A 121,896-nucleotide genomic window follows, 5' to 3' on the forward strand; every position below is an offset into this window, starting at 1 on the left:
AGCCACTGCAAAGGAACTCCAGATGCGTGCGCCCCCTTGTGCATCTGGCTAACGTGGGTCCTGGGGAGAATCGAGCCTCGAACCGGGGTCCTTAGGCTTCACAGGCAAGTGCTTAACCGCTAAGCCATCTCTCCAGCCCTGTGAGACACCTTTTGATGTTCATACTCATTCTTCGGTCTCAGAGAACAGCAGGAGCCCTATCTGCACAAGACAGCTGCCCGGAGAGAAGCTTCTCCTTGTGAGTCACAGCCCTGTCCAGGAAACCCCTCCTAGAGGCTCCCCTTCAATAAGATCAAGGTTAATCTAGGGAGGAAAAGGCCATAAGAGGAGAGAAAGAAACAAGCCACCCATCCCCAGAAGCCTGAACATCTCCCAGGAAGGACCGTCTCGTGGAAACATTGACTTGTGATTTGATGAGGAACGATCGAGGCGAGCACATGACATTGGGCGTGTCTGGCCACCTCCACCACATCAGCATGGTAAATGGGGTTCTGCCAACACCCAGGTCCATCTGCATCATCTGAGCTCCCAATGACTTTAACCAAGCCCATGAGCCCTGTCCAGAAGAGGGTGTCACAGTTGCTACAACACAGATGCCATCACTTTAAGAGGCTCTGCTGCCTGAACTGAGGCCACCTTCGATTCTAACTTCCCTCTCTTGCCCGTGTGCCTTCTAGACTCTTTCCAACCCCATTCCTGCGGAGCAGCCCCCCACTCTTTTACCTCGAACCTCCGAAGGCCTTGCTGATCTCTTACTTTTTCCTCTGTTGCCTCTGCGACTTCTCTCATAGACTTTATGCCCAGACAACCTCCCCACACCCTGAAATTCATAAGGAGAATCATCACACTTGGTGCTTCACATCCCCAGAACCCCCCAGTCCTCACCCCTCCCCACCTCTGGCTTTGGAACCCCGTCATCCCCAGCCTGCAGCATGTTGTTTTCTAAAAAGACAATTGTCCCAGTTGTCTCTCATTGAGCCAGTTTCTTGCTCTCCCTTTGTCTTTTTTTGTTTTTTTTTTTTAAAAAAAAAACATTTTATTTATTTGAAAGAGAAAGAGGGAAGGAGAGAGAGAGAGAAAGAGAGATAAAGAAAGGGAGAGGAAGAATGAATATGAGCATATCACAGCCTCTGACTTTTGCAAACAACTCCAGATACATGCACCACCTTGTACATCCAGCTTTATGTGGGTACTGGGGAGTTGAACCTAGGTCCTTAGGCTTTGCAAGTGCCTTAACCGCGAAGCCATCTCTCCAGCCCTCCCTCACGTATATGTCAACAGTTACCTTATGTATCATAAATATCAATATGGAAATAAGGCACTCCGTAGACGACAATTCCTAGCCACGGCCCAAAGGCAGCTTCCTGTTTCTCTTACAGACCTCGTTGTGCACCGTGGGCAGTGGGAACTCAGTTCCGACAGGAGTCACTGTAACTGCTGACTCACGCACAAGTCCTAACACTGGTCGTTGTAATTGCTGACTCACGCCGAGTTCATGAAGCGTGCTTTTCTTTCTGCTACTTGTGGTTTCTTTCTTTTTCCTTTTGTTTGTATTGTTCTTTTACTTCTTGCTTGGTTTCTGTACTGAATGTAGGCTTCGGGAGGCCACACATCTGCTGATTACAACCTTGGGAAGTGCTGGGAACTCGTAAGCCTTGCATTTAGGAGAAACTCCACACCCTTTACCGTCACCTCTAAGCCAATCTCCACTGGTGGCTGAAGCGTATTATTGTGTAGCTTGAATTGCCCCACACCCAGCTCGCCCTCCATCTGGATCTTGTTAGGGTGGTGAGCCTGGAGCTTTGGTCAGCCGCGGCCTTCACCAAGCGGAACAGTAGAGAGTTTGCTACTTGTCCACAGTGCTGGTGCCCCTCCACCTACCAGGTGGTCTCCACAGGGCTGTGACCCCACGAGTCACAAGATACCGTACCTCAATGGCAGCCAAGAAAAGCCCGGAGCAAAACTCACTTTTGCTTTTACTGAAAATGATGAACCAAGCTATACACTTCCATTCAAAAAAGTCATTGCTGACTTGAAAAGCAGTAAACTAATTTATAGCCACAAGTTAGTTTGGAGGCATGCTTTTAGTCCCCGAGAAAGGCTCATGAGCCAGTCAAGCCCCCTGGAAGGAGAAGGGGAGGCAGAGGCTGGAAAGCACAAGAGTGGGGAGCTCTGGCCTGTTGTCATTTCAGGATACAACTTTCCTAACCAAGCACTTCAGATCCCTTGCAGCTCAGTTCAGTGATTACTTAGTACTCCCAGGCTAGAGGGCTTGCTGAGCCAGGCTCAGTGTTTGGAAACTTGGTCCTTACTTTATGGTGCTGTTTGGGGAGGTTGCAGAACCTTTAGGACAGTGGCCTCACAGGCAGAGGTGGGGCTCGAGGGGAAAGTCCTCAAGGTGATAACCACACAGGGCTCTGGCCCGAGCTCGGGCTGCTTCCCGACCCTCCAACATGCGAACAAGCTGTACCCCAAAGTGCCACCGCCAGGGACCTGGATGCTGCAGCCACCATGCCTTCCCCACCAAAACACTATGAGCTAAAATAAAACTCTCCTTTCTCTTTCTTTCCTTTTTTTTTGGATTTTTTTTGAGGTAGGGTGTTGCTCTAGCCCAGGCTGACCCAGGATTCACTATGTAGTAGTCTCAGGGTGGCCTTGAACTCTTGGCAATCCTCCTCTGCCTCCTGAGTGCTGGGATTAAAGGCGTGCACCACCACACGTGGCTAAACCTCTCTTTTCTTAAATTGAGTCTGTCACGTGTTTTGACACTTTAGTAAGAAAAGTAGCTGAGATAGATAGATAAACAGATTGGTTTCATGGTGCTTTCTTTCTTTATTTTTGATTTTCTTCAAGGTAGGGTCTCACTCTAGCCCAGGCTGACCTGGAACTCACTCTGTAGTCCCAGGCTGGCCTTGAGCTCCTGGCAATCCTTCCTCTGCCTCCCGAATGCTGGGATTAAAGACATGGACCACCACGCTCAGCTGGTTCAACCTTTCAAAAGGAGACACTACCATTTGGTCATTTGATACAACGTGGTTGAGCCTGTGGGAAGTTATGTTACACCAAATACACCAGACACAGAGAGGACATCACCGTACAATCTCACTTGCATGTGGTGGTTACTAAAATGGGGAAGCTGAGGGAAAAAAAAAAGTTTGCCAAGGGATACAAATTTGTAGTTATGTCTAATGGGCAATTCTAGAAAATTAATGTACAGAAGGCAGTTTAAAATCTGTGCTATATATTGAAAATTCGCTAGGATTTTAGGAGAGAGAATGGTAAGTGACAGATATATTAATTTAATTATAATCATCATTTCACTGTATATATGAATATCAAGGCATCTTGTTTTAGACCTCAATTATATACAATAAAAATTAAACTAGAAAAAAAGAAAAAAATTAAACTGAAAAATAAACACTTGCTATAAATAAAACACAAGATATCCATGGACACCTGGCTGGCTGTGGGCGCAGTTGGTGGCTAGGTGACGGTGCTGAGGTCATTTCTTTGTGTTCGGATTGCGGCTCTGCCATTTTCTAGCTATGTGACCTTAAGTAAATTAACTGACACCGCTGAACTGTTTTACCCACTGCAATATCAGCATAATTATAGCACCTACCCCAGGGTTATTGTGAATACCAATAAGTAAATAGGGGGAGAGAATGAGATAGTGAGAGATGACAGAGGGAGAGGGAAGGTGGGAAAAGAGAGGAGGGGGAGAGGAAGAGGAGGAGAAGAGAGTGAAAGGAGAGAGAATATGAGTTGGGGCAGTTCCTAGTGAATTAAACAATATATGTGTGTGTTGGCTATTACTATAAAGAATGGACAGGTAAATCCTGGTACTTCGTACATGTTTGCTAAGAAGAAACAAAGAAGACACACCCAAGAATCTTCTAGCAAAAACTACTTAGAGTTAAAAGAAAAAAAAAGTTCCTGGCCATGAAAAGATGCGGTCACTTAATTATTTAGGGAAAGTTTTTCATCTATGAAAAGCAACCCAAGATGTGTCCTGGAAAACTGTCTCCTTGTCTGTGGACGCGCAGGGTGGCTCTTGGCTGGGCACGGATGAAGGCGTGAGGAAAGAACGGACTAACCCCCCCCCCCACCGTGGGTATTTAGTCTCTCGGGGGCTGCAGCCATCAGGATGTGCTCCAGCCTGCCTTTCATTTAGAGGATGAGAATCAACGTAAGCGCAGCATTCTTGAGAAACTGTAAAACTTGATTCAGGGGTCCCCCATAAACTTGGGGGTTCTGAATGCCAGGTTCCCAGCTGATGGAGATTTGGGAATTAATGCCACTTGGAGGAAGTGTATTGTTGGGGGCGGGCTTATGGGTGTTATAGCCAGCTTCCCCTTGCCAGTGTTTGGCACACCCTCCTGTTGCCATTGTCCACCTGCTGTTGGCCAGGGGGTGATGTCCACCCTCTGCTCATGCCACTGTTTTCCCTGCCATCGTGGAGCTTCCCCCTTGAGCCCCTAAGCTAAAATAAACCTCTTTTCCCCCCACATAAAAAAGAAAGAAATTGTAAAACTCCCTCAGTGCTGAGGAGGAAGGGAGAAACTATGGGCTATCTCCAAGGAAGCAAGAGGAAAATAAAAACCCACAAGGGCTTCTTTAATCACGCGAAAGAGGAGTGACTGATTCAACAGCGGCACAGGCTCCCCACAGCTTCTCAAAATATTATCGTTTGAACCTGGCTGCTTCTCCCCTCATGTAGAATATTTAAAGATGCCACGATCTATCCATATTTATATTTCTCTCAGCAGGGAGCATAATCCAGAAGGATGAATTCCAGGGCCTTTCAGATGGGCCGTGCTGAGGTCACCGGGCCTGCGCGGAAGACAGCAGCCCGAGGCCGCGGAGACCCTCCCTCCTGGACGCCTGGCTCTGGCACCGTGCCCAGGGCTGAGGGCCCCGCCACCACCTGCTGCTGTCTCGTTCTTCCACATCTTCAGGAGTGTCCTGAGCGCTAGTCCTGACCTCACCTGAATTTCAGGCCCTGAATTCCTAGATGGGTTCTGCCCCTGCTATCCCCATCCTTGAAAGCGCAGAGCCCTTACAATGCCCCCATCCAGCCAGCCTTTGGTGAGCGCGAATCCTTCTCACCATGGTTCTTGCTGACTTCGGCTGGACTGCAGAGCACGGCATTTGCAAGGAGAGCCTTCCTCCCTCGGGGGCTTCCCGATCACTAGACAATTCATCACACTCAGCCGCTACCGGGTAGTGGACTCGAACCTCTCTCTTTCTGTTTTCTTTTGCATCTTTGGTCCATGTCGGTCCCCTCTGCGGGCGCAGGGTCTCCACCCAACACCCCTGCCTTTGGAGTAGGTTATGTCTCTGGCGGGCATGGAGATGAGCTATAGAAAGTAGCGCTTCGGGGCCGGGTGGTCGTAGAACGCATCCCTAACGTCCACGACGACCTGGATTCCATCCCAGCACCGCGTAAAACTGCAGAGGTGGGGAGGTATCCGTAGTCCCAGTGCTAATGAAATGGAGAGTGCCTTAATTGCTAAGCCATCCCTCCAGCCCCTGGCATTATTCTTCAATATTTTGTCTTGATGCCTTGGCCCCATGTTGGTTACTTTTCTCATTGTTATGATGAAATACCCAACAGAAACAACTTAAAGGAAGAGGGATTTATTTTGGATCATAGGATTAGGGGATTCAGTCCATCGTGGCAGGTCAACTTCTCATTGCTGGGACAAACCACCCCAACCAGAAGCAGCCTATGGAAGGAAAGGGTTTACTGCAGGCTTTCAGATTCTGGAGGAAGTTTCATCTTGGTGGCAAAAGTGTGGCAGAGCAGAGGCTGGTCTTCACACCTTATCACTTCTGCTGGAAGGTGACAGCCAGAGTGAGCTGGCTAGTGAACAAACTAATGCACCTCAAAGTCTGGCCCCCAGTGACACAGCTCCTCCCGCACACCTCCACCTTCCCAGGGCTCTACAAGCTGGCGACTGAGTATGAGGTTACGGGAAACATTTTATACTCAAACCACCCCAACAGGGAAAGTACAGAGGCAGGTGGTGTCCGCTGGGGACTCTTCAGCTCTTCCTGTCTCTGTGGCTTAGGAAGCAGAGATAGGACAGGATTAGGGGAGGGGCTCTAAACTTGAAGGATGGCCTAGGGATCCGCTTCCTGCAGCAAGGCTCCACCTTCTAATGGATCCACAACCTTCCAAAGCAGCACCACCAGCTGGAGACAGTGCTCCTACACAAGAGCCTGTGCCGGGCTTTTCACAGACCCTTAACCAGACTACAGGGTTTGAGTTTGTAACAAGACTGCTGCATCTAGCCCCATTCCCTGCATGTAACAGCAGGTCAACTAGATGGATGAGATGCTAGAAATCTGTATAAATGATACTAAATGTTGACAGTGACAGGACTTGGAAGTGAACACTTGGAGTTTTCACACTCCTCCTACTTCCTGTCACACGAAGATGAACAAGAGGGTTGGATGGGGTGGGTAATGAGTCCTGGAGATAACATGGCTTGACAGATTCCAACATCTGGCATATCTTACTTTTCCTCACTCTTTCCACTAGCCCAGGAAGTCCTGTGACCTTCCCTGACCTCCAGGCTCAAGTAGCCAAGATGCAACATAGTCCTTCAGGTTATCGTTATTATTATTACTATTATTTTGAGGTAGGGTCTCACTCTAGCCCAGATTGACCTGGAATTCACTATATAATCTCCAGGTGGCCTTGAACTCACAGCTTCCTCCTACCTCTGCCTCCCAAGCGCTGGGATTAAAGGCATGTGCCACCTTGCCCTGACAGGAGTTTTTTTTTTTTTTTTTTTTTATGCCAAAGTCCAAAGGACTCTTGGAAAGGTCAGGAGACATGCTGGGAGGTGGCCCCCTTCTTAGGAATCACCGACAGCAAGTTGGGGCAAATGAGGTTGGTTCTAACCTCCCTTTGAAATAATGAGCTATTCAGTCTTGGGCTGAGAACTGAGTCAGCAACCCCAGGGCCATTCCAGCAGTGCCAACAGCTGCCAACTGCACCGCCTGCTTCAAGCAACCAATTAGTATGAGCACCGCAAGTTGATCTTGTGAGAAAATCAGTCACCTCTTACTGTCCACATGGAAAATGAGGCTGTTCTACCTCTCATGGCCTTGCTCCACGCCAAGGAACAAGCTTTATTTCTCTAAAACTTGGCATCCTTTCTCTTGCCAGAGGGAGGAAAAATGATGCAAAATCACTAAAATCTGCTAAGGGACATGAATCTAAGCAAAAGACAGCTTGCTGCCGTTTCAGGGAGTCAGTCTCATGAGCAACATAGAATTTCACTGCCAGGTTAAGACAAGTCATTACTTCAATTAGCAAGTGTAGTAGAAGGAATGAGGAGTGACCATGCGGAGCCCAGTCCAGTGACTCACTGCGCGTAACTTTCTTGTTCCAACCAAGGCAGTGATGAGCGTGGAGAGTGGATTCAGTGCTGGGATCACAGGGGCTTTTCCTTCCAAGTGGCCTGAGTCACGGCTCATCCTTCATCCGCTGTGGAGGAGGAGGCATGACCTGCAAGATCACAGGATGAGAGATGCCTGCAATGTTCCGTCCACCCTTCACCCAACACTCACCTCGCATACAGTGATGCTGGCTGGACATGGAAAACCACGGGGTTGTGTGTGAGTTAGCTAAACAAAGCAAAGGTATTTTTAGCTCCTTGCAATGATGAAATGAGGCAATTCTGAGGATTAAAAATTATTTATTTAACTTAGAGACACACAGAGAGAGAGGCAGATCAAGAGAGAGAGAGAGAGAGAGAGAGAGAGAGAGAGAGAGAGGGCGAGGGTGAGAGAGGGAGTGCCAGGGCCTCTAAGCCACTACAAGCAAACTCCAGGTGCATGTGCCACTTTGTGTATCTGGCTTATGTGGGTTCTGGGGAATCAAAGCTGGCTCCTTAGGCCTTAATCACTAAGCCATTTCTCCAGCCTAATTCTGAAGATTTTTATTCAGTATATTCTTAGCGTATCGTTTTGATTTTATACCTATGTGTTTCTGGAATGGTGGAAAAGACAAGAAAGGGTGAGAGTGAAAGCCAGGGCATCCTTGTCCTGGAAAGACTTAGACCAGACTGAGATCATATGTTAGAAGAGACACAAGCAGCGGATGGTTTCTCTGCACACTGACGGCATCTGAAGTTCTGCTTTGACAAGTGTCTCTCTGTGTGATCTGATAAGCCTATTATAACAAAAGCAAGAAACGACAGCATTTCAAGGAGTAACTGACAAATCTATGATCCAAGTGGGTGATCTAGCATGTCTTTCTTAGTAATTAATAAATCAAGTAGCCAAAAACCCTCAGTGAAGCTGTAGAGATTTTGAACAATATGATTAACAGCTCACAATAAAAGACAACCAGGAGGGCTGGGCATGGTGGTGCATGCATTTAATCCCAACACTTGCCCTCAGTTCGAGGCCACCCTGAGGCTACAGAGTGAATTCCAGATCAGCCTGGGCTAGAGTAAGACCCTACCTCAAAAAAACAAAACAATACAAAAACACAAATAAGAAAACAAAACAAACAAACAAAAAGACTGACAGGAACCTGCATTCAACCATCAGAGAATATACATTCCTATCAATGTCACATTGCATTTATGAAAGCTCATAGTAATTCAGGAATACTAATTAATAAAGCAAACTTCAACTTTCAAAGAATTGGCATTATAAGACCATATCGAAATTAAGGAACCAGAGAAAAATTTAAAATCCTTTTACAATTAGAACATTTATTTTTGTTAGCTTATTTATTAGAGAAAGAGAGACTGAGAGAAAGGCATATAGAGGGAGAGATAATGGGCATGCCAGGGCTTCCAGCTGCTGCAAACGAACTCCAGATGCATGCGCCACTTTGTGCATCTGGCTTTACATGGTTACTGAGGAATCGAACCTGGCTCCTTTAGCTTTGCAGGCAAAACAAAACAAAACAAAACAAAAAAACCACGAAGTCATCTCTCCAGCCCCTTGTTTAGAACATTTAAAACACATTACTTAACACTGTAGACACAGAAAGCAGGTTGGTGTTGGCAGGGACTTGGAAGGGAGGAGAATGGACTGAAGGTTTCTTTAGGTTGTGAATGTGCTTAGTGTCACTTTAATGTGGTTCACTCTGTTAAGTGAATTCCTCCTGAATGAAAAACCTCGTATCCCTGTGTCCAAATCCTAACGTGAGAATACATGGGTGTGCTGTTGTGAAACTTGCCTGAGCTCTGCACTTGCAACATATGCTCTGTTCTGTAGTATATGTCATTGCTATGTTATGTGCAATAAAGTGTTAAAACAAGACAAAAACCATCTAGCTGGGTGTGGCGATGGACTGCTGTAATCCAAGCACCTGGAAAGTGGAGGCAGCAGCATCAAGAGTTCAAGGTCATTCTCAAAATAAATAGGGAAAAATAAATAGGGAGCTGGAGCAATGGCTCAGCTGTTAAAGGTATTTGCTTGCAAAGCTTGACAGTCTGGGTTCAAGCCCTGTACCCACTTGAAAGTCAGATGCCCACAACGGGGCATGTGTCTGGAGTTTGTTTGCAGTAGCAGAAGGTCCTGGCATGTCCATTTGTCTGTGTGTCTGTCTCTTCCTCCCTCTGTCTCTCTAAGTAAATATAAAAAAAGTTTAAAAGTAAATGAAGGAGAACACAAAAGGGCAACTAAAAATGTCAACATGCTTATAAGGCTGCAGTAAAACTAATTTTTAGAAAGATACAAGCACCGCCCCTCACCACTCTCTAGCCAGTGTAAGGCCGGCAAGCTTCACATTGTCCGGCTCCATCGCCCCATGTTGGCAAGTTGGGGATCACAGATGCATAGGACGCTCTGCTCTGGCTTTATGTGGGTGCTGGGAAGCATCCGATTCGGATGGGAAGCTTTGTAAACAAGTGCCTTTACCCACGGGTCTCTCTAGCCCTGATGTTAGAGTTTTTAACACAGAAAGTTCAGGACGACCCCTGAGTTGGGGACGGAGCGTAAGGTACTGAGCCCCACAGTCTTGCACCCTGACTCTGAAGAGGAGGTGCTGCTGAGGAAGGTCTCAGCATGAAGGGGCCCGAGGCAATGCAAGCTGTGTAGAGATGACGAGGCGACAGCTGCCGCCTGGGGAGGAATCATCCTCCGCGGAGATGAACGGTGGGAGTCACCAGAAGCACCCACACACAGAAAGCCCTCACCAGCCAGCTGCAAGGACCCCATTCTTCCTGGCCCTCGGGCCTCTCTTCCTAGAAGCCAGTCAGCAGAGCCCATCAGGGAACCACTTTGGGAGCAGAAGTGTGGCTTGCCTTGCAGGGCTGGGGCCTTCGCCACAGGGCAGAGGATTTGGGTGAACTTGGAGTAGAAAGAAAATCACTTAAGACCTGACACAGCCCCCATCCCCTCATCTACTTTTTTAAAAAAGATTTTATTTTTATTTAATTATTTGTTAGAGAGCGAGAATGGGCGCACCAGGGCCTTTAGTCACTGCAAACAAACCCCAGATGCATGTGCCACCATATGCATCTGGCTTACATGGGACCTGGAGAATTGAACCTGTGTCCTTCGGCTTTGCAGGCAAACACCTGAACAGCTAAGTCCTCTAACTAACTCCAGCCCTCTAACATTAATGTTGTTATTATTATTATTATTTTTTTTTGTTGTTTTTTCAAGGTAGGGTTTTACTCTAGCCCAGGCTGACCTGGAATTCACTGTGTAGTGTCAGGGTAGCCTCAAATTCACAGTGATCCTCCTACCTCTACCTCCCCCAGTGCTGGGATTAAAGGCATGAGCTACCATGCCTGGCTTCTAACATTAATTTTTTTAAAAAAATTAAAGCTTTTTTCCCCCTTAACTTTGCTCTCTGTGGACCAGACAGGTATTTGAAACTGATTCTTTCATAAATCTGCTTTTATTTGAACTTTGGAGAACCTATTTTCTTACCCCACTAGTGCCTGATTTCCTTTGATCTGAATAAATGCACTTTGTTCTGGAAGTTTCCTATTCACCTTAGTGTTGAGGAAAGCGGTACTAGCCTCCAGTGTCTGTAATGAATCTCTTTGCTTTCTAACTGACCTGACTGTATTTGGGCTAATCTGAGGTGACCCAATGATAGACCCTGGTGTGTATCTGGCTATGTACGAGTCAAGAAAACACTCATCTATCCTTTTTCCCAGGCACATTTGGGAATTCAAGCCTAGGAGAACCCTTTCTACATCAACAAGCCAGTTGGCCAGTTCTTCTCTTGCCTTCTAAATTCTGGATGGTGACCAAACACAAGGTCCCTTGACCTGCCTGGACCTCCCAGAGGAACTACAGACCCTCTTCTCAAATGATGTAGTGCCGACCAGGGCTGCTTCCCAGAGTGCCCCAGAGGTGCCTTTACTGAATGTCATTCTGCAGCCACGGACATCTCTCCCATGTTTGACGGGGAGAGAAGAGGTGGGTGCTGAGGAGCAGATTTCTATTTTCTTTTTTTCAGAGGTAGGGTCTCACTCTAGCCCAGGATGACCGGGAGTTCCCTATGGAGTCTCAGGGTGGCCTCGAACTCACGGCAATTCTCCTACCTCTGCCTCCCGAGTGCTGGGATTAAAGGTGTGCGCCACACGCCCGGCAATTTTTTTGAAAAGACTGTCATGGTCTTGTTGCTCACTTTGGAAAATCTTTCAAAATGAAGTTTTGGAGACCTTACTTTTTATGCCACTTTTAATTCTCACTCATTATGAAATTAGTATAAACATTGATCTGAAAATCCAATAAATAATACTAACAAAATTATAGACCTGTCTTACTTATAAGCAAAATTGTAAAAATCTTGAGCAAATTATTACCTATAAAATATAGCATGGTCTGAAAAAAAAAAATCTACCATATTAAGTTGGATTTATCCCTGGTATGAAAAGTTGGATTGCTATTATAAAGTTAATTCATGTTATGTTAACTGACTAGAAATGAAAGACCATTTGATTGCTTTAGCTGATGAAGAAAATGCATTTGAGAAAAAGGAAACCCTAATTTATGGCAGAAACACTAAAAATTATAATTAGAAAGATAGCGTCTTGGGAAGGATAAAGGCTCTACACAAAATTCATGGTCACTGTCATTTTTAATGGTAAGGCCTTACAACTATTCCCTTTAAAATGAAAAAAAAAAAAAAAAAAACCAAGGTGGCGAGATACAATATTGCTATTGTAACAAGTAATATTCTAGTGATTCTCATTAGAAAATGTGGAAGAGACCAGGTATGGTGCAGTCCCAGCACTCGGGAGGTACAGACAGAAAGATCAGGACTTCAAGGTCATCTTTGGCTACATAGTGACATCAAGAACAGCCTGAAATATATGAAACATTAGCTCAAAAAAGAAAAAAAACCCAAGAAAAAAAGGAAAGAAAATTTTAATAAGAAAAATAAAACACATACAACATGAAAATGAAGAAATAAAATAATCATCATTAGCAGATTATATGATTGCTTATAAGAATATTCATAATATATAGAGTCAAATTGAGGGCTGGGTATACAAAGCTTGATGCATTTCCATACAACAGCCATAAGATGACACACATGTAATTTTTAAAAAATATCATTATAATAGAAATACAGCTACAATAAAATAAAAATAACACAATACAATAAAAAGAAAAGGACCTCATAGGGAGAGGAACATTTATAAAGACTCGGACTAATTAGATAGTTAATGCACATAGAGAGGCTCAATTTCATAAATATTCAACTTTCCCCAAACATAATGCCATTCCTATCAATATTCCAATAGTTCATTATGGATTATGTGTCTGATTCCAAAATCTATATGGAAGAGTAGAAGTGCACAAATGGTACTCTTGGGGAACCAGAACAAGGTGTGAGTGTCAACTTGAAGTTCAGAGTGCACTGGGTACTCTTTTCCCTGTTGTTTGTTTTTTGATGATCTTTGTCTAAATCTGGCCACAAATACTCATGTATTATCTAAAAGGAAAAATGCACTGGGCTAGGGAGATGGCTGAGTGGATAAAGCACTTGCAGTGCAAGCCTGAGTACGTGAGTTCAAATCCTTAGTCACCCATGTAAAAGCAGGAAGCTGTGGCTGGCTTCTCTCATCCCAGCGTGTCTCTGGTGAGATGGGAGGGGGAGACAGCAGAATTTCCTGGGGTCTTGTGGACCAGAGGCCTTGTGACAGGGCAGTGAACACTGGACCATGAGAGACCCTGCCCTACGCCAGGTGAGAGATGACGACTCCAGAAGTTGTCCTCTGACCTCCGCATGCGTGCCTTGTCACATGCGTGTACATTAACATGTACACACGTGTGCATAGCAGAAGAAATTGCAGTGTGCGTTATTAATAATTGTATATAGTGGCTCCAAAGCTTTAGCTTAAAAGAATTAAGCAATAACTGAGGAGGGGCTGGGGAGTTAAGATCAGGTCCTCTCTGGCCGCCTGGGGACAAGTGAAATTGCTGGCAGTCAAACTGGCTATCTTATTATCTCTGTGCTTTGCGGTGATTACCTCACTCCACTTCATATCCAAATAGAAGCTGCTGGAAGTTGCCAGGCCAGGATTCCTAGCGTCTCCCTTTCAAGTGTCTCTTAGTGTGGCTTGTGAGGTAGCTGAGGACCTGCTTGAGCTCATGTTTCACACCGGAGGCTTTCTAACTTCAAGGTGCCCTTCGGTCTCCCCAGCTCACATCCCTGGAGAAAACCTCAGAAAGGGGAGCACAAAGAACAGGATCCAGATGAGAGAGGGACAAGTGCCAACCCACCTGGCCATCCTGTGGGAAGAAGCTTACCAGAAGGAGAAAAAACTTCCCTAAAATTCACCTGATGGAAACTCAACACGGAAAGGCTTTTCTCATACATATGCACCAGTGAAGAGTAAAGCCATTGCCAAGAATGCTGAGGCTCCACAAAAACAAGAGCAGAACATTCCAGCACCAGAGAGCAGGGGGCGAGGAGGGGGCCCCTGAGTGCTTCAGAAGAGAGTCCAACCCCACTTGTCATTAAAGAGACCAAGTGGAGGACAACCTGTCTGCACCTCACTTCAGAAGGAGAAGCCTTAAAAGACGGCCTGTCATTCTTAAGGTCTGCCATAAGGAACCAGAGAGGCGTCAGACAGGCACCTAAGCAAATGAGCAGAAATAGCATGATGGAGGGATGCCTGTTAGTTGGCACATCTTTGGCTCTTCCCACTTTGGGTACCAGTTTTTTGACTGGCACAGATATGTGGGCTTCTCCATTTTAGTTTAGGTTATTTATTTATTTATTTGACAGAGAGAGAGAGAAAGAGGGAGAGAGAGAGAGAGAGAAAGAATGGGGGCACCAGGGCCTCCAGCCACTGCAAATGAACTCCAGATGTGTGCACTCCTTAGTGCGTCTGGCTAACGTGGGTCCTGGAAAATCGAACCTGGGTCCTTTGGCTTTGCAGGCAAACGCCTTAACCACTAAGCCATCGCTCCAGCCCTAGTTTAGGGTTTTATGCACTAGTGGTTGTGCTGTGCATGATAAGCAGTTTCCATGCCTACATACAATGAAATCTACAGGACTACTAGCAGATTCTATGTGGATTTTTCATTCCAGTGTCTCAGGAGCTGCTAAGGACTTGAACAGGGTCCAGGTGAGGGGTCAGTTCACAAACAGCTTGCCTCACAAGTGCAAGGACCTGAGTTCAATCCCCAGTACTCACAGAAAAACCTGAGTATGGTGAGGTGTGCCTGTAATCCCAGAGCTGGGGAGGTAGCGGCAGAAGGTTCCCGGGTTCCCTGGCCAGCCAGTCTACCCGAACCGGTGAGCTCCTGGCAGTCATAGATCCTGTCTCAAAACAAAGGCGGATGGCATTCCTGACAAATGAGCCCTGAGGTTGCCCTCTGGCCTCCACTGCACACACACACACACACACACACACACACACACACACACACACACACACACACACGTGCGCATGCACCCACACCCATGCATGGACACACAGACACACCTGCAAAAATAAGATTTAATGGCCCTTTTGCTACTTCTGCCATTCATTCTGCATTCTACCCTTCCTCGTTGAAGACAAGATGATTCCTGGGCTAAACAATTCTTGTATTTTACCATTCTTTCAGTAAGCATTTATTTAAAAATTATTTTTATTTATTTATTTGCAAGAAGAGAGAGAGAGAGAGAGAGAGAGAGAGAATGGGCACACCAGGGCCTCCAGTCACTGTAAACAAACACCAGCTACATGTATTACTCTGAGGATGTGGCTCTACCTGAGTACTAGGGAATCGAACCTGGGTTGTCAGACTCTGTAGGCAAGTGCCTTAACCATTGAACCATTTCTCCAGCCCTCATCAAGCACTTATAAAACACGTGTCATGCTTTGTGCCAAGCCCTGGAGATTCAGAGGAGGCATTTAATGAACGTGTGCTATGGCCCCAAGCCAAAGGTATTGAAACTATTATCCTATATATTAGTTACTGTCCCATTGCTGTGAATACCTGACATAGGCAACTTTGTTATGAAAAATTGAGTCACACGGAAATGGCACCAGAGATAGAGTGGAGAATCAGAATTTTTGTTTGTTTGTTTGTTTCTTGAGGTTGGGTTTCACTCTAGTAGAGGCTGACCTGGAATTCACGATGTAATCTCAGGGTGGCCTCAAACTCATGGCGATCCTCCTACCTCTGCCTCCCGAATGCTGTGATGAAAGATGTGCGCCACCACACTGGACTTGAATCAGAAAAGTTATTTATGTTGACATGGACTCAGGGGGATAACTTCCAAAGACTGAGCCCTGAGCTGTTAGCCCAGAGGTTTTATAGGCAGCATGGTAGGCATCTGGCATCACTTTGAATTCCTTACACTATGATTACAGGTTTCTTGAGGTTACATGAATTTGGGGCACAGACAGAAAATTCCTTAGCAATCAGTCAGTGATAAGAAAGTAAAAATGTAGAACAGAAAGCTGTTTGTTCAGGGGTGTTTGTATCCATGCACTGACCAGATAACACACAAGCAGGGCGCAGCTGCCTAGATAAGGAGGAAACTCAGGGTCACGCTGTCTCCCCGGTGAAGCTTGTAAAATAGTGACTTGTATTTTAGAGTCTCATCTGGGTCTAGTTTCTTCGATAAATTTCTTCTACCAAAACTTAAGGCAGGGAGAGTTCATTTTTAGCTCCTGGCTTCCGAGGGTTCAGTCCACTGGGAATGAAGAAGCAGGACAGGACAGCTTGGTTCACGTGATGGTAGGCCAGGAAGCAGAGAAAGGGCAATCCTGGCACTGCCCACTTTCTGCTTTCCCCTTGTATTCTGCAGGGTTCACAGACACCCACATTCAAGGTGGGTCTTTCTCCCTCAGTTAATCCTCTCTGGAAATGTTCTCGGAGACACACCCAGAGGTGTGCCTCGCCATCTTCTGGGAGATTCTAAATCCAGTCACTTTGGCAGCAGTGAAAGATGAATCATCACATTCCTAGTTTACAGATGAGGATGCTCAGAGAACAAGGTGTGGTCAACTGCTTCAAGAGAAGAGACAGATGTCTGCACTCCCCTGTTGTGAGGATTTTCCCCACAAGAACATAATGTGTATGTCTCCCGACACGTGGTCCCTAACCCTCTATATGAGATATTCAGCATGTCACAACACGATCATCACCACTCATTCAGCTGTATTTGACCTACAGTTATTCCCTCACAGTTTTGGTGGGTCAGGAGTCCAGTCATGTTTAGCTGAGTCCAGGACTTCAGAATCTCATGTGCATGTTGCAAATAAATGAGGCCTGGTTGCTCAGCTCCTCCTGGGAAGCACCACTTCAAGCTCTTGTGGTGATTGACACCATTCAGTCCTTGGAGACTGTGCACTGGGGGGGGGGGTCCCCTCTTTCCTCACTGTCAGCTGTTGAATGCTGTCATTGCATTTCCATCCACGCCACAGCATGACGGTTGCTTCTTTCTTCACAGCCAAGTATCTTCTAGTAAGATGGACCTCAACATCAAACATACCATAATCCAGAGGGAATATCTTATCATCTTCGCCTTGTCACATCAGGTGAGATGAAAAATCACAGCTCTGGTCACACTCAAAGCCTAACCAAACAGCCAACCAGGTAACAAGTGGAGATTTTAGGAGCAGACAGCACACAAAGAAACCAGTGAAATGGGCGACAGTAAATGGGAACGAAAGTCCTAAACTGAGAGATGGTTACTCCTCCAAGATACCATGTTCTGGGGTCTTCTCTGTGAGGACAGGGTTGATTCATCAAATTAAACAAAAGAAACATAAACTCTGGAGCTTGCCTCAGTGCGCTAGCATGCGAAGGAGAGGCAGAGATGTGGGAAGTCAAGCTTTGGTGGACTTCCCGTCTTCTGCTCAGTTGCTCACGGCCCTTGGGCTTGAAGTTTTTCACATGGTAAGGGATGCTCTTGACTCAGATCAATGTCAGTCTCACGTGAGGAGGCCATGGCCTCTTCTTTTGCTGCTCCCCCTGTGGCCTACGTGACCTTCATACTTTCCACACACTGATTCACTTCTGCTGGACACCTCCTCTGGCTCTGCTCCTGTGGGACGGAATGACTGGAAAGTTTTGTTCTGTTTTTATGTTGCTTCTACTAGATGTAAGCTTTTTGGTGCCCTCGAGTGGTTTTGAGGGGCAGTAAAAACTACTCAAAGGTTAAGGTTCCTTTTAAAAAATTAATAGCCAATTTATTAAGTTACAGATTAAGAGGCCTAACTTTTACTGAAGCTTTTAATTGTTACAACAAAACTTATTGTTCCCTTCATGTTATATACAGCCTGTCATGTTTTTTTTAACTATGTCACCAGTCTTTATATAACATGTGACTCTACCAATAGTCTTAACTAATTTAACAACTTCACACTTTATTATTATTTGTTCAAGAGAGATAGAGAGGGAGAAAGAGGCAGACAGAATGAGAGAAAGAGAGAGAGGGAGGTAAAAAATGGGCACACCGAGGCCTCTAGCCCCTGCAAAATAATAATAATAATAAAACTCCAGATGCATGTGCCACTTTGTGAATCTGGCTTATGTGGGCCCTGAAGACTCGGACCTGGGTTCTTTGGCTTCACAGGCAAGCACCTTAACTGCTAAGCCATCTTTCCTTTCTAACATCTTCACACATTTTAAAGTACATTTGCCAATCAATGTGCTCAATTCATTTTTAAAATCGCTTCAAGCATTTTGTGTGCATGTGTATATGTGGTGTATGTATATGTGCAAGTATATGCATGCCATGACAGCATGCATGTGGAGGTCAGAGGACAACCTTGGGGTATCAGTCTTTTCCTTTTACCCTGTTTGAGATAGGTTCTCTCTTGGTTTCTTTCTGTGGAAGCCAGAAGGCCAGGTCGCCGAGACCCGGGATTGTCTTGGCTCTATCTCCCGTTGCCATAGGCTCTTTGTGATGGCAGGTGCATGTGCTACTTGCCTCTCACTTTAAGTGGGTTCTGGGCATCTGAAATCTGGTCATCGGGCTTGTGCGGCAAGCCATGTCAACCACTGAGCCATCTCCCCAGTCCCATTTCAATGTTTTATTAAAACTAAACCTTCCAGAGTGCTTGGATCACATAGCAAGATTAGCCATAACTTTTTATTTTATTTTCATGTTTGTGCATGTGTGTGGGTGTTCGCGTGTGCACGGGCACACATTCATGAACAGATTCACACGCGTGTGTGGGCATATGTGCATGGAGACCAGAGGACAACGTCAGATGTCACCCCTTGGGAATTTCATCTCTCATCATTTTTATTTAATTAAAATATTTCATTTGTTGGGGATGTCTGGGTAAGATGACAGTGTACTTGCCATGCCAAAGCAGCCTAGGGGGAGAAATAAATAGAAAAACAGCAAAATATGCTCTTCTACCAAAAACTGAGAGTGTATAAAGGATTATCAACAGCAGAGAAGCAGGAGAGACCCAGAACTTCCAGAAAGCAGGAAGCACAAAAGTGGCTCCCGCCATGGTACCAGCTGAACCGATCCTTGAGCCCGCCAGGGCAGGTGCGGTGCCGAGCGCTAGGAGGAGGAGCCGGGTGAAGGGACTTTTCCAGTCACGCCAGCCTCCTCGCAAAGTCAGCAAACCCGAAGGGAAAGACAGCAGGGACCAAGTGAGCAGCTAAAGGAGAACACAAACTGGATCAGCTGAGCAGATCCCGAAGAACTCTGGGCCCCCTGCAAGCCTCCCTGCAAGCCTCCCGTCCGCCAGTGCTGAGCATCCCTGGGGAGCTTACCCACCCTGACACTCAGCGTCCAGCGCAGCAGACCAGAGCACCGAACCCAGCAACTCAAGAAGCCTAATCAAGTCCACGAAACAACAGACAGGGACCGAGGTGGCACTCAGCATGAATGAGATGGGACGCCATCCCCATAGGTGACAGGCTCTACTTACACAAACCCAGGTCACAGGCCTGCGCTGGAAGTGCTAATCTCACCTTCCATGTCAGGCCAGGTTATGTGTTGGATTTGACTGATGTATTCCTGGTTGGCTTTACCATTCTCAAGTAAGCTGCATTTTGGTGTTCGCTCATGTTGCCTTTGATGTTTCCTGGTTTATAGGGTCTTTGTCTTTTGCTTCTGTCATTATTTGGGACATGGCCTCACTTGGCCCCAGGCTGACCTGGAACCCATTTCAGAGCAGAACTCTCAGCTTCCCGGTTGAAAGGATTAAGTATGTAGGACAACGTAGGCACTTTGACTTTATTAGATTACCTGTTTGTTTTAATCCCCACTCTTGCATAACTACTCTGTGCTGGTTTTGATTGAATGTGTATGTTGCTCAGTTGAATTTAGAATATGCCCGTTAATTGCTGTACCCAGCCTACTGGAATGCTTGAGTAGCAGACAAACTCAACACGTAGGGTCCCTTCTGCTGCTGCTCTCAGACTACAAGAGCCACACCTGGTACCTTAAATGCCTACCCTGAAGATACATAAAGTATATATATATAGGCCTTATTAATCACTTTTATTTATTTTTAAATTTTTTAAAGATTTATTTTTTAGAGACGTGAGAAAGAGAGAGAGGGAGAGGGAGGGGGGAGAGGGAGAGGGAAAATGGGCACGGCAGGGCCTCCAGCCACTGCAAAGAACTCCAGATGCATGGGCCACCATGTGCATCTGGCTTACGTGGGACCTGGAGAATTGAACCTGGGTCCTTAGACTTTGCTGAGCCATCTCTCCAATCCTCACATTTTAAAATATAATCATTTATGGTTCTTTTTTTGTTTCCTTTTAAGATCTAAAGTCAGAAGTGCCTGCTTTTTAGCAAAGTGTAGGCAAGATGCTTTCTACTTTGGTTAGACCACAAATCTTCCCAAAAGGAAAAAAAGTAGGCAGACAGTGAGGGGACACACAGCGTTCTAAACATCAATGCCATTGGGGAAAAGTACCGGTTTGCTTTCCCTCTTTCACAATATTTTTGGGACCTTTCAATAATTATTTCACATATTACCAAAGTAAAAATAATCCACAAGAAGAATGTGAACATACCACACTGTTGTACACAGAGGCATAGTTCACCAGCTAAAAGGCAGAAGGCAGGATGACTCAGCAAATCAAATGCATCCCATGAGCAGCTCTCTGAAATGACTCAGCAAATCAAATCCACATTCTATGAGCAGCTCTCTGATATGCTCAACCAGCAGCATATCATGGACTCTTTCTGATGGAAGCGAAGAAATAAAGATTCATTCTGTCAGCCTGTTCTAGTTTTTCATGTGATTCTTAGCTGTCTTTAGAAATGCTTTTTTCTTCCTTTTCTTCCTACACTCAGACAGTTGTGGAATGGATTGGTTTGAAAGCCAAACGATACAATAATACAGTAGCCCACTTCATCATTGAATGCTACCTATCTATTATGAGCAGGGCTACGCTGGGATATCGACCCTGAGATTAAAGCTGGAGAAATATAGATCCTTAGATGCTGCAGACACATAAAGCTCTGAAGCCATGGTGACAGATGATGATGAGCTTATCTTCACAGGCAATCTTTTATCTCCATGGAGCCCAACAGCTATCATTATTTTTTTTTTTAATAATGAATTGTACAAGCAATGCAAGGAACATTGGCTTAGCAATTTTGCAGTGCAGCCTCCTTGGGTCTCAACAACCCTATCAACTACCCAGTTGTCTATGAAGATTACACACTCTGAATTCATTTGTTGGTTGGCTCGATCAGAAGTTCCTCCATTTCTTTTTGTTCTTTTAAAATTTTTTATTTATTTAGTTTATTTATTGAGAGAGAGAGAGAGAGAGAGAGAGAGAGAGAGAAAAGGAGAGAGAGAGAGAGAGAGAGAGAGAGAGAGAGAGAGAGAGAGACAGATAATGGTATGTCAAGGCCTCCAGTCACTGCAAATGAAGTCCAGTTGCATGCAACACCCTGTGCATCTGGCTTATGTGGGTACTGGGTAATCAAACCTGGGTCCTCAGGCTTCACAGGCAAGCACCTTAATTGCTAAGCTCTTTCTCCAGCCCATTTTCCTCCATTTCTTTTAACCATTTGGCTATGTGTGGTATCCTCTTACAGAATTCTTATACTCATCATGGCTATTCTGGCTTCTTCTTTTTCCTTTTCTTCTTCTTGTTTGCTTGTTTTGTTTTAGCTTGGAAACCATCTTGTATCTTCAGGATCAGAACCCCATTTTTTTTACTCTATTTTTTTTTTTATCAGTTATGGACATTCTTAGTATGGACACATCATGAGTTGGTGTCATCCTTTCCTTCATCCCTCTCCCTTTTCTGAAAGGGCCCCTCCTCACTGGGGTCACAAGTTATTCCTGTGGGGTTGTGGGAGCAGTCAGTTACTGGTGAGAGGCAGTGCCTCTGGGCATGAAGTCCCAACTTGTAGCTCTAACAATCTTTCCTCCCCCTTTTCTGCAAAATTTCCTGAGCCACATTGGGTGTGTTTTAAGTCTACTTCAGTGATGGGCCCTTAGGAACCTCTGGACCTCTGCTTTGATGAGTGTTGAGTGTCCTCAGGGTCTGTCTCCTTCACCCTGGAGCTGATTATCAGGTTCAGCATGGAAGCAGAAGTCATGCTCGTCTCCCACTTCCCCTGTGCTTTTAGCTGGGGCTTGGATGAAGTGCCATGGGAAGTTTATCTCCTCTGGTTCACTCCTGGCTGAAAAAGAGAAGCAGATTCTCTAACAGAGTGAAGTCAGCACATGTTACATGGGAGAAGTGTTATTAATTTAGGGAGAATTTTATGGGTATAGTCCCTCTTTTAACCCAAGATTAGTGGGTGCTTGATACTGGAGAGCAAAATCATTGTCTGACTATGATTCTGACCTGTTTCCCAGTTCCAGATTTGGGTTCCTTTCCACTAAGCAGACCTCTTAGCCAATCTTAGCTATTGGTTAAGAACCCCAATTCCTTTGTTAGCACACAGCTCAATTCCCACATCTCCCACAAAGCCATAAATGAACAAAATAAACAGAAAGGAATAACTTGGTTCTGGAATCATGCTCTGGCTTTGCCGCTCTTAAAGTCGAGGCTGATGTGTGAGTCCCTCCTGCCTCCTCTCTAGTTTCAGCTTAACTTAGGTACAGGTTCCTATTCCTATCTACGAAGGCTATTCCAAGACGGAGCATGTAAAGTGTTTGGCACAATTCACCGCACACAGTAGGTATGGAATCTCTCTGCTCCCTTGGCCCCTGGCCACTGAAGTGTGAAAGTGGTTACATTTACATCCACACTTAGGTCATAACACATATACTAGCTTTTCACAGCTAGGTTTCCTGAGCCTCAGGCTTCGCATGTTCCTTCCCGGGGAGATGTGCAGAAACATCTCCTGGGGATGGAGACATGGCTCAGTGGATAAAGTGACTTCTGTGCAAACATAAGGACCCGAGTTCGGATCCTCAGCATCCATGTAAAAGCTGTGGGTGGTGGCACATATCTGCAGTCCCCACACTGGGAGGCTGAGACAGGAGGATCTTGGGGCTGGCTAGCTAGCTTGTCTAGTTGCAGCAGGTGAGCTCAGCGAGGACCTGTCTCAGAAAGTAAGGAAGGTGGAGGGTGACCGAGGAGGGCATGTGACATTAACCTCTGACTCCACACGCGTGGCTCACATGCACAGACACCCACACATGTGTGTGCCCACAAACACACAACTTGAATGTACACCACACACATACACACACTCAAATAAATAAAATAATTTGTTAAACTTTTATTAACAACCTCCATACGTAGACACAATGTACCCTATTCATAATCCCCTCCCGACATTCTCCGTTGTTCCCAATAAAATAAATTTTATTTGAGGGGAGAGAGATGGAAAGAGGTCTGGGGAGAGAGAGGGTGAATATGAATATGGGTCAAGGTTATTGTCACTGTAAACAAGCTCAAGACGCATGTGTCATTGTGTGCATCTGGCTTTACACAGGTAGTGGGGAATCAAACCCATACAAGCAGGCTTTGCAAGCAAGTACCCTCAACTTCTGAGCCATCTCCCCAACCCTAAAATAAATTTTAAGAAATAAGTAGATAGCATTGCAAACAGGATGCCTACAGAACAAACAAAATGTCATTCAAGTCCAATTTATTTAACTGATGACTTTGTTGGTGTCAGTTAATCAAAGCATGGGGAAGAAGTTACTTGGAGGAACTTGGGTGACTCAAAGGCAGCTGTCCCACTCCCAGCATGGGTGAAAGTCACGAAAGCCACATCACTGGAGCCCAAACCACCAACCACCCTTCCACCTCATACAGTCACCACCCTCAAGATCACATGCAGCTTGGGGGCAGGAAGGTGTGGTGGCTGGAATCTCAGGTACATGGGACACTCCACCTCTCCATCTACAAGGGAAATGGAAGATCTTCGCTGCCATTCCCAAAGACCCAGCTATCAGTACCCGGCTGCGCTTCTGGTGCCATGGCTGGGAGCCGAGGTGTCATGCATCACGATGGCCAGTGGCCATGTCATACCTGCCCTGAGGAAATAGCTACATGATAATAGTTCACCTTTTACCTGCTGTCCCCTACTTGGGCTGCACATGAAAGTACCTGTAGATTCCATGACATTGTAGTCAAGTTCCAGAAATTCGGATTTAATTTGTGGAGTACAGGTATTGCTTTAAAAAAAGAAAACCTCATGCCAGGTGTGGTGGCACAAACCTTTAATCCCAGTACTCGGGAGGCAAAGGTGGGAGGATCGCCATGAGTTCAAGGCCACCCTGAGACTACAGAGTGAATTCCAGGTTAGCCTGGGCTAGAGCGAGACCCCCAACTCAAAACAACAACAACAACAAAACAAAGAACACCGCACAAGTCTGTCTAGAGCACAGTGACAGCAGGTGACCTTTCGGAATGGTCACACCCTAACTATGCCTACCAGCCTCACGGTGGGCCTTGGGCTACATTCTCTACTCAGTCCTTTGCTCCATGACTGCTCCATGGACTGTGGGTTTTGTAAGCTTTATCTTTTGCTAATGATCTGAAATCCTCCTTTGTCCACTGGATATGGAGAGACAAGGGAAGCGATCCCTCACGACATCTTCCAGCATGTTCTGTGGTACCTGGTCTTTGCATGCGTCGAAGACCAGAGCCCTCCACGTGCTGCCTGCGGCCCATTCCTTCCGGCACTGTCATTGCCCCCGGGAGCCGTCACCTGGCCATCAGCGCAGAAAGCCCTGTCCTCGTTCCCATCGTAGATGAGCCTCTTCCTCCCCTCACACGTGCTTCCAGCTACGGCTACGTTGTTTCTGGGCTCCCTTTAAGAAAACCAAATCAGCCGGCCGTGGTGGCGCACGCCTTTAATCCCAGCACTCAGGAGGCAGAGGTAGGAGGATCGCCATGAGTTCAAGGCCACCCTGAGACTACAGAGTTAATTCCAGGTCAACCTGGACCAGAGTGAGACCCTACCTCACAAAACCAAAAAAAAAAAAAAAAAAAAAAAAAAAAAAGAAAGAAAACCAAATCAAAACAAAAATCACTCAAAAGCACTTTGTCTGTCCCGTCTCCAAATCTCTTCTCCCGTTCCCCCTCGAGCCGGGTCCAGTCTGGCTGTCCTCCTCACCACTCTCCTCAGACCCCCCTGTCACCGTCCCCAAGGCCGGATCAACAGTCCGGTCTCAGGCCCGGGCCTGCGGAGGGGGGCAGTGTTCACCCCGAGGTCTCCCGCAGACTGCTGGTTCGCTTCCTAGCGCAGACTCTGTCTCCTCAGCCTCAACTGACTTCTTACTTCTCTGACCTCACACACTGGGGCTCGCCACAAGTCTGCTCTCAGACCTGCTATTATCGCTACCTACTCTCGCCAGCAAGCGATGATGTCCCAGCTCAGGGCTTTAAAAGTCGCCCCCACACCATGACTCTCTGAGGCTGACATCTACCTGGACTCTTCTCTGAGGTATAGGTTTGTTTACTTGGATGCCTTCTTGACATTGCCACCTCGCTCTGGTTCCGCAACATCAAATGTCGCATCATCTAACACTGAATTTCTCTTTCCCACTCTTTCATATTTCCCTTACCCATTTTCTTCTTGGTAAAAAGCAATTTCACTTTTGTAGTAGCTCATTCTTAAGACACATCTCTTCCAATCAATCAGTGAATTCTACATTATACATATTTTGATATTACATTATTCACAGCTATTAGTTTTTAAATTGCTAAGCAGCGACCCATCAACAACAATAACTATGCACAGAGTGCCCGGTACTGCTTAAGTACTTGACATATAATTTATTTAATCTCCACAAAATCCCATTAAGTGGAATTACAAATTTATGCAGATAGGTAAACAAACTAAGGCACAGAGGAGCTTGCCAAACCCACCCAGCTAATTAATGTGTAAAAGAGCCAAGATGGCCCCATAGCCCATGCATCTGACAACAACATTGCATTGACTCTGTAGTTGAGTATTTATAATGCATAGAAGTTTCTAGATGTTATGATCATGTAACTTCTTAAAATTTCCAATGTAGGGTTTCACTCTAGCCCACGCTGTCTTGGAATTCACTATGCAGTCTCAGGCTAGCCTCTAGGTAGGCTATCCTCCTACCCTGGCCTCTTGAGTGCTGGGATTGAAGATGTGCACTGCCATGTCCAGCTATAATCATGTAATTTTAAACACCTTTGTGAACAAAGCCTTTCCCTAGTTTAAAAATATTTCTTTAGCATATATTCTTGAAAACTAGATTACTCAAATGGTATAAACCTTCTCAATTCTTAAAATGGCTAATGTATTATTATTAAACATGAGCTCTTTCAAATCTGAAGTTCTGCATAGGTATTAGAAAATTAGTATTGTTTTTAGCAGAGAAGATGTCAAAAGGAACTTGAGATTTAAATTTGATATTTGATTTGATTATGGCTGCATTAAGTACTCATTGAGTCTTGTGGTCTTTAGTTTTCTGTGTGTAAGCTCAACAGCCCCCATAGTTCAACTTCCTCAAGAGATGTATTCATTAGACCCTTGTTTCCATCCAAAGAAGAAATGGCAGTGTTAATCTCCCCTAAGAAACCCCACACTATGCAGCTTATGTTGACTTAGCTCTTTTCTAAAGAGGGCTTGGTTCATTGCCTCTTTTAAGATCGTAGGTTCACCAAAGTTTTACTCTTAATGACTTTGCACATCTGAATTTCATCTCTACCTTTGCTTATTTGCTATTGGGTCAAGATCCCAGCAACCTGAAGGCACATGTGGGGGTGAGGGGGGGACAGAGGACAACTTCAGGTGTCATCCTCAGGAATGCTATCCACTTCCTTTTAATATTTTATTTATTTGGTATATATATATATACATATACATATACATATACATATATACATACATATATATATATATATATATATATATATATATATATATATGGAGAGAGAGAGAGAGAGAGACAGAGACAGAGACAGAGACAGAGACAGAGACAGAGACAGAGACAGACATGGGCATGCCAGGGACTCTAGCTACTGCAAATGAACTCCAGATGCATGCACCACCTTGTGCATCTGGCTTACGTGGGTACTGGGGAATTGAACCTGGGTCCTTGGGCTCCCAAGGCAAGCACCTTAACTGCTGAGCCATCCCTCCAGCCCTCCACTTCTTTTTGAGACCCAGAGTCTTATTTACCTTGCACTCATCAGTTAGGCTAAACTACTTAGCCAGTGAGGTCCAGGGATCGTCTGTCTCCACCTCTCCAATCCTTGGATTACCGGCGGGTTCCACCACACCTGCCATTTTACATGAGTACTGGGATTGGACTCAGGTCCTCGTGCATGTGAGGCAAGCACTATATTCCCTGAATCATCTCCCCAACTCCAGTTTCTGGATACATGCCCCATCTTGTGCACCACCTGGCTTACGTGGGTCCTGGGGAATCCAACCTGGGTCCTTTGGTTTGTAGGCAGGTGGCTTAATGGCTAAGCCACCTGTCCTGCTCCACACCTCCATTCTTGAAAGCTTCAGATCTTGGATTTATTTGTTTGATTTATGGTTTTGTTAATCTAAGGACAGGATGTATTTTTCTGGGGGGGGGTGGGTGGGAGGCAGTTCCCAGCACTTAGGGAGTATTCAAAAAATACTGGTTAAAGTAACTAAAATACATGTGTGGTTCTTCGGCTCCTTGATGGAGTGAACAGCAGCTCGCACATTTCTAATTTAAATTCATGTTGAGCAGAGTTGAACAGATCACCAAGCCCACTGGGTTCTCCTCACGGCTTCAGACTTGCCTTTAGAATCCCTTCGTCCCCTGTGGTCATGATGGCCGTGTGGCTGCACCTTCATGCGACCACAACCACAGTTTACACTTCAGCTACAACGAAGAGAAGGGGGAGCCCTGGCCCAGAGAGGCAAGAGGGGATTTGAGAAGCCAACCTCAAGGCTCAGGCTACAGATTTTTATGAGCCAGTGGATGGGCAGCTGGTTTAGCCAGTTAAGTTCTGGCTTCAGGTCTCGATCTCTTCCCAGGAATTTCATTTCTCTAGGAAGGGACTGGAAGGACTCCCTAATGGGGCAGAGATAAGGAAGGCCAGATCCTTCTGACAGTAGAGTGTCATGACCTCTTTTCCCGTACAAGCCCAGGAGCCATTCCTGCACGTAGCAAGAGACAGATGTCCACTTTGGTGTTTGTTGCCCCAGGTTCTAGCCAGTCTCCGCCTCCTACCAGAGCTGCGCACGGCACCTACATCGACAGCTGTCTGGTCAGACTGCAGTAAAATTCTAACAAACTTAGTGAATAAGATAATTTCCTGGGCTGGAGAGATGGCTTAGCAGTTAAGTGCTTGCCTGTGAAGCCTAAGGACCCCCGTTCGAGGCTCGATTCCCCAGAACCCACGTTAGCCAAATGCACAAGGGGGCGCACGCATATGGAGTTCGTTTACAGTGGCTGGAGGCCCTGGTGTGCCCATTCTCTCTCTCTCTCTCTCTCCCTCTTTCTCTGTCTCTGTTGCTCTTGAATAAATAAATAAATAAATGAACCAAAAAAACATTTTTTAAAAAAAGACAATTTCCCAAATGTTGGCTTGAGGACAGGATGGAAACCTTTCCCTAACATGCACAAAAATGGTTAGATCATGGGGACTATGGCATACAGCAATCCCGTTTTTATTCACAGTGCCTTATTACTAATGTGTAATGTTCAGGCTTTGATCTCAATAAAGAATGTAGTACCGGTGTATTCTAGGGAAACTCGAATTGTGCAAAGTGGAAAGTGCTGATATAGAAAAATACTATTGTCTGTGTGGCTGCATACATTTGCAACATTTGAAAAACAGCTCCAACTGCAAATTCTAAAACTGGTTGAGCCAGGACATTGCCAGCTGTGTTCAGGGGCCATCACGGAGAGGCGCCGCCTCACATAGCATATGGCGTGACCCACACTTTTATTTATGTCTCTTTCACACACTACCAGTGACCCTGGTGCTACTGTTTTCACCGTAAACCTTTATCTTAGAAGTTATAGATGATCAAACACCCCAAGCCCCCAACAACTGTCATGGAGACACTAGCATCTGTTCATTTAGAAAACAGTTTGCTCTAAAATGCCCTGCAGAAAATAGTAGAAAGATAAAATAGAGCAGTTGAGCCAAAAAAAAAAAAAAAAAATCGTGGTAATAGCACACCTCTTCATATTTATACCTCTGTGAAAACCAGTCTTAAATAATGAGTCTTTTAAATCAGGTGAGCATCCCTCATACCAAGTGCAATTTCCCTTACTTAAAAATTCTTCCTTTCTTTGGGTGAATCTAACCCCAGACCCTCGACAGAAAGACAATGCATAAAATTGGAAAGATCCCTGAGGGTTTCCAATTTAACACCATGTTTAGTGGGCTGCAGGGGGAATAGAATTCTGTGGGAAGCCAGAGCTGTTTGCATGTGTGTGGTGAATTCTTCTTAGGACATATGGAGTTGCATTGTGATGAAGGATGATGCCCCATTTTTTTTTTTTTTTATTTGAGAGACGAGAAGAGAAGAGGAGAGGAGAGGAGAGGAGAGGAGAGGAGAGGAGAGGAGAGGAGAGGAGAGGAGAGGAGAGGAGAGGAGAGGAGAGGAGAGGAGAGGAGAGGAGAGGAGAGGAGAGGAGAGGAGAGGAGAGGAGAGGAGAGGAGAGGAGAGGGGAGGAGAGGGAAGGAGGGAGGGAGGGAGTAAGGGAAGGAGAGAGAGAGAATTGGTGCTAGGGCTGCAGACACTGCAATCAAACCTAAATGCTGTGCCATCTAGTGGTCATGTGCGACTTTGCGCTTGCCTCACTTTTGAGCATCTGGCTAACTTGGGATATGGAGAGTGGAACATGGGTCCTTATGCTTCACAGGCAAGTGCCTTAACCGTTAAGCCGTCTCTCCAGCCTGTCCCCCCAACCCCTGCCCAGGTTATTTTTGTTCCAGATTCTAGCAGGTTTTAGTTTGTCTCAGAGTCACCCTCACAGTCTCTTAGCAGGGCTAACTTTCATTATGTGTTTTCCCATCAATTAAAAAGAGAGGACCAAGGCCAGGCGTGGTGGCACACACCTTTAATCCCAGCACTTGGGAGGCAGAGATAGGAAGATCGCCAGGAGTTCAAAGCCACCCTGAGACTACATAGTGAATTCCAGAATAGCCTGAGCAAGAGTGAAACCCTACCTCAAAAAAAAAGAGGGCCAGGGGTCGGAGGGATGGCTTAGCAGTTAAGGTGTTTGCCTGCAAAGCCAAAGGACCCAGGTTTGATTCCCCAGGACCCATGTAAGCCATATGCACAAAGTGGCACATATGTCTGGAGTTCACTTGCAGTGGCTGGAAGCCCTGGCACACCCATTTTTTTTCTCTCTCTCTGTAAAATAAATAAATAAAAGTAAAATACTTAAAAAAGGAGAGAGGACCACGGCTGGGAGATGGTTCAGTGGTTAAAGGCCTTTGTTTGCAAAGCCTCATGGTCTGCATTTGATTCCCCAGGACTCATGTAAAGCCAGATGCACAAAGTGGCACACATGTCTGGAGTTCGCCTGCAGTGGCTGGAGGCCCTATCACACCCATTTCTCTCTTTCTCTCTTTTTCCACTCTCTTTGCAAGTAATAACTAAAAGTACTTAAAACTGGATTAATGCAGAAACTGGTGAAATTGTCTTGTGCATAAAGTAAATAAAGTGTGCTTTTAAAAAAAGAGTACTAAGGAGACAGGAGCTGGCTTCGTGGGGAACAGGCTTTCTGTGCATGAGGACGCGAGGTCAGATCTCCCTCGCTCTTGTAACCAGCTGGGCATAGGGCTGCGTGACTGTCAGGCCAGTGCCAGAGAAAGAGAAACAGGAGGACGTGTGACACTGGAGGACTAGCTATAGCCAAACTGGTCACTTTTGAGTTCACTGAAAGTCACTGTCTCAAAAAAAAAAAATGAAGGGAGGAAAGTGACTGGGAAAGACACTTGATAATGTTATTTCTGGCCTCTTCCCACCACACACACACACACACACACACACACACACACACACACACCTGTACACACACACCTGTACACACAGAAGCACATCTCACACATGCACATGCAAAAGGGGGACATCCATGTAATTTTATTGCCTCTGGATCATTAGTGCATTAGTGAGCTGTTAGGCATAAATACTTTTAGCCTCGGGAAAAGCAATCTAAAAACACAGCGTGGCAAGGCCAGCGGCAGCAGCTGGGCGACGTGTGTGGGTGCGCAATCATTCTCCCAGCATCACTGATGTTCTTGCTCCCACATCTGTGAGGTCCCAGGTCCCAGGCCGTCTTAGTGTGGGCTGAATGTATGTTCAGAGTGTCATAAACACTGGGGCACCAAAATGGACGCATTTCAATTTTCAGTATTCATAAAAGACATCAATACCTGATGATGCAGGAATGCAAACCATTGAAGGCTCATGTATACTTCAGCACTGAGCCTTGCTTTTATTGGGAACTGCAGAAAAGCAGTCAGGGAAATTCCATGATATTGACACTGAGGGCTTCTAAAGTCACAAACTGACCCCAAGTCTACTGTTCAATTTAAAAAAAGAAAAAATCAAGAAATTTCAATGATTTATTTCCAAAAAAAAATTCTTTCTTTCCAAGTAGGCACTCTTCATAAAAAGCCAATTTGTCTCAATAACACAGACGGATGGAACACTTTGGACAGCGCTACAAATCTCAGGAGATGAAATCTTGTTTGACTCATGCTGCGAGTCAAAGGCCGAGCTGATGAGGTCTCAGTGAAATGACCAGGGTCACCACTGTCAAGACTCGAAGACTTGGGAGTTTTGAACTTTCAGAGGAACATTCTCTCTCTCCCTCTCTTTCTTTTTCATCTATTTTAGCCTCTACTAAGGACTGGATTTGCTGAGTGGTCTCAATGACCTTTAACATCTGGCAAAGGTCATTTCCAAATACACATGAGTCCTCTATTCTCGGCAATTCCTGAGGTATGTGTGTGTCCATAAAAACAAAAGGTATATATTTCTACCCTGTGTTTCCACACTTTGGATCCCCTCCAGACATCATTCTGAATGTGACACTCTGCTGCAGGGTACTAAAAATGGTTCTTTCCTCAAAATAAAACCTTTAAAGATCCCTTAGTAGCTATTCAGAGACTGGAATTCAATTTCAACTCTCCACCCTTTGGCCAGCCATACATTCAAAATGCTCACATAAAACACCGGGAGTATGCACTTTATGGCAAATTTGATTTTTCTCCTGTAATAGAAATGCGTGCCATAGCTACCACAAATTACATTTTTACTTAGAAAATATACAAAGCAAGAATGTACTCCAGGAAAATAGAACAAGTCCTTTGTAAATTTTATTTTCTATGTAGCTTTGACACAAGTTTCAGGTAGACCCATTTGCTGCATAGAGCACGTGAAACAACGTCTTCAAACATATCACGTTGCAGTTTAGTTTATCTAAAAGCATAACTTCTCAAATACCTTTATTACAAGTAGTCCATGCACGTAAATGTTACATCACAATGGCAGAGGAAAAAAAAATCTTAACTTATTTTTAAGACTACATAGTGTAATTTCTGTCTTGAAGTTATTCTTATTTTAAGTCAGAATATGCTCTAAACCTTATATAAGAACTCAGGTCAGTAGCCTACATATATGAAAAATTATTTTTTTTTTAACTAGTCTCTCCCATTGCTTACTTGGGTCTTTGAAGGAGAAAAAAAAATTTCAAATCTGGATAAAAATTCAGTCCACAAGTAAGGTAAGTGCCAAAAGTATGCTGATAACCTCGGACAAAATGGGAGATGTGAGATTATTCTACACACTGAATCCAGGAAGCCACCAGCAGGATGTGGACAACCAGGAAGGACCCTAGTCATGCTCATGCTTGATTCACCCAGCTTGTCAATGGTACCTTTTACTCTGCTATAAAAAGCCTGTTTTTAAGTCAATACCTCTTTTCCTCTGTTTAAAACACAGAAGGTGTTTTAAACAGAGCTCATGTGTTTGAACACTTGGTCCCTCACTGGTAACTCTGTTTGGGAAGGTTATCGAACCTTTAATAAGTGAAGTCTGGCTGGAGGAAATGGGTCACTGTGGGTAGGCTTTGGGGTTTTTGTTTTTTAAGCCCAGCTCCCACATCCTGCTCATGCTCTGTGTCCTGACTGAGACTGAAATGTGAAGAGCCAGCCTCCCGGCTCCGCCACCAGCACTTCCCCTCCATGAAGGAATATCTCCTCTCGAAACTGTAAGCCAGAATAACCCTTTCCTTCTTTACGTTGCTTCTGGTCAGCTATTTTGTCTGGGCAACAAGAAAACTAATACAGAAGTCGATTTCCAAAGCCACTGTCCTAGACTAGAAAGTACAGGAGGCAGTGCATGAAGCTTACCATCACTGTTCTTGACCTCTAAACACGATCCTAAATACAAAGACTGTATGAAAAGCTGTGGACATGAAAAGGCCCCTTTCACTTTAGCTCGTGTTTTTATGCCATTATCTTTTCAGACCTCGTTTTAAGGAGATGTGTTTCCTCATAATGCTCTTTCAGTTAAAAAAAAAAAAAAAAAATCAAGTTTTTTTCCGCAGCCCTCACTGCTTTGTGATTATCTTAGACTCCTACCTTGTGGGTCTTGGTTTCCTTGGGGACCGTAACACCACTGCCAAAGCGTTCCCGAACATTTAAAATGCACGCAGAAAGAACTACACAGGTTATTAGCAGCTACAGAAGGTGGCTCAGGTACCATTATTTTAGTATTTATTTTGGCCCAAGCCCTTGAACAATACCTTTTCAAAAATGCCACGAGACTGGCGACCCAGCGGCCGAGCCTGGGGCGGGCCACGGCGGGGCGCGGTCCGGGGTGCGGTCAGCAGCAGGACTCCCCGCGCTGCCCGCCGGTCACTTGCTCGCCCCCGCTGACAAACGGCGCCGGGGCTTTGAAGCCTAGCAGTGACTCATTGAGACCCCCCAGGAACGCTGTCCAGGGGCTTCTCCGAGAGACAGGGACGGGCGCTCTGTGGGCCCGGGGCCCGGGGCGGGCGCGGGCGCCGGCGGCTCAGGCGCGGTCCTTGCCGCACACGACGCCCGGGCTGACCCCGTCTTCCAGGTACTGGCTGCCGGTGTCGCTCCTGCTGTGCACGGTGGAGGGGATGCGGGAGGGCCGCCTCTCGGAGCTGCTGTCCTGCGGGGCGCAGCAGATCATCCTCTTCATGGTGCTGTACATGTCCTCGTCCTTGTAGGAGTAGATGATGGGGTTCATGACGGAGTTGAGCAGCGCCAGCAGCAGGAACCAGCGCTTCACGTGCTGCACGCCGCACTGCGTGCAGTTCAGGCCGTCCAGCAGCAGAACGACCAGCCCCGGGGTCCAGCACACCACGAACGCGCCTGCGGGGACACACGGGAAGCGGTCAGCGCTCACGCCTCGCCCCTTCGGCCCCAGCCACCCGGGAGTGGCCTCCAGGGGACGATAACGATTTGCCCTGTCAACTGCAAAGCACACCCCCCCCCCCCCCCGGCCTTCTCTGGAACTGGTTAGAAGCAAGCGGCTGGGCCCCTACTGACCACCTCCAAATCCTGCCTCAATTGCACATCTGCTTACCGAGGCCTTGCCATTATACAAACTCATGTTTACAGACTGCTTACAGCCGGGCGTGGTGGCACTCACCTTTAATCCCAGCACTTGGGAGGCTGAGGTAGGAGGATCACCATGCGTTCAAGGCCAGCCTGGGTTAAGTGAGAGACCTTGCTTCAAAATCAAATAATAAAATAAAATACACAAACAAAATAAAGGAAAAATAAAGCACCTATAAAGCCACATGATCCCCTTTAGTTCTATGAGCCCCAGCAGAAGGCTGTTGCAATGTGGAACCTGAGGTCCCACCTGGCTGGGCTACATGCAGAAGCCTGGTTTGGCTCACATTCTCATGAGCCAATCTGCTGTCCTCTACGCAGGAGCTTCCGTGCTCTTGTGGACGTCCAGCCCACCTCAAGTGACACTATACGGTGGGCTTTGTTAGGGGCGGGCGATTATTGTCTGTGGCATTCTCCTAGGATTTCAAACAAGCCCAAAGTTTCACCCATCACAAATTTACTCATGCTTAGTAAGCACTCTATTCTTTGTGGTATATTCACAGACTGTTGGTTTAATCATCTGCTCTGGAGTCTTTTTCTTTTTTCTTCATGGAGAGAAAAAAGCGTGCTTTGCAGGCTGTACTGGGACATGAAAACCTGTCTCTCTCTCTCTAGGGGGTCACAGTGACCTGACCTCTCAGCTCGCAGATATTTTTCGCATTTAATATGAGATGACGGGGCAGTTGGCTCAGTTGGTAAAATGCTCGCCTCGCAAGCACAAGGACCTGAGTTTGACCTGTAGGACCCGTGTAACAACAAAAACAGCAACAATAACAAGCAGCCAGGTGTGGCAGTGTTGTAGACAGCTTCACGTTGCTGGGATGAGCATCCAAACCAGGCACAGTTTATGTGAGGAAGGGTTTATGTCAAGCTGACAGATCCAGAGGAAAGTCCCACAGGTGGGGGAGCAGCTGCTCCCTTTCACAGACCCAAGCAGAGAGAAAAGTACAGCAAGAAAAACTCCAGTACCAGCATGCACCCCAAAGAGCAGCAAGCACGAGCCTGCAGCTAGCGGGCCCCCCAGAGCTCAGACCTCCCTGCACACCTGTGGTTGGAGTTCAGATCCGCCCCCAACCACACCTCAGGGCTGGACCCCAGGACTCATCCCCCAGTGGCACCTCTTCCAGCCTGGTGGCTGGAGATCCAAGTTACAAGCTTGAATAAAACGCCCAGGTCTATGGGGATAGACAGAGATATCCATCTCCCGCTAACAATATGCTTGGCTGGACCCAATGATGACTGAAGACCATGCACCTGTGGATCTACGAGCTAACGTGGATGAGTGAGCCCACTCATAAAACCATACCAACAACCAGTTGCCTTTACTGGTTAGTTATTCCTGGTCACTGTTCCTTGTTGATTTATCTCTATTTCAAAGATGTAACACTGATCAAGACAAGTCAAGACCTACAGTGAGGTAATATGTAAGGTGAGGAGGTGCTCTGAGGTTGGGACTGAGGCAGGCAGGATCCCTACCCTTGGAGCAAACCAAATCAGGACAATGACTTCTCTCAGTCTTCAACCCCTCCTTTATGAGATCAACAAACCTGAGCATGTATGAGGACCACGTGATGAGACATGATACCCAACTGCATTTGGTCCTCTAAGCAATGGTTATCAAAAAGTCCCTTGTTGGCAGCAAAATTAGGTATCTAGGAGCTAGTAGGAGATAGTTCTCCATGTTGTAATTACAGGCAGCAATGGCTCTATTTTTCCTCCATCCCTTATTATTTCTGGTCTAATATCTGTGCACAAAAAGCTGAACTTGGAACTGGAGAAATCACTTAGCAGCTAAGGCACTTGCCTGGGAAGCCTAAGGGCCCATGTATGACTTTCCAGATCCTACATAAGCCAGACGTACAAGGTGAGGCAATCACTCACAAGTACACACGTGTGCACAAGGTGGCACATGCATCTGAAGTTCAACTGCAGTGGCTAGAGGCCTTAGTGTGCCAATTTTCTCTCTCTCTCTTGTGAAAAAAAAAAAGATAAAAAAACGCTGAAAGCAGAGGTTTGGGTCCTCTCTGTGCTTACTGTATAACTCCAGGGAACTCGTGCCGTTGCTGGGGGAGGGGGCCTAAGTTCCTTTAGCTGTAAATCAAGGACTCTAGAGCACATCTCAATTTTTTAAACTGTGAGTCAAAATCCTTTGTTGAGTGTACAATCAACTTAATGGATTTAGACCAGTTTGATTTTTTTTTTTTTCTCTCTCTCTTTTTGGTTGTTTGAGGTAGGGTTTTGCTCTATCCCAGACAGACCTGGAATTCACTATGTAGTCTTAGGGAAGGCTGGCCTCTAACGCACAGTGATCCTCCTACCTCTGGCTCCCGAGCTCTGGGATTAAAGGCATATGCCACCATGCCTGACTCTTGCTCTCTCTCTCTTAATTAAAGGGTATGCTGGGATATAATAGCACAGAATATATTAGATAGACTTAGGGAATTACTGCTTCACTGAGGTTCATACGCTATGCTTATATGTGTATTGCACATGAAACAAGGTGCACGTCCCTCTGTAGGACTTGGTCCAAACTCGGCAGAACACAACCATTGATGCTCTATTCATTTCCAATGGTCAGAATTTTCCACGCAGTGAAACTTTCTTCTCTGAAGAGGATCACCATGTTGTCAAGAGAAGAACTAAAAGGCCAGACTTCAAAAGCTGGAGGTCCAAACTTTGATGTGAAGAGCCTTTTCTGGTGGAATGTTCCAAGGCCCATGTGTTACTGGGAAGGAGGGAAGCACCAACTATACTTTGTGAAATACACATAAAAATCAGCAAATTTCTAACTACAAAAACCAATGGAAGGGGAAAGATGGAACTAAAGGAAAGGGCAAATGGCCTCACTACAAAAGGAAGGGATTTTTCAGATAGAATTTGTAATTTACTCATGAAAACTTTAATCCCTTTATTCCACATGCTATACAATACACTGGTTTGTACTAGTCAGGTGACCTAATGTATTAACTCATCTCTATCTATCTATCTATCCATCCAACCTATACATATATATTCCTTTTAATCAATCAACACATGACATTTTCTTGTTGTTTTTAAAAATATTTTTATTTATTTATTGTAAGCAGAGAAAGAGATTGAGATATAGAGAGAAGAGAGACAAAGAGAATGGCCATGCCAGGGCCTGCAGCCACCACAAATGTACTTCAGACACATGCACCACCCTATGCATCTGGCTTTACATAGGTGCTGGGGAGTCAAATCAGGGTCGTTAGGCTTTGCAGGCAAGTGTCTTAACTGCTGAACCATCTCTCTAACCCAAAACGTGACATTTTCTATGAAGCCAAAGCTATACGTCAGGTAGTATTCTAATCATTTAATATATATCAACTCATTTGCTATTCAGAGTCACCCCTGGATGTGGGTTTGAATACCTTCATTTTACACCTGAGGCAGCTAAGACATGGAGATGTCAGGTGATGAGCTCAAAGGAGCCCAAAGGAATCCATGAACCCGATGCTGGGCTGCATAGCTGTGGGCAAGAAAACAGCATGCTTCTAAAGTGGGTGACATGGAGCATCATAAAGTGAGTGTTGGGCTGGAGAGATGGCTTAGTGGATAAGGTGCTTGTCTGCAAAGCCAAAGGAACCAGGTTCGATTCCCCAGGACCCACGTAAGCCAGATGCACTAGGTGGTGCATGCGTCTGGAGTTCATCTGCTGGAAGCCCTGGTGTACCCATTCTCTCTCTCTCTCTCTCCCAAATAAATAAATAAAATAGAAAAAGAAATAAAGTGAGTGCCATAGCTATTTATAGAAGCTGCACATATCCCAACTAAGTCATTCTTTGCCTTACAACAGAAAAATACTCTGAAAAAGAATTTCCAGAGAGGGAGTAGAGAGAAGGAAGAATGGAGGGAAAGAGAAGGAAGAGATGAAGGGAAGGCGAGTAGAGAGGAGTGTGTGTGTTGGGGGGAGGGTGGTGCTGGCTGTAGGGTAAGAAGAGAAATGAAAATATACTGAACTTGGAGGATCAGACATATAAGGTCATCCTTGGCTACATAGCAAGCTGGAGACCAGCCTGAGCTAATGAGACCCTGCCTTATAAACAGCAAAAGTAAAGTGCCAATCTCATCTGGACACTGTTTCTGGTGAAGAATGACAAGAACAAATGACAAAGCCCTCCAAATGTCCTGGGGCTGCTAACGCAGACGAGGTGCTTCACGCTGAGGCCCAGCCTCATGGGCAGCGGCCCTGGAAACTTGGCCGTTCCTGGACTCCACCACCAAGAGGCCAGCTTCCCACCCAAACGCTCTGAAGAAAGTAGCTATGGCAGATCTCTGTTTTTTGTTTTATTTTTTTGCCTTATGTCATCAGCTAGATATGATCCCCGGCCCCCTCACCATCACCACCACCAAATTTAAAAACATGTCAGGGGGCTGGAGGGATGGCTTAGTGGTTAAGGCATTTGCCTGCAAAGCCAAAGGACCCAAATTCGATTCCCCAGGATCCACGTTAGTCAGATGCACAAGGGGGTGCACACATCTGGAGTTCCTTTGCAGTGGCTGGAGACCCTGGTGTGTCCATTCTCTCCCTCTCTCTCTCTCTCTCTCTCTCTCTCTCTCTCTCTCTCTCTGCCAAATAAGTAAATAAATAATAAGCCGGGCATGGTGGCACATGCCTTTAATCCCAGCACTCAGGAGGCAGAGGTAGGAGGATTGCCAAGAGTTCGAGGCCACCCTGAGACTACATAGTGAATTCTAGGTCAGCCTGAGCTAGAGCGAGACCCTACCTTGGAAAAACAAAAACAAAATAAAGAAAAAAATTAATTAAAAATAAATAATAATAATATATTTTAAGAAAAAAACATGTCAGGAATGGTTTGGGTCTTGGGGATCTGTAAAACTGGATAATTCTCAAGAGAATGTGGGAGATGTCAGAAGCAGAAACAAACACAAAGGGCAACTGGACAAATTGAGGGGTGACCGGTCTGAGGACGTAGCTCAGTTGTAGAATGCTTGCCTAGCTTGTGGGAAACTCTGGGTTCTACCCCCAGCATCATATAAGCGAAAAATGGTGGCGCCTGCCTGTAATTCCAGAATTCTAGAGGTAGAGGCAGGAGGATCAGGAGTTCAAAGTCATCTTGAGTTACAAGGCAAGTTTGGTGTCTGTAGACAACGTGGACATGCATATGGAGAGAAAGAGAGAGACAGACAGAGAAAGGAGAGAGGTGTTGTGGAAAGGACAGTTTTGTGGGTTCTGGGGAACTGACTGAATTCAGAGCAAATTAGGCCCTTTCAGGCCCTTATGCTCATACAACAAATGCTCTTACCTGCCAAGCCATCTCTTGAGCCCCTCCGAACTTTGTGAATAATGCAGTGGGATGATTTGAATATAAATGTCCCCGTGGGCCTATGTGTTTGAATTCTTAATCCCTAGTTGGTCATGTTATTCAAGAAGGATGGGGAACCTTTAGGAGATGGAGCCTTGCTGAAGGAAGGAAATGTTTCACTGGGGACTGGTCTTAAGCCTGTATCTTCTTCTTGTTCTCTCTCTCTCTCTCTCTCTCTCTCCTTCTCCTTCCTCCCCACATGTGTGACAATGTGACTCCAGCTTCCTGCTCCTGCCATGCCTTTCCTGCCATGATGAACTTCCCCTTGAAAGTGTTAAGCCAAAAATGAACCCATTCCTTCCTTAGGCTGCTTTGGATTGGGCATTTTGTTCCATCAGTGAGAAAGTAACTAATACAAATGGATTCTGGTCCCACATCAGACCCAGTATCAGCATCCCTGAGGTGGCATGTGGAAATGTCTAGGACTAAGATTCCCTGAGCGATTATAGTATCTGGACGGTTTTGTTAACGGTATCTCCATGCTGATCCAAAATAGTTTAATCAAGATGACCCCCAAAACAAAAGACATTTTACAGACTTAGTAAACAGGTATAGAAAGGGGGAAGAGGCAGAATTTTTTATTATTACTTATTTTTGAGAGAGAGAGAGAGAAAATGGGTGTCCTGGGCCTTCAGCCACTGCAAATGAACTCCATATGGGTGCGCCCCCTTGTGCACATGTGTGACATTGCATGCTTGTGTTACCGCATCTGGCCACATTGGACGTGGAGATTTGAACATGAGTTCTTAGGCTTCTTGGGCAAGTGCCTTAACCACTAAGCCATCTCTCCAGGCCAGGAATTCTTTAAAGTGAGGAAAACTTATCTCTATAGATCAATTTCTTCAACTTGTAATTGGAACAATGTTTGCATACACATGCCTCAGTCAGTGTGCAAACTCTAGCCACAAAACTAGTCTTCAGGCAAGGCACACGCAGTCAGTGCTCCTCTGGGCACCGTCAGCTCTGTTTTTCCTGCCAGAAGTGCCTTTCCACCTCCAATCTGAGCTTTCTTTTCTCTTAAGCTTGGCTCGGAGCCTTTCCCCCTGGACCTCTCTCATCTTTATAACCCGGTGTGATGACTCCCTCCACTCAGACCCTCTGGCACTTTCAATTTACAACATTCACCTGGTCCTAGGGACATTACCTGCTTAATTCCACATTATCATTTCTTGAGAGCCCTGTTCCAGACAGAGAGCTTTAGATGCACTTCCTCCACGGTTGCTACCATTGTTATCCCAGTCCAACAGAGGATGAATCTAAGATTAGAGTGACTCAGTTTGCCCAAAAGTCAACAAAGAGAATAGATATCATTTAAATCCAGGTCCTTCTTCCCTGTGTAGGCTAATTAGATTTGTGTCATATTGGAAGTATTTTTTTAATGCACAGGTCCTATACCCAAGGCCTTTTATAAACTCCCTAAGCATGTAGGCTCTGCCTCAATTTCTGTGTAGCCCACAGCCTAAGTTTGGAACCCCACATTCAATAGCAAAGGAGAGGTGTCAGGAGGAGGTCAGTGTCTTACCCATGATGCCACTGGGGTTTCAGGAGACGAGTCAGGTAAACATGACAGAAGTCTATCTACCAAGAGCCACAGGGTCCATGTTCTATGGCAGCTGCAGAGCCTGCTGACGGACACAGTGTACAACCCTGGGATGGAAACCACATCTAACGGCTCTCCAAGGAAGAGCCCCAAGGAAGTACCATTCAGTTAAGCTGGACGCTGAAAGTCAAGAACGGCTGTGCAGAGGTTAGAAATGGTGTGTGATATACCTGGGGAATTCTGGACAGTTCAGGAAGGCTGTGACCCAGGTAGGTGATGGAGCCTGTGTTCTATACTCAGAGGTTTGGATTTATTGTGTAAATCAATCACTAAGAAGCCTTTTTCAAGCACTTCATTCAGAAAGTAAAGCTTGAATGCCCTTGACCACCCATCCCGTCATGAAGTAACGTCTCTCCCCAGCATCAGAATGGTATGAGTCTTGCAGTATCCTGGAGAGAGTGAAGAGAAGATTTCTGTGTTCTGTGGCTCCTAAAAGAGCTCCAGCGAGCAAGGTGAGGTCAGAGGTTTGTCAGGCTCAGCAGCAACTCAGTAGATTGTGAAATCGATTTACTGGGTGACAACTGGCATCTTTTAAAATACTCATCGAGGTGCATCAAGTATAGTGAAGGTCTCTTTTTTTATCGTTTGCTTGTTTTGAGGCAGGGTCTCACTCTAGCCCTGGCTTGCCTGGAATTCACTCTGTAGTCCCATGAACTCAGCGAACTTCCTACCTGTGCCTCCTGAGTGCTGGGATTAAAGGTATGCACCGTCACGTCTGGCAAAGTAGAGTTCTTTTCTTTTCTTTCTTAAAGGCTTCATTATGTTGTATTCATATCTTTCACCCTCTCCATTACCTCCTTGTGTCCTCCCCTGCATCACCTCCTTTCTGCTTTCCTACTGTGTTTCCTCCTTTCTCCCATCTCCTTCGCATCACCTCCTGCCCCCCCCCCCAGGGTCTCCCATCTCAATCCATAATCAGTACTCATTCTCACATCCCCTCTCTTACTTATGTACAAACATTAAAAGTTAAGATTGGGCTGGAGAGATGGCTTAGCCGTTAAGGCACTTGCCTGCAAAACCTAAAGACCTACGTTCAATTCTCCAGATCCCATGTAAGCCAGATGCACATGGTGGCACATGCATATGGAGTTTGTTTGCGGTGGCTAGAAGCCCTAGCGTGCCCATTCTCTCTCTCCTTCTCTCTCTAATAAATAAAAATAAAGTATTTCTTTTTTTTTATATATACAACAAAATTTTAATTATGTACTGAAAATAAATTACAGGAAATAACTTTAAAATACAACAGAGGACAAGTCACAATAAACATTCCCATTGAGTTCCCTTAGGGGTGAGATTGCATTGCTCAAGGAAGATAAATATCACAAATATATCAAAACTTCAAATTGTCTATGCATTCACACTGACGTGAGCCACAAACATTCCTTTCACAGGGACTGTACTTATTAGCCTACCACAGAACCAGATTTTGCCATAAACTACAAAACTTTTAATACAAAATTGTATTTATATATTTATAATCCATGTACATGCCCTATCTGTGATTTTAGAAAATAAAAGCTACACACTGTACAAACACTCTTAACTCATAGCTGTAGGCAACAAAAAATAAAGTATTTCTAAAAAAAGTGAAGATCCACACAAGAGAGAGAACATGCAAACTTTGTCTTTCTGGGCTTCAGTTGCCTCACTTGCTGTATTTTTCCCATCCATTTTCATAAATATATTATTTCTAGAATTTTGTTTTTTCATTTATACATAGAAGTGTGTGAGCATGATGAGTTGGGATTCAAAAAGTATGCTATTTTCTTACTGTGGATCCTAATTTAAAAATAAAGTTGGATTGGCCCACTCCATGGGAGGGAATACATCCCTGATACTGAAAACCTACAACAGGGGTAGTCATGAGCCCTAGGGGTGTAACGTCTGCTGCTGTCTGGCTAAATTTATATACTATACTCACCAAAGTGCCCAGTAAGCACTTCTCTTAATGTTCATATCCATATATTAATGCTACTTTCACTTTTGGTTAGAGAAGCTTCTGCTTTCAGATGGCAGTGACCTTGGGATGACTCAGAAGGCACCATGGTGCTAAGAAGAAGTGACAGAGGAGTGCTCAGCACTAAAATATCTCAATCACACCTTCCATGGCTCAGGGTCCATTGCTGAAGAGGTGGAGGAAAGAATGTAAGAGCCAAAGGAAGGGCAGGACTCCTCACAATGTGCTCCTCCAGACACAAAATGGCCTGGATATCCATGACCTCACAGTGCCTGACACTACCTACACAAGACCATCATAATAGGAGGAAAAGATGATGACATCAAAATAAAAGAGAGACTGAAGGGGAAGGGCTGATGATGGAGAGTGGAGGTTCAAAGGGGAAAGTGGGAGGAGGGAGGGAATTACCATGGGATTGTTTACAATTATGGAAGTTGTCAATCAAACAAAACAACAAAAAGGTTTTAAAAAAAAGTTGCCAGGTGTGGTGGTGCATGCCTTTAATCCCAGCATTTGGGAGGCAAAGGTAGGAGGACTGCTGTGAGTTCGAGGCCACCCTGAGAGTACATAGTGAATTCCAGGTCAGCGTGGATCAGAGTGAGACCCTACCTTGAAAAACAAAATAATAATAAATAAAGTTGGAAGTCTACCCTTATAGATCAGTGTTTTTCAAATCCTTCTTTTACTTTTATTGATTTAATTGCTAGGGAGAGAGAGAGACAGACAGAGAGAGAGAGAGAGAGAGAGAGAGAGAGAATAGGCACACCAGGACCTTTTGCTGCTGAAGACTCTGTACACATACACTACTTTGTGCATCCGGCGTTACATGGGCGCTAGGGAATCAAATCTGGGCCAGAAGGGTTTGCAAACAAGCACCTTTAGCTGCTAAGCCATCTCCCCAGCCCTCAAATTATTATTATTTTTTTGCCTTTTTGTATGAGAGAGAGAGAAAATTGGTGCACTAGGGCCTCCAGTCACTGAAATTGACTCCAGATACTTGTGCCACCTTAGGTGTATATGTGATCTTTGCACTTATGTCACCTTGTGTGTCTGGCTTACGTGGGACTTGGAGAGTCAAACATGGATTCTTAGATTTCACAAGCAAGCACCTTAACCACGAAGTCATCTCTCTAGCACTCATATTATTTTTATTAAATATGGAAATAATTTCCCCAAAGTTTCTCTCTCATCAGGGTTTTGGCCAGATTTCTCTTACTAAAGAAAAATTAGGGGGCAGGGGAGTGTCGATGGAGCCTCATGAAGCAAAACTCACGCTCATTTTCAGACCCTGCCCTCCTGTGCTATTATTCACCCTCGGTAGGGTTTGAGTCTGTCCCCCGCATATTCGTGTATTTGAACACGTGGTTCCCAGCTTGTGGAGCTGTTTTGTGAGGCAGAAGAACCTTTAGGAGGTAGGTGTCCGATGGAGGACATAGTCTTGAGGTATGTTATCCTTGCTGCTTCCTGTCTCATTCCCCGATTTTCACCTGCACCCACCAACACAGACTAAGCCACTCTGCTTCATGCCTTCCCCACAATGATGGGCTGCAATTCTCTGCCCTCATGAGCCAAGAGCCTCCCTGCGGCTGCTCCTCTTAGGTATCTGGTCACTGACAAGAGAAGTGACTAAAGGCTAGGGAGATGGTTCAGTGGATAAAGTGTTTGCTGGGCAAACATGAAGCCCAGAGTTCATATCCTCAGCACTCAGATGAATGCCAGGTGGGCATAATGGCCCACCTGTGATGCCAGTGCTCAGGTGGTGGACACGAGATCTCTGGACAAGATGAGTAGATAGATGATCTATCAAGCTCTGGGTTCAAGGGAGAGGCCATGCTTCAGTAAACAAGATACAGCATGATCAAGGGAAACATTTGGTATCAACCTCTATCCTACGCAGGCACACACACATGAGTGTCCCCACACAAATGCAAAGACACACACGTGAAAAAGAGAGTAACTAATTCACATAGGTACCCACCCAGGGGCTCCTCTGAGGAATGCTTGGTGAGAATCAAGGCTGTGGATAAATCTGCTTACAGCCAAGCCTTGTCCTTGGGCTCAGATGGGCAGAAGACAGGTGCAACACAAAGTCCATCCCCACCTGCTTCAGGATCGCCTGGGGTTAGCATGCCAGCCCATGCCAGATGAAGTGTGATGCGAGTTTCTCCTGTGGAAGCAGCTCCCTGGGGTGTGTGCTAGCAAGGTCAATTGGAGAACCACAGCCTGGTAATGCTTCTGAAGAGTGGCTAGAGTCCAAATGAAACAGACCAGGATCTGAGAAAGCAGCAGTTTGGATAGTAGATGGGTTTGAGACGGAAGGACTGGGCAACTTGATGATGATCTGGACTTAGGCATGAGGGGGAGGAAAGAATCCAGGCTGGATGGGCAGCATGAGGCTGTGATTATCAGAGACCAAGAAGGGCCTGTTTAGGAGAAGAGAGAGTTGTTCAGTTTTAGGCATCGGGCACTTAGAGTGTCTGCGCCTTCTCCCCGTGCAGAAAGCAGCTGGAAAACAAGGTTGTAACTCTGAGAGCAACGAACAGAAATGTTGATTCGGGAGTCATCAGCCGTAGACTACAACCGAAGCCATATGCCCTTCTGTTAATAAATATTTACGAAGCAATCAGCTGCCATGTGCTGGCTACTAGAGTGAATGTCTCTAGGAGGATAAAGTTTGGATAAGAAGTCTAATTTCCTTCCATTGCCAAGTGATGGGGCAGTTGTATTGATCACATGCAGTTATTTTTTTTATTTTAATGGTGTTTTATGTTCTTTCAGTACCCACTTAAGAGACTAACTAATACTCTAACGAGACTGTACGTGAGTTTTTCTCTAGCAATCAAATAAACTACTTTGAGCATCATACTGAAAAATCAATAACATGAGTTTTCAGTGTTAATTTTTAAAGTACAGAGAGTCAGAGACTAGACTTTTCAACTACAGCACTGGGATGACATTTTAATGACTGCAATTTAAGAAATCAAAAACATAAAATTAAAGAATACCAAATGCTCCAGAAAGTACAGTCACAAATGAAAATACGTGAGGATGAGTGAAGTGAAAGGTCTTTCAAAGTCCCCAAATCAGCATTATGTTTACCTAATCTATAATCACGTCCCATCCCAACTGAGAAGTGTACAAAACATCGTGAGCAATATGCTGGCTAATACATCACCTGCACATGGAAGGGAATAAAAAGGAAGAGAGGTGTTCCCATGGGCCAAGGGCCCTCAGTCATATGTTGGAGACAGCTTAGCATTCTGGGGTTTGGTGACATAAAACACATGTACAAGACTGGAGCTTTGAGTTGTGTCAAAGCTGATTTTCAGAACTCACACTCCTCCATCCCATCTGGTTACATTTATATCAATGTTATAATCTGCTTTAAAACTTGACACGTGCAACTACAAAATGAAGATCCTAACACGCAAGCAGCACACAGACACCCACAATGATAAGAGCAGCCTCGTTTTGGGCACACCAACTACTAATCTCATCGAACAGGAGGACACACACTTTAAATCTGTCCACTTTGTTAGTCTTTGTTTCCAGTCCTGGGAAAAGCAGCACTGCACAGGCAATAATGCCAACCTCACCAGCCGCAGGCCTGTCTGATTCACTAAAATAGAAAATCATAGCCTTGCGTATGAATCAGGTTATGGCCCTCATGGTAGCGAAAACAATCTTTGCATTTGAAAACAAAGTCGGAGGAAGAAATTAAAGCAAATAGATCTTTTTTGTTCAGAAGCATTATGATGTATACATCATGTATCAACAAGATATTCAAGTGAAAATGCTGTTAGAATATTAAAGAACATATTTGGTGATTTACAAATAACATTTGCAGATGTGGTATACATTTGAATTCATACTCATTTTCCTTCAGCATTTTAAAATTCAGTAATTCAGAAAATAGACTGTAGTACGTAGGAATGGAATGAAAATGTACACCTGTAGTAAATCAGACGTCTTCTTATTGCAGGATCCAAGAAAACATTGAGGTACTTCAGACAGACGCTTAGCAGTTAAAACTTTCCCCAAGTGACTCAACTGACACCACTGTTACCACTGTTGGACCTTTTGATTCAAAGAACCAGTTTTCAGACACTTGTTTTAAATTTGTGGTCAGCTTTGGAAACCTGAAAATCCTCATGCAAGGGTTTATGAAATCCAATTTAAAACAGAGGCATGCCAGCCAGAACCACAGCCTAAACCTAAGTGTAGTCTTTAACTTGGGGCAACAGCTGGAAATCATAAACTCTGCAGTAAGAAAACACCATCTCCACTTCTAGGGTCCACTTTAAGCATAACATGTATTGACGAACAATACCTCAGAGCCTCACTAAGGGCACTCTACCATCTACGGAAAGGCATAAGCACAGATGCACACATGGGTGTAAAAGCAGCTGTCTGGTGCAACCTTAAATACCAACAGATGCCAACTGGCTGGTCCAAGAATCTGAATGTTTTTCCTGCTGTTCAGAAAGTTCTGTGGCCCCTTACTTGGAAACATTATCTTACTGTGGTGTTTGTTTTATTTTTTGGGGGGGCGGTGGTGGTTCAGGGTAGGGTCTTGCTCTATCCCAGGCTGACCTGGAATTCGCTATGTATCAGGCTGGCCTGGAACTCACAGTGATTCTCCTACCTGTGCCTCCCAAGTGCTGGGGATTAAAGGTGTGCGCCACCATACCCGACTCTACTGTGGTGGTTTGAATCCACTGTTCCCCATAAACCCATGTGTTCTGAATGTTTGGTCCCCAGCTAATGGAAATTTGGGAGGTGGAGCCTTGCTGGAGGAGGTGTGTCTGAGAGTGGGCTTAGGGGTATTATAGCTAGCACCCCCCTTGCTAGAACTGGGCTCACTTTCTTGCTGCTATTTTCCATTTGCTATGGAAGAGGTGATGTCCAGCCTCTGCTCATGCCATGCTTTCCCCTGCCATCATGGAGCTTCCCCTTGAGACTACAAGCCCAAAGGAATCCTTTCCTCCCATGAGTTGCATTTGGTCAGGTGTTTTGTCCCAGCAATGACAAAGTCACAGCAACACTTAGTGAGCTGTAAGTGTACAATATGGTATCACATCAATGGTCATTAGCATAGGACAGGGTCCTGCAAGAACATAGTTGGGATGTCACTGATGGGCTGAGATATTCTAATGGGTGATAACATGGAAGGTTGACCCATACAGAACATGAGATCATGGCTCTCCAGGTGGTACAAAACACCACACCATTCTGAGCTCAGAGGAAGGGAACAGGAATTGGAGGAAGGATGAAAAGCTATGTCCCCATGTAGAGAGGGGAACCTAGAAGGACTGTAGCATGATAAAAAACATATTGTGCCACAGAGCCACCAGGTCTGGCCACCATTACTAATCACCCATGACAAGTGCTTGCTTCTAAGCCCAGCTATAGCTCAAGTACCCACTGCATCATGGTGCTTCCAAGGAGCCTCTGGCAATCAAATAGAATCTTCCCTCTCAAGGAATCCCTTTCACCATCCCCATTATAGTTAGTCTCTCTCTTCCCGTCCCTTCTTTCCCTTCTCCTCCTTTTCCCTTCCCTTCCTCCCTCTCTTTCCCCCCCTCCTTTGACCTCCCCTCCCTCTTTCCCTCCTTTCCTGCTTCCTTCCTTCTTTACTTTTTAATTTTTATTTCTTGGTTTTTCGAGGTAGGGTCTCACTGTAGCTCAGGCTGACCTGGAATTCACTACGGAATCTCAGGGTGGCCTCGAACTCACGTCAATCCTCCTACCTCTGCCTCCCAAATGCTGGGATTAAAGGCATGCACCACCACACCCAGCCCTACTTTACTTTTGTTAAAGAAAAAGCTTGAAATCAAGCAGACCCTGGAGTTGAAATTCTGGCTCTCTTAGAAGTTTGCAAGAATTTAACGAGATGAGAGGTGAAGAGTGCCAGACACAGGCAGCACTCAAAACCTTAGTTCTGACGCAGAAAGTGCTGGTTCTTCCCCTGCTGGGATTCTTACACATTTCATGACCATACCTGGGAGAGTGCTTCAGCTGTCATAGTGTTCACATGTGTGTGTGCGCCTGTGTGTGCGCACACACACACACACACACACACACACACATTCGTGCTGTTTTGACCCTTTTCTGCTGCTGTGACGGAATGCTGCGGGCTGCGTACTTTATAAACAATAGATGTTTACATGGCTCATGGTTCTAGGGGCTGGAAAGACCGTGAGCGTAGTTCTGACAATGGGCAAGGGCCTTCATCCACAGCAGAAGGGTAAGCAAACAGTGGTCAGACAGAGGGGCTGGGAGGGGTGATACCCCAACAAACCCATTGCCAGGTAGCTAACCTGCTTTGGGGGGATGACACTAACTCTGCTCTCCTGACCAAATCACCTCTTAGATACCCTTTTATAAGGGAAATTCAAACAATTGGCACACACATACATGCAGGTTTTTATTCACACAGTGTGCACCCTCTTTCTGAATGCCTTGAAGTCCTTTTGTGTCTTATTCAACTCAGGATACTCAATGTTTAGTCAAATGTCTTATAGCTGTGGGCGCAATACTTGTTAATTAATCAAAAGATCTTTATTCAAGTCTAGACCCTGGATGGCAGGATGATTTTATAATGTTATTCTGCTTCTCTGATCCAAATTTCTTCATCTATACATTCTTAGAGTTGTACGAGAATGACCTACAGGCTCCTTATGGCTCTTGTATTAAAAGATTTTTAGTGTCACTCTCTCTCTCCATATAATATGTATACACACATATATGTACACATTTGGATACATACAATACATATATTTGGATATATAGATATATATATGTATGTGTGTGTGTGTGTGTGTGTGTGTATATACACATACACATATATGTATTCAAGTAAGTAAGAAACTCAAGTAAAAACCAAAACAGATATTCTACACAGTGCCAGTTGAAAGATTAAGATGTTTGTCCCATAATTCTAGCTGAACCGTGTGTCTTGAGGGGACAACCCATCAGTGCTCTCTGAGGTATGGTATTTCTTTAATGAGCAGATCACTGAGTCAGCGTGGACAGCATGTCAATCACCACGATGACGAGGTGGGGACGCAGGGGAGTGTGGTCACCACACAGGGCAGCAGCATGTGGGCGCTGTCTGAAGAGCTCCGGTAGCATGAAATGTCCTCTGTGGGGACACTGGGCGAGTTTCAGAGCAGAGAGGAGCGTGAAGAACGCCTCTGGCCGGGCACTGCTGACCAAGGTGGAGCTAAGAGGACCGCTGAATTGCTTCTCCTTCCCCAGGCCCGGGCTTCTCTGTGCTCTGCTGGACAGCCAGAATCCCACGACTGCTACTGTGCTGTGTTGATACGCCCCCTGTTTACAAGCGCACCACTAAACAAAAGAGCCCCGGCTTTGATACCAAGTCTGAGAAGTTCCTTGTGCAGACACAGCGAGGTCTAAGAGGCCGGGCCTGCCCTGTCTTGGCCATCAGTGAAATATGCAAGACCTCAGGATCCCAATCCCCCCCATACTGACAACGCTCAGAAATATTTAACAAAGAGTAAGGGAACAAATGGATGAATGATATTTAAAAAGGAACCAGACTAAGAGAAGCTTACAAGCTATTTAAATGACATGGAAGCCCACATGTATAACAAACACACACACGTACACATATTATGTACATATATCCTCAGATGGATAGTACATTACTTGAGGGGAAGGCTTTGCAGCACATGCACTGCATTTTCCCAGGAAATGCCACTCACAGAAACATGATGGTGGTGGCCCATGGCTGGATGACGGGATGACATTGTGCTCGTAGGTCATGCTACTGCTGAACAGCTCAATGGGCATTTGACGTAGGTAAGCATTACACACAACGTACAATAGCTCAGAACTACTCAAGAGCTGTTTCGAGACGAGCAGGTTTGCATTTTATAGACAGACTGAAGAGTAGCTACTAACGCATCTATCTAGACAATAGTTCTCGGTGCTGCTAGTGAAAAGACTAAGCTTCCGGTCGAAAACGTTCTGTGATTTCCGTAAGTTCTCACACCTCTTTTGTTTTCTGGCTAAGGTTTGCTTTGGATCATTTGCAAGCATATTGTTTTTGTTTTTTTTTTTTTTCATTCAAGGTCATATAATCCCTTTTAACAAAAATCAAGTAATTTTACAATGCAGCTTGCAGCTCCAAAGTCCCAGGGTTATAAATGGGCCGTGCCAGTGAGGCGTTCAAGTGTGATTGATGCAAATCATAATACAGTGTGTAGCAGTCAAGAACAAGAATAGTGATATGAAATATGTTCATGAGTTTTTGCTTTTCTAACAAAAACAAGTTGTAAAACACTGTGTATAGTACAGATACATGGTGTTTAAGTGAACTGACTGATGACTAATTTGTTAAGTGATTGACAAGCATGTATATTTGAGGGCTTGGAAAGATCTCAAAACCCTAGCAGGGGCTGGAGAGATGGCTCAGCAGTTAAGGAGCTTGCCTGTAAAGTCTACCTAGAAAAACAAAAATAAACAAAGAAAACTTTAGCAGATATAATCTAGTTACCATAATGGAAATGATGTTTTACTGTCTTCCTTATAAGTTTCATTGGTGTGTTCATTCCTGCCATGAATATGTCATATGGCCCCATTAAAACAATTCCTGTTTCAAAAACAAAACAAACAAAAAAAACTATTCCTGTTTCTATTTTGGGAATAAATACATTCTTTTTTACACAGAGATTTCTAATTGAAACAAATGCAGTAAGATTAATCCTACCAGTTGAAAAGCTAGGTCATGCCTGCCTCTCCATTTGGTCCGCAGATAGTCCAATCAGTAGTAAAACACAAAGCCAACATATGCCATTAAATAGTAAAACCATGTCACAGGCCTTGAGGTTTATACATTACAAATCAAATGTGTAAAGGGTAAGCTCAGGGCTGGAGAGATGGCTTAGTGGTTAAGTGCTTGCCTATGAAGCTTAAGGACCCTGGTTTGAGGCTTGATTCCCCAGGACCCACATTAGCCAGATGCACAAGGGGGAGCATGTGTCTGGAGTTTGTTTGCAGTGGCTGGAAGCCCTGACACACCCATTCTCTCTTTCTCTCTCTATCTGCCTCTTTCTCTCTCTGTCTGTTGCTCTCAAATAAATAAATGAAAATAGACAAAAAAAAAAAAAAGAGTAAGCTTGTTACTGCGAGATGAGCTTGGACTTTCGTTTATTAGTTGTAAAGTCAGTCACAAGAAAAGCACAAAGGTAGAGACAGGGAAGCATCCTGGTACAGCAGGACTGTAAGCTCTGCTACCTGGAAGGCTGAAGCAGAAGGATCACAGGTACAAGGTCAGGCTAGACGACAGTGAAACCCTGTGTCCAATAAGAAGTGAGGGGAAGGGGAGGGGGTGAAGAGAGAGGAAGGAAAGAATGAAAGAAAGAAAGAAAGAAAGAAAGAAAGAAAGGAGGGAGGGAGGGAGGGAGGGAGGAAGGAAGAAGGGAAGAAAGGCAGGAAAGAAAGAAGCGAGGAAGGAAGGAGGAGGGGAGGGAAGGGAAGGGCAGGCTGGAGACATGGCTCTATAGTGAAAAGTGCTTGCTTGCTGGGTCCAATTTCCCAGTACCCACCTAAAGCCAGATACAAAAAGTGGCATGCATCTGGAGTTTGTTTGCAGTGACAAGAGGCCCTGGCTCACCCATTCTCTCTTTCTCTCTCTCTCTCCCTCTCTCTCTGCTCAAAAATAAATAATAAATAAATAGAACAACTGGAGCTTAGAATTCTTCCAAGTAGCACTTTCCCTCCTTCTCTTGGGGAGCATAGTCCCTGATCCCAAGTCGGCCTTTTCTTGACAACTGTGCCACTACCGTGAGCATTCATTACCCCCCAGTGTGGGCACCATCACTGGATAGCTGTCCTTCACCTGCCCTTGGCGTTGGGGGCCATCAGCTATAACCACCCAGTGTCCCGTGCCCTGATGTCCACCCCATTCACTTTGAAGCTCTAAGATACTGTGGGATTAAAATGTAAACAACCACATTTTTCAAAGAACTGCAATTAAATGTGAAGTGTAAGCCAATTGAGCTCTGAAGAATGGTGTAATAAATAAATCATGAAAACGTGATGTAAAAACTTTTGGGGGCCTGGAGAGATGACTTAGCGGTTAAGCCTAAAGATCCAGGTTCAGTTCCCCAGGACCCACACAGATGCATAAGAAGGCACACACGTCTGGAGTTCGTTTGCAGTGGATGGAGGCCCTGGCGTACCATTCTCTCTCTCTCTCTCTCTGTCTCTTTCTCTCTCTCTTTCAAATACACAAGTAAGTAAGTAAATAAATAAATAGACTTTTTTGTGTTGGGAGGCCATTTTCCAACATGGGCATGGATGCAGGATGTTTACAAGAACACCAGAAAAACACCTGTCTTCTCTACACATGCCAATTTTAGGAACTATGGTAATGCACAAACTCCCTCTCCTGATCAGTTCACCTCTTAACTGTCTTGCCTCATGAGAGTTTCACAGTGGTAACTCAATTTCAATATGAATTTCAGAGAATGCTTTCAATGAAAAGACCCTGCCAATAAAAGAGTCAGATGAAAGAACGAAAAAGCAACCCAGCATCGTTACTACTACTTGTCAGAACAACACGAGGCAGGGCTGGAGAGGTGGCCCAGCGGATAAGGCGCTTGCTTGCCTGCGAAGTCTAACAACCCAGGTTTGATTCTCTGGTACCCACGTAAAGCCTGAAGCACAAGGTAGTGCGTGCATCTGGAGTTCATTTGCAGTGCGCCCATTCTCTATGTCTCTCTTCTCTATCTCTGCACACACACACACACACACACACACACACACACCAGCTATATCTCCCCCACTCAAAAAACATGTTTCTAGAGTTTGATGTGAGGTCTGGACATGGACACTGACACACAGGAAAACACATTCACTTCTTCCTCTGTCCCAAGCCCACACTGACAAGAGCTGGACACACACACACACACACACACACACACACACACACACACAGACATTAAGACAGACCGCCATGTGCATATCCTGCTAAGTCTTCAACGTCCAGCTCCTCTAATAACTCACTTTACTGTTTATTTTAATGCTTTCTGTTGCCAAGAGAAAAAAAAAAAAATAACAAGAATACAATATCAAACACCTACAGTTTTAACTTGGCACGGCGTGTGACTGAAAGGCCCATTTAAATTCTATTGAGTCCCAACCACTGGTTACTTCTGATCATATCTCACTTTCCCCAAAGCTAGCTGGAAGTGGTATTTACCAGAATTTGCTACAAGGAAATGTAACATGATTCCGTCTTTGTCTTCTAACAACTTTTATTCAAAGTTTACCTGGTAATGGACAAAGCGATGCCCAGAAGAGCACGGGGCTCCCGCCCAGGGGCACGCGGCACAGTCAGCTTCGCCCTGTAGCTGGCAGCGTATCATGCTCTCTCCTCCTCAGCACCCTGGCTGCTCCACGGCCCCCTCCACACAGCCAGTTCTTCACTCATTCATTTTCCTTCACTGTTCTCTTCAGGAATTTTGATTGCATCCTATTTGGGAGAGCAACTCATCTACTTAGGTAAGTTTGTCAAACGCTTGGGTTAGATATCTAGCACAATGGCTGAACACCATCCCCAGCAACACACACACACACACACACACACACACACACACACACACACACACAGTTGTATTACTCAGATCCGGGTACAAGCATTGCTGTCTAAGAACTCAAGAGTCATCAAGTAAATATGTATTGAGCCCGATGTGCGTGCTCACGGCTGAGGATTCGGGTAAGCATGACAGGTGATGGCTCTTTCCCGCCCAGTCCCTAAATTCACCACACTGTGGACCTCCACCACTCGTGCACCGAGGCGCACATATACAGACAGACACACATACAAATAAAAATACGGACAAATAAGATGGCAATCATGAGCTCTTATGACTATTGGAAGAAATGCCTCCTGTGGTCTCATAGGTGGAAATGCAGAGGAGTTGATCAGAGGGGCAAGATGGCACCGTGCTTTAAACGGTTTGGCCTCTACAGCCAGGCTACTGGGTTCAAATCCCAGGTCCACCAGTCCCTACGGATAACATTAACCCATGTTTATTTAACTTATTAACCCTCCTGTCTGTCACGTGGTGGCTAATACGATGCCAGGAGTCCTGAAAAGGCTGAGGAAATACTGAGAAACCGGAACTTGCTGAGTTTCAGCAACGAGCAGCTGTTTTCTAACAGTTCCACAGGGCCTGGCGGAGATAGCTCAGCTAGGAAAGTGCTTGCTTTGAAAGCAGGAGGACCTGAGTTCAATGCCAGAACCCATGCAAAAAGCCAAGTGAGGTGGTATGCTTGTAATACCTGCACTGACGTCGTGTGGCTCTCTGGCTAGCTAGTCTATCCTACCTGGGGGGCTCCAGCCAGGCATAGAACCCGTCTCAGAAAGTTGGATGGGGCTGGAGAGATGGCTCAGCAGTTAGGGCACTTGGCTGCAAAGCCTAATGACCTGGGTTCGATTCCTCACTACCCACATAAAGTCTGATACACAGCCTGGACTAGAATGAAACCCTACCCCCCCAAAAGTCAGATACACAAAGTAGCACATGCATCTGGAGTTTGCTTGCAGTTGGAGGTCCTGGTGCACCCATTCTCTCTCTTCCTCTCTATTTCTCTTAAACCCACCCCCTGCAAAAATAAATAAAATATTTAAAAACTAATATTTTTAGAAAAGGTGACTAGAGGGCTGGGAAGATGGCTCAGCAATTAGGAGCATGCGCCACTTGAGTACAGGGGCCCGTTGACCAAAGACCGCTAGCTTTGACTCCCCAGAACCCACCTAAAAAGTTGGGTGAGACCATACAGATTGGTAATCCCCAAACCACAGGGGCTGGGCCCGGAGAAGTGCTGGGGCTACCTGCCAGCTCCAGGGTGAAGGAGAGACCCCACCTCAAAAAAGAATGTCGATATGTGACGCAGGAAGGACGCCGGCCATTCTCCTCTGGCTTCTGCATGCACAGGGAGCACTGCACACGGCACATGGAGCATTGCACACGGCACAGGGATCACTGCACACGGCACAGGGAGCACGTGTACACGGCACACGGAGCACTGCACACGGCACATGGAGTATGTGCACATGGCACACGGAACACGTGTACACAGCACACACATATTCTACACATGCACAAAGGTGGCAAGGAAGTACACCCAAGGATGTCTTCTGTCCCCACATGCACACACACGTTTGTACCTGCACCGGCATCACACACACACACACACACACACACACACACACACACACACATGCACGCACGCACGCACGTGTGCCATTTAGAACACGGCTTTAGAAATGGGAGAAAGCAAGAAACCTTGAGCGGCCAAGGAGCTTGCTGAGACCTGTTCATCCGGAACACCCTCCACCACGCCACTTCAGCTCCAGCAGCCCTGAGGGCACTGGACTTTCCATTTCAGTTTTTCATGAGTATTTCCTTAACTAGCTCAGCTCCATCTCCAGGACCGCGGGTAGACCTAGCAGCGCATTCACTGTCATATCCCCGGGTTTTCACCTGATCAATGTTCATTTTCGAGTCAATGATCCAATGAGCGAACAAGTGGATGGCTTAATGATACAGGGAGACCCTTGCCCACACACGAGAAGAACTTGGAACACTAAATTGCAGTTACTTTCCCATTGCTGGCACCAAGCACCCAAACAAAAGCAGCTTGCGGGAAGAAAGGGTTGACTTTAGTCTTGAGGGGGAGGCTCCACAACGGCAGGGGAAAGGATGGCATGAGCAAAGGCTGGACGTCACCTCTGCCACCGCAGGGGGGCCACGGCAGCAGCACCGAAGTGTGCCAATCCTGGAAGAGAGGAAGCCAGCTCTAACCTCCTAAGCTCACCCCCAACAACATACCTCCTCCAGCCAGGCTCCACTTCCCAAATTGCCATCAACTAGGGATCAAGCATGCAGAACACAAGTTTATGGGGGACACCGGACTCAAACTGCCACTCTAAGAGAACAGCAGCGTCCAAGCTTGGCAGATCTGGGCGGGGGGGGGGGGGGGGTGACAAACGGGGGAGCGTCTGCCATTCCTGGGACCTAGAACCCAGGTTTTCCAGCTGCCATGTGGATTTTCACTGAAGAGCAGCTTTCTTCTGAATCGTCTTGATTGCTTGGCTCTTGCATACTCTAGCCAGCACACAGGCACTCTGCGGGCATTTGGTAGATGATACAAACATACTGGCATTTAAAGTATTTGATATTATGCCTTGGTCTCCAAGGAGATCAGGTCCTTGTTGTCATTGTAAAGGAGAGCTGGGGCTAGAGAGAGGCTTAGCAGTTAAGGTGCTTGCCTGCAAAGCCTGGGGACCCAGGTTCAATTCCTCAGCACCCACATAAGCCAGGTGCACATGGTGGCACATGCAGCTGGAGCCTGTTTGCAGTGGTTAGAGACCCTGTCATGGACATTCTCTCCCTCCCTCCCTCCCTCCCTCCCTCCCTCCCTCCCTCCCTTCCTTCCTTCCTTTCTTCCTTTCTCTCTCATAAATAAGTAAATAAAAATATAAACATAGGGCTGGAGAGATGGCTTAGCGGTTAAGCACTTGCCTGTGAAGCCTAAGGACCCCGGTTCGAGGCTCGGTTCCCCAGGTCCCACGTTAGCCAGATGCACAAGGGGGCGCACGCATCTGGAGTTCGTTTGCAGAGGCTGGAAGCCCTGGTGCGCCCATTCTCTCTCTCCCTCTATCTGTCTTTCTCTCTGTGTCTGTCGCTCTCAAATATATAAATGAAAAGAAAAAAAATTTAAAAAAATATAAACATAAAAAATAACTTGAAAAGGAGAACTGAAATGGTAGGGTGGCAACGAGGTAAAGAAACACAGGGTAGGGAGATGGGGTGTCTGTGTAGATTTTGAGTGAGTTTTACCTTTTCATACCATTCATTATTTGGACCACTGTAACATCAAACAGGATACGGTTTCTAACTTTGTGCAGAAATCTATCTTCTGGTTTGCATAAACTAGGTGAAAAGAATGTTATGTGGAGTTGAGAGTAAAGTCATGTGGCTGAGGAATGACATCCTTAGAACATACATAATTCAGTACTATGGCATCACCTGGTGAAATATCCTCTTTGGATGGTTGAACTAGACAGCCCCCAGGGTGTCTCCAGGTGTAACATGACATGACTTGAAAAACCACCTCAGAACATCAGTGCTCGGGAAAGGGCAGGCTTCAGCTTTGTAAGCAGCTTAAGGCTTATCAGGCCGATACCTGGAGACACGGTTTGGAGTCATGTGGGAGCTGGACAGGCCTGGGGGCTGGAGACAAGCAGACGATGCTCAGGGCAGGAGGTATCTGAAGGCATGATCTGTCTCTGGCTGACAGTACTGTGTCAAGTCTGGTCATTCCCCTCAGCATGAACACTAACAAATCCGCATCACGTCTGGGGAGATGGCTTAGCGGTTAAGGCATTTGCCTGTGAAGCCAAAGGACGTCGGTTCAATTTCCCAGGACCCACGTAAGCCAGATGCACAAGGTGGCGCATGCATCTGGAGTTCGTTTGCAGTGCCTGGAAGCCCTGGCGTGCCTATCCTCCCTCTCTCTCTCTCTCTCTCTCTCTCTCTCTCTCTCTTTCAAATAAATAAATACACTAAAATTAAAAAAAAAAGAAGAAATCCGCATTAGGACTGGGGAGAGAGCTCAGGGGTCAAATGCACTTCGTATACAACCCTGACTCCCCAGAGTTTAGATCCCCAGAACCTACATAAACTCAGACATACGCAGACAGGTGTCTGGAGTCCCAGCATGCCTATGGCAATGGGCGACAGAACCAGGAGGATCCCAAAGCTCAAGGACCAGCAAGTCTGGTGTGTGCAGAGGTGAACAACAAGAGAGGCCAGACAGAGACCGTCTCAAATAAGGTGAGGACTAGCACCTCAAGGTGAGGCTGAGGCCGTCTTCTGACCTGGCATGCTACGGCACGTGCACATCCATCTATCCATCCACACACGTGCATACATGCAGAAACACACACAAAAGGAACGGAAATCTGTTGGCTGGGATTGGGTCCCGGGGGAAGCGTCCACAGACCTCCCTCTTACACTGTACACCCCATTATTTTCTCGTGGTTCCCAATCACAGATTCAGAGCCTGTACTCACACGGGGGTTATGAGTCCTGTGTCACCGTGAACAGTATTACTGATACTGGCTGTCATTTTGGGCTTCCTTCTTCACCACCTCCCAAGTATTGTGACCTCTCTAACCCACCCATCCCTCAGAACCTTTGTAATAGCCTTCTTGCCTCCAGTTTTATCCCTTCAATTCATACTCCATGGTGTGACCAGCCATTTTTATAAATGGCACATTTGACCAAACCATCTCCTAGCTTCAAAGTTTTCTGCATGATACCCAGAGTCCACAGCCTGATGGTTAGATCTCCATGGACTTACCCTGACTAACCAACCAGCCTTCTTAGTCCTCTGAACAACCCTCTTCTGATGACCTCTTCTTGGCTGCTACTGTGAACTGGCCACGTTGTCTTTCAGTTGCGGAAGCTCGAGCTGTTTTCAGTAGTGTTTATAACTCAGTTCTGCCCACAACTGCCCAGCTCGAACAACACGGGTTAATAAAAGTAACGGTTGAGGGCTGGAGAGATGGCTTAGCAGAGAAGATGCTTGCTTGTAAAGCCAAAGGACCCAAGTTCGATTGCCCAGCACCCACATAACCCAGGGGCACATGGTGGATCACGCATCCAGTTTGTTTGCAGTGGCTAGAGGCCCTGTTGTGCCCATTCTCTCTCGGTCTGCCTCTCTCAAGTAAATAAGTAAAAATAAATGCTTTACACTTATTATGTGGGGCTCCACTCAACACACTTTTATATGCTCAGTCACTTAATCCTTACGTCCACCCGCTGAGGTAGGTGTGGTCATGTTTCCTGCTCACAGACAAGTAACTGAGGCAGTTTAAAAGGTTTTGCTTGGTCTGGGGATCTTGTATGTTTTCTCAGAGTGGGGGAACCTCTTGTAAGAGTTTTCAGAGACTTCTGTTGTTACAGAGCTGATGGCGATCTGTGTCCTCGGTTTTCTATAGCACACACTAGATCTTTAATGGAAAAGATATGACTGGTATAGGGTTGTCTCATAGTGACGCTTAATAACTCTTTGGGAAAACGATGAATTCTGGCAGCACTGGGGCGGCGTCTACTCCAGAGCGGGACGGGTGGGTTTGCATTCGGCTCGCCCAGCTACGGACCGTGAGACCTTGAGGACCATATTTAGCTTCTCCACCCAGAGACAGAACGAGAGCCCACACTTCAGAAAAGTGAGCGTGCAAATGTCTGTGGAGTGCTCACAGGGTTTCTTGACAGCATGAGGATTATGTAAGTGTTTGTTTTGCTGTTAGAAGCATTTAAGGATCCTGCAGGAGCTCAAAGCACTTCAAGATGGAATTGAGCGCCATTAGCTCACCTTCACACACAGGAGGAATTACAAAAAAAAAAAAAAAAAAAAAAAGGGCCAATCCTTAAATACCTGTTGGACCTAGGACTGAGTATGGTCACCCAAAGTTTTGTTACAAATAAGCCTGGCCTAAGTATTTGTTGCAAAGTATCCTAGCAGGAGATTGCTAAAGCAACGATCAAACCGAAGTGGAGTCTATTGCTGTCGAGCTCTAGAGCAGCAATGAGTAGACGTGGCTTTCACAGCGAGCACACTGCGCACAGGTCGTCGGTAAGCACCTGCTGCTTAGGAAGTCTGAGGTGAGCTGGGAAGACGACTTAGTGGAGAAAGCACTTGCTGCGTAACAGTGAGCGTCTGAGCTCGCCTCCCCGGAGGTCACGTGAAACTGGGAGCTTGGAGCACTGGCATCTGTAACCCCAGTGAGCCTAGAGCTAGGAGAGAGGTGGGGCAGGAGAATCTTCCAGAAGCTCATGGCCAGCTGGCCTTGTGAATACAGCGGAGGACATGAGATCCTGCCTCAAAACCTCAAAAGAAAGTGGGAGTTCAGGACCTACACCCTTCGAGCTAGACACACACACACACACACACACACACACACACACACACACACAGAGAGAGAGAGAGAGAGAGAATGAGAGAGAGAGAAAGTTTTAAGGACACATTTCCTTGGATTTTTTGAGAATGTTTAAGACTGGAGAAGCTTCATTTTTCATGGACATTTTTCTGAACAGTTTACTAATGACAGCGAAAACAAAAATTGCATCTTCAGACCCAAACGGGATTAGGCCATTTGCTCCTCAAAGCAAAGCAGATGCGCCTCATTAAAGCAGTAAGAAAAGATCTAACCAGAGCGCTGGCAGAGTTCCAGGTGTTTGGGGCGTTGTTATCTCATCCCTTGTCAAGGGCAGTGTCTCTTGTGCAAAGATCATTGGATTAGAGACTTCATTTCCAGAAAACACTGGCTGGTTTTCACCAAAGGAGACACAAAACCATAAAAGAGCTCTATCAGAGCTAACCTTCTGCTGTGCGAGCCAAGGCCTTCGTCCTCACATCACTGACACATGTTGTGCTCACTGGAATTCATTGTGAAGCAAATCACTGGAAGTTCTCTCTAAATAGCATCCGGACCCTCGTTCTGAAGAGTTCTTTCTGTCTTTGACGATGCCTTTGGCAGTGCCTGGACTGCTGATAAAGCATCCATTCAGGTACATACCCTTTCTTTCTAGATCACAGGTCACATGAGAATTCCTGAAGCTTCCTTTTCCCATGTGTGTGAGCTATATAAAATACTACTTAAAATATAAGCATGGGCTGGAGAGATGGCTTAGTGGTTAAGCGCTTGCCTGTGAAGCATGAAGACCCCAGTTCAAGGCTCGATTCCCCAGGACCCACGTTAGCCAGATGCACAAGGGGGCGCACACGTCTGGAGTTCGTTTGCAGTGGCTGGAGGCCCTGGCGTGCCCATTCTCTCTCTCCCTCTCTTTCTGTCTCTTTCTTTCTCTGTTGTCTGTTGCTCTCAAATAAATGAATAAATAAATAATATAAGCATGATCTGGAGTTCATTTGTACTGGCTAGAGACCCTGGCACGTCAATTATCTCTCTTGCTCATAAACAAATAAATAAAGATATAAATAAATAAAGATAAAGCATTCAAAAATATACAAGCATAATTATGGAACTATTTAGCTAAGAGATATGCAAAGCTATCCAATGATTTTGTGTGGCACAGTATTTGTTTTGCTCATTAATTTAATTAAGACATTTAAAAACAACAACAGCCCATTACAATTAAAAATCCAGTGCAGGAATGTTGGCTGTAATGTCAGCATTTGGGGGAGGGGGAGGTAGTTAGTTTGAGGCCCAGCTCCAGGAGCGACTAGTAAAGTTTAAGGTGTTTGTCGTGAAAGAATGGGGGTCCTGATTCAAGGTTGGACAAGCTGAGTCAAATTCCAGAAAATACGCAAACAGAAGAAAGACACCCTAGACACAGGCTGGTCGGAGCTGTGAGCGACTGTATTATACCATGTAAACCGGCATGACAGGAAAATGTTTGCAAAGGAAGAGAAAATAAGTGGTGGAGAGAAGCAGACCAAAGCCTGCAGAGAGTGGAGGTCTTTGCAGCCCTGCCCCCCCACCGACTGTCCTTTAGCTGGTAAACTCACACCCTTGGGTTGCTGACAAGCTGCTATTCCTTAGCTTTTTCACGTAAGTAGACATAAGCTCATTTCTATTCTTAAAACTGGGATAGTTAATGTGACAATGGAGCTCTGCATTGAAATACAAGGCCCCAAACTGAGATGCTGAGTTTCATTTAGAAATGTCCCTAGACCTGTCCCATCAGATATTTGCTATAATATTAAAGTCCCAGACAAAGGAATGTCAGTCACTGGCCAAAGCTAAAGTTTCTAGAAAGTGAAAACAAACAACTCCCTGAATATTCTATGATTATGCAAATGAGACGGCAGACATCATTCTCCTGACATTTCCCTTCGCTTCATAAATTAGAGCTCTGAGGAGGTGTTTGGAAAGAAATACACTTAAGTAGATTTGCTTTCACTTTAATAAGATGAATAGCATTCCTGCAAATTATAAACCTCATCAGTTGGCAATTCATAGCACTCATTAAAAATTATCTGTTATAGTTCTTACAAGCAAATATTTCCTTACTTTGTGTAGGCAAATGAAGGTAGAAATGGGAGTCCTTTTTAGAAGGAGTTAACAATGTCAGTCCAATGTTTGAATTTCAAGTTCAATATCACATTTGGCATAGATTTCAAAGTCCTCCAGGGGTGCTGTTTTGTTCACAAGGAGGTTTTTCTTGTTTGAGTCTTGCATAAGACTCTTGGAGGAGAGCAATGAGAAGAAGAAAAAAAAAGATGTTGAGACATGTTGAGACGCAGCAGAATTAGAATGCAGGGAGCGCAAGTCACCCAGCAAGCAAAGCTTCCGTCTCCTGACTCTTGTGATCGGGGTAATTCCATCCCTTCCTTCCTTAAAACAGGGGGACTCGCGATGGGGGCCAGGTCCTCTTGACTAGAAAAGAGCTCCTGATTTGGTCCCCACTCTTACAAGTCAGCAAAACCCGGGGGGGGGGGGCGGTGGTGGGGGGGAGGCAGGGCTGAACCTCAGCCCCAGGCTGTGAAAGCTCTGGCTTGTGGGAGAGTCTCTCTGTCTGCATCCTCACAGTGAAATCTGCCTGTTTCCTTTCATCTCCTCTTTTTTCCCATCCAGCCACTCCTGCTGACCCGGATCCCTTGGTGGGAGCAGTGACTGTCCTTACAAACAGGGCTGGCAAATGGAAGTTTCTCCCTGTGACCCCTTTCCAACAATTTGCGCTTTCAACGGTGATTTTTTTTTTAACAAGTCCTAAAAATTTATTTGCAAGAAGAGAAAGATAGAAGAGAGCAGAGGATGGGTGTGCCCAGACCTACAGCCACTGCAAATGGACTCCAGATGCATGTGTCACCTTGTGCATCTGGACTTGTGTGGGTACTGGGGAATCGAACTCAGGTCATTAGGCTCTGCAGGCAGGTGCCTCGACCACTGATCCATCTCCCTATCCCCAGTTAACTGTGATTTCTTATTTCCAGTGTTGTTTAAATGTACTAAGTAATGAGCTTGGGTGTGTGCGAGGCAGGACCCATCCGTTCAAAGAATGAGTTGGTCTAGCTCTTCCTGTGCCTGAGGTGAACTACTAGGCCCTTGTTTAGACTTTGAAAGGACTGGGGATACAGCTCAGTCAGTGAGCTGCTTGCCTTGCAAACATGAGGTTTGAGGTAAATCCCCAGTACTCACATGAAAAAGCCTGGTGTAGTAATGCAGACTTGTAATCCCAACCCTGGGAAGGCGGGGCAGGCAGATCCCCAGGGTTCACTGGACAACCAGTTTGGCCTTCTTGGAGATTTCCAGTCCAGTGAGAGACCCTGTCTCAAAAACCGAGGTGGACATTGCCTAAGGAATGCTACCCGGGGTTGTTTTCTGGGCTTTCCATGCACATGCGCGCATGGGCCACCACACACACACACACACACACACACACACACACACACACACACACGGCTATACACTGCCTTTTGCAAAGGACAGAGGTTGTGCAAACTCATGAGACATACATGAGCAACTCGCAAGGTCATTCACCCAAACACCACATTCTACAAAGCAAGCAAGCCGCTCAGTTTTCCTTTCCTGACAAATCAAGTCAGGGCAGCTTTAGAGCGACTTCTGGAATCTTCCCAATTGGTGCCTTGCTCAAGCTGCCTTCACTTCCTGAAGTCAGCTTGGCTTAGACATTGCCTTCTCAGGTTAATGGGGGAGGGGGGTGCGGGGCAGGGGAGAATCCAGTATACACTGAGATTGGCTTTCCAGCCCAGGGCCAGAGCCACGGCACAGCTTTCTAGGATCAACAGTCTAAGCAGCTTCCCATCTACCCCTTTCTCTGACTCACTTTTTGGCAGACCTGGCAACGGGACTTGATGCCGGTACTTGATGCCGCGGTCCACTGTACTGGCGGATGGCTCACTCTCACTCTCACTAGACCGCCAGCTCATGGAGGCAGGGACGTCTGTCATTCACCGCGCTACCCCCAGGCACTGGACAGGGCTTGGTCCGCAGCAGTCATCACATGAATAGCAACAGAAGCTAAGTGCCTCATTTTCTTGTTCAGCATCTGCTGGCTTCCTCCCGGCAACTGTCACATATTCCACTGTGCTTCCCGCCTTGCATTTATTTTTCATTCTCTCTCTCCAGCTCTCTTTTTTTTTTTTTTCCCTGACATGGGTGAACACCTGAAAATTCTCGCCCTTTCAAATATCTTTTACTAAAGTAGAAATGCTTCACCTAAAGGGTGTGAGTTATAAAACCCTGGCATTGATGGAAAATGCGGGATCAAGACCTACTGGTGGACGTGTAGACGGATGCAAACCACAGCACAGCAATTTAAAATAGCTAACAAAACTTTAGAACAGATATCTTATTAACCCACTAATTCATTTTTAAGATTTAGTGAAATTTTTATTACATTGTAGATAGAGCTTAAAGCATTTAATAGAAGGAAAAAATAGGGAGTACAGAGAGCTTCTGCCTATGAGAAAGAAGGTAGGAGCCAGGCAAAGCCCACCTAGAGAGCCAGACTGGGGTCTTTTGTATTCTAGTCATTCTTGAATATTACAAGCCATAAAAACAGTATGCGATTCTTCAAGATGCACATGTAAAGATCACTGCATTTATTTTTATATAAAAAATTAGAAGTAGCTCACAAAACACAAAATGTCCATAATTCACTGTATAATTTTAAATTTTTTCTTTATTTTATTTGAGAGTGACAGAGAGAGAGAGGCAGGTAAAGAGACAGAGAGAAAGAGAGAGAGAGAGGAGAGAATGGGCACACCAGGGCCTCCAGCTGCTGCAAACGAACTCCAGACGTGTGCATCCCCTTGTGCATCTGGCTAACTTGGGTCCTGGGGAGTGGAGCCTTGAACCAGGGTCCTTAGGCATTGCAGGCAAGCGCTTAACCGCTAAGCCATCTCTCTAACCCAAGAATACAATATAATTTTATAGTGACCATAGATAATCATATAAGTGTGTATATATACATATGTCTATGAATGCATATATGAACAAATATACATACATGTTTGATAGTGGTTTTATTTTCTTTAATATATTATCATTATTATTTTTCTTGTTTTTTTTGAGATAAGGTTTCACTCTAGCCCAGGCTGACTTGGAATTCACTATAGAGTCTCAGGGTGGCCTTGAACTCACGGCAATCCTACCTCTGCCTCCTGAGTTCTGGGATTAAAGGCGTGCACCACCACGCCCAGCTGATAGTGGTTTTAAAGTAATGTATTCTGTTTGCCTGCAAAGCCAAAGGACCCAAGTTCGATTCCACAGGACCCACGTTAGCCAGATGCACAAGGGGACGCACACATCTGGAGTTCATTTGCAGTGGTGGAGGCCCTGGTGTGCCCATTCTGTCTCTCTCTCTCTCTCTGTTAAATAAATAAATAAATATAAATATTTAAAGTAATGCCTTCCACGTGTTTGACTCCTGAGTCTGAATAGCTGATGGCACTGTAAGGGAAGGCTGTGAGGCCTTTAGGAGGATCAGCCTTGCTGGAGGAAGAGTGTTTCTGGGGTTGGCCTTGAGGTTGGCCTGGCCCTTGTGCTATCCCACCCCACCCCCCGCCTCCTGCTTCCTGCCACTACCGTGTGACACTTCCTGTCACCTGTCACCATCGCACAGGGACTTATAGAGTCGACTTTCAGGAACTGTAAGCTCATTTAACCCCTCCTCCTTCCATGAGTTGTTTCTGGTTGGGTATTTTATTCAGCAACGAGAAAGTTAAAAAATCAGTATATTGTCACATCAAAGAGCAAGCTGGGGAGTGGCTCAGTAGTTAAAGGCACTTGCTTGCAAAGCCTGCTGGCCTGGGGTTCAATTCCCCAGCTAACCAAGTAAACTAGATTGGAATTCACTTGCAGCAAATAAATAAGTTAATTAATTAAAATTTAAAAAGAAAGAAAGCTAGAAAACTATTGAGAATATTACAATTTATATACAAAATAATTATTGTGTCACATGTAACATACGCACTACGTATACACCTACACATAGGCACCTTTATTATTTTGGGGGACAGTGTTTATAAGATGGTGCATCAGACTCCTGGCAGAGATTCTGAAATCTCTAGAGAACACTGAAAAGGACTCCCACTTTCTAAATGGCCAGTTTTGCAATGTGTACACTTCTTCAACGAAGCAAATTATAACCCTAGGAACAGAAACAATAAAGATGTTAAAGTGTGCTTAAATCCTGGAGCCAAAGTAATTTAATATTTATAAAACTATTTAAATTCTGAGCGTCCAGCCCAGCACTTACATTAGCAAATCCTGTGCCCTCTATCGGCTTGATTTATTCCTGAGCATGAAACAAAGCTTAGGAACCTTCGTCCTCTTTGGCTTAGGGTCGAACAGCTCTATCAAAGCCATGGGCACCATGTCGAAACTGACAACTAACGGTGAAGTGACCATTAGGTAGCTGAGCTTCTCGACAGCACTGTATCTCATTTATTCTCAGGAACACACTCCGTGCTATGACTGCTGTAGACGAGGGAGCTGTGGTGTGGGAAAATTCTGCTTCCTCCTTTGGAAACAGCAGGACTCGAATCACTGTGACTTTCTCCTCTGATTCCGTCTCACACACTCTCGTGGTTTGAGTGTGAAATGGGTCCCGCAGGTTCGTGTGTTTGAAGACTCCGCTCACCAGCGGGTGGTGCTGTCTTGGAAGGTGGCGTCTGGCCAGAGGAAGTGAGTCTCCAGCGGTGGCCTTGAGGGTTGACAGCCTGTCTTGACGTCCTGTCCTCTCTGCTTTCTGACTACAGAAGCAGACGTGACCAGCTGCCCCAGGCTCCTCCTGCATGTTTCCCCACCATGATGGACCGTGGCCCTTTAAATTGTAAACCAAAAGAAGCCCTTCTATTTTTTTATTTCATTTTTATTTATTTGAGAGAGAGAGAGAGTCAGACAAAGGGAGAGAGAAGGAAAGAGAGAATGGGTGCACCAGGGCCTCCAGCCACTGCAAACGAACTCCAGACTCATGCACCATCTTGTGCATCTGGCTTATATGGGTCCTGGGGAATCGAACGTAGGTCCTTTGGCTTCGCAGGCAAGTGCCTTAATCGCTAAGCCATCTCTCCAGTCCTAACCCTTCTATTTTTAAAAAATAATTTATTTGTGGGCTGGAGAAATGGCTTAGCAGTTAAGCGCTTGCCTGTGAAGCCAAAGGACCCCGGTTCAAGGCTCGATTCCCCAGGACCCATGTAAGCCAGATGCACAAGGTGATGCACGCATCTGGAGTTCGTTTGTAATGGCTAGAGACCCTGGCGTCCCCATTCTTTCTCTCTCTCTCTGCCTCTTTCTTTCTCTGTCTGTTGCTCTCAAATAAATAAATAAAAATAACAAAAAATAAAAATAACAAAAAGAGAGATAGAGAAAAGAGGCACAGCAGGACCTCTAGCCACTGCAAACGAACTCCAGACGCATGTGCCACTTTATGCGTCTGACTTTATGTGGTTGGGAATCGAACCCAGGTCGTTAGGTTTTTCAGGCAAGCAGCTTAATCACTGAGCCATCTCTCCAGCCCCCAAATAAATCCTTATCTTAAGTTGCTTTTTGTTAGGTATTCCGTCATAGCAATGAGAAAGTAACTGATACACACATTATCTACATAGCAAGAAAAACATTCTGCAAACTTCAAATCTACCCAAGATGCAAGTGACGGTGATTGTAGTTGGAAGCAATAATAAATATGTATTGAAATAAGCCAGGCGTGGTGGTGCACACCTTTAATCCCAGCACTCAGGAGGCAGAGGTAGGAGGATTGCCATGAGTTCAAGGCCACCCTGAGACTACAAGGTGAATTCCAGGTCAGCCTGGGCTAGAGTGAGACCCTACCTCAAAAAAAAAAAAAAAAAAGAAAAGAAAAGAAAAAGAAATATAGCAGTGAAAAAAGTGTACATTTCTTATCCAGCAAAGTGTGTTGGCCCATTGATATTTTCAAGAACTTTTCCTAACACTGAGGATTTAAAAAAGATGAGAAGCCTTGATAAAACACGCATACCTTTACTAGATGAAAAATGATACTTTTAGGGGAAACAAAAAGCAAGGACAATAAGGTCAATAGCTTGGAAAAGTGCTACTTCAACCACTGGGAAAGTTTCTGAAAGTTAACTGGGAAGTTTCTGAGAGTTTGCTTGTAACCCTAACCCCACTGTTCGCAAAGAAGGCACACAACGGCTGGGGCAGGCGGGCGGGCCCTCCAGCTGCTCCCCGCCACAATTCTAAGTTCCGATTCTTTTCTTTTTATATTTTATTATTGACAACTTCCATAATTATAGACAATGAACCATGATCATTCCCTTCCCCGCTCACTTTCTCCTTCACAACTCCACTCTCCATCATACCCTTCCCCCTCTCAATCAGTCTCTCTTTTATTTTGACGTCATTATCTTTTCCTCCTGTCATACTGGGCTTGGGTAGGTAGTACCAGACACTGCGAGGTCATGGATGTCCAGGCCATTTTGTGTCTGGGGGGGAGCACGTTGTAAGGAGTCCTACCCTCCCTTTGGTGCTTATGTTCTTCCTTACACCTCTTCTTCAATGAACGCTGAGCCCTGAGAGGTGAGATAGAGATGTCTAAATTATTAACCTTACTAATGTTTCTACTAGGAGAGCTCGTGTCTAAATGGGAGGCTGGGCTCCAATCACTCCTCAGCACCATAGAACCAGTTAAGATATTAAAAAAAAAAAAAATAGAGATAGCAAGTTGAGGGCTGGAGGGATATCCAGTGGTTAAGGCGCTTGCCTGCAGAACCTAATGTTTCCCAGTACCCACATCAAGCCAGATGCACAAAGTGGTGCATGCATCTAGAGTTTGTTTGCAGTGGTTAGATGCTCTGGTGTGACCATTCTCTCTTTCTTTCTCTCTCTGCTTAGAAATAACTAAAAATAAAAAGTAAAAAAAAAAAAAATAGAGAGAGAGAGAGAGAGAGAGAGAGAGAGAGAGAGAGAGAGTAAGCTTATAGAAATGTCATACAGACTTCCTGAAGTTTTCAAAGTGGTGCAAAGGAATTCTGAGTATATTTCTGGGGCTGGGGAGATGGTTCAGTGGGTAAAGTGCTTTCTATACAAGCATGGGGACCTGAGTTTGGATCCCCAGTTCCTGTGCAAAATGCCAGGTGTAGTGGTACATGGCTGCAATCCAAGCACAGGGAGGCAGAAGGTGGGTCCTTGGGCTCTTTGGCTAGCTTGTCAGTGAGAGACTCTGTCTCAAAAAAAAAAAAATATGATGGAAAAACAAAAATAATATGGACAGTGAGGAAGACATATATATATAATGTCCACATGCACACACACACAGAGACACACACTCACATGTATTTACAGAGCATATGTATGGGCGCACACACACGGGGTCATACATATGCACATACCTCACTCGCATGCACACCACGCACACATACACATGCAAAAAGATGCGGATGCCTCAGCTATGTAAGGGTCTGGTAGAGACCCATCAGTCACATTGTCCGAGTCAAGGTTAGAGACAGTCAGTCTCATTTGCACCCCGTCCAGCAAAGCAATCTTCCCAGAGGCCCCCACACCGCACAGCAGAACCGTGCCAGGTTTATCTTCACCAGTGCTGCAGTGCCAGGCTCCCGTGCCCAGCACCCCGCACCCCGTGGCTTGCCACTTGAAACCAATATATCCTGTCCTCGTGTTCATTCCGCAAGCCTCTTCTCACCTCTCATTTACAGTCTGCCCCTCTATTTTCCATGATGCCTTTTGCGCATCCTCTAAAATATTTTCAGGCATGATTTCACTCCCTGCTTTCTCAAGAGTGTAGTAGATTGGAAGCACAGTTTGCAGGTCACTGGAAGAGGTCGGGGAGAAGTCCCCAGGCACTAATAGCTTGAGCAATACTGTTTTCTCCTTCAGACCACACCATTAAATCGTTTTCATTACCCACCAAGGGGTTGTTTATGTCAGAGCAAATGAGATCAGATCCAAATTCAAACTGGCTAATTTCAACAGAGCAAAATCGTTTATCCCTAATAACTCAAAGAACAAGGCAATGATAAAAATTTTCTTAACGATTAAGTTTTCTTAATGCCATACTGGCAGAAGAAATACATATTTCATATGGACCCTACCACAACAAAATGATGCTGTTTCAATGTGCTATCTGAAAATTTTAGTGGCTGGCCTGTAGTTTATTCCCCCCAGTGATTAAGGCTGAGGTGGATTTCCTGAGGCTCCAAAGGAATTTGTTCCTTATGGTCCCGCAAAATGTCAGAGATTTCACTTTGGATTTCTTCTATTTCTAAAATCATTTTCTTTGATTTTTTTTTTTTTTTCTAATGACCAAACTCAAGCAGGGTCCATCCTGCTCTGCTCTTCTCATTTGTTATCATCCCCTGGGGCCTCTGTCATTTTAGTGCTTTTTAAGTCTATTCCTTCCCTTCCTCACCACCTTCACGGTAACCCTTGCCTGTGAAATGTCTCCATGTATGATGAGGACATTTAGAATGCCTCCGGCAGTTCTCCAACATTCCCACGTGAGGGCTTAGCCAAGAGACCACTGGATTAGAAACTGTGTGTGTGCGTGTGTGTGTGAACAGAGAACTCCTGTACACACTGCCAATGTTGACTTATGATCCAAGCGCTGTACCACTTCCTGAAACCACATTGTCTATGTTCTCCTTTTTTGTTGTTTTTTGTTTTTTCAAGGTAAGTTCTCACTCTAGCTCAGGCTGACCTGGAATTCCCTACGTAGTCTCAGGGTGGCCTTAAACTCACAGTGATCCTTCTACCTCTGCCTCCCAAGGGCTGGGATTAAAGGCATGCCCCACCACGACTAGCTGGGCCTTCTTTTTGCAACTCTCCAAACCCAAGCACCCACTGCCTATCAGAACGCACTAGCATGCCTATGGAATCAGTCTCCTGAGGATTAGGAGGAATTGGAAGACCTCCAGATCTCAGGTAGGCCTGGTGTCAAGGACCTGTACATGAGCCAGTATTCTCATCTCATGAATTAGGGTCTGAATGAACTCTAAGTCTTCTGGTCCTCCTGACTCCTGCTCACTCCTCCTGATCCGAGCCTGGCCCACCTCAACAGGCTTCCCTGACTCCCACTGCTGACTACGGACCCTATGTGTACTTAAGCCCTTGGCTGACAGGAAGTAGCATCCACTGTCCCCAGCATTCCAGACTGCACCCCCACCTTTCCTTGGTGGTCTCTGAACACAACATTCTAGCGTCTTGTTCCTGTGCACTATGGAACATTGGTGTGAGCTTTCTGTGGTGCGCCCTCAACACCACCTAGAAAAGTAGTCTTCTCCTTGAGTGTCTGCCAAGCCAGCCCATCCCTCCTCTCGACAGACGCCTGCACAGCCTACTGGTAACCCTGCCTTCATAGTAGCGGTGGTGGTGTGTACTTTCCATCTGGATGGGACCAACCTTCATCTGTTCTGTTTTATTTTTCTTTTAGTTTTTATTTATTTGTATGAGAGAGAAAAGGGGGGAGAGAGAGGCGAGAGAGAATGGGTGTGCCAGAGCCCCTAGCTGCTGCAAACAAATTCCAGATGCATGTGCCACTTTGTGTGCCTGTCTTACATAGGTCCTGGGGAATTGAACCTGGGTCCTTTGGCTTTGCTGGCAAACTTAACTGATAAGCCACTTTCCCAGACCTCTAGTTTCTTCACCTTGAGTGCAGCTCCTGCCATCATCTCATGGTCTTTCCTTGGTGTCGGGTGTTAGAGACACTCCACCGAGGTGTGAACAGGAAGACATTTTCTGTCTCACATCTCTAGGCATTCATGTCCCTGCTCCTGAGAAAATGGGCAGAAGGCTCTCTAGGAAACTCAACTGGAACCCAGAGATGCCAGAGGACCTTACCACCCTTGATAAATAAATGTATGATCTTCACATTGAACCTTTCACACTCCCCATCATGAAGAGTTGTCTCAGCCCACTACCCCCAACTGATAGATACAGGACATCTCAGCACATTCCAGGAAGTCTTCAAAGGACCACGTGAGACCAAGACTTCTCACACAACACTCAAACCAGAGTGCGCCCACCTCCCTGTTATCAGAATATGCCTTGGCTTCTTTGTTCTCTGATACCCCAGGACCTATGTCTTGGTAACCGAGTCTTTAAGTCATCCAGCTGCTGTCCTGAGGCCCTAAGCCCCCTGAGATGGCCTATGCATTTCCAAGTCCCCAGAGCCCAGTGGAGTGTGTAAATTCTGCAGATTCATGTCCCAGTGAAGTCCTCAGCTTAGTGATCTTTCCCCGCTTTGACACTTCTCATGCCCCCCCCCCCACTAATCCCTTTCCTCTCCACATAAACCTGACTTTCCCACCGATCGGTGAGTGCTCTTAGATCTCCCAGTCCTGAGTCTGCAGTAATCCAAGATAACTTCCATGTAAGAGCTTTTTGGCTGTTACAGCTCATGGCAGATGTCTGGAATGCAGCGGTTGTTTCTGGCATTGTTCTTGTAGACCACATTCACAGACTCCCTGAGTCAGGAGGATTTGTGTGAGCTCTTATTATGCAGATGCCAGAAAAGGGGGATCTGGAAGTCTCAGGATTCACCCCAAGAAGGCATGTTGCTTTAAAGCAATGAGGTATTTCTGTCCTTTCCAAGTTAGAGAAAAGGAGCAAGATCCAGTAGCTCTGTGGATGAGTGCGAACAGAAGTTTGATGTCCTGCCGCTTCTAGGACCCTGGACAGATGGGACCACGACTGCAGAGATCCAGCTGCAGATCCATGGGTAAGGCAAGGTATGGAGTACGCAACAGGCAGCCAGAAAGAGCCCCGGATCTCACCCGGGGCCAAACATGAGGACCTTGCCTTAGGAGGTGCCCCGGGGTTTATGCCACAGGACAGAGGAAGGAACACCTGAGACTTGGGAAGTTGAGCATAGAGGGCTGAAGGGTGAGTCAGGGATGGTCAGAAATGGGCTAGATGGCTCCGTGGTTAAAAGTGCCCACTGTGCAAGCTTGATGACTGGAGATCGGATTCCCCAGAACCCGCACAGAGCCAAACTAAAGCAGCACACGTGTCTGTGATGCCAACAGGAGACATCAGAAAAGTCCTGAGGCTTGTGGGTCAGCTAATCTGGTGTTTACCGAGGCAAAATATGTGAGAGCCTGTCCCAAACCAGGTGGAAGGAAAGGACCAACACCCCAAGATTGTCCTCTGACCTCCACACGTGCACCATGCTACCCACACACCCATACAAGCACCCACCACATGCACACACATACCTCCACCCGCCCACACACAAAATGGGAGAGGTTGGACAAGTGTCAGAGAAGGGACAGGAGGAGGACAGCAGCATCAGAAAGGAACACGAAGCGAGCAGCCACGCTTCAGCCTCATCAAAGGCAAATCTGACAACCATGAGCCAACAGCTACGTCATCTAGCAGCCTCAGAATCGCAGAGAAGAGGCACCTGGCTACGGTTTGAGCTCTTTAGAAAATAGGAATGTAGAGCTGGGCATGGTGGCACACGCCTTTAACCCCAGCATTCAGGAGGCAGAGGTAGGAGGAACGCCATGAGTTCGAGGCCACCCTGAGACTACATAGTGAATTCCAGGTCAGCCTGGGCTACAGTGAGACCCTACTTCGGAAAAGAAAAAGAAAATAGAAATGTAAAGGAGAAAGGGTCTGGTCATGAAGGAAAGGACAGAGAAGGGACAGCAGTTACGGTTATGCAGCTGTGGTCAAGCACTCAGGAGAAAAAGACCAGGGAGGAGCGCAGGCTCCTGTCACGGGCTCTGGCAGAAGGCGGGCGGCATGGATGTGGACGGTGGGAAGTGGCTGTTCTAGAAGGAAGCAAGTGTGGAAAGGCAACCGGGAAGTGAAAAAGAGAACAGCTCAGAGGCCTGAAGTGAGTGGTAAAATCTGATTAGGTTCCGTCTGTCCTCGGCCTCTGACTCTCCGTTTCCATGATTTCTGTTTCCTGGTTTCTCTGACCACCTGCTTTTGAAACCTGTGCTTTCTAACAAACTTCCAGAACACTCTAGACAGCTCTGCACCCCACCCTTCCGCTCTCTGCAGCCCCGATGGGTCTCTCTGCCGACAGGGCCTCCGTGCAGCGTCTGTGAGGCCCAGCCCTGCCTCTGGCTCCTGAGCCGCCCTCCCTCCCTTGTTCCTTCCCCTCCTCCTCTCCCTTCCCCGCCTTCCCTCTCCCCTGCCTTCGTGGGCGCGGGTGCTGGACTACCAGACCCACACCACTGTACCTGCCGCTTGACTTAGGTTTTGGGGACAAAACTCAGGTCCTCATGCCTGCGCAACAGGCACACTTACCGACTTTTACCCCTAGTCCCCACCTCTCATCTTCCTCCTCACACACTTGAGTGTTAACGTGCATGCAGGCCCACATGCATGTGCATGGAGGCCAGAGGACAAGCTCAGCTGTTGGTTCTCAAAAACATTTGTCTACCTTTTCTGGGAGAAGTTCTTTCACTTGCCCGGAGCTCACCAATTAGGCTGGACCAACCAGCTAGCGAGCCCCGGGGATCTTCCCGTTCCTGCCTCCCCGAGCTGGCTTTGCAGGCATATTCATTTTTACATGGGTTCTGGGGATTGAACTCAGGCCCATGTGCTTGCAAGGCAAGTTCTTTACCCACTGAGCTACCATGGCTTTGCAGCCCACCACTCTCACAAAACCCATCAGCTTCCTCAAGTGCCTATAAAGGCTCCTCATTGCCAGGTGATACCATTTCACTGTGGGCTAAAGACTGGCCACAGTCCTACTTTTTAATATTTTATTTTTATTTCTGTATGAGAGGGGGGGGGGAGAGAATGGGTATGCCAGGCCTCTAGCCACTGTAAACAAACTCCAGATGCATGCACCACCATGTGCATCCAGCTTATGTGGTACTGGGAATTGAACCTGGGTCCTTAGGCTTCACAGGCAAGTGCCCTAGCTACTAAGCCATTTCTCTAGCCCCACAGACTTATTCTATTCTGCCTACATACAAACAGGACATGATCTATCTACTTTAAGCCAACCTCCGTGTAACATTACACAAACCCCAGGCCCAAGCGACACCGACACCTGCCTGGTCTCTGCTGCACATCTGACAACAGTGGCCGCACTGTCTTAGGATGCAAGGCCTTCATGCTGTGGCTCCTGGCTGCCTCGCAAACCAGGTCGTCTGTGCAGTGTAGGCCTTTATTCCAGCAAGTCTGATCGGCTCCCCTCCTGTGCATGGGCTTGCTGGCCACGTGCATGGCTCTCTCTGACCTGCCTTCCTCCCTACTTGGTTCACCTGAGAGCTGGTTTATAGCCTGTGTTCTTGGGAATCCCCCATGGACCATACTACTCCTCATCCCTCTATATATCTATAACCTTATTTTTCTCAGATAAGCCCATTAATAAGGCTTCTATGAGTTACATATAGGACCCACATGGAGCAGGCCTGCCTTGATGAGATCTGTCTTTCTGTGATAGACTGTTGACTACTGCCAATGTCTCTGGTGTGATCTCTCTTTCCATGATAGACTGTTGACTCCTATACCTCCTCTGTCTCTGGCAACCAGACAACATTAGAGCAAGCAGGAGACAGAATGCCCAGGGTGGGGGCCGAGTCACAGTAGGCAGTCAATAAATGTCTAGGATGAGCCCATACAAAAAGCAGAAATCTCTTCTTGTTGAGAACACACGAAGAATCAAACAGGTAGACCCACTGTTGGGTGGTAAACTCCTGACTGGATGGGAACAAACAGATAACATTTGTTGCACCTCTCCGTCAATATCTCCAAGGCCAGAGGCTTGCACTTGCTCGGACAAACAGAAACTAGGAAGCTCAGAGCTCTGGCGACAGTATTAGTAATGATTTACTAATCATAAAGGTAAACTTGTCAACGCTCTGCAGAGGTGCTGATTTTTCAAGGCAACAGGATCTTTCGAGGCTCTCTGCAGCGCTCGCGGGTGCTGGGGCTGGAAGGAGACCCGTCAGCAACACGAAGAGGGCTGCTCGCCTACGGTGCCCTCAGCCAGCACTTCCTGCTTCTCTTTGCCTTTACTCTGGGCTCCCTATTGATCCTTAAGTCTGTGAGGAGCTGCGGTTCTAGCAAATACCTATCACCCACTTCCTACTCAACATGCTCGCCTTCATGACCTGCTGAATGCAGCAGTCCCCAGGTGAAATTTTCAAACAGCCCAATGTTAATATGAATTTGATAAGATTCTAATCTGGACCAGCAGGCACACACTGTAATTCTCTAGAAGTTAAACTAGCCTGAGAAGTGGACAGTAACCACACTGGCAAGAATCAATCAATCTCTGAGAAAGGGCCTCCATGAGTTCTAGAACCTTGAGCCTTCTAGGACACCGTGAGGAGGGCTTTTCTCCGCAGCTTTCTTCCCAAAGAGGTCAATCATGAGAAATACTTTAGTCCTTCACACTCACAGAATATTAAATAATTTTTCATTCCAGCTGCAAAGGAACTTCTCAGGCTTTTTAAAAGAAGACAAGCCAGAAGAAAGTTCTAAAAAAAAAAAAAGGAGTGAGAAAAGTGAATAAAAGAAGCTGGGTTCTTTTCATAAGTTGTACTCATGGGATATATGGGAGAAAGAGAAGAAGGAAGAGGGCTGAGCAAAGATGGGCCTGGAGGGAAGGATGCTTGGAGAAATGACTGCCGAACTGCCTGCAAAAAGAGGTGTCTGAAACAGTGACAAGGGGAGGTGAATGACCAGACTGAGATGACAAGCAGCTACACATGGAGAAGCAACAGAAAGGAAGCAGACTCCTGACCCTGGAGTGGCATAGGAGGGGATCAAGAAGAGGTGCTGAGGTGACAGTATGAAAAGGTGGGATGGAGCGGCATGCAGCGATGGTTTCTCTTCTTCCCAGTCTCAGATGTGGAGGTCTTAATCCCCACGCTCTCTCTGAGAAGGGGAGGTGTGATGGGTAATCGAGATTGTCGGTTTGATTAGATCAAAAAGTACCTAAGGTATTGCAGTCACCTCCATGTTGCTGGGATACAACACATGACCAAAAGCAGCTGGTGGGACGAAAAGGTTCATTTTGGCTTACAATCTCAAGGAGAAGTTTCACCATGTCAGGGAGAGGATGGCAGAGCAGAGGCTTGCCATAGCAGTTGGCGGAAAGCAGCAAGAGTGAGCTGAGCTCTGGCAAGAAGGAAGTTGAGTTACAACATCCCCAAGTCCATCTGTAGCAGCACCTCTCACCCAGCAAGGGTCCACCTCCCAAACTGCCACCAGCTGGGGACCAAGCCATTCAAAGTACATGAGTCTATGGGTGGAAAGCATCTTATTCAACCCACTGCAGGCATTAATAAGCACACCTATGGGTGTGTCTGTGAGGGTATTTCCTGAGAGGATGAACTGAAGGGACAAGACCTTCCCTGCATGAGGACAGCATCATCCCCTGGACTAGGGTCCCTGAAGGAAAAAAGAAGAGAAAGAAGAAAGTCAGTTGAGCACCGGCATTCTGTTTCTCCGTCCCCTGATCTGCTGACATGAGGCCAGGCAGCCTCACACTTCTCCTGCTATCACACCTTCCCTGCCACGACTGACTGTATTTGCCCAAAACAAATCCTTCCTCCCTTAAGTACCTTTTGCTGAGTACTTGATCATAGCCAGATGATGACGAACTGAGAGAGGAGGGGACAAGTCCAACAGCATTGGCAGGGCAGCAGCTCCATGGCAACCACATCTTTGCACTCACTCACAGCTCACCCTGGGAGCAAATATCTCCCTCTGAGAAGGTCCTGATGCTAGCTCATGAAGCTCACAAGAAAACAACGGTGCTCCTCTGATCAGCCACTTCAAGCCAAAAATACAAACACCCCTAGACTGTATATTAAGTGTCTTGAGTAGAGTGAGCATTTCCCATCTGCTATGCCTCCTGCACAGTGATAAGAGCCCTGCATGCCAGCAATCTGTTCATTCCATGAGGAAAAGCTTTAGTATATATGTTTTTCAGATACTTCATTACTAAGGCATGTAAGCAGCAAACACTGAAAGCAGATTTTCAAGCTGCATAGGCATCTATAAGTCCACAGAAGCTTTTAAAAGAATGTATAAGAATTCCCAGGGACCTTGGGTGGCTTTTCCTGCCTCCTAGTTTCAAAGCATGTGAGAGAATGTCTGTATATGTGTGCACACAATGTGTGCGTGCACTCATGCCTGCCTTTCTTCCTTTTTTCCTTCCACCCTTCCCTCCATCCTTCATTTCCTTCTTCCCTTCCTTGCTTCTCCTTTTGCTCCTCCCTCCTTTTTCTCCCTTTCTCCCTCCCTCCTTTACTTTCTTCCTTTCTTCTTTCCTTCCTTCCTTCATTTCTTCCTTCCTCTCTCCCTCCTTCTTTCCTTCCTTCCCTTCCGTTCCCTTCCCTCCTCTCTCTTCCCTCTCTCCCTTCTTTCATCTCTTAATTCTCATGTAGCAAGGGCATTACACTGATGAAGCAAATAAGCATTGTTTAAAAGGCCCTACATTCTGGTCCCAGTTCTTTCCAAACTCAGGACAAATTCCCAGTTCCAGCAAATGTGGTGAGAGCACTTGACTAATGAGAACAAGGTGTCAGCAATATGGGGAAAATGTCATATCAAGAATGCCTGGTGCATCTACAGGCAAGAGGCTGGTGCTGGGTTCCAGGACTCTTACTAAGCTCAGAATACAAAGTTTTGCTTGTAAATATTGCAAAAGTGAAATGAATTAAGAATGTAAAGATCACCTGTCAGACAAGGGAATAATTTGCAGAATTTCACAGGGGAGAAGGCAATTCATAGCAAACAGAAAGGTTAAGTTTGCAGTTTTGTGGTGACCATGTGTTTAAACTGGCCTGAGTCTCCAGTGGTACCAGTGCTGGGCATCAGGGCTCCTCTTCTAAGCTCAAGCAGTTTCCTCTAACTTCTAGTACATAGTACAAAATTTGACACCATCTTGGCACCAGGAGCAAGGCTCCTGTGCTTGTCTTTAGGGTATTTGATGACATTTTGGGGGATAAAGACATTCTTCTTGCACACAGGTCAAAACCCTTGAAGTCAAGCTATGGCCTAAGAATAGCTAATATTTACTTAGTACTCACTATGTACTGAGCACTACCTTAGGTATTTTCTGGTCATTATCTCAAGTCTTCAAAACGTTGGCATGGCAAATGTATGAACTATGTACTGAGCACTACCTTAGGTATTTTCTGGTCATTATCTCAAGTCTTCAAAACGTCAGCATGGCAAATGTATGAACCCACCTGACAGATGGGAAGACCAAGTCATAGAGAGATTAGGAAAGTTTCTTAGGATCACACAACTTGAAGGTCCCAGAGCTAGGATTTAAATCTACTTCCCTCCCATATACCAAAGCCCTTGCGCTTATCATCTGCTTTAATAAATTTGAAAAAATACAGAGTGGTTACTTCCCAAGAGAAGTTATTACCACTGTCACTACCTTACTGCAACAGCTTTAGGACAAGCCCAGAGTGAGCTCAGTACTGAAACAGCTCATAACTTTACAGAAACAAAGTTCGCTAGCCCCCGAGGGAGAGTCGAATTCTAAACCTTGCAAGGGGGCCTGTGTTATTCCAGGGCCATCAACTGCCAGCGGTCACTCAGTCACCGGGAAGAGCAGTGAGGCGCCAGAGCCACCCTATTTGGGTTGGAGCCTCAGCTCTACTGCTCCTCTGGCAAGAAAGCAAAGCTCTCCCGGCCTCAGTTTCCTCAGGTGGCAGTAACAGCAAAATCTCCCTCAGGGGTTGTCATGAGTAACAAATGAAATGAACCACGTAAGTCACTTGGAACTGTGGGTAACACACAGTGAACAGTAACGCTGTGTGTGTGTGTGTGTGTGTGTGTGTGTGTGTGTGTGTGTGTGTGTGTGTCTTTTTTACCTATCCCGGCCACGTTTTCTGTCATGTGTCTCCTTCCTTGTCTTTGGAAATGTGAGCCTCACACTCTTGCTGTCCGGGATTGTAGCCTCAAAAGGTGAGCCAAAAAAAAAAAAAAAACCCACTTTCTCCCTCAAGTTGCTTCTTGTTAGGTATTTTCTCACAACAAGAAAAGTAACCAACACACTCCCCATTCCCCTGAGCTGTCTACTTCACAGGGATGAGTCAGCCAACTGGAAATAAGGAAACTTAAGTTCTTTTGTGAGTTCCAGGTTTTAATAAGACCTTAGACTTCCCTATATTGTATTTTTATTTTTTAATTTTATTTATTTGCAAGTAGAGAGAGAGAGAGAAAGAGATAGAAGAAAGGCAGACAGAGAGAGAATGGGCATGCCAGGGCCTCCAGCCACTGCAAATGAACTCCAGATTCATGTGCCCCTTGTGCATCTTGCTTACGTGGGTCCTGGGGAATTGAACCTGGGTCCTTTGGCTTTGCAGGCAAACACCTCAACCGCTAAGCCATTTCTCCAGCCCAGACTTCCCTAAATTTTAATTTCCTCATTTATTCTTTCTGTTGAAAAAAATCTCAACAAACATGTCTCAGGCAGAGTGCTACATGTTACATATATAAAGATAGAAAAAAAAACTTGGGATGCATCATGACTTCAAAGTGTACTAACTCTAGTTCAAAATAAACAGAAACAATTCCGTGTGTTAACTAAGGTATGGTCAAGATGGTGTGGAGTTCTGAAGGAGGAAGCAATGTTATTTACACCCGAGTAAAGGAAGAGTCAGAGAAAGCAGACCTCTGAACTGGATCCTACACGAGTGGGAATTTCCTAGGCAGAACTGGGAAGTAAGGCCGATCTGGGGTAGTGGCAGGAAAATGGGGTTAACAGTATCTCCCCTATGCTTCCCTGGGTTTACATGACACTGCACCCTGGAAGAGACAAGTAGAGAAGCAGCATGTGTGATCGTCAGCACCGCTCCAGCATGACTCGTTATGGTCATCAATTTTCACCCACTCCTTCTAGCATGAGGCTCCGGGTAGTGCCCGAGTCTCTGCTTAAGACCCCTCAGCCTCCTCCCCACATCCCCCAAGGGAAGGCAAAGGACGCTCTGGCGTCAGTTTTGTGAAGAGGAGGGAGGAAGAACTGAGAAAACATTCCTAGCTCCTTATTTCAATTACCACAGCCTCTTCAAAGAAGAATGTTTCACATTTTAAAAGATTTTAGTACAATTTGACCAAAAAAAAGAGAAAAAAAAAAACCCTTGATCCTAATATCATATATTTTCGGTGCTGGAGAGGTGGCTTTGTTGTTAACGGCTTTGCCTGTGAAGCCTATGGACCCAGATTTGATTCTCTAGTGCCCATGTAAGATAAATGCACAAGGTGGCACACGTGTCAGGAGTTCATTTGCAGGGGCTGGAGATCCTGGTGCACCCATTCTCTCTCTATCCACCTCCTCCTCTCATTCTCTCTCTCAAATAAATAAATAAAACATTTAAAAAATAAGTAAAATAAAATTTCAAATGTTTGTAGCCATAACCCATGGGAAGCAATGCATTTAGATCATAATCCAGGTCACACATATGTTTATGAAAAGGAAAACTATGAAGCAATGTTTATACACCTATTAAATGCCATGCATGCATGGTACACATGTGATATTAGAAATTTGTTGATAAAAATCTGGTGAGTGATAAGAGGACACTGACATTCTCCTCTGGCCTCCACACATACCTGCGTGGGGCACGTACACATGCATATGCCACACATCTCTCTCTCTCTCACATACATATAAAAAATAAATAAAAATTTAAAATATGTCGATTAAAGTTTCCCTGAAGTATCCTCCCTCTTATTCATAATTTCACTTTCCACAGTTTCAATGACTCATACTTAATAGTAATCTGGGAATATAAAATATTTCTGGAGTGGAAAATTACAGAAATAAAGAACTTGTAAGTTTTGTATGTTGCACCATTCTAATTAAGTGTGATAAAATCTCCTCTTTTCTTCCTCTGACCTACTTAGAACACAGATGATTTATTTTATTATTATTTTTTTTGTCTAGCACATCCGCACTGTATTTGCCACTCCATCACTCATAATATGGCAGGCATCTTGGTGATTGCATCACCTGTCATGGTATCACAGTACTCTTAAGTGACCCTTATTTTACTTAATAATGGCTCCAAAGTGCAAAACCATGATACTGGCATTTCAGAGAAGCCAACAGAAAGCCATCAAGTACCCATTTTAAGTACAGCTGTAACTGCTTTCAGTGTAATATGGAAGGGAAAAAGAACTTGGGTGCTGAGTTACTGAGCAGTAGTTCCTTATTGCTGTTAACTTCTTACACTGCCTAATGTACACGTTAAACTTTATCATTAGTACACAGTACAAATAGAGTGTGGTCGTATCTATAGTTTTAGCAACTTGGAACCTATCTCCCATGGATTACTGGGGACTACTATAATGGTTTGAGATTTGCAATGTGAGTCACCCTAAGAAATAGAAAGTTTCAGAGCTGGAGGGATGATTCAGTGGTTAAGGTGCTTCTCTGCAAAGCCTAACAACCTGTGTTCGAGCACCCACACAAGGTGGTACATAAGTCAGAGTTCCTCTGCAGAGGCTTGAGGTCCTGGCATGTCCATTTTCTCACTCACTCTTTCTCTCTCCTTACAAATAAATAAAACATTTTAAAAAGGAAATAAAAAGTTTCATTCATATTTCATCAAAAATATGGTTCACATATCTCTTCACCCTTTCTTTTCTTTTCAAGACATTGCAAAATAGAAGAAAGTCCACCCTAGTTTCTAATCCCTGGGTCCACAGTTCAGGTGGTATATTATGTGACAATAAACATGGGCTCTTTGTCTGTTTGGTGATTTGCATCTAATTGGGCCTGTTGACAAGTAGGATTTCAAAATCTGTAGCACAGCCTTGGTGCTCTTTCAAAAGTGGGATCATATGTCTGTGATGTTCCTAAGAACATGGAATTTAATATAATAAAAATATTATAATAATCAGCACCAATAAGCAACTCCTCCCACACGCAGGGGCCCAGCATATATCACAGTCTACAAGTGAGCAAGTATTCTGCCTCAAGGCTGTTAAAATGAGAGCAGGATTTAAACATGCCTTTACAATCAGATATAGATTTGAAACTCATACCACCATGCCAGGCTCCCCCGGCAGGTAGTGCTGAGGAAGGACCAGGCCCGCTGGTTCCTCCCAAGGGGTTGAGGAGGAGAGTGGGTGTCGACGGCCAGGAACACACCAAGCCGGGAGTCTCATCAAAGCAGGAACTTGCTTTATTAAAACAGGCAGGTGTTTATATAGTGTTGAGAACGAAGGCAGGGATCTCAGGAGGGGATAAGGTGTAAGGGTCAATACTATACCATGACTTTTGAGATGATTGGTTCTAAGCAAGCACACACACGGGAACTCTAACTTCCTATGCGGAAGTAGCAAGCCGGAGGCCATTAGGCATCCTGCTGAGTCCTAGCTGGCCAGAGACAGGTCACCAAGCTTTAGCTAGGCTCAGGAAGTTCCATTAGGCCTCGCATCCGGGCCTCTCAAGGCCCAACACCACCACCCTTAAAGATAAAGTATACTTTTAATCCTGCTCTGTGTGCTTATGTGTCCCTATAAAAACTTAACTCTGGGCTGGAGTTATGGCTTGGCAGTTAAGGTGCTTGCCTGCAAAGCCAACAGACCCAGGTTCGATTCTCCAGGACCCATGTAAGCCAGACATACAAGTTGTCATATATGTCTGGAGTTTGTTTGCAGTGGCTAGAGGCCCTGGCATGCCCATTCTATCTGCTTCTTTCTCTCCTTCCCTCTCTCTATCTCTATGAAATAAGTAAATAAAAACCAAATATTTAAACAACAACAACAGAACTACCTTAACTCTGGGAAGGAAGACAAAGGACATCTGGTCTACCTCTCTCTTCCTGACTGGTATAGCCAACTTTTCTGGCTCACTGTTAAGGCATCTTCCATGTCACAGCCAACACCTGAGCTCCTGAGTCCTTCCTTGAGTACTGCATAAGCACTGAGTATTTATACCCTCATGTTTGGTTATACTATTTCTCCTACTCAGGATGTGTCCTCCTCCAGCCCACATGAATCCTTCTGACCCTTCCAAAAGACATCCCAGTCACCCTGTCTCATTTACTTGTTCATCCTTTTCTCTTCCTCTGAAGTGACATGAAGCTCACTGAATTCATGTAGCCACTTGCTCCTTGGAGGTTGTTCAATAGGCAGTTCATGTGTATTTATTGACTGACTTTCCAATATTTGAAAGAAAAGTGTTCCTAAGAACATGGAATTTAATATTATAAAAACAGTCCCTATAAGACACATATCAAGGGAGGTTTAGGTTTATTAGTAAGATACTCAAATCATGCTATCATAGAAATCAGTTTTAAGTGATTCATTCTCACATTCCAAGAACCAGTGAGTACAATGATGGTAGACCCTAGCATTGCTGCTTTTTCTAGTCTTTTATTATTTGAGAGATATTTGTTTTGAGCAAGTGAGTTCTTTTTCTTTTATTTATTTGCCTGCAGAGAGAGATTGAGAGAAAAGAGATTGATCAAGAGAATGGGCACACTCCAGCCACCACAAATGAACTCCAGATGCATGTACCATTTTGTGCATCTGGTTATATGTGGGTACTGGGGAATCAAATACAGGTCACTAAGCCTTGCAGGCAACAACCTTAACTGCTAAGCCAGCTCCCCCTTTTTAAAAAAAAAAATTATTATTTTCTTGCAAGCGGAGAGAGATAGAGAGAAGAAAGACAGAGAATGATGAATTCTTCCATACTATCAGAGCAACTGGGAGCTTTCTGGCTAGAAGGAGCTCTCGTGGAAAGAGGCTCTGACCTTTGACATGTAGTCAAGACACAGAACTCTATGTTGGCTGCTTCCTCACAAGATCCTGATTCATTCATTCATTCACTGCCCAGTGCCTCTCTATTTCTGCCTGTTTTTCTCTACTTTAACACACACACACACACACACACACACGGCCTCTTCTTTCTCATTTCTACCTTTGGCTATTTATTGATAGAATGAGTTGTTGAACTTTGCACCTTGGAAAGAACTTTAAGATGACCTATCCCATCTCAGATGCAGAAACTTAACTCAGCAAAGGTAAGCTAATGTGCTTAAAATAACCCTGTAGAAAACAAAAGAGTTGGGGGCCAGACCCAAATAAATCCAAAGAAACCAAGAGTTAGTTATCTCAAAAACCTTACCACTTAGCTCTTCAGTTTCATTTCCCTGTCTTCAAACTGTCCATCTTCCAGCAGATCCCTCTGTCTCACCACTGAGGAACTTCTCTAGGCTGTCAGTACCAAACTGTCTTTCTGCCATTAACCAATTTCCCCCATGGTGTTTCATCTTAATCCCACAACTTCCCTTATCCCTCTTGCCAATTTCACTGTTTATTCCGGCTTTTCTTTTACCCAACACCACACCTGTCAAACCACACTGCTCCTTCATTCTGACCTCTTCCGTAGTGGTGAGCCCAGTTACAGATGACACTGAAGCCCGTCACGGTGACTGTGACACTGAGTCCTAGGAGGACAGGCACTTTTCCTGATTTCTTCTGTGTGCTTTATATGATGTGCTAAAAATAAAAGGTTTCTTTTTGAGCAGGCAAGTGGTTCTTAAGATACATGGCCCAAAAAGTGGTTGTGTCTACAAGTGAGGCAGGAGACAAAGCACAGCTCATCCTTGCCTTAAAAGACAAGCTTCCCTCTACGCCAGAAACATCAGTAGCCTGTCTAGAATAAGAGGGGAAGGACTGGTGAGTATGAACTTGCCTTGGTTCTTGCCAAGGTGCTAACAGGAGAGTGAGATGAGACTGGAAAGAGAAGATATGAGTAAAAATCCAAGGACATCAACAGTGGCTGCAGAGTGTGGTGTTAAGTGTGTGCATTCTGGATGCCAACCCCACAGAAAGTCTGGGTCCTGCCAGTATCAGAGAAATGATTTGGGGTGCACAGCTTAAGACCCTGTGTTCAGTTTCTTTGTCTGGTCAGGGTAGAAAACTGAATCACCTACCTCATGGAGCTACCATGAGGATCAGACAATATCCATAAAACCACCAAGGGCAATGCTTGGCACCTGTGGAGGACTATGTGAATATATACTGAATAAGAAATGGCTACAACTACCTGCTGTGCCTGCTGACCTCCAAGTCCTCGAGGCACAGCAACCATTCCCATCCATGCTACGTGCCTCTGCAGCTCCCAACATGACCAGGATTCACCATGCAATCTTGCTACTTCAGGTCTTCACAGGGATACACTCCTGGGCCTCTCTCTATCAAGGTCCCTCACACATGCTGACAAATGCCTTAGAAAACAAGGTCAATAAAACCAGAAGAGTTTCCATTTGCCCACACAGCACTAGTTCTTCCTGTAGCCCAGGAGTAAAGCAGGGCCACCTTCCACAGAGAAACTGTCTTGTTTACCATACCAGGCATGTCTCTCTCTCTCTCTCTCTCTCTCTCTCTTTCTCTCTTTCCCTCTCTCTCTCTCTCTCTCTCTCTCTCTCTCTCTCTCACACACACACACACACACACACACACACACACACACACACAGACACTCATTATTTACTTATTTAAGAAGATTTATTTGCGGCAGAGAAATAAAAAGGGGTAGACAAAGAGAGTGTGTGAGAGAGAGAATATAGGTATGCCAGGGCCTCTTGCCACTGCAAGAGCAACTGAACTCCAGATGCATGTGCCACTTTGTGCATCTGGCTTTACATGGTGTGACAGTTTGCATGTATATGTCCCCCATAGACCCCAGTGTTTTATTAACGCTTCTAACTTGGATCTTCAGCTGCTTGGCCGGAGGAGGAGTCACTGGGGGTGGGCTCGGGTCCAGCCCAAAGGTGCCTTTGGGGGCGGATCTGATTTCCAGCCCGGAGGTACCGCAGAGGTGTGAGCTCTGGCTTGTTTGTGATTTTGCCTTTTGCTGACTGATAATGATTGGAACTTCCTCCTAGATCTGTAAGCCTGAAATAAATCCCTTCCTTCCCTAAAGTATGCCTGGGTTTTATGTGAATCCCAGCAATGGAAACTGTCTACAACACATGGGTAGTGGGGAATCAAATCCAGGCCATCAGGCTTTGCAAGCAAGCGCCTTTAACTGCAGAATGAATATTCCAGCCCAAGATGTATCTTCTTGAGGAGACAGGCCATATATAGCAAAACATCTCAGAGGTATCCAAATTAAATACTTGACAGTGTCTCTCCTGCTTTTCTTTTTTTGTTTTTCTTTTTTATTTAGTTTTTCGAAGTAGGGTCTTACTCGACTCTAGCTCAGGTTCACCTGGAATTCACTACGTAGTCTTAGGATGGCCTCAAATTCACAGCAATCCTCCTACTTCTTCTGGGATTAGAGGCGTGTGCCACCACGCCCAGCTTCTTCTCTTTTTTCAGAGTGTTTATGTGTGGCATGCCTGTGGGTTCATGCGTAGGGGTATGTGCACACGTATGAGTGTGTGCATGTGAAGGCCTGAGGTTGACATCAGGTTTCTTCCTCTATTACTATCCCCCTTACTTTTTGAGACTGGGTATCTCACTAAACTCTGCTCACTAATGTAGCTAGAAAGAAAGCCCCAGAATTCTTCTGCCTCCTGCCTTCCTGGTCCTGGGATCACAGGGACCCAACTACAGGCACATGCTTCCACACACAGCTTTTAAAAATATTTTATTTGGGGCTGGCAAGGTGGCTTGGTGGTTAAGGCATTTGTCTGCAAAGCCAAGGGACCCAGGTTCGATTTCTGAGCACTACACATCCCCTCCCCCAGCCACTGCTTTTTCTTCTTCTTATTACTCCAGTAAGACACTCAGAGTTGGTTTCCTGATGGCCATCAAAGCACCCCCATTTTGCTAAACCCTTAAGACCTAGTTTTCATCCACCTGTTGAAAGTATTAATGCTAATACAGGCTAAGCTTCCCTAATCTGAGAATTTAAAATCCCAAATGCTCCAAAACCTGAAATGTATTTTGAGGGCAACCACAAAAACTCCGAAGCATGTCTGGTCCCAAGCGTTCATGGTCGGGGAGCCTCCTTCTGTGTTCCCTTCTCCACAATTGCTTCTTTTGGCTCCTAGGTTGTCCTAATCTCCTAGCATTCCAGTCCCCTCCTGGGACCTCTTTGTTGGCTGTCTCTTTCACTGGAGCACCCCAAGACTCCTCACCCAACCCTCTTCCCCAACACACTCATATCCACTTTCATGTTGAGCTGGAGAGGTCTTGTGGTTTAAAGTACCATTTCCTTCCACAAAGTCTCTCAAACATACATAAGCCCAGACCAAAAGTCTGAATTCTTAATTCATGTATCCAACTGCAAGAACTGATCTTTACCTGACCCCCAAACCTAGATCCTAGTCTTCCCTGCGCACCTCTTCCTCCTCTTCAACCTTCCTCACCTCACTGAGTTCACCTCTGACTCTCCTCTCCATCCTCACTGTTTCATCACTGTTCCCTTTACGTTGTGTTATCTTTGTTTGCTGAGAAAGTGTCTCATTCTTAGCTCAGGCTGTTCTGGAACTCTCTGATTCTCTTGACTCAACCACCCAAGAGCTAAGATCACAGGCATGAGCCACGGTGCTTGGCAAATCTTATCAACTCTACCTTCAGAGCCTATCTACAAGCTGACCACTACCCTTGACTGTCCTTTGGCTTCTGTGATCTCGCTCAGGGACTGATATGCCCTCATACAATTTCCCTGCTCCTGCCTCAGTCTCACCACTGCATTTTCTCAAGACAACAGCAGGAGAGGGTCTCCTAAAATTCAAGGCAGATCATCTCCAGAATCTTCCGGTAGGTGCTCATCTTACCATGTGGTCCTACAAAACCTGAGTAGGCCACCCTGGCCCCCAGCACCTGCCTGACTTCATCTCCCTCCCTCCCCTTCTCACCATTCCCATCATGCACACAATCTCCTGCCTGGAACCACGCCCCAGATATGCAGGTGATCCTCTCCTCACCACTTTCACATCTCTGCTCCAAAGCGGTCGCCCTAGCAACCCTCACATGCTTTTGAAAAAAAAAAATATGTATTTTCAAAAACTTAAAAAATATTTCTTATTTATTTGTAAAGATAGAGAAGGAGAATGAACGGGCATGTCAGAGCCTCTAGCAGCTGCAAACGAACTCCAGACACATATGCATCTGGCTTTACATGGGTGCTGGGGAATCAAACCCAGGTTGTTAGGTTTAGTTGGAAAATGCCTTAACTGCTGAGCCACCCCTCCAGCCCCCTTTTAAGCTTTTCGCTGACAACCCCCACACTTATAAAGAGTATACCACGACCATAATCCCCTCCCACCACTGTCCTCCTCCACTGAATCCCTTCTTCTTTCCAGCTCATCCGCGTTCGACCTTGAGGCCACATTTTCCCCCTCCCACTGGGCAGGTCTTGTGCAGGTGACATCAGCCGCTACCCTCCCAGCACATGCTTGTTGAAAACCCACAAACTTAGCCTCCGTAGCATCCCTTTGCTCCTTTTCAACGCTCCATTTCTCAGCATAAGACTCACGCACTTACCGTGCCTTCTCCTCTGAGAGTTATCAGCTCCGTGTGGGTAGGGATGGATGCCTGATTTCACTCACTGCTACATCCTATCAAATGAGTGCCTTGTGTGCCATAGGCATTCAATGGTGACTCACTGGGGCGGGGATGGGAACACTGGCCAGCGTGACTCCTCTTACCTAAGACAGTCATCACCGTCTTCATCAGCTTCATAGGTGTCCGCCGGCGGCTGATGGAGCCGCTCACGTGTGGAGACAAGACGTTGGTTTTCCTCTTGACATACATGTAGATGCGCAGGTAGACCACCACCATGATGGAGAAGACCACAAGGTTGGACACGGTCCAGAAAATGAGGTAACTCCTGCTGTAAATGGGGGCCAGGGAAGAGCAGGCAGAGATGTCACAGATACAGTTCCAGCCCAGTGTGGGGACCGTCCCCATGAAGATGGCGGTGGCCCACACCAGCAGGATGAGCAACGTCACCCGCTTTTTGGTCAGGTTGCTGTGGATCCGCATCCTCATGATGGACACGTGCCTCTCCACGGCGATCACCAGCAGGTTGGTCAGGGAGGCGGTCAGGCTCGTGTCCAGAAGGCCCTGGCGGAGGAACCAGCGGTTGACAGTCAGGGTTTTGGAAACGGGGCCGGTGTTAAACATCAGGTAGACATAGGCGATCCCGGCGAAGAAATCGGCAGCCGCTAAGTTGGCCAGCAGGTAGTAGAATGGGAAATGAAACTTTCGGTTTTTGATCACGGCTGCAATGACCAGAGAATTGGAAAAGAAAATAAACAGGCAGAAAAATGTGCCAAAACACAAAACAATCACAAGCTTTGTCCCTGTCCACTCCTCTGCCGTGTCGGTGTTGCTCCGGTTGTAAAAGAAGTCCATCCGTTTGTCGTAGTGACACTCATTCATTGTGGAGAAGAGCTGAGCATCCTGGAAAGAGATTCAAAGAAGAAACAATTGTCAGAAATAAATGCCACTCTTAGAGAAAGCAGTTACCAGGCCAAACTGCTGCCTCCCCGTCTTTGGGTAACGTCCAGTAATTCTCCATGTTTCAATATAAATGCCTCTTGTTCCAATGCATTCACAGCTTGGCCTCCTGACACAGCATTCGACATGTATGTGAAGTGATTATCAGGGCGGGCTGCAAGTAAAGTGAGGGGGCGTGTCTATGTTCATGCTGTTTACCATTATTAACAACTCCAGGACCCAATTACCCTGACTGCCTCATGACAAGTGACTCAGTGGCTTACTGTGCATGGAAGGCCAGATGGATGGATGGACGATCACAGAGGCATGAATATTTCAGGAGAGCCAAGTACTACAATACCCACTCTGCACTGGTAATGACTACAACATTGCACCAAGCATTAATGAATGCTTTCTCCGGGTGGATTCCAGACCATTTCTTATTTATGGGCTCTGTTCAGTCATCAAGAGCTGGCTAGTAATGCCAGGTATATTCTTGCCAGGATAATGGGCATCGAATTACTCGCCACAAAGCCAAATGTCTTCTCTGAGAGATCAAGTTTCCACCATTTCTGATTCCAATCTTGATGCCCCTTTCACTGTATTTTGTTTCAAGCTACAGTCACAATTACTTATTAAGCATATGGTGTAGAGAGAGAGACATTGGTCTTAATACCACTACCTTATCTTTTTTTATAGTGGGGGGGCTAGAGATAGGGTCTTACTGTAGCCCCAGGCAGACCTGGAATTCACTATGTATTCTCAGGGTGGCCTCAAACTCATGGTTATTCTCCTACCTCTGCCTCCTAAACGCTGGGATTCAAGGCGTGTGCTATCACTCTGGCCTTCCTTATCTTTGTGTTCACGTCCTTATAGCCTCCTAATCCAAACTGTGCCACTATGAATGTGTATCTGCATTTAATTTAATCACTTCAAGCCAGTTTCTTTTCCTCGCACTGTCCAGCTAGTAGGTGATGAAGGAAGAGGGTTCCGCTGGTGACACTGAGATCCTGGGCTTGGAGAGATATCTAACCCAACGCAGACGTTAACCTCCACCTGCCAAGTGAGAACAAGCCTAGAAATGAATAAAAGAAGACCCCACACGGCGGAGTCAGGCTGGTGGGGAAGTCATGCCTCACTGCAGTATAGGATTTCTTAGATCCCCAAAATGAGAGATTCTGTCCCAAAGCAGTGAATTCCAAGAATGTCAATCTGTTTAGACTCAGTGGAAAAATGAAGTGTTCTCTCTCATATATGTCTGGCCACTGCCATGAAGGGTCTGTCAAAGGTGACTAGAGTTAAAAGCCAAGATTTTAGTTTCTGGCTAGAATCACCGTAAGATTCTATATAAGAAAAAAGCCTATAGTTTACTCAAAGGAGAACCATAGACCCAGCTAGGCCAAGAGCTGAGCCATCCACTGGTGGGAACTTAGTGGTTTGAACAGTGAAAGTAGAGTAGAAAGGCCTGAAAAGTTCATACAAACTCTGGAATCAAATGCAACTCCGGAAGCAGGAAAAGCAGACCACATAACAATTTTAAGCATTACAAAACATCTCAGACAGTCTGCTTCCTAATTTATGTTTTAATGGTATAATGGTATTTTAAAGTTAATCAATTTTGTCATAAAAGGGGGGTGTAAAAAGTTTTATATATTTAAACAAACGGGAATCATCTCAGCATTCGAATGGTTTTTGTGTCTTTCAGTTACAAGGAACAGGGGGAGGGGAAACTCAAGTTTTAATAATGACAAATCAAAAATTTTTCTCTTTGTCAGACATTTAACAAGGTTTAATTATAAAGATTCAATGTCATCATGTAACAAGATTAAATTATGATATTTTTTCCCATGTTAAAAGTATAGATTGAGGGCTGGAGAGATAGCTTAGTGGTTAAAGTGCTTGACTGTGAAGGCTAAGTACTTAGGTTCAATTCCCCAGGACCCACATAACCCAGATGCACAAGGTGCTGCATGTCCTGGAGTTTGTTTGCAGTGGGTGGAAGCCCTGGTCCGCCCACCACCCCCTCTCTAATAAATAAATAAATAATAAATTTTAAAAAATACAGATTGGGATATCGGCAAGATGGCTCAGTTGGTAAAGTGCTTGTCTTGAAAGCCCAATGAAATCTCAGGAGTAGGGGCACACGCCGCAAACCCCACGCTGAGGAGGCAGAGATGGGCGAGTCATGGACCTCCCTGGCCAGCTAGTCCAGCTTACATGGTGAGCTTCAAGACAACGAGAAAGCCGATTTCAAAGGAAGGAGACAGCGTCTCTTAGGAACAACACCTGAAGTCCTCTGGCCTCCACACGCATGTACACGTGCACTTGCACCAGACGCATACACATGTGCACACATGCACACAAACACTTGTGCACACAGAGCACACATGCAGGAAAACCACCCTGAAGAGACAGATGGTATAATTTGAATAACTTAATGATATTTCATTATCTGAATATGTAATACTTTAATTAACTAAACCTTAAATATTGGATACTGAGGATATTTATATGCAAGGCTCAATTGCTAATATATTAGTCTTTACATATGTGGCCAATTATCTCCTTCAGAATAATCTACAGGTTTTAAATTGAGGTAGACAATATAAATGTTACTGATGTTGCTTACCAAGTGGCTTGAAAGTGATTGTATTTCTAGTCCTACCAGCATAGGAGAGTTTAATCGATAATATGAATCTAATGAAATTCAACTCAACATCCAAGAAGAAAATTCAACTTTCATACATTTTGAAAGTATATAAAAATCTGAGACAGTATTAATGCTACTCTTACTTTTGGTTAGAGAAGCTTCTCTTTTCAGATGGTAGTGACCTTGGGATGACTCAGAAGGCAACATGGTGCTGAGAAGAAGTGACAGAGGAGTGCTCAGCACTGCAATATCTCTATCACACCTTCCATGGCTCAGGGTCCATTACAGAAGGGATGGTAGAAAGAATGTAAGAGCCAAAGGAAGGGTAGGACTCCTTACAATGTGCTTCTCCAGATACAAAATGGCCTGGATATCCATGACCTCATAGTCACAGAGGCGCATGAGTCTGGAGTTCGTTTGCAGTGTCTAGAGGCCCTGGTGTGCCCATTCTCCCTGTCTGTCTCCTCTCTCTCTCTGTTTGCAAATAAATAAAATTTTAAAAAATTACTATCAAAAAATTACTGATAAAATTGTGATAGCTCTTTTCACTAATTAAAAATAATGTGTGGGGGCTGGAGAGATGCTTAGCAGTTAAGTGCTTGCCTGTGAAGCCTAAGGACCCCAGTTGGAGGCTTGATTCCCCAGGACCCACTTTAGCCAGATACACAAGGGGGCACATGCATCTGGAGTTCGTTTGCAGTGGCTGGAGGCCCTGGCGTGCCCATTCTCCCTCTCTCTCTCTCTCTATCTGGCTCTTTCTTTCTCTGTCTGTTGCTCTCAAATACATAAATAAAAATAAAAAATATTTAAAAAATAACGTGTGTATTTCATTTTGTTATATGCTCTAGATAGCTAAAACATTTCTAATTTAAAATTTATATTATCTTGACTAATTTATTAGAAATATCAAGACTTATAGTCCACAAAGATGTAGAAATTTGTATATTAAAAACTTTTGTTAGCTTTTTAAAATAAATTTTTTAAAGCAGTGTTAGAGTTTTAGTTTGGGTTGTTACAGTTCCTCAAATTTGTTATTATATGATGCATTAAAACTTCAATGATTTGTACTTCAAAAATTTTTCAAATACTTCTTCATCAAAAACAAAGTGGTGTTGGGCATGGTTGTACATGCCTTTAATCCCAGCACTCGTGAGACAGGTAAGAGGATTGCTGTGAGTTTGAGGCCAGCCTGAGACTACATAGTGAACTCTAGGTTAGCCTGGGCTAGAGCAAGACCCTACCTCGAAAAAAAACAGTGGTAAATTCTATGTATGTGCTGTGGCCAACATCCAACAAGACAGTTTAAGGGAGGAAGGGATCTGGTTCAAGCTGACTAATCCAGGGGATGCTCCATCAATGGTGGAAGGGAAGCTGGACCCTTTTCATAGATCCAAACAGAGAGAAACCACCAAAACAGCCAGCAAACACCAAAAAGCAGCAAGCATGAACCCTGAGCTCAAACTGTTCTGAGCACACCTTTGGGCTGGAATTTGATCCACCCCCAGACACACCACTGGGCTCTACCCAAGGACACGCCTGCAGTGACACCTCCTCCAGCTAGGCAGCCACAGACCCAAGTGACAAGCTTCAGAAACACCTGAGTCTATGGGGGACACACACTCACATTCAAACCACCACAGCATGCTCTTGTAAAACCTCTTATAAGATTGAGAAGTGGTTTCATCTTAAAGCAGTGTCAATATCACAGGAAAACCAAGAGAGCCAGAACTACTAAGTGGCTCCCCTGCACCAGATTCTACATTTGCAAGGAACAGGCAATGAAAGCAGCAAAACTCAAAAGCTTATCATTCTTTTAATTTCAGGTAATTCTTTGCATACATAACAGACACCCATACATACAAGCTTCTTTAAAAAATTAGTACTTGTTTATTTGAAAGAGAGAAAAGGGGAGGGAGACAGAGAATAGACGCACCAAGGCCTCCTGCCAACACAAAGGGACTCCAGATGCATGCGGAACTTTATGCATCTGGCTTTACGTAGGTACTGGGGAATCAAACCCGGGCCACCAGGCTTTGAAAGCAAGTGCCTTTAACCACAGAGCCATCTGTCTGGCCTTTATGTAGGCATTTTTAAAGGGAAACAAAAAAAGGCAAGGAAAATAATCCCAAAATATCGATTTGTAAACATAATTTTAATTGCATATTTATGGATCATCTGTTGCTCTGAAAAATCAAATTTAAGGCTGAAAGGAAAAGCCTCAGACGTCTGCATGTGTTCGGTTCAATCTTACCATCACAGCACACTTCAGGGTACTTTTATTTTGGTGATAGTATACACACAGTGATCTTTACTTGAAACTTCACATCGTCCTAAAACGTCCCTTGCTGACAACTGACCACTTGTGGATGTAAAGTTCATCAATTCTCCTGCAAAAGATTTCCTGTCACCGTCCCCCGGGGCTCCTGAAGTGAGTGCCTGGACGGTCTGCAATGAGTCCTTCTCTCCTCTCATAAGATGCCAAGCTTATCGACGCTCTCCAGGGCAGTTGAGCCAAACATAATCATATTTCTTTTGCTGGAAATTACCAAAAACTCCAGCAAGTTTATAACAAATGACCAATTTAGCATTTCTCGACCTCCCCGAAACCTTAAAACATGACTGTGATTTCAACCCAATTAACAAGTCATTTCAGTCCGAGTCTAGAAATGCTCTCCATAAGAGACATCTGACCAGTTCAGCGTGTTTCATCATCCTCGCTGTCGGAGAGCTCCTTCTGGTTTTAGCACCGCTACTCTGTAGCTCGTTCAATGCCCAAAATTTCCTTTTAGGTTCATATGTAAAAGTTAGTATCGGTCTGGAGAGATGGTTTAGCGGTTAAGCGCTTGCCTGTGAAGCCTAAGGACCCCGGTTCAAGGCTCGATTCCCCAGGACCCACGTTAGCCAGATGCACAAGGGGGCGCACGCGTCTGGAGTTCGTTTGCAGTGGCTGGAAGCCCTGGCACGCCCATTCTCTCTCTTTCTCTCTGCCTCTTTCTCTCTCTCTGTCGCTCTCAAATAAATAAAAATAAAAAACAAACAAAAAAATTAATAAAAAATAGTTAGTATACCCATTCTCTCTTTCTCTCTATCTCTCTCTCACTCTCCCTCTTTCTCTCTGTGTCTGTCTCTCTCAAATAAATAAATAAAAATAAACAAAAAACGTTTTTAAGGGGCTAGAGATAGCAGTTAAGCACTTGTCTGTGAAGCCTAAGGACCTAAGTTCGAGTCTCAATTCCCCAGTACCCACGCAGATATACAAGGTGGAGCATGCATCTGGAGTTTATTTGCAGTGGCTGGAGGCCCTGTTGTGCACATTCTCTCTCTCTCTCTCTCTCTCTCTCTCTCTCTCTCTCTCTCTCTCTCTCTCTCCCTCCCTCCCTCTCCCTCTCTCTCTCTCTCTCTGCCTCTTTCTCTCTGTGTATGTCTGTAGCTCTCAAATAAATAAATAAAAATAAACAAAAGAATTTACAAGGTATTGTACATCTCCCACTACTAGACTATTCTGCTGCAAAATAGCAGGGACCTGGTCTATTACTCACCTTGACACTGGAAGCATTTGTTGAATGAATGAATAAATGAACGAATAACGAATCATTAATCAATCACTCAATCTCTGCCCTCTGCCCTGTCCCACTTCCTGCTAAAATGAAAGGTTTGAGCTAAGCATCTTTGCCGACCTAACACATCAACCACGAAGTATGAAAACTGGGAAGCTGCATCACTTATTAACTACAGGGTCCATTGAGTTACTTAGTACCTCTACTCTGGTCTACTTTGGATCAGCAACATTTGAGTGCCTGCCTTGTTCCAGGTACTAGACTAAGCATTTTACATGGGTCATTTCGTGTCATCCTCCCAACAACGATGGAGAGCCATTTCACAGAGGAGAAAATGGAAACACGTGCTGAAGGTCAAAGCCAGGAGCAGACACTATTCAGACTGACTGCCCTGCCCCAGGAATCCTCCCACGCACCTATCGACAACACCGGTACAGCACAAGCTACTGTAGCATTACTTCAGCACAAGTGATCAGACCCAACCACATTCAAAGACAGGCCCACCGGGCTGGGAGTGAGGCTCAGTGGTGCAATGCTGGCCTCGCATGAATGAGGCCGTGAGTTCAATCCCAAACAAGGACTCCCCATACTACAGAAAACAGATAAACATTCTAAGTGGCCTTTGGTCTTTTTGTTTCCTTTTAAACAGCTCTGAGAAGGAGAGAGACGACACTTTTCTGTAAACATGGTTTCAAATTATATGGTGAATAGAATACAACACGGTCAATTTCAAGCCACCTTAATATTGCTAACCCTCATTTCTGGCAAATCTCAAACCATTTTTGTTTGTTTGGGTTTTTTTGAGGTAAGGTGTAGTTCTAGCCCAGGCTGACCTGGAATTCACTATGTCGTCTCAAGTTAGCCTTGAACTCACAACAATGTTTCTACCCCTGTCTCCCGAGTGCTGGGATTTAGGTATACACACCACGCTGGGCCATGTTTGTTTTTATCTTGAAAGTTTACAAAATTCAGCAGTTATATCCCAGAGACAGAAGATGCTAAACTCTGAAGCAATTACCACAACTTCAAACTTCGGTAATTTCAGACTTCATAAAATGATGGTTTAGAAAGTCTATATGTAGACTCCAAATGAAAACTTCATGAGCAAGGCTTTCATTTAGACTCTTCCAAACTTATTTCTCTGAAAAAAAAAAATTGACCAGGCAACCCGGAATGTGGAAACAATTATGGAAATGAAGACATCTGAAAACCACTCAAGCTGCTTTTATTTCTAGCTACATCTTACAGGACAAGCAGCTGCCTGGCTTCGCAGCTGGCTTTTGAGAACATTCCGTCTTCCAGGAAGAAACATGGTGCACGGGGTCGGTTGATGCTGTGGGTGTTTGGTTTTCCTGGGGTCCCAAGTGTAGAACAACCCTCCCCTCCTTAGACACCCGTCTAAATGGGAGTCGAATCTCAGCTTGGTAGATACCTTACCCACTGAGTCTGTAGGTCATCACGTCTGTTGACGGAATTCTTTTGAATGATTCATGTTAATTGCAAATCAGGGCAGTAAGAGAGATTTACAGCTCCCTAGACTCCCTGAGGTTCACTTTATCCTTCACTCCCCGGGTTTCTGTGTTTACTGTTCTGTCTATCCAGGTGCCTCTTTCCCCAGATACTCATTTCTGCATTTCTGCACAAACATCACTTCGACATTGATACCTTCGCTGCCACTCTGGGCGCCACTCTGCCCACTTAAAGTCACCTACCCTGCCCTGTGCTTTTAATTTCAGCATTTTTCACTGCTGCCTCCATCCAGTGGGGTTCAGTGGGGTTCTTTTCTTTCTCCCACTGGAAGGTGCATTTAGGCAGGTGGGCATCTTGTGCTGCTATAGCATACCCCTAGAGCTTGGAGCAGTGCCCGGCGCACACAGGCTTTCAGTGAATGCTTGTCAAAAGCAGACGTAAGTGAAGGGACGCTCCAGCACCCATATCACATGCTCGCTAACCTACGCCCCAAACTGACCCTTACGACTCTCTTCTGTGTGTGTACTCTCTAATTTCAGTCTCCCAACTCTTTCATTTCACTAACTGAACCAAGTGCCAAGCCCTGCTGGTGGAGAGGTGTGAAGATGGTGTTTATTGGTCTTGAACTCAGCTTAACCACAGCAGGCAAATGTAGGTGGTCCAGAGAACAGTCCCACCATAGACGCCACTCCCCTGTGAGTACAGACATCAAAAGTGAGAATTCCTTCTTGACCATAACTTCAAAACAGAGGAGGAGACAATGGTCAAAGCCAGAACAAACCAAATGATAACATAAACAAAGTCACGTGGGATTATCATCCAAACTACTTGATATATATCCATGAGTCCGTGCTGATAAGCATGGGGACAATGGGCAGCCCCATCGAGGAGGGTCCCTTCGGAAGAAGTGGACAGTGATGGGGTTAAGGATGGTACCAACATGTGCTGTTCACACACCGAGAATGTACGTAACTAATAAAAAAAAAGATGTCTGACAGACTGGGAAGATAGCTTACTTGGTAAAGGGCTTCCACACAAGGGTGAGGACCTGAGTGCAGATCCACAACAGAAGCTGGAACCAGTGGAAAGTGCCTGAAATCCCAGATGTGGAAGACTCCTCAGAGCCAGCCGGGCAGCTAGACTAGGCGAATGGGTGAGCTCTGCGTTCGATGAAAGACCCTGCATCAATAACTGGGGGAGGGAGGAGTGGTACAGGGAGACATATACTATCAACCTCTGGTCTCCACACACATGCACACACATACATATCCAATCGTATATGAAACAAGCATACACAACCATATATGCACCACACACATACACCCATGCCAAAACTAAACAAACAAACAAGGGCTAGGGAGATGGAGTGGTTAGAAGAGCTTGCTATACAACCTGATGACCAGAGTTCAGATACCTAGACTCCATGTAGAGCTGAACATAAGCAAGTCACGTGTCTGTCATCCCAACAAGTCTGAAGCAGTGGAAGGCAGAGTCAGGGGAATCCCCAGGCTGGTGGGCCAGCTAGTCTGCCATTCTCACAGCTGCAAACAAGAGAGATGCTGTCTCAAGCAAGGTGAGAATTGCGGGCTAACTCTCTGAAGTTGTCCCATATACCCATAGCCTGTGGCGTGCATGTGTTTGTACATTCACATATACCACACCCACATGTAATACATACACACAAGATAAACAGACAACAGTTTAAATAAAATAATGTGAATAAGGAGACAGATCTCTTTGACAAATGAATTCTTAATAAATTATACAGACATTCCACTGTTAAGTAGAAAAGTATGACTCCCATTCCTTGGTTGGTGCTATCCTTAGTGAATTCCAAAGACAACAACATGGACAGTGATATTTTTTTCCATGGAGAAACTCAACAAACACTATTTTGGCCAGATGGTTAAGTTCAACATCAGCAGTTCCAAGCAAGGCTGCGAGTCGGAAATGTTGATAGACCCTGTTAGGAACAGCCATTTACTCTCTGATCTTCCTAACCAAACCCCAAACTATGCCAATCATGAGAGAAACATCAGAAAAAAACTTCCTAGATACATACTTTTTGAAACTACTAATGTCTTCTTAAAACATGGACAATCTAAGACACTGTCACAGCCAAGAGGCACCAAGGAAACACAGTGACTTAATGTAATGTGTATCCCAGATGGGATGACAGGACACTGGGTAAAGATGAAGGAACTGTGAAAAGTGTATGCACTTCAGTTAATATTAACATAGCCGTGCCAACCCATTAATGATAGCAAATGTATCACATAAATTTAGAATTTAAGAATGGGAGATACAGTGTGTAGATGGGGATACGACACTTATCCATGAATAATATAAAATAATGTAATCAATATAACATATTGTACTCCATGGGAATAAAGAGACAGATGAAGTCCTAATAGACGACACAGATATTCCACCCTTATGGGGAAGAACACTCCTGTTCCTTATGGAGAAGTGCACCCCTGTTCCTTATGGAGAACATCCCTGTTCCTTACAAAGAAAAGCTCTCCTGTTCCTTATGGAGAAGAGCTCTCCTGTTCCTTATGGAAAAGAGCACTCCTGTTCCTTATGGAGAAGAACACTCCTGTTCCTTATGGAGAAGAGCTCTCCTGTTCCTTATGGAGAAGAGCTCTCCTGTTCCTTATGGAAAAGAGCACTCCTGTTCCTTATGGAGAAGAACACTCCTGTTCCTTATGGAGAAGAGCACTCCTGTTCCTTATGGAGAAGAACACTCCTGTTCCTTATGGAGAAGAGCACTCCTGTTCCTTATGGAGAAGAACACTCCTGTTCCTTATGGAAAAGAGCACTCCTGTTCCTTATGGAGAAGAACACTCCTGTTCCTTATGGAGAAGAGCTCTCCTGTTCCTTATGGAGAAGAGCTCTCCTGTTCCTTATGGAAAAGAGCACTCCTGTTCCTTATGGAGAAGAACACTCCTGTTCCTTATGGAGAAGAGCACTCCTGTTCCTTATGGAGAAGAACACTCCTGTTCCTTATGGAAAAGAGCACTCCTGTTCCTTATGGAGAAGAACACTCCTGTTCCTTATGGAGAAGAGCTCTCCTGTTCCTTATGGAGAAGAACACTCCTGTTCCTTATGGAGAAGAGCACTCCTGTTCCTTATGGAGAAGAGAACCCCTGTTCCTTATGGAGAAGAGTACTCCTGTTCCCTATGGAAAAGAGCACTCCTGTTCCTTATGGAGAAGAGCAGTCCTGTACATACTTAGAGGAGTAGCATTCTGGAAAGAACTGCTGTAGGATAGAGAAGGGAGCAGCCCTGCCCATGGCAATTACCCCTCAAGTACACATGCTGGCTTCAACCAAGATTTCCCAAGACTTCTACTCCCCTTCTATAGCATGTGTCCTTTAAGCTGCAGCAAATGACTGCTCCTCTGTTTATTTTACTAAAGCAAAGAGTAAGGTAAGGGCTTTGAAACACAAGCACATTATTTATCTTGAAGTTATTGCAGTATGATGAGAGCTTTAAATGAAAACTCTTTTTAAAAGAAATATTTAATTTTTATTCATTTATTTGAGGGGGCAGGTAGAGAGGGAGAGAGAGAGAGAGAGAGGGAAAGAAAAAGAGAGAGAGAGAGAGAGAGGGAAAGAGAAAGAAAGAGAGAGAAGAAACCAGGACTTCCAGCCACTGTAAACAAATTCCAGATGCCTGTGCCACCTTATGCATCTGGCTTACATGCGTCCTGGGGAATCGAACCTGGATTCTCTGGCTTTGCAGTCAAGCACCTCAACCAAAAAGTCATCTCTCCAGCCCAAATAAAAACTTTTGAAATTAAAAAAATGTTTGTTTATAGAATAGTTTTGTATTTGAACAAAAATGGACAGGTAGCAGATCCTCCTGTACATAAGGAGGCTACTAGGTAGAGCCATAAGGAATAGGAGTGCTCTTCTCCATAAGGAACAGGACTGCTCTTCTATGTAAGGAACAGGGGTTCTCTTCTCCATAAGGCACAGGGGTGCTCTTCTCCATAAGAAATAAGGGTGCTCTTCCCCATAAGAAACAGGGGTGCTCTTCTCCATAAGGAACAGGAGAGCTCTTCTCCATAAGGAACAGGACTGCTCTTCTACGTAAGGAACAGGGGTGCTCTTCTCCATAAGAAATAAGGGTGCTCTTCCCCATAAGAAACAGGGGTGCTCTTCTCCATAAGGAACAGGGGTGTTCTTCTCCATAAGGAACAGGAGAGCTCTTCTCCATAAGGCACAGGGGTGCTCTTCTCCATAAGAAATAGGGTGCTCTTCCCCATAAGAAACAGGGGTGCTCTTCTCCATAAGGAACAGGGGTGTTCTCCATAAGGAACAGGAGTGCTCTTCTCCATAAGAAACAGGGGTGCTCTTCTCCATAAGGAATAGGGGTGCTCTTCTCCATAAGGAACAGGAGAGCTCTTCTCCATAAGGAACAGGGGTGCTCTTCTCCATAAGGAACAGGAGAGCTCTTCTCCATAAGGAACAGGGGTGCTCTTCTCCATAAGGAACAGGGGTGCTCTTCTCCATAAGGAATAGGGGTGCTCTTCTCCATAAGGAACAGGAGTGCTCTTCTCCATAAGGAACAGGAGAGCTCTTCTCCATAAGGAACAGGAGTGCTCTTTTCCATAAGGAACAGGAGAGCTCTTCTCCATAAGGAACAGGGGTGCTCTTCTCCATAAGGAACAGGAGAGCTCTTCTCCATAAGGAACAGGAGAGCTCTTCTCCATAAGGAACAGGGGTGCTCTTCTCCATAAGGAACAGGGGTGCTCTTCTCCATAAGGAACAGGAGTGCTCTTTTCCATAAGGAACAGGAGAGCTCTTCTCCATAAGGAACAGAGTTGCTCTTCTCCATAAGGAACAGAGTTGCTCTTCTCCATAAGGAATAGGAGTGTTCTTCTCCATAAGGAACAGAGTTGCTCTTCTCCATAAGGAACAGGAGAGCTCTTCTCCATAAGGAACAGAGTTGCTCTTATCCATAAGGAATAGGAGTGTTCTTCTCCATAAGGAACAGGAGTGCTCTTCTACATAAGGAATAGGGGTGCTCTTCTCCATAAGGAACAGGAGAGCTCTTCTCCATAAGGAACAGGGTTGCTCTTCTCCATAAGGAACAGGAGAGCTCTTCTCCATAAGGAACAGGACTGCTCTTCTCCATAAGGAACAGGAGTGTACTTCTCCATAAAGAATAGGAGTGTTCTTCTCCATAAGGAACAGGAGTGCTCTTCTCCATAAGGAACAGGAGTGTTCTTCTGAGACATATTTCCCCACACCAAATGAGGCCTTTATGACCCCACAGCAAATACCAACATCCTCATACAGGAAGGTCCTCATTAAAGGGGAGCAGGGTTATGGGGGGATGAGGAGATTTAGAACCTTTTATAAAATAAAAATTAAAAAAATAAGGTGGAGAGCCCTTGAGGAAGCCCCTAACTTCTGCTCCCCATACCCACACAGAACACACATATACACCCTCACACGTACAAGCACGCATACTCGTCCCTCACACCACACACACATCTACACATGTGAAACAAATTAATCTGCAACTCAGGCACTTATTGGAAAGCCTTTGTTCTTAAATACACCCGTTTCTACAATATTCTACACAGGTCTGTGTGGTTCCAGGGGACAGGCACGGGACTCAGTATGACTGGAAAAGTCCTTCATGAGAGGGGAAACTCAAGATCTTGAGTCATTTTCATCTGGAAGATGGTGACATGCGGGTCAAACGGCAGGCTGAGTTTAGCAAAATAAATGGGTGGCTGTTGTCTCGGAGCCCTTTAGGCAAGGAGGGCTGCCTGGGACATGCTATCAAGTTCAGCTACTTGTCTTTTCTTCCCAGGGAGTGGGAGGATTTATAGTAGGCAGGATACACTGCAGCTCTACCCTAGATCTTGTTTAATAAACAGCTGTAATCAGAGGTATTGTTCCCCAGATGTTCTGGATGACTGAGGGCTCTTTTAAGCCCTTTGATTAAACAGGAAGGCAGATGTGGAAATATATAGAACTAAATAAAAGAGGTGACACATGGATTTCATGTGACCAACTAACTACCTCAATTTATCCACGTGCAATGTAAATCCTTCATCATGTTTACATTATCTATTATAAAATTTTAATCTGTACCTCACTCATTAGGTGTTAGAATAGAAAGAAGAGGTACATTTTGTTCTTCAATATCTTCATGAAAGATATTAGCCAAAATGCTTAAAATGAGATGGGCGCTGTGGCTCATGCCTATGTACTCCCTGTGCTGAGGTAAGAAAATCTTCATGAGTTCCAGGTCAACCTGGGTCAGAGTGAGATCCTGCCTTTAAAAAGTACTTAATACAAACATTATTTCCATATAATTCCATATGCCCTATGATATAGCAAACAGTCTTTAGCTATTGTGTAATCACATTTCAGTACCTTCACGGTTTGAAGGAGTCTAGAATGTCAATATTTGAAGTTAGGATGGTCATAGCAGAAAGAAGCATTTTTCTTGTCCAAAGAACTTTCTTGTCTATAAAAATGTATTTTGAAAAATATCAAAGTGCTAGCTTCCAAATGACTTTCTTCCCACAAAAGGAAAAGTATATTTCTTTACACTGTAAAATCCACAACAGACCAACTTGTCGTCCAAATTGTGTGACCTTCCTCCTGCCACGAGTCTGAGGACAATCATGAGTTCCTTACATTACAGGGTTTGTTCCTAATAATCTCCAACAGTTACCAGAGGCATGTAACTAGGGGTCTACAATGATCCCTTCTTGCTTCTGGAGTCTTTACCCACGTACATCAGTACCCGAAGGAATCCTCAAACTTCCCATGAAAAGAAAATAATCTTTTATTTATTTATTTGCTTATTTAGGTTTTTCAAGGTAGGGTCTCGCAGTGGCCAGGGAGGCCCTGGCACACCCATACTCTCTCTGCCTTTCTCTGTCTCTGTCTTTCTTGGTTTGCAAATAAATAAATAAGTAAATATTTTAAAAATCTTATTTCTGAGGACATGAACCAATATCACAGTTCTTTCAGTGTTCCTTCATATATAACAAAACTCCAGTCTATTTCTCTGGATTTAGTAAATGACTCAATAAATGAGAATGATTTGCCCATCATTATAGTTTGCTACACAAAATAAAGACGACTTCACTGGCTTCCAGTAGATCTCTGCATACTAGAGTCAATGTCACACCTCTTCCTCAGGGTAATCCAAAAATTAATTCCAGCTCTGTCTGTCTTCTGGTCTTGAAAACCATGGGAAGTACATGATATGAGGGCTGGAGAGATGGCTGAGCAATTAAGGCATTTGCCTGCAAAGCCAAAGGACCCAGGTTCCATTCTGCAGGACCCATGTTAGCCAGATGCACAAGGGGGCGTACACATCTGGAGTTTGTTTGCAATGGCTGGAGGCCCTGGCACGCCCATTCTCTCCCCCCCCCCATCTTTCTCTGTCAAATGAATAAATAGATAAAATATTTAAAAAATCTTTCTTAAACGTTTTGTCTAAGGATTGGCCAGGATGGAAGCTAGACACTGCAGAGAAGGAAGTGGCAGACTTCTCTTTGGAAGCCTGTGAGAAGGGCAAAGATAGCCTGCTCAGAAGGGCCCTGCAGCCACACGCAAAAGCCATATCAATAGAGATACTGAGCTCTGCCTTAAACCAGAACACACATAAGTGCTGGCTGCTTCTTGCAGCTTTTAGCAAGGTGTGACCACAAAGAGACGATCTCAGGCAAAAGTTGCCTGTAAGTTGTAGGCAAAGGTGGAAAAGAGCAGACAGTGTCTAGTAACAGTGGATCTCAGAGGACCAGGAAAGGTAGCGGCTCCTCAAACCCCACAGAGCCGAAGACAGCATTTGCCATTCTCCTTTCCCAAAGCCTCTTACAAAGCTGCGGGCCCCATGGAAGGCAGGCTTCCGGTAAAGATGAGAGGAGGGCATGTCCTCTCACTCATGTCTGCTTCAGAGGACAGCAAAGTAGATACAGAAGGGAGGATGGGAGAGAGGGGCCAAGTACCAAAGCTGGAAAATCCAGCTCAGTTGAGAGTGGAATTCACATGTGGCGATTACGTTGTAGACCTCACTAGAAGGCTGTGGAGAAGAGGATCTCGATGGCCAGAGACCACCGCCGAGTCCAATGCTACACGTGTCTGTAATTTCAGACCAACGTGGCTGGATACCAGAACATTGCTGTGGCTTGCTAAAGGGCAGTGGTTCTGGGTTGAGGAAGAGACCCCATCTTAAGGAAAGAAATACACCAATAGGAGACAAGAGGATACCTGACATTCTCCTGCAGCCTCGGCACACACATGCATGGGGCATGCACATCTGCATACACCTGTGCAGCAACCACAAGGAAAGTAACTAACACAACTAGAGTTGACCCAGTGGTACCCTATGGCACATAACCTTGCTGTCATTCCTTGCCTTGCCCTACCTCGGCTGCTCCCAGGAACTGCATTTATGGAAAGTTACACTGGGTGTGTTAAAACAGAATCTTCCCGCCATTGATGTTTCTCTTCCCGATCCAGTTAATACTTCTCACTGTTCAAGACAAGAAAGGCAGATATGCTAAGGCATTTCTAAGGATATAAAATGCCTCAGAAAATCCATAATCTAGGGCAGTGGGTTCCCAGCCAGGGATAATCCTGTCTTGCTCTCAGAGATGTCTGGTACTATCTAGCGACATGGGTAACAATCACGATTCTGTGCTTTAGCATCTAGAGGGTAGAAGCCAGACCTGTTGCCATGCATGATGCCGTACATGGGGCCACGTAAAAAAAGATAATTTTTATTTATTTATTTATTTGTAAGCATCAAGTGAGAGAGATAGAGAGAACACAGACAGACAGAGAGAGAATGGCCACACCAGGGTCTATAGCCACTGCAAATGCACTCCAGACACGTGTGCCCCTGGTGCATCTGGCTTACATGGATCCTGAGGAATTGATCCTGCATCCTTTGGCTTTGCAGGCAAGCGCATTTAACTGCTAAGCCATCTCTCCAGCCCCCATGGGACCATTTTTCACCCAAAGATCAATCCAGTCCAACATGTCAGAGGTGTCAAGGTTGAGGAATACTCACCTAGAAGATGACATGAGACACGACACTATAGTACAGGGATAAGTGTGCCATGAGCTGAGACAGAGATAAGTGAAGAGCTAGCAGACTGGTGACATTTAAACAGGCGACAAGCATGCAAGAGCATGACATCTTCATGACATGTTGAAGAGAACTGTAATCTTAGGTATGGCTTTTGAGGAGGGAAATTTGCCAATGTGTGTCATAACATTTTTTAAATATTTTTTATATTTATTGGGGAGAGACAGAGTGGGGAGGAGGGGGGAGAGAATGGGTGCACCAGGGCCTCCAGCCACTGCAAATGAATTCCAGATGCATGCGCTCCCTTGTGCATCTGGCTGACGTGGGTCCTGGGGATAGAAACCTGAGCTACCAGGCTTTGCAAGCAAGTACCTTTCACCACCCTATCATAGATTTTAAAATATTTATGATTCCTATTTTTTCCTTCCATTCTCATCTGCTTTTCTCTGCCTGTTCTTCTCTTTTCTCCCCTCCCTAGAACAGAGCACTCAGTGGGGCTGAGGACACAACATGATGAGAATGGGACCGTGCGCAGAGGCTGTGGCTCGGAGCCACACCGAGCTGCGAGCTGGATGGAAGGGCCAGAGGCTGAGGGTGTGACGCTGCAGGGTGCAGGCACGAGGAAGGGAACAGGCAGGAGGCCTTCACAGTTAAATAAGCAAGTCAAAACAATGAGGACAACAGGAATCAACTTCCCAGCTGCCCAAGAACACAAGTGCACATACATAAAGGGATAAGACTAGAAAGACCCTTGGGTGTTACATTAAAATTGGAAATACTAGTATGAAATGTGATTTTATAACATAGGGCCTAATGCAGAGAAATTTATAAATTTCTCTGTATTATGGCAGTTTGAATATATGTCCCCCAATAGACTCAGGCGTTTTATTAAAACTTGGATTTCAGCCGGGCGTGGTGGCGCACGCCTTTAATCCCAGCACTTGGGAGGCAGAGGTAGGAGGATCGCTGAGAGTTCAAGGCCACCCTGAGGCTACAGAGTTAATTCCAGGTCAGCCTGGACCAGAGTGAGACCCTACCTCAAAAAAACCGCAAAAAAAAAACCAAAAAAACAAAAAACTTGGATTTCCCGCCACCTGGCTGGAAGGATGGTCACTGCGGGTGGACCCTGGGGTCCAGCCCTAAGGTATGTTTGGGGGTGGAATGGGGTTCCAGCCTAAGGGTGGGCCCAGCACGTTGACTCTGCCTGGGTCCCTGCTGTTTGCTGCGCGTTTGCGTTTGCTCGTGGTGCTGGCTGCTCGGTGGCGTCTCTCTGCTTGGATTTAGGAATGGGGGGCCAGCTTCTTCCACCATTTGGTGGAGCCCCCTCCCCCAGATCTGTGAACTTGAAATAAATCCTTCCTCCTGTAAACTGTGTCCGTTTGGAAGTTCACCTCAGCAATGTGGAGCTGACTACCACACTGCGGTGTCTGTTTATTTCCAAGCTCTGCCTTCTGGAAGAAATAGAAGCAATGACACCCAGGTAATGAAGGGCATATCAGCCTTCCATATCTTGATGACTGCATAGTGTTCGCCTCACGTGGTACATTAGATCACTAGACCTGTTCATCTACACAAGACGACTTTGTACATTTCGGTCTGAATCTTTGCCAAGCAGGCAGATTTTAGGGACTGTTAATACACACACACACACACACACACACACACACACACACACACACCTATGAGGTGAGGTCATGCTACTTTGCTTAATGAAGGTAATCATTTTACTACGTACACATGTACAAAGATGAGTATATCAAAACATTGTGTTGTAAGCTTAAATATATGCAATTTTAAAGAGAAAAAAAATTGTCTTCTTCCTCTAAGAGGCAGGATATGCTAAGCTCGGGAAAGTAGAAGATGAGCCTGGAACACGTCACGGTACCAAATGCTCAAGGCATGACAGGACAAAGGACCCACATCCCACATTCCCACTGGCCCAACTGAGGACAATTTGGACGTCAAAAGAAACAATGAGAGTAAAAGATTCACTACAAAAGAGATCCACGAATATGTCCTACTCTGAGTGAATAAAAGCACGAGGGCTGGAGAGATGGCTTAGCGGTTAAGCGCTTGCCTGTGAAGCCTAAGGACCCCGGTTTGAGGCTCGGTTCCCCAGGACCCACGTTAGCCAGATGCACAAGGGGGCGCACGCGTCTGGAGTTCGTTGCAGTGGCTGGAAGCCCTGGGGCTCCCATTCTCTCTCGTGCGCGCTCTCTCTCTCTCCCCCCTTTCTCTCTCTGTCTGTTGCTCTCAAATAAAAAATAATAATTAAAAAAAAAGCACGAGAAAGCGAGTTCTTCCTTATAGGAGAATGCCAACTTCTACATGTAGGCGTGATGGAAATAAAGACTCACCCCTTGGCAACCTTCTTAGAGATGGCTGACTCTGGCAGAAGTCATCAATGAAGGTAGGTCTGTAGGTGGAGGTGTAATGAGGAACAGGCCATTAGCATAGCCTTAGCATCCTTCCCCACAAATATCAAAGTAGAAAGAAGAACAGTGATTTATGGTGGGAAGATCTGGCAGACACCAGAATAATGAGGTGATCGAGGTCAGCATCCTAGGACTGGATGGGCTGGTGCTGAGCAGATCATGGTTTTATTCTGTGGTATTCCCACTACTCAAGACCTGAGTCTGCTGAGCACACACCCACAGACCTGGGCTGAGAGTCACCCTGTAGGACAGAAGACCTGCACTTAGGGGCTCGGGATTAAGTGCAAGGCAAGCATGAGGAGGTGGCACTGTCCAGCTGTACTCTCAGCACTGGGCAGCCAAGACAGGCAAATCCTGGAGCGTGCTGCTCAGCGAGTCCTGCCTAACTGGTAAACTCCAAGACAATGACAGACCTTGTTTCAAAAGAGATGGACACCATTTCTGAGCGCTGACCCTTCAGTTGTCCTCGGTCCTATAATACACATGTGGACATGCACCAACATGCAAACACCACACCCCTCCACGCCCCCCACACCCCTACACACCCCCTGCATGCAAATGCCAAAGGAGTGGGGGAGGGAAGGCCTGCATTTCAAAGTTGCTCAAACTGCAAGGACTTTGGGGACAGGAGAAGAGACACAGCATGAATCCTTGATCCTTCTAGGGACATTTGGGGGAGGAGCAATAACATATGAACGAGCACTCTGCGCTAGATGGTAGTTTTGGGCCACCGTCCATTTTCTGAGTTGGTGGGCTGTATACTAGCTTTGCAGGTCAAGGACCCGTTTGCTTTGGTTAAAAAAAAAAAAAAAAGAACACTCAAGAGTGTAGAAAAATGCTTTCAATTTGTTATAAAATATTCAGAATAAAGACAGATGTTTTATACACACATAACATGTAACGCCATGGCTACATGTAATATATATTTTTTAAATTGAACTATTTGTGTTATGTATGTAGAGAAAGAGATAGGGAGATGAGCAAAGAGGAAAGAGAGGGAGAGAGGGAAGCTGAGGCTTTGATCTTAATGGCTTAGAAACGCAGGAAAGATTACACAGCTGTCCCTTGTTATCTGGAAAGGCCTGGCCAGGGAGCACTGTGGTGTTACTAAATGCGAGGCTCTCCACTCCCTCACACAAAACGCCCTGGTAGTGGTCTACAGCCCACTCTCAGTCCAGATTACTTACAAGGCCTAATCAAAAAGAAAGAAAGAAAGAAAGAAAAACCACGCCACGCAGTTCTTTGAGGAACAAGGACAAGAAAGTGTGCACGGGCTCAGTGTAAATGGGGTGTCTTTCCCTGAGTACACTTCATCTATGGTTGGCTGAACCTGAAAATGCGGAACCCATGTGCACACAGACTTGGCTGCACTTGTATTTTTGTCAGACCTAACTGGTAATTTTTACTCACAGAGAGGCCCCTGGTCAAAGAGCTGACTTTTTTCTTTAAGGGCTGGAAAGATGGCTTAGCATTTAAAGTGATTGCCTGCAAAGCCTAAGGACACAGGTTCTGTTCCCCAGGACCCACATAAGCCAGATGCGCAAGGTGGTGCATACACCTGGAGTTTGTCTGAATGGCTGGAGGCCCTGGCATGCCCTGTCTCTCTTCTCTCTTTCTCTCTCTGCCTCTCATTGTAAATAAATAAATAATCAAAGGGGGATTGGAGTGACGGTTCAGTGGTTAAGGCACTTGCCTGAAAATCCTAATGACCTGAGTTTGATTCCTCAGTATTCATGTAAAGCCAGTCTAGCCTAACTGGTGAACAATGACAGACCTTGTTTCAAAAGAGATGGACAAAGTGGAACATGCATCTATAGTCTATTTGAAGTGGTTAGAAGGCACCCTCTGGAAATAATAATTTTTTTTAAAAAGGATATATTTTGGGGCTGAAGTGATGGCTTAGCGGTTAAGGTATTTGCCTGCAAAGCCAAAGAATCCTGGTTCGACTTTCTGGGACCAACATAAGCCAGATGCACAAGGGGGCACATACATCTGGAGTTTGTTTGCAGTGCCTGGTGGTCCTGGCGTGCCCATTCTCTCTCTCTCTCTCTCTTCTCTCTCTCTCTTTCAAATAAATAAATAAAATATTAAAAATTATCTTAGGAAAGTTATATTTTTTAAAAAGATGTGATAGGGCTGGAGAGATGGCTGAGCAGTTAAGGCACTTGCCTTCGAAGCCAAAGGACCTTGGTTCGATTCTCCAGTACCCATGTAAGCCAGATGCACAAGGTGGCACATGCATCTGGAGTTCATGTGCGGTGGCTGGAAGTCCTGGTGTGCCATTCTCTCTCTCTCTCCCTCCTCCCTCTCTCAAATAAATAAATAAATAAATAATTTTTTTTTTAAAAGATGAGATAAGAGGCAATGACTCACTGCAAGTTTCCTGATGGATTTTATACCTGTGACCCCCGACTCTGGTCTTCAATAACGCGTCACTGTCAAGAGCTTTAAGCTTCACCATTAGATTTCTGGGCACTCCTGGCAACTGAATTCCTCTCACTGACCCTACTGCCCAGTCTGTGTAGGGGCCGCTCCAGAACTTCAATGGCATCCTGGCTTACGGGCGAGAACAAGGCTGGCATTAAAGCTTCTTTTATAGAGCAGTTTGCTGCCTTTACTCAGACGGCATCTGGCTTGGAAAGCCTTTAGGTAAATGCCCGTGCTTATGGAGGGGCAAACGTGCCCTCTGACCTTCCAAGCCACCCCTTGATAGTGCCATGAATCTGCACGTGACCGAGTCAAGGCCAAGGCTGGGAGAACCCTCAGACTAGGTTCCTGGGGAACAAGGCAGACTCTGGACTGGTTGATGAGTAATCAGAGGGACAGACTGGCAGCGTGAGCGGGGCTGTCCTGGACGGGCTGCTTTCCAGCAGGACACGCAGTCGGCCCCGGCCTGTGCTGAAGGAATGATTCTCATCTGAGGAGGGGAGTCGCGGCTCACGGGAGTGGAGCGGTGCAGGGGTCAGGGGCAGGGGAGGGGCTCAGGGCTGTCGGTGGGCAGGAGATTAGAGGTCAGGTGCTGCAGAGGCCAAGCCAGGAAGGGAAGAGCGGAGAAGAACAGAGAAGAACATATTGGATATTGGCCTGGGGAATGAAGGGAAGGTGGGTACAGCCCAGCAGGTTAGAACATTGTTTTCAATAGGTACCACTCTCCTGGCTCATGGGCAAGCAGTGAGCAACATACATCTTCCTGACTAAAAGAAACAATTCAGTTGTCAGGGAAGGGTGTTCCTGGCTTTGCAGAGCTGGACTTCAGAGACCCAAGTCATCAGAAAGGCACAAGATAGTGAGGACTAGGGGGACCCCAATACTATTTCTAGCAATTTCCATTACCACTCTCTTCGATCCTTTGGCTTTGTAGGCAAACACCTTAATGCTAAACCATCTCTCCAGCCCTCTTCCTTTCTGACATTGGGAGGGGTGATGGTTTGAATGAAAAATGTCCCCAGAAACCCCATGTGTTTAAATACTTCATTCCCCACTCCCCAGTTGATGCTTCCTGTTGGGAAGGCTGTAGAGGCATTTTGGAAAAGGAGCTTTGCTAGAGGAAGCGTGTCACTGAGAGACGGCCTTGCAGCGTTATAGCCCAGCCTACTTGCTATACTCAGCTTGCTCTCGCTGCCTTCTCCCTGCTGACTGAAGGTGTGGCGCCCAGCTGTCTTCTCCTACCAGGCCTTCCCTGCCACAGCGAAACTCCCCCTTGAGACTGTCAGATGAAATAAGCACTTTCCCTTCATAGGCTGCTTATGGTCAGAAATGAAAAGTGAACAGATATAGGAGGGTAACTAACTAGCTCTTTGGTTTTTTTTTTTTTTTTTCCTCACCTGAGGTGTAAGACAATGTAGGTAGTTCTAGTATGGCTTGAAAACTTCTTTGAAACTTTTCAATCATGAACTGTTAAGATAATCTTAATTCTGAAATTAATCTTGCATTGCTCTTAGACAGTTTCTCAACCTCTGGTTATCATTTCTTTCTAGAAGTCTACTATGACCTCAAAGAACAGCAGAGAGGTCTATGGATACAGTGGAGTAGTGCCCACTTGGCCCACAAGCCAGTGGCATAGAGCTCTTGGGGCCTCCATGTAGCCAGTGCTGAGTAAGCCTGTCTGGGATGCCCTGTCTCTTTAATTCCAAATTACACAGGCCTTCCCAGGGCACACAGTCCTTCCACATGTCTTAATGGAAATCTATCAACAACCTGTGCAGATAGGTAGAAGAGGAATTGTAGTGCCCATTGTGCAAATTATCAAACAAAGTCGGGGATGCCAAGTAACATATCTAAGCAATATATTGCAGGTGTATATGTGTGGTGGACATGCATGTGTGTCGGTGGGTGAGGGCACATACGTGTGCATGTGTATAGACAGCCACCTCCTTTGAGACAGGGTCTCTTATCGGCCAGGAACTCACCAATTGGGCTAGACTGCCTGGCCAGCCAGACCCAGGGATTCTCTGTCTCCAGCTCCCCCAGTGCAGGGGTTTCAGGTGTGTGTCACTACGTCTAGCATTTTATACAGGCTGCGGGGATCTGAACTTAGTTCCTTGTGCTTACAGGACAAGCACTTTATTGCCCCAGCCATCTCCCGAGTTTCAAGAACTTAGAATCTTACACCTCAAGTGTCTCTAGCCCATAGCTTGCAAAGCCACAAGCTCTCAGTGACTGTGCTGATGGCTCTCCACTCAACACCTCCTCTCCCATCTACGGCAAAACTGAGGTCCTCCATCCACACACAATAACTGGGACAAGGGGCAAAGGAACATTGGGGGCAAAGAGGAGGTGGAGGCTCATTAACTACAGGAAGGGTGAGAGAGAAAAGCAAAAATCTTGCTAACGTTTGAAAGTGAAAAAATGTCCCCCGCAGACTCACGTGTTTGCACAGTTGGTCCCCAGCTGGTGGTGCTGTTCTCAGAGGTTGTGAAGCCTTTGAGATGCAGAGCCTAGCTGGAGTAAATCTCTTTCTGGAGGGCTGGCCTTATGGGTTATAGCCTGGCTTCACTTCCTGTCATGTGTCTTCTTCCTGATCCTCATGGCAGTCAGCAGACAGCCCCAAGCTCCTGCCGCCACACTCTCAAGCTGCTCTTGTTGCCATGGTGGACTGAATCCCCTCAAACTGTGAGCCAACGGCTAGAGAGATGGTTTAGCAATTAAGCCAAAGGAGCCAGGTTCAATGTCCCAGGACCCACATAAGCCAGATGCACAAGGGGGCACATGCATCTGGAGTTCGTTTGCAGTGGCTGGTTGCCCTGGTGCATCCATTGCCTCTCTCTCACTATGTCTGCCTCTTTTGTTCTCTCTCTTGTAAATAACTAAAAATAGGGCTGGAGAGATGGCTTAGCAGTTAAGCGCTTGTCTGTGGAGACTAACGACCCCAGTTCAAGGCTCCATTCCCCAGGACCTACATTAGTCAGATGCACAAGGGGGCGATTGCATCTGGAGTTCATTTGCAGTGGCTGGAGGTCCTGGCACACCCATTTTCTCTCTCTTTCTCTTTCTCTCTCTCTCTCTCTTCTTTCTCTGCCTCTTTCTCTCTGCCTGTTGCTCTCAAATAAATAAATAAATAAAAGTAAACAACAAAAATTTTTTAAATTTTTTTAAAGTATTTTGATCTCGACGATGAGAAAAGCAACTAATACAAGGCCCAGGTGCTGGAAAGGGGATGACACACAAGCATGTGTGACAATATCTCTATGTCGCCTGGGGCTTGGAGTCCGTCATTTCACACTTATTACTGATCACTTTCACCCAGGTTAATACAAATTCCAGAACTGTAATATTTAGGAGAAAAGAGAGAACCATCATTTAAGTACTACCTACATATCAGAGTCCCTTCCAAGTGTTTTCCCTTTTAATCTTGGGAGTTGTGCAAAATCTTTCTTTTTACAGATGAGGAGATTAAGGTTTATGGAGGAAAGAAAACAATGTTCCCAAGGTCACAAAGCCCAATGGACCAAACACAGTGCTGACTGGGAAGCCTGATCTTCCCTTTAATCCCACATTAATAATGCCTTGGGTCTGGTCCCTGCCATTTAGAAACCCGAAATCAGACTTAATGGCTCTGTTGGTTATAATTACAAGCCAGAAACATTGGAGCTAATGTGTAGTCCAAGGAGAGTAGCTAATGGGTCATTTGAGTTATTGTAATTCCCATTCGAATTACAGCCATTCCTCTCACACTGCCCAACAAATGAGAGGCTGGCTTAAGTTGTAGTGGATGCTGACCCTTAGAGGGAAGCCAGGAAGCAGCTAGCCTTCCGCATTCAACTAACTCTTAGAGTGTGAGTCTCCGCTGCTCTCAGCTGTAACACGTGCATGCATTAATTCCTCTGTGTGTGAGTTTTTGAAAAACAAAGCAGAAGTTAGCACACCGCAACATCGGAGTTCAGATGGAGGTGCATGGGGAAAATCGCATATTTTAATGCTTTCATCCACACAAAACATACGCAGACCTGTTCTATCACACATCTTACATAAAACAACCACAAACTGGGTGTGGTGGTGCACACCTTTAGTCCCAGCACCAGGGAGACTGTGAGTTCAAGGCCAGCCTGGAGCTACAGAGTGAGTTCCAGGTCAGCCTGGGCTAGAGTGAGACCCTCCCTCAAAAAACGAGCAATCCCCTCAACCCCCTCCCCCCCCCCACACACATACCCAAAATAGATCTGATCTGTAATAAGACTTGGAATTGATTAGCACATTGGTAAGATTTAGGAAAGAAAAAAAAAAAGAGTATCATTTGTAATTAAATCAGAACTTCAAAAAATTGAATTCTAAAGACAAAAAATTTTACATAAGAAACATCTGTCAAAATGATCTATTTCACTGGCTGTAGCATACTGACCATCAATACCAGGGTAGTCCAGATGTTTACATGGCAAGGTCCCTACATGACAGTAGTCTCAAAGCAGAAGCTCACTTCAATGTCAGGATGTGCTGGCTGGATTTTTATAGAATGGCCCACTTTGTTTAAACAAGCATGTTAACAGCACTGAGGATTTTTCTATCTGTTTCACTTCTGAACAACAACAAAAAAATATCACTGGTTCACCTGACTCAGGCCACCAGACAAATTTGTATCCAATGTCTCATGGGAAAGAGGGTTAACTGATATTGGTAGGTGCTTCGCTGGAAACCCCACGTCTCTCCTCAGCAATCCAAACCCCCAGGCACTGATGACATGCCTGGCATGCACGTTAACACGTACTTTTGGAAACCGGGTTGTCGGTCTATAACAGCCACTGTATTTTCAGACTTATTAAAGACAAGGAGGGGGGGACCCTGAGAAGCTGAAGTGACATTCTAAAATGACGGTCCAAGATCAATGACTGAGGAGATAGAAGAGTGACAATCACAAATTATGAGGGGAATGTTTCGGGGGCGGCGGTGGTGGGGAATCCCGTTTAAACATTGACCTACAAGTGCCTTGCCACGGCTGTTTAAATGATCGCCTCAGTAAGTCTAAATTGTTGCCAATATTCACACTCACTCCTCAAATGACATGCTTGGGAAATTTCTAAGCAGTTTTGGATAGCTGCGACTTGCAGAGAGAAAGCAAAAAACAAAAAAAGCAACATTACTACAAAACAAAGTGCTTTTGTCGCCCGTGGTGAAGGAAGGGGGGCGGGGATCCCATCCCGAGAACTTGTGCTCATCCCACACAACCGATGAGATACACGTTCCTGCCGGGCCACTACCTCCCCAGACGCCTGCGCACGGCCCCCAAGCCCCCAACCACGGCACCCGTGTCAGCGCAAGAGGAAAAATGTCCCGTCTCTGGGCTCCATCAGCCCTGACAGCAGTGGCCAGCACCCTGGAAAGGAAGCCCGGGCGGGCGCTCAGCGCCGCGTGCGCCCAGCTCCCCGCGTCCCTGAGCCCAGCTCGCGGCCAAGGCCGGCGCTGCCCCGATTTTGCATCTCGATTGCTTTTTTTTTTTCTTTTTCTTTTTTCCCCATAAGAAAAACTGAAATGGGAACCGGCCAGGTGCTCCACAGACCGCCCCGGGGGAGTAGTGTTCCGGGAGTGTGGAGCGGGTCAGTGGCTGCAGAGCGAGCCCCCCGCGCGCCCAGCCCCGGCCGCCCCCGGTGCGCCCCGCGCCCGCCCGCCACTCACCGCTCACGCGCGCCCGCGCCGCCGAGCCCGGGAGGGAGCGGGATGGCCCGAGGCTGCCGCATGCCCTCGGGCGGGGGGGGGGGATTGCCGAGCGCGACGGGGCGGCCGAGAGCCCAGGGAGGCCACGGAGGACGGGGCGGGCGGGCGGGCGCCGCGACGTGCCCGAGTCCCGGGAAACTTGGCCCCGGCGCGGACGGGATGGAGGGGGCCGAGCCCGCCCCGCCCCGCCCGCCCCGCCCCGCCCCGCCCCGCCCCGCCCCGCCCCGCCCCGCCCCGCCCAGCGCGGCCGCAAGTTCCCACGGGAGAGCGCCCCCCGCCGGCCGGGCCCGGAGCTGCACCGCGCAGGGACGCCCAGCGGCCCCCGGGCAGCTCTCTGCCAACTTGGTGCCTGCCCAGGACTTAATCACCAGGAAGGTGGCTGGTCCCTGGAGGGCCCTGCTTGAAGGGTTCGCCAGCACCTTTGGGCATCACGGAGCCATACCTGGGTGTGATCTCCCGATTGAAAAGCAGTGCTCTGGGCTGGAGAGACAGCCTTGCGGTTAAGGCCTTTGCCTGTGAAACCGAAGGACCCAGGCTCCATTCCCCAGGACCCACGTAAGCCAGATGCACAAGGTGGCCCGTGCGGCCTGGAGTTCGTTTGCAGCGGCTGGAAACCCTGGAGCGCCCATTTCCCCCTCTCTCTCTCTATCCCTCTCTTTAATGAGTGAATAAAAACAACTCTCTAATAAATGAAATAAAAATAGGGGGGGAAAGCATTGCTCTGACCCTCTTTCTTTGAGGCGAGACACTATGGTAACTTCAGAAAAATGGAGCCGACTCACTTATGCGGGAGGCAGGTTTGGGCACTGTGAGGCCCAAGATACTCTTAAAACCCCAACCCCAGAGCTTGACCCACGTGCATGCGGCCTGAGGGCAGTCATCGGTCCCTTTTTGTTTCAGCGGGCGCAGAACGAGCCTGAGCTTCTGCTGAGAGGACTGGTCTGGGTACCATGCTGTTTTTCAAAGCTGACGTGTGTAGTCTCCCCCGACCACTTTCGGTAAAGAAGTTTGCAAGGGAAGGCGGATGTCTGAAGGGTTGGTGCTCTCTGGAACGAGACACAAAAGGAAGGTCAAAGAGATGCTCAAACTTGGGCCTTCCTGGTAACTTTCCAAGACAGAACTACTGGGAAGCGAAGCCCTTCCCAATTGTGCTCCAAACTGTTGGGGAAAACTGAAAGCATGGGTCCGCATGTCATCCTGTAGCCCTTTGCCGCTCCTCCACTCTTTCAGTCATTCATTCATTCCTGTTCATTTAGGACCCATTAAGGACCACATTCCTGGAGACAGCCTGTTAAATACTCTGTTCTTTTCCATCTCTTATCATCAGAGATTCTGCCCTCTTAAATACATTTTTTTCTTAATTTAACTTATAAAGAAATTGCGTGTGTGTGTGTGTGTGTGTGTGTGTGTGTGTGTGTGGGCGCCGCACGCACCCGGGTGCCAAGGTCTCTTGCCACCCCAAATGTCTCTCTGTCCAGCTTTATATGGGTGGCTGGGGAATCAAACCTGGGCAGGCTTTGAGAACAAGCACCTGCTGAACCACTTCCCAGCCCCTAATTTAACATACATTCATTCATTCATTTATTTATTTATTTATTTATTTATTTATTTATTTATTTATTTATTTATTTATTTTGCTGATAATTCTCAAACATGGAACATAAGGTATTTTGATCATAACCCCGTTACTTTCTGCTGTCTTTCCATCCCACCCCCTACCACTGAACCCCTTCTTCTTTCTGATTAGTCTGCCATCTATTTGATTTTTTTTTTTAATCCCTACGAAGACAATGCTTTGATAATGTCCTACTTTCTCACCTATTGGATGCCACCCCTGAGACCCCAGCAGCACCCTTGTAGACCTCAGGTCTTCATAGTGGGGTGAATCTTCTGGGGATTCAGAAAATCTCTGTGTGGAATGAGGTACATTTGCTAAACTCATGTTCAAGGAAGATCTTATGTTTATCAGAACAAGCAGAAACTTTGCATAGGACATGTGAGACTGGGATGGAGAGTAAACAGGCCAACCCAGGCGTCACCCAAAGGCAATGTGAACACAAGAATTCTCAGCTCTCAACACTCAGGGGATGCTTGACTCCACGTGTGTGTCCTGTGTAAAGTGACTCAGCGTTGTAAGCAGAACTGGGAAGTGTAAACACACTCTGAGCGTTCCTTTGCTGGGAAATATGTTCCAAGCTACAAACAATGTATTCAGAGGCCTTGGAGACACTGTGTTGAAACCTGGGGACTTCCTGAACTTGACTCCAAAGGAAGACCCAGATACTAAAGACCCCAGTGTGAGTAGCTTTCTAGTGAATTCTACAGGAGAAAGGGGAAGGGGTGCATGTGGTCAGCCAAGCTGGATTTAGGAAGAAAACAACATTCTAGCTGCTATTTGATTTGTTTGTTTGTTTTTGCAAGGTAGGGTCTTGCTGTAGCCCAGGTTGATCTGGAATTCACTATGTAGTCTCAGGTTGCCCTCAAACTTCATGATGGTCATTTTACCTGTGCCTCCCTAGTTCCGGGATTCAAGGCGTGCTCCACCACGCCTGCCTGGCTGCTGTTTTATTTTTAACATCAGGTGTGAGGTGAAGACAAGAAGTGGCACAGATAACAGGAGCAGTTATAAAGACCCAGGGAGATGGTGTAAGTAGGCAAAGTGACATACAATCATGAGGGCCTGAGTTTGATCCCCAGTACCCATGTGAGATGCCATGCAATGGCATGTGCCTATAATGCAGCCCTGGTAAAGCAGGGGCCAAGAGGACCCCAGGAAGTCACGGCTAGCTCAGTTTGAGTGCTCTCAGCCAATGAGAGACTTTGTCTACGAAAGAGTT

General features: G+C 45.7%; 1 protein-coding gene across 1 annotated transcript; it reads right to left on the reverse strand.

Annotated features, from left to right (window-relative positions):
• Positions 1–33,865: 33,865 nt before the first annotated feature.
• Positions 33,866–119,110, reverse strand: Lpar3 (lysophosphatidic acid receptor 3). The gene is made up of 3 exons (XM_045137884.1): positions 119,021–119,110; positions 90,935–91,691; positions 33,866–34,194 (listed from the first exon to the last, which is right to left on the reverse strand). Exons 2-3 carry the CDS (start codon positions 91,668–91,670, stop codon positions 33,866–33,868), a joined length of 1,065 nt encoding a protein of 354 aa, XP_044993819.1. The 5' UTR covers positions 91,671–91,691; positions 119,021–119,110.
• Between the last annotated feature and the right edge of the window lie 2,786 nt (positions 119,111–121,896).

Source organism: Jaculus jaculus, chromosome 19 (genome assembly GCF_020740685.1).
Source record: "Jaculus jaculus isolate mJacJac1 chromosome 19, mJacJac1.mat.Y.cur, whole genome shotgun sequence".
NCBI classification, from domain to species: Eukaryota; Metazoa; Chordata; class Mammalia; order Rodentia; family Dipodidae; genus Jaculus; species Jaculus jaculus.

Bases quoted from the DNA above. Each gene is read 5' to 3' on its own strand.
- Lpar3 (XM_045137884.1), bottom strand. From the start codon at position 91,670: ATGAATGAGTGTCACTACGACAAACGGATGGACTTCTTTTACAACCGG. The intron at 34,195-90,934 runs GTAAGAGGAGTC...GTGTCCCCGCAG, and splicing joins GACGGTGATGACTGTCTTAG to GCGCGTTCGTGGTGTGCTGG.